Raw genomic sequence first — 142777 nt, 5'->3', positions numbered from 1 at the left:
CCATGGGGGAACACCTCCTTAACGGTGAATGGACCACTCCACCTTGACATGAGCTTTCCGGGAAACAGTTTCATCCTTGAATTGTAAAGCAACACCTTATCTCCGACATTGAAGGTCTTCTTTTCAATTTGCCGGTCATGCCACTCCTTTGACCGGGTTTTGTACAAGCTTGCACAATCATAAGCATCCATCCGTAGTTCCTCTAACTCATGCAAGTCTAGCCACCTTTGTTCACCCGCACTCGCCAAATCAAAGTTGATCTTTTTGATAGCCCATTGAGCACGGTGTTCAAGTTCAACTGGAAGGTGACAAGACTTACCATATACAAGCCGGTAGCGGGTAGTGCCGATGGGGGTTTTGAAAGAGGTTCTATAGGCCCAAAGGGCATCATCTAGCTTGTCCGACCAATCTTTCCTATTCCTAGCCACTGTTTTCTCAAGAATTACCTTGATTTGGCGATTGGAAACCTCCGCTTGCCCACTTGTTTGTGGGTGATAAGTCGTGCCAAAGCGTTGATGGACCCCATTCTTTCTCAACATCTTTTGAAACACATTATGAATAAAATGAGCACCATTATCGCTAACCACTGCTCTAGGGATCCCAAATCTTGGAAATATCACCTTTTTGAACATCTTCATCACTACCTTGTGGTCATTAGTTGGGGAGGCAATGGCTTCAACCCATTTAGAAACATAATCAACCGCCACAAGGATGTATTGATTTCCATTAGATGAGGGAAAAGGTCCCATGAAATCAATGCCCCACACATCAAACACCTCAAGTTCAAGAATCGGTTGTTGAGGCATTTCATTTCTCTTCGAAACATTACCGGTTCTTTGGCAAGAGTCACATGTTTTCACAAATCCCCATGAATCTTTGAAGATATGAGGCCACCATAACCCGCTTTGTAATACTTTGAAGGCTGTTTTGTTGGCACCCATGTGCCCTCCACAAGGATCAGAGTGGCACATCTTCAAAACGCTCTTCACTTCATCATTTGGCACACATCTACGGAGTAAACCATCTACTCCTCTTTTGAAAAGGATCGGATCATCCCATATGTAATGCCTTGCTTCCCTTTTCAACTTCTTCTTCTGGTTCCTTGAAGCATTTGGAGGAAACTCCCCACAAGCCAAATAGTTCACCAATCCGCAAACCAAGGAAGATCTTTCTCGGCCAACAAGTAAAGCACATCATCTTTTAACTCATCACAAATTGGGACCCCATCGTCATTATCTTGCACGTTCTCTAACCGGGATAGATGATCCGCAACCACATTTTCGGCCCCCTTTTTGTCCCGAATCTCTACATCGAATTGTTGAAGTGATAGCACCCAACGAAGAAGACGAGGCTTGGACTCTTTCTTTGCCACAAGGTACCTAATAGCCGCATGATCAGTGTAGACAATAGTTTTGGAACCAATGAGGTAGTTCCAAAACTTCTCAAAAGCATGAACCACGGCGAGAAATTCTTTCTCTGTTGTGGTGTAGTTCCGTTGAGCTTCATTCAAGGTCTTAGACATGTAGTAAATCACGTGAAGCCTCTTCTCTACCCTTTGCCCCAATACACCTCCAATCGCAACATCACTTGCATCGCACATAAGCTCAAATGGCAAATCCCATCTTGGCCCTTGCACAATTGGAGTTGAGATTAAAGCCTCCTTTAATTTGTTGAAAGCTTGGAGACACTCTTCATCAAAAATAAAGATGGCATCTTTTTGAAGAAGAGCATTTAGGGGTCTAGCAATTTGTGAGAAATCCTTGATGAATCTCCTATAGAACCCGGCATGCCCCAAAAATGACCTTACTCCTCTCACATTGATTGGTGGGGGAAGCTTTTCTATCACTTCAACTTTGGCCTTGTCAACCTCAATCCCTTTGTTTGAAATCTTGTGACCAAGGACAATTCCCTCTTCCACCATAAAGTGGCATTTCTCCCAATTCAAAACCAAATTGACCTTCTCACATCTTGTCAAGCACTTGCCCAAGTTGGACAAACAATCCTCGAACGAAAGGCCCCCTACAGAGAAATCATCCATGAAAACTTCCATTTCGGCTTCAAGCATGTTCCCAAAAATACTCATCATGCATCTTTGGAAGGTTGTCGGTGCGTTGCAAAGCCCGAAGGGCATCCTCCTGTATGCAAAAGTTCCATAGGGACAAGTAAAAGTTGTTTTCTCTTGGTCATCCGGGTTTATAGGGATTTGAAAGAAACCCGAATAACCATCAAGAAAGCAATAATACTTGTGCTTGGTTAGTATTTCAAGCATTTGGTCGATAAAAGGGAGAGGAAAATGATCCTTGTTGGTGGATGCATTTAGACGTCTATAGTCTATGCACATCCTCCAACCAGTCACCGTTCTAGTTGAAATGAGATTACCATTCTCATTTTCAACTACGGTCATTCCTCCCTTTTTAGGGACACATGAACGGGGGAAACCCATCTAGAACTCGAAATGGGGAAGATGATGCCGGCATCAAGGAGTTTTGTGATTTCCTTCTTCACCACCTCCCCCATTTGAGGATTGAGTTTCCTTTGCCTCTCAATGGAAGGCTTAGCACCCTCCTCAAGTGTTATGTGGTGCATACATAAAGCGGGGCTAATACCTTTGAGGTTATCTATGGTATAGCCTAAAGCACCTTGGTGATCTCTCAAAACACCACATAACATTTGAGTTTGGCACTCGTTCAAAGAAGAATTCACAATAACCGGAAAAGTTGAATTGGGGCCCAGAAACTCATACCTTAGGTGTGATGGTAGAGGTTTCAACTCTACCATTGGAACACCCTTACCTTCTGTTGAGGTAGCTACTTCTAATGCATCATGTGTTGTGATTCCCATGCACACTTGCTCATTGCTTGATTCCGTACTTCCTTCAAGCATCTCTTCATACAATGCCATCTCTTTGCTTTGGTCACCTATCTTTTCCTTGTTCAAAAGGACATTCTCAAGGGCATCGTTAGTAGTGAGCAAGTGATCATGCATAGAAGTTACAATAGAATCAATAGTATCAATCATCATGCAATTATCAAGACTAGAGCTTGGATATTTCATGCTCTCATTCAAATCAAATTCTATCACCTCATCTCCTACTTTTAGTGAAATTTTAGCACTTTGAACATCTATTAAAGCACCCGAAGTAGCAAGAAAAGGTCTTCCTAGAATTATTGGAATGTTAACATCTTCATCCATCTCTAACACAACAAAATCCACCGGGATTACAAACTTCCCCAGCCTTAGAGGAACATCCTCTACCTTACCCTTTGGGAATTTAATAGAGCGATCGGCCAATTGTAGGGTGATGTTGGTGGGTAGAAGTTCCCCTATCCCAAGTCTTTTGTATACCGAGTATGGCATTAGGCTAACACTAGCCCCTAGGTCACACAAAGCATTATCAATTTGCATCTTGTATATTGCACATGGGATAGAAAAGTTACCGGGATCTTTTAACTTTGGTGGCATCTTATTCATGATAATAGCACTACAATTCTCGGTGAGATTCACCGTTTCCACCACATCACACTTTCTCCTTCCACTCAAAATATCTTTTAAAAACCTAGCATAGTTAGGCATTTGCTTGATAGCATCGGTAAAAGGGATTGAAAGGTGAATTTGCTTCAGTGTTTCAAGGAATTTTCCGAATTGCACATCTAATTTGTGTCTCACAAATTTATGGGGATATGGAAGTCTTTGCAATTGTTTGGTTTCTTTTTCACTCTCTTTTTCTCTTCTCTCTTTCTCAAATTCTTTTTCTTTCTCACATTCTTTCTCCTTTTCATTCTCATGGTTTTGCCCTCTCTCTTGTTCAAAATCACTTTTAAAGGGAGGCTCACTCATGTTCACTTTCTCATTGTTTTCCTTAGGGACACTCTCTTCCAACACTTTCCCACTCCTAGTTGATATAGCATTCACCGGTTTCTTGGGGTCAAGTCCTTGGGGTGGAAGTTTAGAAGTGCTAGCTCCCTCTTTTAAAGCATTGGCCAATTGAGAAATTTGTGTTTCAAGCATTTTGTTATGTGTCATTACTTCACTAAATTTCTTTTCACTTGAGGCCATGAAAGAATTGAACATTTTAGTTTGATTTTCCATCATTTCCTCCAAGCTAGACCTACTATGTGGTGCTTGTGCATAGTGGTTGTCTTGGGAAGCCCTATTACCTCTAGCATTCGAATTGGACGTATTTTGATTAGAAGAAACTCTATTATTATTGTTGTTCCAATTGTTCCGATTATTAGAGTTTCCCCCTTGGTGAAATTGCCCTTGATTCCCATAGTTTCCTTGATTATTATGATTATGGTTACCATAACCACCTTGTTGGTTGTAGTTACCTTGGGGATTTTGGTCCCTTTGGTTCCTACTTCCCCATTGATTTTGATTATGGTAATCGTAATCATTTCCTCTTTGGTTATAGGAATTCCCCCCTTGTTCTCTTCTATTTGGTGGTAAGTATCTTTGATTTTCATTCCTATGTCTATTATCATAAGACAAGGCATTGACTTGTTCATTTTCATTTTCATTACCATCTTCGTATTGGGGTTGGGGTTGGAAATCATAATTACAAGAAGAGGTATCATGGTCATAAGACCCACAATTTTCACAAAACAAACATCCATGAGGCATGTTATTAGAAGTAGAGGGAGAAGAGTTAGAATTCATACCTCTCCCCTTAGATTGGGAGGGATGCTCTTGTGTTGAACTAGAGGTCTCTAGTTTTGCCTTAATGGACGTCATCTCCTTTCCAAGGTTGGCGATTTGGGAGGTCAAATTGTTGATGGCATTAAGGTGATCAACGGAGTAAACCGCATTTCCTCCCTTGTTTAGAGAATCTCTCTCTCCTTCTTGCCAATCCATGTGGTGCCTCACCACATCCTCAATTATCTCTATGACTTGCTCCTCCGTCTTGTTCATAATCGGGCCACCCGCTCCTGCATCCAAGCTAGTCTTTCCTTGTGGGCTCAAGCCCCCATAGAAAATTTGAAGCACTTGATATGACGGAATGCCATGATGAGGGCACTCCCTTTGATATTCCTTGTATCGTTCCCATGCTTCATAAATGGTTTCACTAGCTTTTTGACGGAAACCTTGGATCAAAGCTCTTGCCTCGGCCGTCTTCTTTTGGGAATAGAATCTTCCTAAGAAAGCCGTGGTGACCTCGTCCCAAGTTCTCAAGGAGTTAGGCCTCACCTCCTTCTCAAGCCATTCAAGAGCTCTTCCTATCAAAGAAAAAGGAAACAACTTTAGTCTCACAAACTCTTGAGTTACCCCATTTACCTTGATCGTGTTACAATATTTTTCGAACTCGTTCAAGTGTGCAAGAGGGCTCTCATGTTTTGCTCCACTATATTGCCTCCTTTCAATCAAATTAATCATTGCGGGCCGAATCTCGAAGTCATTGGCTTGAGTAACGGGTGGAGCAATGCCGCTTGAAGCTCTATAAGCTCCCGGAGTTCCCAACTCCTTTAAAGGTCTTTGAGGTGGTGGTTCCGCGTCACCCATTTGATCTCGATCCTCCTCGAAATTGGTCTCTCTAGCTGGGGGAGTAGTAAACGGCCTAGAACCGGCTCTTTTTCTCCTTCTATAAGTTTGCTCAATCTCGGGATCATAAGGTACCAAGATCCTGTTATGAGTTCTGCGCATACACTCTCAACAAACGCAATTAGTACCAAGGCTACAAGTGTAGCCAAAAAGAGACAATCTTTTTGAATTTTTTTTTTATGGTGAACTAGACTCAAGTAATCAATTAGCTATCAACAACACCGCTCCCCGGCAACGGCGCCATTTTGATGGGCATTAGAACGGTCGTACATTCCACACTCAATCAAACACAATTATTAACAAACACCTTACAAACCAAGCATAATGACAAGTAAGAGTTCGGTCCACAAGGAACAGGATATGATTGCCAAAGATCTTTACACTTAAGCTAACTCGAAGTCAATTGGTGAATTGGGGTTCGTCAAGAAGACAAACAAACTATGGTTCTAAATCAATGAATTAAAGATACTAGGGAATGAGATCCACTCAACCAAGGCAAATAGGCAAACGGGGAGTAAAATAGACAAGATATAGCAAGGACTATATGTAAAATCAACTTCATGCAATTAGAAAACAACTCACACTACTAAACTTAGATTCCTCATTAGTTTAGCAATAGATGATACATAATCAAATTACAATAAGTAATGACGTACTCAATTTACACTTCCATGTCAAATTAGGCATATCATACTATCAAGCTCCTTAGTCAAGGGTAGCTAAACCTATCATGAGGAACTAACAAGCAATCTCATATAATCAATTTAATTGCAATACAAACATCAATGCTTCTCCCACATTTGCATAGTTAACCCAAAAGGTCGAGCTTCACCCAACCCCTAGCAAGAAAACTACTCACAACTCATGTTTATCAACATGAAATCAAGAATTAGGGTTCTAAATACTTCAATAATTGGGGAAAAGTGGTTAACAATTGAAATAACTATCATCCAATAACAAATTACCAAGAACTAAGAAGATTTAAATAACATGCAAATACCAAATAAAATCTGAAATTAAAAGGAAGAAGGTTGGAGAAATTACTAATTGAAGCTTCAAATGTTGAATACAAATTGCCAAACTTTGAGAATAATTCTTGAATTTCACTAATACAATGATTTGATTTGATGAAAACTAAGCTAAATTAATCCTAAGGAATGTTTCAAACTAAGAGGTTTCTGAAAACTAGGCTATTGTCCTCCTTCTTCTTTTTTTAAACGATCTCAAAAGGACCTTAAATAGTCCGTACAAAATTGGCTGAGATCGGGAAAAGGTCCGACCGAACTCTGGGTAGGTTCGGTCGGACTCAGGGTAGGTTCGGTCGAACCCTGTGTAGGTTCGGTCGAACCTCCCTGATCCTTGTTTGGTCGAACTTTTGAGGTTCGACCTCTCCTGCAAAATTGCTGAAAACAGGTTTGACACTGCCTTCACTGCACCCTGGAGGTTCGGTCGAACTTTTGAAAAGTTTGACCACACCAAGGTTCGACCGGACCTTTCAGAGGTTCGGCCACACCTCCTCTAGCACTTCCTTTTCTTGCTTCCTCTCCTTCCCTTTTGCTCCTCTTGCCTTTGTCCATGGCTTCCATGCTTGGCCAAGGGGCCTCCCACCGTGCATAGGACCGTCACGGAACCTGCAGAAGATACCAAAGTTCACGAGAGCATGGGGATGATAAAATAATGCATAAAGATTATCAAAATAAGCATTACTTTTCATCAACACAAAAAGAAGCCATAAAAGGATAATGAGGTGGAAAAACCTAAGAAAAATAAGAGGAAAAAGACCTAAATACTACCCCTAAGAGTGACATAAATGTCACTCATCACATACACATAAGGTCAAAGTTTGGTCAAATCAGACAACCAGATCAAATCAGGTCAAATCAGTTCATAAAAAATAAGGTGAACTAAACAAGCCCTTAGGGGTGGGATTGTTGCTACTGCCATAGTTGATGATGATATGGCTGTCGTAGTGAAAGAAAGTAAGATTCAAAAGAGGGATGAATCTTAGATTTGGAATGCTCCTAACATATTTGTTGTAGGAAGAAGTGGTTTACTTATTACAAGCAAACAAACAAAGAGAGGGATTTGAGTGTTACCTAGCCTAATGGGGGTATGATTAAGGTTAAGATCGAGAAAAATGGTGATAGAGCTCAAAAATTACGAGAGGTAAGGTATATTTTGAGACTTGATCGCAATCTTATTTCTTTGGGGCGTTTGGATGGCTTGGGTTGTGTTATTCATATCAAAAAAGGTCATATGGAGGTCACTAAATATAGGAGTGTGATCTAATAGGGCGATGAAACAAACAAAACGAGGTAGCATGGGACAAATTATGACTCAAGCGGAGGCAAGCTCTGAAAGTTCTTCATCGGTACATGAGGATGGTAAGTTGAGTGTAAGGGAAGGTTTTTTAGGAAATAAACTAAACTTACCAAAACCAAGAATATAGATTCGTTTAAGGAAAAAATAAAATACATATTTTATCTATTTGTTTCTATCTTTTATGCTTTCCTATTTAGATGAGTTTTGTAAATAGGAAACTAGATGGAATTTAGGTATGTTATCAATCTAGGATTATTTAAGTTTGTGGAGCAAGTAAAATATCCTAATTGATGAGGGTTTTTAGGTTAGCCTATAAAAGAGAGTTTTGGCTTACCAAAAAAGTATGATGGATTGTTGAGGAGGAAAATCATCAAGAGGGTGAGTTCTATATTGTCCCTTAAACACTTGTCCCTTATATTATTTGAGGGGAAGAAATCAAATTTCCTCATAAACACTTGTCCCTTATATTATCGTATTTTGCTATTCGTTCTATATTGTGTTTGAAGGTGAGTTCCCAAATCATTTTGTGGCACGTATAACAGGATATTCCAACAAATAATATGGAAGTTAATCCTGGGACAAAGATAAAAGTATTAAATCCCCAACTGGCAACAGTTTGAAATCATTGAACTATGAAGTAATAACTATCATTAACAGGTAAGTAGTGCCCTAAATCAACTGCAACACAATCTTAATCAGTAACATTGAATGAGAAAAAAAAGAATTCAACAAGATGGAACAAGGATTGTTGATATCAGTTCACTGTCTGTTATTTCCATTGCATCTTACGGATACTAAATTGTTACTGCAAAACAACAGATGCATAAAACACTAAAGTAGTAAAAGATGTCTGCTAAGGACTTTTTTTTTTTTTTTTAATATAATGATGAGTAAAAGGTAAATAATAGTTAGGAATAATAAAACTTACTTTAACATAGTCTTCCAAGTATGTACTTCCTCTAATCATGAATCCCGCGCCACCTGGATTTGTCCAGCAATTTGTGTCATCATCATCTTTTCCTTGACGCAATGAACCACTAAACTTGCTTGAATCAATTGACACTGGGGGTATAGCTGAATCTAGTACTTTGCTTGCATCATTAGCTGCAGGATGAGAAAGCTAGTAATTTATTGATGGATTACACTGCATAATATGGAGTTACAAGAAACAGCACATCAACATAAAGCATATCAGTAGCAACTGAGCCACAAATGAAGTTGGAAAGGTTCGTCTTTCTGACAATTGGTCTTCTTAAATCCTCCCTCCCGCTTTATTGTTTCCGGTACAGCTCGGCACTAGGTGTATTTCCCCCTTTTTAAACAGCAAGATACTCAAGGAACAAACCAAATTCAACAGACATGCTACAGTAAAAACGAATATCACAGCCTTATCAGCAGAAGAGCAGAAAATATGAGATGATGCCACTGTCTTCTTCATTGCTAAAATACCAAAAATTGAAGGAAAAATAAAAAAGGCTGATCCCCAATTGTGCTAACAAAACCTCAAAACAGGGTGAGTGAGCAACTGAGCAAATATTTCTTTGTTAACAAGAACTCAAAAGGGAGTGATAGGAGTTTAATTTCTACAGAAGTACAGATTGAAGGAAAGCATAGTTTCTAACACAATTGATGTACCTTGTAAGAGAATCATAGATGATTGAATCTTATTGGTGAAAAATGACTAGTACTAGCAGCGTGATAACTGAATTGGAGGATATTCATGTTAAATCAACTAATAAATTCAAGTAGGTGGAACAACAGTCAAAAGTTACACAAAGATTTAAACAAACAGTTAAGGGAACCTGGAGACTTCTTCAAAGACAAGCTTGCTATGTCTGATGATACATTCTCCAGCGTCACAATGTCCTGACACAGCTTATTGATTTAATTTATAATAGAGGGATCTATTGTATTATCCAAACAAAAACAGAAGAGTTCACACCTTCTTGTCAACTTCAATATCATCATCACTATCTTCACCATCAGATGTTTCTGTAGCAATCGCATCATAAAACTCTTCTGCAGAGTCGTCACATTCACTGCTGGAAACACTATCACTGGAGGAATTTGAATACAAATCTGCGGTAACCGAATTTTTTTTAAGAATTGGATTTGCTCCAATATATTCCTTGAGACCTATACAATGAAAAACAAGAATTAAAAACAAGCCATGCACGCTCCCATGAAAAATGGAATGTAAGCACATTTTTTTCACAGAAAGGCACTGCATTAAAGATTGCATAATCAATGTCTTGCAACTCTTGCTATCATTATAAACACACAAGTTATTCTTTCCTATGAATTTGTTGCGATGATTATGCATATAATGATCCCAATATCAAATTTTAACAAAGCTATCCCGATTCTGATCAATTAGGCAACATGCTTTGAATAATACAATAATGGAACAGGCTATCATAGATAATAACTGCAGCATGAACAATAAGTAACCCGGATTTGCCACAAAATTAAGTCACCACTCTTTAAATAATTCTCCATAACAAGATTAACTGCTTTACAATGTTGCTACTCAAGCAAGACAATACTTGAAAATCCACAGGAAGCAACTTACCAGCAACTTGGCACAACAATGCATAAGGGATAGATTTCTCAAACTTTGAAGAGCGGCTTTTCTTCCAAGAACCCCAGCTATCAGATTGTATCTCCAACATGTGTGTCACAAGACATCTTGGAGATTCGGCTGTGGCATCAGATGTGTCCAAACTTTTTATCTCCCAAGTAGAAGCTACACAAAAAATTATAAATAAAAAAGCTATTCACAATATGGAAAGAGCAATAAAGTTACAGGAATCAATGCAGTAGCATCTCTTAAACCTGAGGGATGGATAGCACCTTAAGATAAAAAAAAATCTATAAGAATTTTGTATAGATAAAACACTTATGGATAGAATGCCATCCAGAACAATTTATAATGATGGAAGATAGGCATAACTTTGCTACTCTCTCTGACTCTCTTTCAATTATAATCCGTCCATTTCAAATAAGTTATTCTCTTTACTAATATATACATCAAAATAAATCAAATCGGATCTTGTTAAATTTGTTTCGATTTGTGATTTTTAAATTATCAACTTTTTATCACTTTTTTTTTAATTATTTATAAATTTCAAGGCTATATACATTAATGACCAAAGGTGTGCGTTGGACTCCATTAAAAAGGAAAGTTGAACAACTATATACATAAGGAGGAATGATTAATGTAAAGCACTAGCTAATCCCATCAACCTTTCCCCTTCCCAAGCAAGACTCTTGAGCAGGATTTTTTATGGACAGAAGCTGGCAGAAATTCTGTCACAGGTTCACACAAGAAGCTCTGGAACTCTGAACCATTAATTTTGTCAGTCCAATCACAGGTATCTGGCTTACAACACTGCAAACTTGCATCGTAGTGTAGTCAACCAAATTGATGACCCATGATGCACAAAAGGCTGGGAGGGGGAGAGAGGTGCAAAAAAGGCGCCTAAACTCTTTTACTTTTGGCATAATCCTGCAAATTAAAAAGATTTAAAAAAAAAATTGAAATAATAAAGGATTTTGTGGATAGGACTTGTAAAGCTATGGAGATCGGTGGACATACTGGACACCACAAATAAAATAATAAAGATTTTGTGGATAGGACTTGTAAAGTTATGGAGATTTGTAGACATACTGGACACCACAAGTCCACAACAAAATGGCTTCCGGAAATTCATCACCTCAAACAAAGTTTGGTGGAGTTCTACTGACTCATGTCACTTTATCTTTTGGTAATCACCTCTAGCATAGACTACGATGTCACCAAATCTGTCAAGTGTCATAAACTATATTGGAACATGAAGCCATGAGGGTACACCCTACTACTTTTTGTTTTATCTGCTGAAGCTAGGTGCATAATCTCTTTCTATATCCTTTTTGAACAAGCTGATACAGTCAATTCTAGGTTATCAGCTACAAAATAACTAGGGAGTAACTGCTTTTATCAACAAGGGTCAAATGGGAGCAATCTCTATTGCATGAATGCATGGATAAGGGTCATACGGCAACATCAACTCCTTTCCATATTCAGTATTGAAATCCTCTCAGGAGCGTAGATTTATGGTGAATTTTTGTCACATTTAAGTTTGATTTTTCATCTTCTGAATTTATATATGCACATGTGATCGAGCAGGCCAGAGCAATTGCTATAAATCCTTCTGTAACTGCTCATCACTAATGTCTATTGTTTTCTGTATGCTTTTGGAGACTAAGGGAAAATAAATCCTGTTTAGTGTTTGTATGAAAGAGAAATAGTAAAATTGCACTGCATGTATTAAAAAATTGAGTTGGAGAGGTCCAAACCATTAGAAAACTGAGCTCCTCCCAATAAACACTCAAAGACAACTAAGCCAAGCAAGTTTAAATTAGTAATGAATACTTCCTCTGTTTTTTTATACTTCCAACACACCTTGGCACGCTATTTGAGCAATTTTAAAATAGTAATGACATACTTCCTCAGTTCTCCTCAACTTCCAATGTGGGAGAGCCATAGGCACCTTATCTAGTGGGCTCAAGGTCTCACGTTCACCTGGGGTATTACACTATTCATATCGATGGTAAAATTATTTCAATTAATTTGTCTGTTTACCTAGTCCAATATCTTCCATCAAGTGCGTGCCAAAGTGGTATGTTGCAAGTTAATAAAACAAAGGAAGTATTTATATTCTAGTTGAATGGATCTTTACATGTGTACTCCGTCATTTTATTACTATACAGACAATCCAACTCTTACAGGATACAAATTTAAAACCCTATTGAGCCTGTATTATACGGAGTATTCATGTAATTAAACAACGAATTATATAATACTATCAGCACTCAAATCGTGAATCAATCCTGTGCATTAGGCAAGCCATAAGCTAAAGGGAGTCGCTATAATACCATCTGTTTATTTTTATTTTTTCCTTATTAATTTGGATAGTAATTACTACATCTAAATTTCATAAAAATGAAAAGATGAGGAAGAAAATATGTAGCACAGTAGAAAGGAGCCATAAAACTTGAGAACAAAATGGCTTACGATTGTTCGTTGATAGCCAGGTCTAGCAGGACACTTTTTATGTACTGCTGGAAATTGTAAAATTGCTGCATCCATAAATAAAATTAGTCAGTCAGGATTAATAAAAGAGATAAACTCAGAGAACAATAAATTTAGATATACTCCCCTATCTATTAAAGTTCTACAGCAAGGATATGTTTGGAATAAAATTCTAATATCTATGGTCAAAACACAAAAAAGTAATTTTAGAAGCTTCAAGAAAGATTTACGAACTATATGTTCCAATGTCCCTTCTGGAACTCCACCTACATGAGGAATAGCAAGCACACATATTATTCACACATTATCCATCAGGAATTTTGCTGATAAAGACTTCACAGGACAAATGAAAGTACTAACTTAAAGAAGAATGCAGAGCAATTAGCACCGTGTAAAATTCGATTATTTTAATTAGGTTGACATAGAGTATTCACAATTCACTGCACATATTGTATATACCCCATCAGGGGTACCAAATTCATAGCCTATTCTGCGTTAGGATTCTCATATTGATTTACAGTTCTAACCATCACAATATTCTCCAAACACACGTACCTAGACTGCAACTCACTACTTAGTTTTTCTGTAGAAAAATCTCAGTACATTGTTAGTTGAGTCATATTAACTATATTGGAGAAATTAAAAAGATTTATCAGCTTATTCTGCGTGCATCCATGTTGAAGCTACTCTTTAAAATGACCTTTTTTATATATTATAGTAAAGTTCCTTATACGTGTTAAGTAACCCTAACAAAAAGAGCAACTCAAAGCATCAAAACACTAAATCTAACAATAAAAAGGTAAATTCTGTAGAAGTGGGTCGGTTGCACAATAATTGTTTTCATGAAAGGTGGATATGAAATTTTGTGAACATTTATAGTATGTTCATCAGTACCTATGCCAACCAACATCCTTCTTCACCTAGAATGCAAATTTCTCAAGAAGGGTAGTAGCCACTAGTCCTTGGGATTCGAATTTCTCCGCAGAGTGTTTTAATTTGTAGTAAAAAAATATTAGTATTTACACTGAAATAACCTCATCAGATGGGTAGTATTTTTGAATTTTGAAAAAATGAAGTTGGTGTATCTGAAGCATGAGAAATTTCCCTCGGAGGTTTCCACAAAAAAATTCTTCTTTCTCCAAACATGAATATTCATACATAGAGCTATCCTTTCTCTCAGCACTAATTCCTTACCCTTCCATTTTCAAGGTTTGTGAAATTGACCAGCTAGAGTGTAGAATGTGCTTCCTCCTAAAACTTTCACCAAGGCCAATTTGAATTTATTTATTTTTTAAATCTTTTATTTTCCTGGAAGAAACCTATGTTCTGAGATGAGCTTCTTTCTCTTTTCATATTAAACCAACAAATAAAAATGGAGCGGGGGGTACAAAAAGAAAAGTAAATTGTTATGGTACTCCTTTCATAAATGGCTAACAGCGAAGATAAATGCAATGAGCCAAAGTTAATATTCCACATACCACTTGTGTAAAGAAACATTCTAGCTTTAATGTTCCAAAAGTTAAGAAAAATGCAGATTAGAAATTATTATGAAGAAAAATGTGAATGCAAGAAATTTGGCCATCGGAATGTAATTTCTAGCAGCAAAACACAAAGTGACAAAACAAGATGAGATAGGGTGAAGAGACAAATATATTACCAAGTGAAATATTTCGGATCATATGTGCCATATACAACATCATAATTCCCATCTATGCTTTCAACAAGCTCCAAGTCACTAGTCAACATATCCCACCTGTAATGATGCACAGATGCTACCCCATAATTAGTTTAAAGGTATAGCATACTCATAAATTCTCAAAATAAGATGATATGAGAAAACAAAATTTACATATCCCTCTATAAATTTTATTTAAAAAAATTAAAAAATAAATAAAAAAGACAAGGATGAACAGAGAAAAGAAGCTCACTCATATCTCCTAGAGGGATCAAGGCTCATAAGAACCTCAAAGACAGTATCCGATTTGGCATCAATTATTCCCACGGACTTCACAAGAATGCCTCTACCAGCCTAGTATTTTAACAAAAGAAAGCGTGAATGAAATTTTGGCAGAAAATAAACTGGAAGCATATTACAGCTCCTGATTCCAGAAGCTAAGAAAAGGGATTGAGCAGCAAATAGCCGAAATAGGAATAAAAAAATTTGCAATTAGATATCAGATTAAAAGTAACGAAAATCAAGAGAAATATTGATCCTCCACAAACATTAACAAGTAAAAAGGTCACAAATTTCTTGGCAAATGAACTCCCTCCATCGGAGTCCATTTTCAGATTATTGTCCTCTTATGCTTGAGCATGCATATTATTTATAGTAGAGTAATGCAAGATTTTTTGGTACATATAGTGGAAAAGTAAGAATAAGAAATTGATTGATGGGGGTACCACATCCATTAGATATAGAGAGACAGTGGTGGAACCCACATCACATGGGATGGATGAGATGAGCGGGGTGAATTATTTATTTTAAGTAACAGGATACTTATTTGGTGATAGAATTTAAGGACGGAAGGAGTAGTAAACAAAAAAACCTAAATAATACAATTGGGCCCTTAAATTGGTTTTTAATGCCCTAGAGACTCGGTTTTCTAAAAGAAGCAAAATTAATCAGGTAAATACATGAGCAAAGTACATGGAAATAACTACAAAAAAAGTAAATATGAGCTATCGCATCTGTCTTTTCTTCATGGCATGACCCCATTTCCAAATTCAGAAAGGGTACAGATGCATTCAGGGAGGATATGCGTTGGTATTGATTACCAAGAGCTTTCAGTATTCCACTATGACAGCAACTGGTTGATTGCTTCCCATACTACATCATTTTTTTTTCACATTAAGCATGCCCCCTGCTTCCTAGATTTTATTCAACACAGATTCTTCCTATGCAAGTTCAGCAGCATGGAAAAGCAAGATTGTTAAGAGTCAGGGTCATGAGAAAATATAACCACAAGATCTGGTAAAAACTATAAAGTGTAATAGAGAAAACAATATGACATTGTGGATACCTTGGACTCTACAACATCCTCAAAGATTCTAATTCCTGCAAATGAGAAAACAAAGTATAACCAACCAAAAGCAAAGAAAAATGAAAAGGCACCACAAGAATCAATAAAAGATATCATTGTAGATTTGTTGCCAAAGATTAGGCTTGTCCTTGAAAAATTGAAATATTATAGAACATATTCTGGTAAAATTCGTAAAAATGCAGAACAGCAAAGCTTGGAATGTATCTGCTACTGTAGCTGGAATTTACTAAACAAAAGTTCACCAATACCTTTTAGATAAACAAAACTTCATTATTAAGCTTCTCCCCAACAAATTCATAAAAGAAAGATGGAGAGGAGTAAAAAATAAATTAAAAAATAAAAAGGAAGCTATTTCAGTCAGATTTATTGTATGCATCTCTCCTTAATTTGATCGTCAATTTTATAGTGGTGTGTTCCTCATTTCTTTGGATTTTTTTTTTTTTTTTGAAATATGGGGTAAACTGACAAGAGGGGATAAGGCAGGAAACTGCTAGCTAGTGAGGCCCCAATTCTTAACTGGAGGGGACACCAAACAACAAGCCCTGAACTCATGGTCCTGGAGTTCAGAGGTGGAGAGCTAACCACTGCTTACCATCCTAATGCTTAGATGAATATTAATTCTTACAATTTCTTAGCTACACTGAATGTTTATTGAAAAAAGTCAAAATTAGAAAATTTATGGCTAACAATCTAAAGCCTGAAACAATCTTATATCAACCTATAGTAATTCTATGTTGAATTACAGATATTACAGTATATAGAAACTTTTCTATAACTGACTTGATATATGGACACACAAGGAAACTGGACAATGCAGTAAAGAAGCTAGGAAACTTAGAGCCAAATAATTTACAAGAACAACTTATCAATTAGAAGTCTACACCCTTAATAACAAATACTAACCATTCATGGTGCACATGCATTTCCATGTATGTGCTTCAATTGCATCAGCATCTCCATCAACTCCCATATAGCCATCTGTCTGGGCATTCTCAGCCAAGGATGATGATTGTCGCAAAAGTGGCTCTGGATTGATAATAGAGAAATGAATAATTATTTCTCATTAAAAGAGTTCAAGAGAAGTTCTTATATGTCCAAAAAGTGTTTAACATTATGGGATTAAGGCTTTGATTGATTGATTGATTAGAAGCAACATACTTCCACAACATAGGTATATCTGTAATATAAAGCCATACAGAATCTGAACGCATAGACACTTCACAGATTTACCTTATTAAAATTCTAGCGAATATAAGGCAAGACTTTACTACTTTCCTGACCAGCCATTCACATATTCCTACAACTCACCAAGTGGCAACCCTCTCTCTGTCCCTCTTCTTAAAAGGGAGAGCAATTCTTTTCCTATTTGGATTTGATAAATATGAGACTTAAAGTAATGAAGTACATCCAGTTTGTTTATTTAGAGCAAAACTAATATAAGCTATGACAATTTCACAAGGTAGTTCTGTTTATTGTCTAAGCTTTTCTCCTTTTTTTTTTTCCTTTCTATAAGTTCTAATCAGCCAAAAATAACTGCCCTAAGAGGTTTGAAAGGTCACGCTTGTTGTCATGAGGATTCAATAATTCTTTTGCTGAAATATAATTAAAATTAACATAGGAGAAGAAAGGTAGTGATTTCTACTGTCGTTGGTCACTTAGTGTGTAACAGGAAAAAGAGTAGTGTTGTTTAGACATTGGTCATGATGTTGGAGAGAACAGAGGCAGTGAAGATCTTTTACCAAAAAATTGGAAGTGATTAACTTTTCGTGTAAGAGTGTTCAAGTTACAACAACATAATAAAGAACTTCCAAAAAATAAGGAAAAAGAACATTGAAGTTGAATAGGGAGGTGATCTTGCTTTAAACTACAAGCGTTAATTAAACCCGTCAGCTCCACATTCACAAGTTTTTGTTGAGTCCAGGGCAAGGGATCAGCTCATTTTCCTGCAATTACATCCTACCAATGATGATGCCTAAACATTAGCACAGGGCACTGATCTTTAGCATCTTTTTTGTTTGTACAGCTTAATAATATAAGATTTAGTTAAATGAAAAATATTAGGCGCAAGAAGAGTATTTGCATATCCCAAACTATATGGAGCAGCTTGTCTAAGTTATATACATTACACTGGAGCAGGAATAACTTCTTTTGTTCTACCCAAAGATGGAATCTCATTTCAGAGAGTACTGCATTAGTTGTTTTAGAAGAGACCACTTTAGTAGCACAAATTGCCATCCTAGTGTCCCGCTCTATAACCACCGATATATTTTTCAATTTTTGCTATTAGAAGATGGAATCACCATTTACTGCTATACCAGTTAACAACAACTCACCTTGTCCGATTTTTATAAGTTTTATGAAGCCATGTGCATATTTCCTCACCCTGTGGCGATGTGCGTCAAGATCAATCCTTTCCACAGAAGAGAGAAGATCATAAGTTATTCAAAAGATTGACAACAAACCAAGAAAATGGAACCATCTAAGGCATGAGATACTGGGTCGATAAATAGGCATTGTAACTATAAGAAAGCATGAGAAAACTGCAGCTTATGGAGCACACTGCAATCAACGCCGTCTGCCAATCAGTAATATGTTCCAATTTTGACAAACTGTTGCAAGTATAAAGAGACTAACAGAATCTATCCCCTAAACAAAGAGAGGTTCAATGCCCTCAAACAAATAGAATCATCAAAAAAAGGCAGATTAGAGCCAGAAAATCTAATAGAGCTAGAGATCCTGCATGACTTTATACACTGGAATGAGAAAGGACAGATTACAGTCATCATGCAGAGTATAGCTCTCTGACTTTACACAAGCTAGGAAAAAAAAAAAAAAAAAAAAAGAAATTAATACCCAGATGGGGCAAAAAGAACTTTCAACCTTCTACTCTACCAGCACCAGTGACCTTAGGCATGACCCCAAACTAAAACACCTGCAGATGGCGATTGTCATGTTCACAAGCACCTAGCAGCAAGACAGAATCTTTTCTTTCAAGTACATCTTTAGTAGGACAATAGACAAGTATAATTGAAAAAAAGTAATCTAACGCTAAAAGTCACCAGAAACTTCAGATACGTCCAACTCAAATCAAATAGTAGGTTATAAACAAACAGTCAAGCAAAGAATAAGCAAACTGAAACAAGAAAAGAAAGGTCTGCACAAATTGTCAAAGGGTCAAAAAGTTGACTTTACTAACTAGTCTGCCACCACCTATCAAGCATCAGCAACAACTTAAAAATGTGCTTCTCACAGTTATCTTGGCATGGTTTGGATCAGGATATATATTTGAGATTCCAAGTGATATATTCATTATTTGACAGGCTCACTTTTTAACTACAAACTAACTGTAAGCTCATGAATATATCAACTACCTTCGATGCCTAAACTTTTGAACTTAATATTGATCATATGGGACAAGTAAATGAACAGTTGAACATACAATGATGATGTGACCTTTGGAGGGAGGGGGGGGGGGACAGGTGTGCCATCACAACTTATGAGCAAGAATGGTATTGAGGCATTGAGAAAGAGCACATAAAAAAAAATCCAATTTATTATACCAAGACAAGATATACCTAGGAGCAAAGACAAATGGAACCATCCAATGTGTTCAATCCATATATCAATTACCATTACAAGAAAGAGCACTCTAGCAGGTTGGTAGAAACAGGTATTCTTTGAGCCACAATAACCTAAGCTTTCTAGCTCAATAATCCTATACAAGAATCAACATTTACATGGATAGAAGACATACTCGGCTTCCAAATTCAGCTTGTCTCTGGCTCTTCCACCTCTTGAAAGCTCATATTCTGCCTGTGTCAACGAAGTAACCATTGTGATAACCAATAAATAAGTAAACATATGAGTGGTACATCCACCTTAGAGAGCATAGCATCATACTTTTCACCAAATCAGCTTTCACAGATGTTTTAAGAGGGGCATTGGAAAGGAGTTTCCATTCTTCAAAAATAATTAATAGATATTGGATGAGAAAGTAATAATTACAATAGAATCAGATTTAATCTCATCTAACAATGTGTATCACAACAATTAAGTAATAATCTTCACAGCATGAAACAACCTGCCAAAATCAACATCAAGTTTTAATTCAATACCTGTTGCTTTGCTTGCTCAAAAGCTTCCAACCATTTTTGAGCTTCTCCAGCTGTAGCACAAGCAATCTTCAGCAAAGAAAATAATCAAATTACTCAAAAAAATTCCAGCTCTACTACCACCCACCCAAAAAGAAAAGGCAACTCAGAATATACAAAAGCGATAAAGCAATCAATATGAATGCAACTACAGAGGCAATTCCATAATAAACAATACATTTCACAGTCAAATAATACATTGCTGTCAAATAAGGGAAAAAAAAATAACCCGAAGGACCAAAAATCAGAAATCCATCAATAAGGAACTCCAGGAGTGTGAGACCGAAGATAAGCTAAACATCATTGGCTTCCATAAAGTAATCAAAGAAGATTCCAAACTACAGAAAATCTTGTCATTCTTTTCCAGACAAATCACCCACTATATATTATATCCTTCCTGCTTATTGAACTTCATATAACAAATCTGCAGATGAGCTAAAAGAGAAGAAATAGCAATAAACCCGGACAATACCATATAACCTCTACCAAAGCAAAATCCTCTAGACATTAAAAAAAGAGTAATTTAATAAATTAAACATGCCAATTTTACAACTTTTTAAAGTTCTTCTAACTCCCTATATGACTATGCTTGCCACAAAACACACGATCAAGAATTCAAGATCCATTACTGTGAAAGTTCACATAATCAGGTTCCATTGAATTGTGCAAAGATATTATAAATTCACTTACTTCTCCCTTCTTTGATTCATCCAATCGATTGTAGAATCGAAGAACATGCAGATCCTATTAAAAAAATTTAAAAAAAAAAAAGAAAAAAAAGAAAAAGAAAAGTGAGTGCATATAATAATCCTCAGAAATTAATTCAGAAGTTGATAATGAACTAGAACTAGGAGAGAAAATATGGAAAACAGTATCATTGAATTCAAACCCAAGTGCCTTACACTACAATTAACCTTTCGGCATCCCAACTCTTCCACCATAAGAGTTTGTCCCACAACACCTCTCCGTATAAGTTTCTGCAACAAGAATACAATTAGTGCAAGTGATGCTTAAGGTATGTTAGTTATTAAGATAGAAAATTCATAGTCATCTTTACAAAAAAAAAAAAAAACGTTAGGAAAGCAAATTAACTATGAATAACTTGTTGAAGATTGAAAAAGATGCTAAATACAAGTACATCCTCCGTTCTAGAATACATGCAACAATTTGATTGACACACTTGCCAATGCACAAATTTGACAATAAAGATATGCAATTATGTATTAGTAAAAAAATGTAAAATGATATATTTGAAAAATATATATCTAGACAAATCCAACAACATTACAATAGCAATTGATTTTAATATATTAGTGAAAATGTGGTCAAAGTTAAAGTACAAATAGAGCAGAAGTCAAATTGTTGCAAGCATTTGAAAACCAAAAGAGTTATATTCACATGTACAAACACACAAGCGGGAAAAATAGAGACGTTTAAGATTAATTGAAAAGGAAAGGGTTTCATTGTGATACAATAATGATTAAGTATGATAAGGAGCTATGCTAAGAATATTATAATGAGAAACAAATAGAAACCAAATTTAGTAGGATAAGGTATAGCCTTCATTAAGGATCATGGCTCGTTATTTGTTAATGCATATAAATATAGCCATTAACCAAAACATTCTCAGTAAGAGAAGAGAAAATAGAACATGATTTTCAAAGGAATCAAAGAAAATGCTAATTTTTGTTTGAGAAGAAGACATAATAGAAAGAGAGAAAGGAAAACTTCCAACTACTTTCTAGTTTCAAGTTGAGAACGTCGTAATTTATAAATGGCTGGTGAAAGTAGCCACTGGTAAGCCCCTGAAATCCCGGGGAGAAAAATGAAACAAAATATCCCTTTCTTGAATTATATCACCCAAATTATATTACGAGAATTGGATTGTTTATATATTGTTTCCATTTAAGTTTAATTTCAATTTTTTTGGTGACTCCGACATACTAATTATGGTGCCCCCATGATCCACTATTTTTGGTGTTATCCACAATTAAACAAAAGAGTTTAGGCTCTCTATCAATGAGCTTTCCCAAGACCTGAATATCAGCCTAAAACCATTTCTAATTGTCCATTGTTAAACTCCTGTTATCCCCAGTTCTATGCTTTGGTTACATCCACATGTTCTTTTAATCTAAACAGCCTAGCAAACAGTAATTTCATCGTCATATTATCCCCACTCATGTACAAGTTCCAACTCATTTCAAGTTGAAGTTCCATAGCGGACACATCCTGTATCTACTCACAAATTCCATCCTCGTTGAAATAATACCAGAGAAGCCAGTAATTGAACAACATCACGGTCTTTGTCAAAGGTTTAAGCTCAATTCTTCAAGGTGAAGTGCATAGTAGGCAATTATGCATGTCCCAAATCATTTGCAAAAAATGAGCACTATCTAAATTAAAGTGATTACAAGCTGATGTTGCATACTATCAACATGATATCAAACAACTAAACCCAGAATTGAAAAGCATATAGCCACTCAAACATCCAGCAATAAAATCAAAATTAAAAAAAAAAAAAAAAGAAAACAAACAAACAAACAAAAACAAAAACAAAAAAAACAAAACAATGATGAGAAACAGACAAAATAAAAAGAGAGAAGGAAGAACTGACTGTGCCAGGATGATCATGGGGATCACGCTTATACATCTCGACATACTTGCCACGAATAAACAAGAAGCGAGGATGACAATATTCATGGCCAATCTTATTAGTACCAAGATGAAACACCCAACCAGAATACTGGAACTTGGGTCTCTTCTTCTTCAACTCTCCGCTCAAAAGCAGCGATGATCCATCCCCATCTGACAGGGATCTCAGCCTCATTGGCCGCGACATAATTGCCGATCTGGAGATTCAATTTTGGGAAACCCCACACATTCACTGCCTTAAGATGCCTTAATCACATTCGACACGTTGCTGGTTTCCGCTTAATTTGTGTGTTTCTTTGATGGAAGGAGTCTTTAAAGCTCAAACCTATGTTTTATTTATTGTTAACCTACCATTATTTTATTTTGGCAAATTATTAATGGTACATCCAAGGTTCGGGCCTTTCTCAATGGTACACCTACTCATTTATTCTTCATCAGTGGTACACCCAAGGTTTTACACAATTATCAGCGATACACCTACCGTACCCTTCCCATTTAAAAAACGTTAGTTTTGGCTTTTATCGATTTTTAAACTTAAAATTGACACGTGGTAGCCTGTGATTGGTTCAAAAAAATAAAAAATAAACCCCCCACCCAGAACCCAGCCACCCCTACCATTACCACCACCCCAAACCCCCATTCTAAACCCAGCTTCATCCCCACCATAACCACCACCCTAAACCCCCCACCTCGAACCCAGCCACCACAAACCCCTAGCCCCCTTCTCCTTCATTCTCTCTCTTCTTCTCTCTCTGCAAATTCCCAGAAATTCAATCCCCATTTTCGATCTCTTCTTCTTCTCTCCCCTCATTCCTCAATCCACCGCCATTTCCGATGAAACCATCAAGGATGAAGGTCGAAGGGGAAATCGAAGGTCAAAACCATTTTCGATCTCTTCTTCTCGAGGAGAGAGAAAGAGAAGGGGGTTGCCGGATTTTTTTCAAAGGTTTAGGGTTACGGTGGACGACGGCGGCAGAGAGGGGGTGGATTGCTCGGATTTCAGAGGGAAAAGGGGTGGGGTGGTCGGATTTCAGAGGGGAAGGGGGTGGGGTTGTCTAATTTGGGAGGGGAAGGAGGTGGTTGGTCGAATTTCAAAGGGGAAGAAGGTGGGGTGGTCGGATTTGAGAGGGAAAGGGGGTGGGGTGGTTGGATTTGGGAGAGGAAGGGGGTGGTGTGGTCGGTTTTGTTGGTGTGGGTCGCTGTTGATGGAGGGTTTAGTTGGTGTGGGTTGCGGTGGTGGAGGGTTCTTTAGGGGGGTGGGTTATTAGTCATGTTGGTGGTGTATTGAAGGGGGCGCCGCTGCTGGTGGGTTAAGGGGAGTTACTGGTGGTAGGTTGAGGGAGGGTGGTTGCTTGTGGTGGGTTGTGGTAGGTTAAGGAACGGTGGTTGCTTATGGTGGGTTGCAGGGGTCATGTTGGTGGTGGGGCTGGTTGTGGGGGTCATGTTGGTGGTGGTGGTTTCTGCTCTTGTGGTTATGGAGGGAAGAAGGGAAAGGGAAAGGGGAAAGGGAAATGAAAAAAAAAAGTTCAATTTTTTCATTTTAATTTCTTATTTATAAATCTAATTTTTTTTTAACCAATCACAGGCCGCCACGTGTCAGTTTTTAAGTTAAAAAAATCGAAAAAAAAACCAAAACTAACTTTTTTTTAACGGAAAGGGTATGATAGGTGTACCGCTGATAACAATGTGAAACCTTGGGTGTACCACTGATAAAGAATAAATGAGTAGGTTTACCATTGAGAAAGGCCTGAACCTTGGGTGTACCATTGATAAATACCCTTTTTTTTTTCTTTTTCTTAGACACAAAACTTTATTCTTCTTCTTTTGATGTTGATTTGTACATTACACATTCTTGATTCTTCATGCACTAACTATGAGGTTCAATTGTTGTGGTGGAAAATTTGGAATCCATGATTAACGGTGTAAATGAACCTAAACAAGTAGTGTATGAACCATATATAAATCAAACAAGTATATGTGTTTTCATGTTCAAACGAGTTAATATATATACTATTTACTTTTAAAATTTGATTAGGTTAGATTCGTTGTATTAAATAAGCCTACATATATGGCATTTTATGAAACTTGAGTAATTTTTGGATCTGAGCAATGCCTCACATATTGCTTAGATGTTATGATGAAATCCTTATTTATATCTTACCTTGCAAAAAATAATATGACTAACAACTTAGCGATTACATACTTTAGTACTCCGTATTTAAACTTGTGGGTGTGGGTTCATATATGAGGAAAGAAATAATACAATATTACTGAAATTATAACAAAAATATGTAGTATGTATATAAATCTAATTTGATAGTAAAATGCAATTTACAACTTTCCTCACCTAAATTGAAAAGATTTTTGAGATAAAGTAATTGAAATTGGTTCGAATGATATTATCTCAAAACTCGATAACTTCGTGGTACAATATAGATTATAAAGTATAAAACTTTATGAATAGTATGTGTGTTTTTAAGATGTTGTTGACATTTAATAGAGTATTTATTATGTTATACGCTACTATGATATGACACTTAATGAAAGCGTCGCTATGAGACTGGCGTATGCCCGATAAAAAACAGTACAACAGTTGAATACAAATATATTATTTTGTGTGTTACTGGGTTGGGGGCGGTGGTGGGATTGGTGGCTAGCAAGAAATGGAAGTGGCTGGTATAGTGTTGATGGTGGCAAAATGAAGTCAGGTGATGGGAAGGGGATAGAGTAAAAGGAATATATTGAGACTGCTAGGTTAATAATATTAATAAACCAATAAAGTTTATCACGGGTTAAAAAAAAAGTACTTTCATGTGCTTATTGAAGGATATATGTGTAATTGACGCTACATAGTAATACTAGCATTATCCTTACTTTTAGCGTCGTTATTTTACATCATCCCCTCAATGGGTCTTTACATGAATACACCTAACTACAACAACAATGGAGGAAGGATGAAATTCAACAACACAGTTTAACATTGGAGGATTCCGAACCTTAAGAAATCCTAAGAAAAATATAGGGAACGGTTAACCCCGACAAGGTAGAGTGTTTGTCGTGCACATAGGAGGAAGATAAAGCTTCTACAAATAGAGGAAGAGAATGTCAGCTTATTAATGAGACAATTTAAGGGGTACAATTCAATCAATGCTTGTTTTTATCTAAATTCTTGATTAATTTTCAAAAACGGTTTAAAATAATGACATAGTCTTAGTTTTCATGGAATTTTTGGTAATTAAGTTCGTCCCTTTGCTGAAAATTTCCGATAAACCTTCATCCTTTTTTTTTCTCCTCTATCTCTAATCTCTAAAAAAACGTCGTCAACTTGCTCCCTGTATGCAACTGTTCAGTGCACAAAGTGGTGGAATTAGTTTATTTAATATGGTAGTACGAATATCAAGACTCTTTATCTACTGAACTGCCATTAAATAAACTTTTCTTACTATACATTTATGATTTATCTAGGTGATAAACAAACAAGTGATCAAACAAGGTGATGTTGTGGAAGGGTAGGCATTTGTGGTGGTGGTGACAAGTGAGGACATTGAAAAGAGAAGAGTGGAAGGGCAAATAGGTCAATAGGTAAGATGGTAGTGATAAATTAGAGGCGATATTTAGCAATTCAGTTGAAAAATCTAGAACTGTTGGGTAATTCGATAACACGTGTAAGAGGACACGTCAGCCAACACAGACGTCGTAAACTCGGCCAATAATAGCGCGCGTGAGGAACAATTGTGAAGAAGGCGGTTCCTACTTCGCGTTATGGAAAATAAAATAATTTAAAAAAGGAAACCGAACTCGAAATAAAATCATAACATCTCCTATAAATAACCTAATCCTCCTTCAAAAATCAAATTAAAATTGAAAAAACCAAAAGACCTTGTCCTTCTTTGTTCTCTCTCATCTCTCCTTTAAAAATGGCAACAGCGGCGATTCTTCAACCTCAAAATTTCATTCAAGATCAATTCCCCCCTCGCCGGTTACGAAACACCAACCCTAACCCTAGAAACCACCACTCTTTTCGTTCTCGTCGTCGCAAAAGGAGTCCTTCCGACGGTAATCGCCGACCTAATCTTGATTCTTTCTCTTCATCGCCGCCATTAAAGACGCCTGTCATGGGCCAGGTCAAGATCCTCAAGAGAGGCGAAGAATTAAAGGCCAGATTGTTGTTCGGCGGAGAAAATCTTGATTTAGGGTTACAGATGTGCTCCACCAATCGATTAGGTCCAGATCCGGATGTTGTACAGAACCAAATTAGGGTTCCGGATCTTTACGCTGGCACAACTTCCATGGTTTCCTCGCCTCACCCTAGCGCGCTCCCGTTCCCGGTGACTTTGGTCCGGAGAAGCGTGGCGGAGAATAATTTCAGAAAGTTGCTCAAGATGTGATTTCATCGTCCAAGAATAACGAATTAGTTGCTGAGAATTTGATGCCGACAACATCAAAACAACGACTGATCAAATTCAGTTTCTGATCTGTCCGCAAGATGTAGGTGACCCGTCATCGGTGTTCTATGGTTTCCTTGATATTTTTTACTAGAAGGAAATCATAGCTTAGGTACCTTAATTTGTTTTCTTAGTAGCAGAATTATGGCAGTTTATTGTAATATACGAGTAATGTTCTATGGTGGAGGTAGGCTAATATTAGGATTCTTGGGCAGAAGTTATTGATTAGTTGTTATGGAGTAGGGTATGATGATCAATTGTTAACTACTTAGTAGTTTAGAAGAAATAACACTATCTTTTTATGTATTTCGTTCGCGTATTGGAATAAAAGTTGTGTGCTTCTTTCTAAAAGAAGGCTTCAATTCAACCTTTTACAATCTATTATGCTCTATATTGTTCGCGTAATCTAGTTTTGCATGTTGTCATTGATCATAATCATCTGCAAGTTTCAACTGCTTTTGTGGATCGACACATATGATGTTATAATCAGAGAGATGTGATTGAATGGTTCGATTATATATTGGTTTGAGAATTTGGTGCAGATGCTCATTATTTTGTTTATTATAGTGTGTTTGAGATTGGTGTGTTGGCCAAGCAGAGTATCATCATGTTGGATGAATCTTCTTTTTTCCAGCTTTTGAGTTGCATCTTCTCACTGAACATCTAAAGTCACCTAAATTGCTCAAGGGGTTATATTTGAATATGGTGAGAGTGCATATTGGTCTGTGGATTGTAGCAGATGTTCATGATTCATGTCAGTGCTATAGATTTATAGAGCATACCAATATAACATCTGCAATTACTCAAGATATTGTGTGATCTCTGATGGTTAGACTGTATAGTGGTAAAAGGATTTGGTGCTGATGCCCTTTTATTTCTTGCCGCATAACTGATTCTTGAAAGACCAGTTAAAGGAGTGGGTGTAGCAGAAGCATTACGCGCCTTTACCATCCTTGATCCTGTTTAGTGTTAATTATAATATACATGACTTGAGTAGCAGAGAGTTATTAGAAGCAACCATGTACTTTGATGAAGGTTTGTTTATTAGTTTATTGCATTTGATCTCTTCTGCTTGTCATTGTCCTTTTAGCTACCAATTCTTGAATTTTGTACATGCCATTCTCAAAGTACAACTGAGTTTCAAGGCCGCAAATTAAGGTCCCTTTCTATTCTCAATTTCTTTACCATTTGTAGTTATATATAATCTAGATTATGGATGAATGTGTATATATCCATAGTCATATCACCATCATCATTTATATCCACAACGAAATTTAAATTACAATACTATTTTAAGAGTACAATCCTATTGTTTTTGTAAGTAGTTTTGCCGTTTTATTTTCAATATTGGTAAATTCTTTACGGTAAAATACAAAGTACTTTATGAGATGGAAAATGACATTAATAAGGGAAGGAAATTAGAAAATCGTGTAAGGTTGTCCTGCCTTCGAACTTTAGTGATTAAAAGATGCAATACTCATTTTCTTTTACACTCTATAGATTTTAAATTAGGTAATACTAGTATCTGTTTTTATTATAAAAACAAGAGTTTCTGATGTCAAATTGCTAACAAAAACTATCATATTGGTTGTTAGAAGTCTTTGTTTCTACAACAAAAAAAAATAAAAAATAAAAAATAAAAAAATGATCTACCAATAATTGCTTAATCTATTAGACTGTATGCCTAGCCATATAGGGTATTGGATGCAATTATCTATAAACCTATACTAAAAGCAAATCTTGACATGACACATGTCATCTTGAGGTGAAATTTTTTTCCTCCAATTTGTTTTTTCTATTCTGATTTTTTATTTTTTTATTTTGTCTTACTATTTAAACAACCAACAAAATCTTATTGATAAGGAAACTTAATCTAATCTTACCATTAAACAATCACCAATATAATATGTGAGGTACAAAAATTATTATTGAATTAATATAATTTGTTATGAAAATTAGTATATATTGTGCGTGACACGGGACTTAAATTAATTTTTGACCTAAAATATAGAAAATTCATTAAAAAAAAAGTAGAAAAATGAATATCAACTGTAAAATCTTAACTTTGCCGACCTATTTGACGTGTTGATAGGGTTAGAAATTAGAATGATAAAGAAAAGTCAAAGAAAGAAAAATAAAGCACTGATTACAAAAACATGATGTAATGTAATGAATTATGAATTCATTAGCGGATTGAAGATCCCATGAAGAAAGAATTGAATTTTCAACAGTAAGTCCTAAGTCGAGCTGGGGGGCCCAACCATTTAACATAGTACTTCGTACTAGTGCAGCTCCATATAATTACTTAATTAGTCCCTCAACTAATCAAGTTTTTCTAATGTACGTGCGCAATATTTAGCCACGTTGTCAGACTAGAATTTGTTCATACATAGTTTTATAACATGCCAGAGTTTTTCTATTCTCTTACTAAAATCCTTAATTTTTAGGCCAAATTAGAAAATAACACCTGCTAAATACCCCGATTTTAATAATAACACCGGTTGAAAAAAAAGTTTTATTATAATACCTACAAAAATCCCAAAATTTTGGTTTCACCACCCACTAACGGACTTTTGGATGGAAACCGTTAGTGGGGCCCGCCATGTACACTTGTCAATAAGGTATTGGTTTAAAAAAAATAGATAAATAAAAACAAATAGTAAAATTAAAAAAAAAACCCTAAATCCTAACCCAGCCACCACCGGTGGCCGTCACTCCACCGCCGGAAACCCTTCCTTCACTGGCCATCACCCCCACTGACATTAGCCCCCCCGCAAATCCCCTTCCCCCTTCCCGCTCCCCGAAAAATCACCCCCACCCACGCGCGAAAACCACCTAGCCCCTTCGCCCCCTCGCCGAAAACCACCCCTGGTATCACCCCTCACCTTCAAACCGGCCGAAATCGACCTTAGAAGCCCTAGATCTGTTGATTTCGCGGTGGAGGCGAACGGAATTGGTTGTTTAGGGGAATGTCGGTGTTAGGGGAGGAGGTTTGGGGGTTGTCGGTGTTAGGGGAGGGGGTTTAGGGCGGTGCTGGTGTTAGGGGAGGGGATATCGGGCGGTGCCGGCGTTAGGGAAAGGTTTTTCGGTGTTAGGGGAGGAGGTTTCAGGGGCTGGCTGGGTGTTAAGAGGGTTCCGACGGCTGGCTTGGCTGGGGCAGGTGGTGCCGGTGGTGGGGCTGGCTGGGTTAGGGGGTTAGGTTTTTTTTTTTTTTTTTTTTTGAAATTTTCTTTTTTTTTTAAAACCAATACCTTATTGACACGTGTACATGGTGGGCCCCACTAACAGTTTCCATCCAAAAGTCCGTTAGTGGGTGGTGAAACCAAAGTTTTGGGATTTTTGTAGGTGTTATAATAAACCTTTTTTTTTCAATAGGTGTTATTATCAAAATCGGAGTCTTTAGCAAGTGTTATTTTCTAATTTGGCCTAATTTTTACTATTCCGTATATTTATTGTGTGATGGAAGTATGGAACTAGTCACTGGAGATAATAATATCATATTATTGGTGTACAATACGGAGTATATTATCTTAGTAGGACTATATGAGATGATTCTACTATTTTACCTACCATAACTTAAATGATTATTTAATCTTTCAACTTCTGTTTAATTTTACATTTTAATCCTTTAGAACTACACATTAAAGTAACCATGAAATTAAACTGGAGATCATCACCTCTAGATCTAAATGTAAAGGGGCCTAATTAACTTGATTACTAATCTATAAGCATATGCACAAGCTGGCACCTTTGCACCAACACTTTAAATTGGTCAACCAACAATGAAATTTAAATACAATTTGAAATAATATATTGGGAATTCATATGTCTTTCTTGGTAATTTCAAATACTTTAGTTCCTATTTGGATGAGAATTATTGAAATCTATATATATTATTAAAACTTAATGGGAAGACACAACCACTACTCCAATGGCACATCTCATGTACACAATGTTTTGTTTAAAATAATTAATCATATTCATAAACTTGAAGTCGAACGAAGCAAATTAATAATTTTAAACCAGATACTAGATATTGGATAATATATTCTGATGTTCAACAATGATTGGAAAAATATATTTAAATAGTACGAGTATTGAAGTAAATGTAACTAATTTAATCTATGTTTATATTTATAATATAATTTTTTAGGAAAAATTGCTTTTAATAATCCCACCTTTGATCAGTTCGCTGTCAATAATCCCACATTTTGATTATTATCTAATAATCCCACCTTTATAATGCATTCTCTTTTATTGGTCCCTTACCTGTTGGTAACCGATTTTAACAGGTTAAAGTGCTACGTGTCACTTTATAATTAGTTGATAGATTTATAAAATTAATAAATAAAAAAAAACCGAACTTTAGTTTAAAGAATAAATTATTTTTAACAAAAGTAACCTACCAGCGAACCCCAAACCCCCACACCACCCTAGCCCAAACCCTCCGTCATCCATCCCCTCCCCACGCCCTCCACCCTCCGAAAACCTCCCTCCCCACCTCCCACTACTGGAACCCCCTTCCCCACCCTCACCCAACGAAAACCGTCTGCTCTTGTTAATCACAGGGAGTATGGGCGAATTTGATGGTACGATGGTGGATCGAACATTGGGGTTGCGATGCTTTAATAATCACAATTTGCTGGGTGATTGAATTTGGGTTGGTATTGATATGCGTAAGAGTTGCATGGGTGGCGCGACGGTGGTTGCGATGTGTGATTGGGGTGGTTGGGTTACTGCTATACGCTCTGCGCTGTTGATGTTGAGGGAGTACGGGCTGTGAAGGGGAGAGTGGCAAACGGGGAGGTGAAGTTTTGCGGGTTGCTGCTCAAAAAGTGCGGTGGTTGCTGTGGTTGTGTGTGTTGTGCGTGAGGAGGGAGGTGGCGAACAAGGAGGTGAAGTGTTGTGGCCTTGATTATTTTTTAGTTTTTATATTTTTTTAATCCACTCGTGTAGTGATACATGTCATTTAGTAAATTTTATTTTAAAAAAACCCAACATACAAGTTACAGGTCACAAGGGACCAGTAGAAGAGAATGTCCTATAAAGGTGGGATTATTAGATAATAATCAAAAGATGGGATTATTAACAGCGAATCGGTCAAAGGTGGGATTATTAAAAGCAAATTTTTCAATTTTTTATTATAAAAGCTTATTTATAATATACATATAATGACTCGGGGCATTGCCCGAGCCAAAAACTAGTTAGTTTTCAAAAGTAAAATAGTTGATTAAACTTTTTAGGGTAATGTTATATGTAGCCCTTAGGGCTTCAAATAAGCATTAAATACTTTCTTAATTTGGTATTAATTTAGGAATGCATGACAAAATCACACGCAAATAAGTGTAATTAATGTTATATATTCATTTGTTTTTTTTTTTTTTTTTTTTTTTTTTTTTTTTTTTTTTTTTTCATTTTTAGCTTCTTATATGTAGCCCTTAGGGCTATGTATAGCATTTTCTAACTTTTTATCTTTCATTTTATTTTTGGTAGCATTTAATGCGTTTCTTGACCTTGAGGAATAAGTATTAGCGCATAGCACCTATGTGCTTAGAAAGTGTATAGGATGACACTGGTTTTTAAGTGGTACAATTCAAAGTACAAAACGTACGTACCACTTTGATTAAATGTATCAATGTGATTTCAGTGGTACATTTTCGGAGTATTAAATGTACCACTAGCACAATTAAGTGGAATACAAAGTTTTCTAATGCCCGGTAAGTTACACTTCTGTCCTCCTATACACTTCGTTTGTCAATAGGTGATTCGCTGATATGCACTCGACATTGAGCAATTGCTTTCCCTGAATAATGTCCCACTTGTTAAACAACTCAGATTCACAATTAGTTATTTTTGATGCATGTGCGCTCATGCAAACACTAGCATTATACTTGAGTAAAACTTTAATTATAATGAAGTGGGTATAATATATAGTGGAGTGAGAATAGAGTCAATAGATTCAAAGTCTCTAGACTTGTAGATCATTAGTCATCGGAAAAAAACCTTGTAGCTAGGTTATGGGTCATCCATCAACTACTCTCGTACTTCTATATCACCAAAATTTTCTAATTATTTGTGATTAACTCTCATAGTCGATGTTCAATCAGATTCAGACTATACTAGAACAAATCTTATAATACTCAAATCTAGCTAGAAAATGATCAATCATATAATAAATATTGAAAAAGAGAGTAGGAACATAAGGAGCATCTCATTCATTAATTGATTCAAAAAGAAAAGTCATGGTACAATTAGTGTGCCTGTTAATATATGCTATTCCACACAAATTAAACCAAAAACTTTAGCTTAGGAAGATTCACATTCACCTCATAGCAATGAAGCACTACAGGATCGGAGAATGGTTACATGATCCTAGGATGATCATCTAAGCCAGCACAGTTCGTTGGACAAAAGACACAGAATAGAATAGAGAAATCTATAACATATAATTTGCCACTATTCACTAAATTTGAATAAGAAATCTATATGTAATACGAGGCACAAGTCCCTGCATAAGATAACAAGTATATGTGACTGTAAAAAATGCCCTCAATTCTAGGTGATTTTGTGAAGAAATTAAGGGCGCATCATTTACATAATCATGCTACACTAAATCCTTCCTCTATAGACGAGTATTCTGCCAAACCAGAACACTGATATGGCAATGAAGTGGAGGAGGTAATTGGTCGCTATAAGACAGTGCAAGATGCTACAATATGTTTAATGTTTAACCCAGAATGGCACTCAAGAAACCCCTGTAATAAAATGCAACATAAAAAAGTAAGTATCAAGGGGCTTACAAAAATGAACTTCATGTTAAATATCAGGTTCTCCTCTGATCTTACCAAAAACCAGATGAATTCTTCAGTTCTCTGCGACACAACAATGAGAATGTAATCAGCCAATGTCACCGGGATTTTACAAAATATAATACGAATTATGTACAAAGTTAAATCATCAAATTTAAATGCCACTCTTCTTTTTCAGACAGATTCAGAGTTACCTTGGCTTCCCTAGGAATGCATTGTTAATGTCATCAGAAGTTGGCTTCTTCTCAAATGTGGACAGCATGACATACTTTTCTTTTCCAGGAGCTTCGTCTACCCTCTTGTATACTTCATATGGGAAGGGATACGCCATTCTGTTGAATTAACATGTTCATATGATTTTCTTGCTCCACATAATGCATAATTTTTTGGCAACATGAACTTAAATTTCTAAGTTCAAACTTCAAAATGACAAGTTCATGGCAAAAATACCTGAGAGCACCCATGATTGGGTACTGAGTTCCTGCATAGTAGAGAAGCCGAAAGGAGTAGCAATTCTCAAATGACTCGGCATACTCCAATCTCTTATCACGACCCATCGTCTTTGAAGAACAGAATAGTGAAAAGTTTAGATTTTGATTAAAAAAAAAAAAAAAAAAGCAAAAAGAAACAGATTAAAAGAGGTCTTTTTACCTGCATAATGCCACTTGAGCCAGGCAAGTCCTGCATCAGAAGGGGGGGATAATCAATGGTAATTACAACAAACTATTGAAAAGTTTCCTCTCAAGAACATGCAATATGGCGTTAGGAAATTAAACCTTGAGGCGAGGATTTATGAGAATAACTGGACGACTCCCTGCAGCATCAGTCATAGCTCTCAGATCCTGCAAAGGAATATCATCAGACAATTATAACAGATCATTTTAGGGACAGGATGATAACATGGGGCATTGAATGTATATTATAAATTTATGGAAAAAATGAAGGTCCTTACATCAATGATACAATTTCCAAAAGCATTCTGAGGAGCCACTAGAATAAACATGTCATCCTGTTCATCAACCTCATTGCCACCTACAAGATATCCATGTTATAAATCATTGAACTTACAAACATCATATAAGTGGGAGCAAGGAGGGTTAGTGAGAGGGTTTGGTGCAATCCAGATAACAGTGAATTATATGTTCATAAAAAACTATTTTTGATGTTGCTAATACCTATGGAACCTATGTTGATGAAAGTCCCTTTGGCCTCATAATCACCCCAGTCCATGAACTCTAAAATCTTTCGAGTGCCTGCCAACTGTAATGGCATTCCTGCCAATGCACCTTCACCCATTGATCCTTGGACACAAACCTAAGTATAGGGTAATGTTAGTTAGAAAAAGGATTAGAATGAGAGGTGATTATAACATGGGTGATTGAAAACAAACCAACCTTCACTCGTTTTCCATCATCAGCGAATGAAAGGGCTATGACTCGAACAAGCTCCATCAGAGTCCCAATTCTATAAACATCCTACTAAATCACATAAATATGATCAATTTCACAGCTTTTAAAAGACGTTTAGAAAAAAAAAAGTTGCTTACCGTAGATGGGTCCAGCTCTGGAATACTGATCTCCACCTGTCAGATTAAAGATAGGAATCAGGAAAAACCATAGTTTAGCAAGTGAACCATTATCATCAATTGAAGGACATGGGAGAAAAGAAAAGGTCGTTGGTCAGAGTTTCAATGTACTTTGGAAAGTGCACACATTGTTTTCTGGTTTTCTTAAAGTTGTGGAATGAAAGGGATTGGACAAAACAACTTTCCTTCAGTCTCCTTTTTCCATCTTTTACAGCTCTCAGTGTAGCTTGCAGCACATCTTCATAGAAATATTCTCTTATTTCTCTGGAATGTGGAATATTATTTAACCTTGTAGGGATTCCTCTCCACTTATCCTGTAAAAAGGCTAAACTGAGGGATCAAATGTAACAGATAAGTTCAAACATGGGGTGGATCTATTCCTTGTATTCTTATTACCTAAAAGAAGGGGAGAGATGATGAAGAATAAAACTTTAAGAGCTAAATACCTTGTTTGGAGTTGCAAGATTGAAATTGCTGCTCTTAGTTACTGCATTTCCTGCATGAAAATGCTCCATGAATGTTAGATAATTCTCCAACAGTTTTAGATGGAAACAAAAATCAGCTCACAAGACTGATATATGTCACGATGAAGTTGAATCATTAAGATAGCACTCATAATACATAAGGTTCACCCTTGAAACTGACAATAACAAGTGAGAAGCTTTTGCTGGGACATAGAAATCACTGCTGTGAAAAAGAGAATCAAGATTCTCACCTGTGGTGGAAGCCTTCAGTTTTTCATCCTTTACATTGCTCAATAAAGAATTAATTTCTCCATAAACTACTTCTTTTGGGCGATTTCCATCAATCTAAATTTCTCAAACATAACTTAGATAAACTTCAGTACAGAAAGCTCTAAGCTTTGAGCGAGCAGAATAGAAAATTACATGATATCAGTAATTGAGGTACCTTTTTCACTATATTCATATATGTTGTTAAGACTGCCTCCACATTTCTTTTATATATTTCCAGACGAGATATTACCTGGAAATGGAATTCATAAGTCTGTTGGGTATATTGAAGGGTGTAGACGTGTAGTAGATAATATTGGCTACAAAGACAGACTTTGGCACACTCTAGGTCCATTCCTAAGATTAAAATCAGTAGATATTCCTTCTCAATGTGCCGAACTAGCAATCAAATCAGTGTTAAATTCGTGCATACTTGTCAACGTTATTTTTATTATGGAGGTGTAGTAGTAGGCATTATGGACATTCACAATAAGCCAACTTCATTTAGGATCTCCAAATTTTGTTAAATATTACATGGTACCTAATTTCACCTCAAAGCACAATGCCAAGGGTACATACTCCAATATGGAATTGGACACTTTTATGCTGCAAACCTTGTGAGTGCTAGATTTTTTTTTTTTTTTGGACACAGTTTACTACAAAAATTTGAGTGATTGCCTTTATCATTCATATAATGAAAAAAAGGCAAGATTGACTATTATTTGTAAGCTCTCTACAAAATTTTATGTGATATCTTAAATATACCTGTGAGAGTTTCACTGAATGAATTAAGAGAGTGAAGATGATTCTAAGTTAGATTTCCCCCTGTGAATCAAATTAATTAGGTATAGTATAATCACAAACCTTGACTCCTTAAAACTTAACAACAATGTCGACTGAAACTAACAATGAATGTGCAATTTGAGAAATTTCATATTAAGGCATTAATAAGATATGCAATGGGTAAAGGTGCATACTTTTTCCTCAGTGTCATCAGGGCGAGTGACAAGTCTTTCTTTTATTTCCTCTGTTTCAGGAGGAAAATTGTTTATGTGATAAATCTTCCCTATCACAGGATCAAGCCGTCTACCAACACATCTGTTGATCAGAATTTCATCAGGAACCTGAGTATCATGAGCCGAATCTGTGTAAACTTTCTCTTCTAGGTTATGTGTTAACAATAATTTTTCATTAGTAATATGACTTACTAATTTGCATGAGACAGAATTTAATTTTTATTGATAAACGCCTATTAAGGGATCATTCTTATAAGACAATGATCGTGTTAGAATAGTATGGCGCAAAGCTATACCTCTAGCACAATATAAACATCTGGTCTGATTCCCAATTCTTCAAGACTCTGAGCCTGAGCTGAGGTCCGTGGATACCCGTCCAGAAGCCAACCTTTTTCCTTCGCATCTTGAAGGGAAAGTCGCGTTTTAACCATCTATCAACAAGTGTAATGATTTCTCTTCTCAAAATAACAAGTTATAACTCAGGTAAAAATCCATGACATAAAATTTGAAATAAAAACATATACAGCTGTGACAATTTCGTCAGGGACTAGGCGGCCTGTGTTCATGTACTCTTTTGCTTTGATCCCAATTTCAGTGGCAGCTGCCACTTCTGCCCTCAGGAGGTCTCCAGTGGAAATATGAACCAGTCCAAACTACAGGTGAAAGAACAAAAAAAAAAATGTATTCTGAAGTTAGGATCAAATACCATTAAAGAATTTATACTATATTAAAACAGCAAATTACCCCAATTCTAAATACTAGTAGTGTATTAACAATAATAATATATAAAATGAATAAAACATACCCGCAACCTATTAAAAAAGTCACTGAAATCGATTTAAATGTCCATCAAAATTGCGAATAATTTAATTCAGACAGACGATCTAGGAACGGAGGCAAGGATATGATTCACCTTTTGGACAATCAATTCGCATTGGGTTCCTTTACCAGAAGCTGGTGCTCCTGAAATCATAACCTTAAGAGGCTCATTGATGGCGCAATTCACCTGCAATTTCTGTAAGAGGCATACACAAAGAGTCAACATGATGAAAAAGCTACTCAAGTGTCAGTGAGCAACAAAAAAAGAAAGAAAAGCTGCGAATTCTGACCTTTTGGATGCATTTCTTAGGAAGAGGCTCATGTCGGAAACGAAGATTTCGAAGAGGAAGAGAGGTTGAAATAGAAGAAACAGAGAAGGAAAGAGAAAGGTGGGAAGGGGAGGAAGAAGTACAAGTATAGAAGAGGGAAGAAGAAGATGGAGTTTGACAAGTAGCAATTCTTGTGGCATCCAAGTGAGAAGCACAGGGTAATGATTTCAGCAACATAGCTAATCAATCACCAACTCACGGTACATTTGGCTATGGTGTTTTACTGAACAAAAAAAAGAGGGTGGGGACAGAAGAGGAGGATAGCTGTATAGGAGTGGCTAAAATTAATTGAAAACGACCACCAGATAATTTAAGTGCTTATACTTCGTTTCATCCTATCCATGATATTTTATTACTGTTATCAAGCCTTAATAACAGAAAATTAACCCGTAACCAAGAGGCTGTGTCTTGGCTATAATTACCTCTCACTCTCTCACTTAGAGGCCTTATCGCGAGAAAGTCCTTGCGCCCTGTCACCGCCCTAACCAGAGTGGAAGGTAAGATTATCACCGGCCAACTCCGCCACCACTTTCCATCTTGGATGATTAGAGGATCAAACCGTACCTCCCACATACTATTTTTGGTCCACATCATTATTGCCTCGTGAAAAGAACACATTGATCAATCCATATCATGACAATCATTCACCCCTGAGCATGATTAATTTAAATTCGTTGCAATAATATTTGCCTTCACTAGCTAAATAGCTAACAGCCAGATAAAATTATTTACACTCTCGTCTGCTCATGATATGATTCTAACGTCCCAATCACAGTTGAGTGTAATTAATCATTGCAGGTTGCAAGCTTGCAACTTGCAAGTCTAACTTACTTTTTCAGTAGGTAGAAAGTCCTAAAGCAAGTTTGGCTTGCAAGTTACTGCATATGATATTTTAGGAATTAGATACGTATCATTCTCTTTTTTTGTTGGACAAATTCTATCTGATTAATTTACAAGCTTTTGACCAGTAGTGTTGAATGGTTGAGGGGATAATGCTGATTTCACATTGCAGAATCGAAAACGTGAATTATACGTGCTCCACAACTTAATCTCATGCAGTAATTAGTAAATGCCAAACCTAATTTACTTTATATTCAGCAAACATCATTCAAATTCAATACCAGGAATTCAAGAGGATCTTCTCTACCATACTTGATCACAAGTTCCAGTGAGTATTAGATACAATTTGTTTTATTTTGAAGCAAATGATAGCTAGAATATTGCTAATTAGTGATGGATCCATTTATAGCTTAGCACAGCAATCCCGGAGGTTGGGCAAATCATTCGATTGTCCACGATAGTACAGCACAGCACATAATGCACATCCAAACATAATGCACGCTTGTGGAAGCACACAATAGCAGGAGTAGGGTAATGGAGACAACTAACACATTAATTGACATAGATTGTCCCCAACATGTGTATCAGCTATAGCTTCATACGTAGACCCAGCATATGAGACAGATAGCATCATACAATAGAATTTAAAAACAAAAACAACTCAACTTCCTCATTTCTATTAAATTTCAAGTTCAAATACACTGAAGCGTCCCATGTTATGCTAGACGAAGCAAAAAGACCCTAAATATGCAAGGAAACTATGTAAATTCATGCAGGTATCTCCATGTAATAAAACAAATCAAACTTAAGGTTATTATTACAAATCTTTCATCAAATTCCCTAAAAATTTAGTAAATCTGAAAAGGGTAATATGACTAGTATCTATTAAAGGAGCAGGTTGAACATCCATCTTTCACCAGGAAAGATACCCCTACAAAATCTGCAAGAAACCTTGAAATGGCATGACAAATTGCTTCAATCCAGCTTCACGGAGGAGAAAAGGTAGTGAACAAACCAGAATGAGGAGAGGAATCCAACAGTACCCGTGACTAACATGATGGCCAAAACCATGAAGAGCGAATATCCCAAGTAGAGAGTAGCAGACACAGGTCCACTCAAGCTCTTGAGGTCAAATATGAGGTAGTTGATGGAGTACAGGAAAATGTATATCGCCACTGAACCAGAGGCAAAGAAAGACTTCCACCACCATTTCCAGTCCTCAACACAGAGATGCATGTATGTTAGAACAAGTGAGACTTCAGCACACACAACGACAAGGAGGATCAGAACAATGAAGAGAAACCCAAAAACGTAGTAAACTCTGCCCATCCAAAGGCTAGACATGATGAAGAAAAGCTCAATGAAGAGGGTTCCAAACGGAAGGGTCCCAGCACCGAGGACTAACAACCATGAAGGGTATTTCTGAGGTGGAATTTCCCGGGGAATTTGATTAGTTCGCACAGGGTATTCAATGTGAGGGGCCTTTGCACCAAAGTAACCACCAATTAAGGTGAGAGGAACGGAGATGCAAAACCAGAGCAAGATAAGGATAACATAGAGAGAGAATGGGATTGCTCCTGTGCTATGACTTCCCCACAGCAAGAAATTCAAGAAGGTCAATATCAAAAAGGCAATGCCTGGGAAAAAGCAAGCAGCCTTCCAAGAGACAGAAACCCATCCTTTGTGATCCCCACAACCAATAGTCCTCCACAATCGAACAGCCACATACCCAGCAGCAATACCAAGAACCAAGTAGAAAAACACCATACCTGTGAGAAGAGTTCCCCTAGATGCAGGTGACATAAATCCTAGAGCAGCAAACATAATTGTCACAACACCCATCCCAAGAAGTTGAATACCATCACCAACCATAACACAGAGCAATGACGGATAGCTAGGAGCCCGGAAGACATCACCAACCACAAGTTTCCATCCCGACAATTCCTCATTCATCTGAGCTTGAGCCTCCTTATCTAATTCCTCATAACGAGTAAGATCTCGGCGAACAGTCCTCAAAAAGATCACAAGAACAATACCAGCAAGGAAAGTGATCACCATCAAGGAGTTGAGGATAGAAAACCAATGAACCTTGGAACCTTCCATCTTCAAGTAAGCATCCCATCTAGATGGCCACTTAATATCACTTTCCACAAATGAGACCTCATAAGTGAAAGCAATAGGTTGACTTTCCTTAATTGCCATTGACACGGTTGCAGGATCACAATTAATCTTCCCAGGGTACTTATCATACATCTTAGAATCCTTAATCGCATTCATGTCATGTTGAACACTGCAAGGCACAACCTCAAAACCAACAACCATGTAACCAGGCTCTCCAGATCCACCAACACCATTGCCTCCAGGGATCATCTCAGCAGCATCGCCCGTGCCCATCACACGAGCCACATTGGTTTCCTCATACTTACGAACAAGAACAGTAAGCTTCAAATGATTGAATACATAATAAGCATCTTGAACCTTAATCCCAACAGGATAACCTGTCCACCTCAACAAGAAATTATCTTTCTTGGTGTAGCGAATGGCGGGGAGATTATCAAGGATCAAGTTAACCTGATACATCTCATCAATCCTCTTCTTCAGGAGCTTAAACTCATCAGCAGAAAGAGGGCTAGTTTTACACATAAAGATCTCAGTCTCATTTGTGTACATCTTAAACCTATAAGGTGAGTTCTCAATCCTATCACCCATAAGAAGCTCACCAAGATTCTCAGCACTATCTTTAACACCCTCTTGGGGTTTACAAAAGGGTAAGCTGTAGTAACTAAACGGCATTTCAGTATCAATTGAGGTCAGAGAATTCACCTTCACTGAAAGTGTATCCCCAACTCCATACTTGTGAGGGTAACTACCAGGGAGATAAAACCCATTTCCAGATTCAAATATCAAGCAAATCACAACTACCAAGATCATTGATTTACCTAAAGACCCCATATTTCGTCGGATCTGGCAGACCCAGATCAGAAATTGGACTAATTAGCCAAAATTGATTGGGGTTTTCCTAATCAGTGAGATTATGGATTCGAGATCTAATGATGTAAACCCTAAATAACAAAATCCTAGGTCACGATCAGATCAATTAAGTCTAAGCAAGGAAAAGAAAGATATAAAGATTTGGAGAAGAAAGAAATGCAGGAGAAAATTACAGATCTAACTGACCTTTAGAGACTGAAATTTGACATGCACCGACGAGGGAATGGAGGAAGAAATGTTAGAGTAACATGCGAATTTTCTGAATACAATTCGCAGAGATGAGATGAGAGAGAGAGAGATAGCGAGAGAGAGTGAGTCGGGGCGCAGTTTATAACGTAGGTCTTTGCATCTTTGATCCACCGACGTGTTTCACATTCTAGGACTTCTTTTGATTAGCTACAATTACTTAAATATCCTCATTTTCTAGACTACTAATTGTAGATCCAAGGGCATCTTTGGGGTAAATCGATGGTTCATTCACCAATCTTCATTTCCTATTGCTTAATATGTTTGGACACGTTGAGATACAACCCCGTTTATAAATAATCATTTATTTTACTCCGATCTTTATCTTATTTTACGCTATGAGCTTGAGAATAGTTTTGAGAAAAAATGATACAATTTTTTGTCCACATTTCTTATTAAAACAAAATAAAAATACAACTATACAAATATAGAAGAGCTAATAGTTCATAGCTCATTTACTATTATTTTTTTTTTACAATTTGATGACATTTATAAAATGATAACCTTAAAATGATAGTCCACCTTTTATTATTGTGTTAAGAAAGTTGATAATCACCGTGTTTGAGTTGGGTCTTATGCATGGTTTAAATACATACTATGAAGTAAAAGTAATTAACACAATAGTAGATTGATTACAAATTTAAAGGGATTTTTAATTAGGTCAATTTTTATAATACATATTAGGGAGTACCTTCGAATGGGGGCTAATGCATGATTCATTGTAAACAAGGTTTAAGGGTATGTTTTGTTTACCTTATTTTCACTTATTTCAGGTCTAATAAATTCAATTAAGTTAAAATTTGTTCAGATAAGTTCAGTTCAGAAAAAATAAGTTCAGTTTAGGAAAAATAAGTTCTGATAAGGGTTATCCATGTTCAAATTACAACTAAAATAAGTTTTAATAAGTTCAGATAAGTTTAGTTAAGTTCAATTAAATTTGAAACTTCAAATAAGTGAAAATCAGGTGAATAGAACACACCCTTATAAGAAGTGATGATCCAAAATTATAAATAAAGTGAATTTTAGGAGACATTTCCAAGTTATTATATGATGCCAATACTCATACACTAGAAGAAAAAAAACATCGACCACTCTAAACTCTCTCTTTTATCAAACTCATTGTAAACCTTATTACAATTACTACTAAGTGTCAAAATAATGCACAATTAAAAAAAAAAAAAAAAAAGAAAAAAGATAATGCACAATTAAAAAAATCTTTGTAGTATTCACACTTATGTAACTCTGATCTATTCTTCAGCCATTTTCCGGTACGATATAGCCAATTAAGCCACTTGTACTAGTTGTATAGCTGTATAATTACAAGAACGAGTACCGTTATTTGGGATGTTTGCTTAATAATGTTACTATATTAAGTGCAGATCCAGACTTCACAAGTAATATTCCATAACTTTAGTCAACTACAAATGATAATAATGTATTATGTATTTATGTATATAATACATTGTTATACAAGAAAATAAAAGGCAATAATAATGTAGGCAGGTTGTTTAGTACAAGAAAATAAAAAAGGAAAAGCAAGTTCAGTGCATTATAATTAAGAAGGTAATGATGTGGACAAAGGGATTAATTAATAAAGTTGTTATGAATACACAAATTACTACCTTCATCCGTGATATATTACGAAATATATGCAATTTTTAGGTATTATTTATAAGATATAAAAAATTTAATTAAAAAACAAAAAATGACAGAGAATTTGATACTAAATATCAAAATATGGGTTGGAACTTGGAAGTAATAAAGTACCATCCGTGTGGGTGTGGCTCTAGTTTATACAGCTTCCAGGAATGAGATGCTTTGTATTCTATTCGTGCGCGACTATCGTGGGGACTCACTACTTCAATTTGACAATTACCTAATCACGTCACTACACAATTTTTTTTCTTTTTTTTTACAAAGAGGACATACAATGATAGAGTACAAATCTATTTGACAAAGAAGACAATTACCTAACCACGTCACTACTCATTTGAAACCACTATTTTTTTAGCCTCATCAAAGTCATTAGTATCGTCTCATTGTTATTTATTTGTTTATATCTAAATAAATATAATATAAAATTGTCTATGATTGTTAGGTATGTCATACTAGAAACAACTACGGGTAATTTTTTTAATATTTAACACTAAACAAAATTATACGGTAATTATAACATGAAAGTATACATATGAAATTATATGAATATAATATAGAGCACTGTTATTGTAAGGATTAAGCAAAGGAAACCAATTACTAAACTTTGAAAATCTCCTTAACTCAATAAGGGGTGCATATTAAACACGTAACAATTGTGTTATATTCCAATTTACATATAAAGAATACAATATTGATTTCTTGTTTCACCTTTACCATTTTAAAAATATTTGAAGCTACATTTCTATTTTGAAGTAAGTTTGTCAATGAGCTTGTTAAAAGCACAAAGTACATATCTTCATTTTAAAACTATCTATTTAAATAGTATATGTAATATAAAAAGTTATTACTCTTATCCTTAAATAAACTTTCATAAGATAAATTTCACTTGTGTATGACAAAATCGTTTATTAATTATTATTATTTACAAAACACGAATCAATAAATGATGAATGCATATATTCAACCAATTAAGAAATTATAACCAAACAAAGCCCGATGTAGCAGTTGTGGGATCGAATTCCACTAGAGGTACTTTGGAGTGGGATTTCCTTACCCCCAAAAGACCTCAAAGTGCTTTGTATTATTCTTGCCATACGATAAGCTAAATAGTCAAACTTCTCACCACAATTAGTCCCTAACACCCAAGAAAAGTTAAAAGGCAAATTAGAAGAACTCACACCTAGTAATGAATTGTAAGTTTTGAACTTTTTACACCCTTCATTCAATCAAGTGAAATGAGGGCACAATTGCGCAAAACCTTATCCCATAAAAAAAGAAAAATCTAAATAAAAATGTCTGAAATATTACTGTGTCTAAAGAAAAGCACAAAAAAGAAAAGAAGAAAAGAAAAAGGGATCCGGCTTGTTCCTAGATTGTGCTCAGCTCATTTCGTTGCAGCTTTGTCAAATACAAGTACATAATTTAGTTTAGTTTCTCTCTCCTAAAAATCAAAAAAATTCTCTCTCATCGAACAGAAAATGGGTTCAGGCAGCAGTCATCTGGGTTCTCCCCCGGCAGCTGCAACTGTTAGGCGCAGCAAAGTCAACCGTACCAAACAAAGGCTTGCTTCTCTCTTTTGCGGCGCTTCTTCTACTTCTCCTCAGGTTTTTTACTTTTACCCCCTTTTTGTTTGAGTTCCAATTGTTTTGTTTTTAAGTTTTAGCAAGATCGTTGCTTTTTTGCTCTATGTTGGTGGGTTTGATTATTTAGATTATTCCAAAGATTGTAACTTTATAGTTTCGGAATCGCTTAATTTGTAATCTTAATTTTTTATTTGATGGGATTTTATACCATTACCATCCATTTCTTGGAGTGCTTTGGGGGTCGAGAATTTTTTATGAGGTTCTCTTACAAATTTAAGCCGGTTTTATCATTTTGATTGGATGTTGAATTGGGTAATCCAGCATAAAAGTCATACTGGTAGGAAAGATTGGAAATTGATAGGAAGTTGTGATTAAAAGATGAGGATGATTGTGCTATTTCTAGCTTTATTAATACTTAGATAATATGTTTATAGCTCAAAATGGTGTATAGTGTAAATTATAATATTGTGACTATCTTTGGAAGATGTTGAATGTGTTCTTTATAGCATCTTGATTTATTTGGTCATTCTCTGATTTTTTTTCAAGTTTCCTTGAGCATTAACTGAGGTATTTGAAATTTCTCCCTAAAGGTCATGAAGCCTTTTTTGGGATAAATGTTTATCTGCTGCATGCCTTGAAGCTTATTTCTTTGAGTTCAGTTGTTTGGACTCCTTATTCTTTCACTGCTGTAGTGCTGGCCGATGCAGAGAAAAAGGTACGGCAATGTCCTGGCTTACTACATGACAACCGATTTTTATTTAGGAGTTTAGTTCTATCTTCTCCCAATTTTTTTCCTTGTGAGCTTTCTGGGGTGATGGTATTATTCTTAGTCATAGTTCCTTATGATCTTGGTTTTTTTGACATCTTTTTGCATATATTTCTTTTGATTTTATACTTAATGCTCTAGACTAAGATGTGTGTTATACATCACGGTGGAGATGATAACTCAACCTTTTTGCTGCATTGTTTAGTGGGAAGATTGTGCTGCCGGATCTGTACTAACTTCTAGGGATTACAGTCAACAGAAAGCTAACAAGTCCCCAATCCCAACAGATGATTCCATTCCAACTTCTAGTGCGGGAACCGGGTTTAGCAGCAATTCCAGTCCTAGATCTGGACTGGTAGCCTCATCAGAGAGCAGTACTCTAGGTATTGAGTGCACCTCGATTCATGATGATTCAAATGTAGAATCATCTAATAAACAGAAGTGCTTTTCAGAAGGTGATGAAGTTGTTCCTTGTGATGTAAATGCTGAAAGCAAATGTCATCAACAGCGATTGGTTGATTCTGTAAAGTCCTCTTCTGCAGGACACCTACAACACTTAAGTGTTAGTCCCAACAGGCATGCAACCAGTGAGATTGATGAATTTATCAACGATACACCTCAGACTAGTAATGAGGTCTTGTCTCCTAGTTTGCAGCACGTGGAGCTTGAACCGTCCACCATTTTTGAAGATGTTAGTGAGGTTATTGGAAGCCAAAGTACTGAATCTGGTCCATTTCCAGTTGTTTCTGACCCTGGCATAGCTTCTCATGCTCGTGGAGATGAAGTCATTCAAGAGTTAATACCCCCAGGATTAGAGCTTTTTGTGTCAGATAGGGCTGAAGTTCAACCAGAAGGAAATGTACTTCATGTTGATGTGGTGAGTATCTCCTCATCTAATCATTTGCCCAACATCAACAACGAAATAAGCACCCGCGAAGCAAGAAGAAACAGCAGGAGAATGTTTAGGGATGCCTTTACAAGTCGCAGTTCAAGAAGAAATCCTGATTTTCCAGCCATACTTTTCACAACCGAGGATTCTGATCTAGCAGGATCTCATCGCAGATGGCTTCTTGATATCGGTGATGACTTTTTTGATGATGGTGTTGGTGCTGAGCCTTGGCGCTTCGGCCGGAGAAGTCGCTTTACAAATGATCGTCGCCGGAACTCAAGATCTGAGGTGAGCATCTGTATCCCCTCTTGCTCATGAAAGACATTGCTTGTATTGGTTTTGCAACTTCTGAATTGTGCACAATGATATTTAACTATCAAACCTCCAAAAAAGGGAGATTTTTTGGGTTCACTACTTTATGTTTATTATGAAAGATATATGCTGTAAGGATATATTTACGCTATCATACCCCCCCCCCCACCCCGAATTATTATTTTTTGTTTTTTGTGTTCAGTACATGCTTAAGTGTGATTGGCATTCCCACTGTTAGTTATTTCAACAATTGTTTTCAACCTCCTAGCAGTTCTGGGACAGGTTGCGAGGTACTGCTACAGAGAGTAGTCATCGTACATTTTGTCCGCTTGATTTGCATTCTGATGGTTCATGCACGTGTGAGTTGGATGAAGAGGCTAATGCACTCTCAAGTATATCTAGAATTATCCTGCTTGCCGAGGCTTTATTTGAGGTATATTTGTTTATAATGTATTCTTTTTGTTGCTACTGAAGTATGTCTATATACTCCGTATTGGTTGACATTTCATGTTGTCAACATCTAAAACTGCTGATATTTTACTACTGTTTTACTCGTTGGGAGAGAACTTTTGTATCTTTGGTTAAGAGTATATCCTTACAGCAGATATCTTATATCTTCGTCTGTGAGATATTGAATAATATTGTTTTCTGCTTACATGATGATGCTGATATGGTCATTTACTTGTTTGAGCTGCCTTATGTTAAAATACGAAGTATGTTTTTCTGCAACAATTTTTGTGCTGTCCCATTGTTTTATCACTTTATGCTCTGTCTCATCATCATTTATTTGCTTGAGCTGCCTTTTGTTAAATTTTGTTCTGGACCAAACTGTCCCCCTGTTTTATCAGTTTATGCTCTGTGTCTCACACTCATTGTGTCGATACTAATGAATGTAATGCTACCTTGCATCTTTGTTTTACCTTTGATAGAGAAATCAGAAGTCTTTCTGTTGTAAGAGTTGAGCACTGTCTGTTAAAATCGATGCTTGACTAATTCATAGCTGATATATGATTTTTCATTGAGGTGGATATCTGATTTTGGCAGAGTAAAATGAGCTATGAAAGCAATTAGTTCGTGAACGTCATTGGAGATTTTTGACTTAACATGCTATTTATGAGAAAGACCTTTAAACCTATAGTTACCAGAAAATATATTGGAAAAGTTCTAAAAAGAGGCGTTATGATGATATTAGTTTAGCATACAGGTACCTTTATTTATTAAATAATTATATTTTGAGAGAATTAGTGATCGATTGAAATCTCGAAAAGCCTTGGGGCCTTATAAAAGAGAGTGGGTAGTTTTATACATATCAGAACTGGTAATATTGCATTAGTTTCTATTGCAGTATGAGCATTGCAAAATATCAAAGTATTCTAGTGTACACTTGCTGAACTTTTTCTTCACCTGTTTGAAATTGACTTTGTTCCCCTGCTTCTGTTCTGGTTCTTTACATGACTTTCATCAAATGATAGAGTGGTGGCAGGCTGTTGGAGCTGAACAAGTTGCAAATTTTCTGTTTGTTCTAATATAACTTATATGCTGCAGTGTGAATGTGTGAAGCTTTATATACTCTTTATGGCTGACAATCTGACATACATTTTATATAATTGTGTAAATTGCAAGGTTTTGGATGAAATTCACCGCCAGCCAGAGTCATTTTCCCTGTCTATGCTTTCAGTCCCTGCTCCTGAATCGGTTGTGGACTCACTTCCCATTAAAACGTATGAAAAACCTATTACAGCTGATCACGGAGATGATGTAGATCAGTAAGTTGCAGTTTCTTCATATATTTGTTTTAATCAGCTTCCTTGTTGTTTGATTAGAGAGGGATGATGAACGTTCTTTTTTTGAATTTTGATATGTTTAGGTGCTATATCTGTTTGGTGGAGTATGAGAAAGGTGATAAAATACGAGTTCTTCCCTGTCACCATGCGTATCACATGTCGTGTGTTGATAAATGGCTGAAAGAGATTCATGGGTATTTCCTTGCTTCCATATTTTCATAATGGCAGTTTCAACATACTGTATTCCTTGTCCATTTGACTTAATGTTTAACTTGCCCCATTGTAGGGTATGTCCACTCTGTCGTGGAGATGTTCGAGGAGGGGCCACAGAGGTCGCTGCATCCAGCTCGAATGAAGATCTCTCATAAATCCTTGTATAAAGAACTGCTTAATTACTTGAACCTATTATAGACAAAATCTTTCATACCAAATTTTGGTAATACCTTAATCAAATGTTAGTCTGACTATACCATCGACGAATTTATCAATCACATTTTCATGTAAATATAAGCAAATGTACACAATTTAATTTTCTGTTTTTATCAATAATGTTGGTTGTTTAAAAGTGAAGTCCATGTAAACAAATATCTTCCTTTGCAGTCATGTAATGAGTACATCTAAAGCCATAATGGTTCCGCTGTTTTATTTCACTTTCACCTTGATTCGTTATTGTATAATGTATATGTGCTTTCTTCTCTATTTTTGTTCATCATTTTGTGAGTTTTTTCCTGCAAATGCGAATTACAAGAAATACCAGATCCAACATAACTTTTAAGGGCAGCTTTTTTTTTTTTTAATTTTTTTTTATTAAAATGTATATAAATATAAATTAAAATTACAAATTCAGAAATCCTATAATTAGGGTTTTACCTAACTTATCCTCCTCAATTACAGAGATTAAATTGAGGCTAAAGATTTCCATAAAATAGTTGATATACATATTTTACTAATAGGATTAAAGAGTTATACAGATTAACCCTTCCACAAACATGGCCTTGCGTAGACCAAAAATCTTCTTGTTTTGTATTAGAAAATGGAGTTTGCTTTATGGTTTGCAGGAGAGACGCGATTAGGATGGCAATTTTCATCATCCTCGAAAGCTGTCCATCTCTTTGAGCTGGTGCACCTCCTCTCCCAGGTAGCATGACGCATATTTTCCATCTCCCCGACATGATCTTTGAATTCCTTCTTCACCACATCCAACACCACATCACCATATCGTTCACACCAGGACCTGCATTCACACACATGAGCATTATTGTTAAGATAGGATATAGTCATGCTAATGCATATGGAAGTATTTTTCTTAAGCCTTACTTGGGGAAGTACTGCTTAAGATCAGACTTGTCAACTGGCAGCTTTGTGGATATAACATCCATTTCATCATTCCTACAGCAATGAGTATGAGTAAAACAAATCCCAAGCAACAAGACAACAAATGAATGTACAATGAAGCCTATGTCGGAAACAACACATACGAAAAATGAAAGTTGGGATTTGTGCTAGACAGTTGAGTTTGAATTCGCAACAACTCCTTCCTTATGTTATCCCCTACAACCTGCAAGTTCATAGCATATCTAGTATGAAAATTGATTCACTTTTCAACTTTTATTGTAATCTTGTTATCTCTTAGTGTTACCTTATCAATGTAAAAACCAGATGAAGAACCATCAGAAAGAAGCTTTCTTTTGATTTGCTTAGTATCAGGACCTTCATTACGTGATCTCTCAGTCAGGGGCACAGGAGTTGTTTCATCTTCCACATTACTCCTCTTCCATCTTTTGAACCCATCAAATCCCCATTGCTTCTTCGTAAATTTCGAGTCTTTTTCCTCCGATTTATCTGCCTGGAACAGACTTCGGAATGCAGTCTTCTTCCCTTTTCCACTTCCATGACATTCCTCCTTGCCAAATTTATCAGAGTCTGATGCTGACATAAGAATAGACTTAGTTTCACTTTCAGTCTCATTGTGATTATTGATATTCCAAAATGGGTTTTCATCAATTGGCTCATTCTCTTTGTTAGATATGCTTGCAGTATCAACTGGTAATTGGTCAAATATGCTCTTCTGCGGTCTATTTTTACCCAGTTTCTGTAAAGACCCTAACCCGAAAACTGAGGCTGCATCTTTGATGTGTTTCACTGTTGATGACCCATGCTTAGATCTGTTTTTGGACCTAGAATTATCCTTGTTTATCAAACTCTGATCGTCTTTCAAATCGATGACCGACCACTCCTCTTCCTCCGGAGAATCTGTTTCTTTTCGTTCTCCGACAATCACGTCTCTAGCCTCGAGCTCGGCCCCTTGTACTGCTAATCTCTGAAGCAATGGCCTTTTTGATGCATGATACTCCTCTGCAGATATGCATTTTGCATACAGCAGCTCCTGTTTATTCAATTAACATTAATATGAAAGCAGCACACAATTCTAAATGCAATTTCAGATCTTGTGATAGGAAATGATTCCAACAAAATTCAATTTCTGAAACAATTCGGTTGAGACACATTATAGCAAAATTCAATAAAATCAAACAAATGAATAAGAAGAAACCTGGAGAAAGAGGAGCTTATCCCTCAAAATCTGGGGCTGTTCCTTGTCGGCTCCTTTGGAAGCAATGAGGGTATCAAGGAGATGAGTTCTGAAAGCGGAAACCTCGGTATCTGGTAAAAGGCCTTCTTTGTGAAGACCAATTAAATTGAGGATCTGATGGAATGAATTCTGCTGCCATTTAAGATTATCAGATTGTTGTTTGGATAGCTTCTGTTCAGCTGCTGTCAATCTTCGCTTGTTTAAAGAGAAAGGAAGGATTGATTTACAGATTGAAGTGATTGAATCCTGAAGAGATGAATAGTATGCAGGCGTATATGTATTAGTGTACCCCATTTTCAATTTCTTTTACAAGATCTATTCTTTAATTCTATTACAATTTCTGAGTGATAAAAGTTTGAGGAGAGATGTTATGAATGATTTTTGGTGAAGTTGTTTGTTACCATTTTGAATTTCAGTTTGGCAACTCAACTTAACGGCTATGTGAAAAATGGAAGTAGCCGTTGTGTGCAATGGTTCTCACATTGGCGGGACCCCATTTCCTTTAGAAGATAAAAGGGCTGGATTTTGGGCCCCAAATTGGGCTATTTTGCCTCAATATTGGTAGAAATGGGCCATCATTTTTCGTGATTTATACTTAGTACTTCATATTACGGTTATGGAGTAGGAAAGAAAGTTAGGCGAATTACATGTAAAATCATTTTCAATCATACAGCGATTGTTGCCCATTTGGGTAGCTTAGCTAAGCTTTATTAGTTTCTAATTATACAATGATTGTTTTGAGACTATAATTGAGATGAGATAAAATAATAAACCTTATATGGCCTAGCCTTATAGTTTTTACCTTAGCTTCATTTACATGTGAAGTGGAGAATGTAATACAAAATTAGAGGATTAACTGAATGATGATAGGGTAGATGCTCTAATCTTTATGTCAAAAATAAATTAAATCAAACCGATAGATGAAGCCTAATCCATGACAACCTAAAACAAAATTGCATAATCTCTAAATTTTGTTGCACAAAAATAAAAAAGGTCCTTAAGGAGTTTTTATGTTTTGGGAAAAATGTACATTAATATTTCAAAATTGCCCTTGACTATCAATCAATCATTATTACTACAAGTATATAAAATCAATAATTGTGAGCTATACCATCAGCTGGTGAGTTTTGTTTGTTCTTGCTTTCTAGACTGTGGTTGTGTCTTAATTAAGAATATCATTCTCATCCATCCTTTCCACTTTGTTGTCAAGCTAAGTGCCAAATGCCACTATGCCAGTGGGTATTCTTTTGCAATTACGTGACATGATTTATAGCAATGCAATCCATTATAAATAACATAATTTATCTTTGAATGTAGTACATTACTACCTACTTATTTTCTATCTTATACAATTTTGCTAATGCAAAATTTTGGCCATTATTAAAATTATCAACAAGTAAATTTGTAAAAGTATATACTGAAAGTTACAATCTATATTGGGACAATTAAAAAAAGATTCACATAAATATGTTTTTCATTAGATATAAAACACTAATATTGATTGGCAAAGTGAAGTATATAAATAGTATGATAAGGCTTAAAGTAAAATTTAATCAAAAGAACAAATTATTGATTATTCTAAAAAAAATCTTGAGTATTGCATTGATTGGGATTATTATGTTAAGGTCTTTGTTGGTATTATTATTATTGTTTTATGGAAGAAATAAAAGTTATTGGTGGAAATTTTGACAATGTGAATTCTTGTGAGAATTGTCGATTTGACTTAGTCGCTTCATATTCAATCATATAATTCGAATTTGTATGTTAAATAACAAATTGTAGGAAGATCTCGAATCTTCAATTGTATGTTTGTTCATATTAAATTGATTGTAGTTGAGAAAATAATGACAAGAAGTTTTACTTTGTTGCACAAAGTTTTAAGAGCTACGGTGTAGATAATTAATTGGAAATTTCTCAGTCATTGTTACGTAAATTAAATGAGCACTTAATAAGAAAGGATAAAAAAGAGAGAGGGTAGGTGAGAATAAAACACATGATATGGGTTGGCAACTGGCCTGGAAAACCTCGATCTTGCTTGTATTTACATTACATACTAGTTGGTAAATGGTAATAAGCAAGCCGATGAACATTGTAATGAATGATCTGACATAGAAAGAGTGAGAAAAATGAAGTTTAAAGGTGTTGGATACTGAACCTGCAACAGGGGTTTGAAGCCAAGGCATCAAACATTTTGAATGAAAACTATGATCGCATTCTAAATTCATTATGTCATCACCCTCTTTCATTTCATCCAAGCATACTGCACATTCTCCATTTTTATTTTTATCTTGTAATTCTAATTGGTCCCCTGATTTCCAGTTCCAACTAAGCTTTCCATTCTTCTTCTTCTTCTTCTTTCTTGTCACTTCATTTTCATTGTTCAGGAATCTTCCTATTCTGTTATTATTCCTGAAATTAGGAGGATTATCTATATTAACAAACAGTTTCAATGAATTAATAAAAGTAGATCGAGTGGAATAACCTGGTAGATTTGAGGGGTGTTGATCTGAGCTTGGCATCAAGTCTAACCTTGGCTTCTCTAGCCAAAGCTCCTAACTTTGCGTCGTCTTCATCATCATCAACATCTTCGTATGATGTCCTGCTTCTTGTCGTATGCCCCTGCACAGTACAGACACATCGATCTATTCCTTTAATTTGATCATTCGACCACATATACTTATTTCCTTTATATAAAAGAATACTACTTACCAAGAAAGTAGAGGCAGAGGTGGTAGAGGTATTTGTGGAGAATAGTGAGAAAGAAAGGCGTCTCGAGGAGGGAGATGAACAACTGCTATTATTAATGCTACTGCTTTGATGAACTCTCCTTCTTCTTGCTGCTTCTACTCCTGGTAGCATCCCTGCCATTTTTTTTTTTATTTTATTTCTAATTATTAATTCCACTCTCAAATAATAAACATAGATCGAGAAAGAGAGATTAAAAAATGACGAGACCAATACTTTGAATGGTTGGTCTGAATTATTGCTGAACGAAACACTTCTATATATTTCCTGAAGTGTCATAATAATTAAGGAAAGAGGAACGAAATTTTCAGGGAAACTTCATGGCTACTTCATTCATTATTAACCATACCATATCATATCATTGAAAATTGATTTGGTTCCTTTTTATTATTTGTGCGTTTCAAATTTTCTTACCGACTACTTACTTAAATACAATATGACTTTGACGGTTTGACCTGATTGTTGATCACTCACATTTTCATTCCAATTTCATGATTGTATAATATATGACCTAAATTCACTCATTTTTTACCACCACTCAGCTACTTCATTTTCACTGCTGCCCTTGCCTTGTTATCAATTGTCCCTCTCACTTGCATTGTCAAACTGTTTTTTCACCCCCCCCCCCCCCCCCTCCCATCTGCGCTGCTTCCAATATTTTTTAACTCCAAAGTCCAAAAAGGATTCATCCAAAAAATGAATCATGCACACACAAATGTTGTAATCTTTATTAAGATTATTAGGGTAGAGTGTGCTTTTCTCAACTTATTTTAACACATTCCATACAAAATATGTTCTAATAAGTTTAAGTAACATAAATCGGACAAAATAAGTTTTATTAAGCACATAATCACTTACAATTTCAAAAAAACATAAGCTCATAAGCTTAAATAAATCAATCCAATAAAGCACACCTTAATTAACTCCATTTAATTAACAACCTCCATTTTCAAATTAAAGCTACGATATTAGTTACAATTTGCTTACATACAAAAGAATTATAAGTAGGAGGGTATATTAGGAAAAATGAAAACAAAAAACATCATGTCAAGGTTCTTATCATGTTCATTTTTAAGATGAAAAGAAAGGAAAAGAAAAATAACACATCCTTTTGAGGCATGTGGATATTCTAATGTGGGAATATGACATGAACATGACAATACAATCTAATCAAATTTGTTTAATGGGTGCAAATCAACAACTTGTCATTCTCTTATTTTCATCAATCAGACGTATATCTTATCAGTCACATGAGGAAGAATATCACAATCTCACCTACTAAATAACTTACTAAAGAGAAAAGAGGTTCTAATCATTTGTTGTACAATCTATTTATATATACTTCATCTGTTTTTTAAGAATATACTATACATGTACTTCTAATTTCTACATTTACCATTTGATAATGCGCTATTTCATCTACTGATGTCTTTTATCATTAATAAGTAACAATATATTAAAATAAATAAAAAAACAAATTTTTTTTATCAAAGTAAAAAATAATACTGTAATTTGAGAGTATAAACTACAGAGTATATAGATAGAGTGATGATAGAAGTATTTCATCTTAGTCGTATAATATAAATAATTGATATGTTGTGCGACAGCGGAAGCAAAGATCGAAAAACAATAAAGAAACTTAATGCAAACAACAAGAACAACACACCAAGAATTAACGTGGTTCACTATCAATGTGATAGCTACGTCCACGGGCACCGAGATTAAAGATTTCACTATAAACTGCAAAGATTACAAAGATGAATCAATTTTTTCTCAAGAATAGCTCTCACTCTGTCTCTCTTAACCCTAGCACTAATATTAGGGAGTTTTTATATTAATCCCCAATTAAAAGATACTTGGGCAAAAAGATAATAAAAAAGATAACTCTAAAAAACCGCAAAAACACGTCTCCTTCGTATTCCTTCTCCGCCCGGTCAGACCGGGCAAGGCATGGTCGATCGGGTGCGAGAAGCAACATTCAATACGAGACACTTGCACTGCTTTCCTTTCACCGCCCGGTCTGACCGGGTAAGGCATGCCCGATCAGGCAGTGGAGGTTTGCGAGATTGCGAGATACTTTGCCACGCCTATCACCGCCCGGTCTGACCGGGCAAGGCATGCCCGATCGGGCAGTGAAATGCTGCACTAGTACGAGTTACCTAATCAACATGATATATATACTGAATAAAGTAATTTTTGATTAAAATGAATCCGAAAGGTGAGGGAATAACCAGCTTGTAGTCTGGCCTTTGAAGAAATAGAGAATTTGCCAGTTTTTGCATGTGAGTAGCATTATGGTTTGTTTCCCATGTGGAATCCTTATTTTGTTTGGTGCAATCGCATTATTGATTATTAATAAGATACTCCTAATAATAGTGTTTAATTTACAAGAAATTAATAAAAACTTTGTAATAAAAAATAATAAAGATGAGGCTGAGGGTAGGTGAGACATAAGATAGCTAAATCACAAAAATAATAAAAAAATGACATTGAAAAAGTGTATTTACATAAGCAATTATAATTTAATACTGTATGCTCTACTTGGTGAATGCTTGGAATCAAGTCTTTCCTTGGCTCTTCTCTAGCCAATGCTCCTAACTTCCATGTCTCAATATCTTGGTATGTCCTGCTCCTTAGCTTGTCTGTCCCTATGTACACCTATCCATCATCATTCCATTCAAAATAAATAACCGCTCAAATTACCACCCATTTCAAAATTCCAATGAAGCTTCCGACAGTGGGCCCCACTTTTTTTTTTTCCTTTTTTTTCTTTTATTCTCCCACTCTCTCACCCCGATTTTTTCACTCTCCATCTTCTTCCTGCCTTCCATTTCAAGCTCACTTCCAAATTCTTCCTCTTCTTCATCTACAATTCCCCATCGGCAACACCACCCACCAATTTCCTGGACAACCACCATAAGCAACGCGCCATCACCTTACACGCAGCGCCGCATCAAGCCATCACTGCAAGCCACTTGCAGGCTGCCAGACCTCCATATCGAACAGCTAAAACATCAATTCACACCCACAAATCAGCCCCAAAAATAAATTAAGAAGAAAGAATAAGGGTCAATTTAGGGTTCATGCTTCAATTGAATTGGGGGTTTCTTAAATTAGGGTTCCTATTTTAAGAAAACCCCCAATTCAATTGAATTGACAGGTGGTGGTGGGAGTTGGTGTGGTAAGTTCGCTGCGATGGTTGTGAACTTATGGTTGATTTGAATTAGCTAGTTGTTGACTATGGTTTGCTGCGATAGAGTTTGCGGCGGAGGTGGCTGACTATGGTGATGATGATGATGATTTTGTAGGTTGTTGTTGTTGTTGTTGTTTGTACTATTATTATTGTTGTTGTTTTGAGATAGTGACTGATCATCATCACCATTAACAACAACAGCAGCAACAACAACAACAAAACGAATAATCTGCAAACAACATTTACAGTTCACTCTCATTATTTTAAGGTTTTATAGCAATGATTCCGTACGAAAAGGGGGGGGGTGGGAAATTACAAATGGGTTCAAAATGGAACCATTAAATAAACAAAATTTTGCAATTTTGTGTGATTGTTTTGTAATATAAGTATGTAATTGATTTGAATTAGCTAGTTTGAAGCAGAAAATTGTTTGATTCAATGAAGAAGGCATGAAGAAGATGGAGAGTGAAAAAATCAGGGTGAGAGAGTGGGAAATCCAGAGAATAGAAGAAAAAAAAGGAAAAAAATAAAAAAAGTGGGGCCCACTGTCAGAAACTTCACCGGAATTTTGAAATGGGTGGTAATCTGAGCGGTTATTTAATTTAAGGGGTGGTAAAATAAAAATAAAAATTAAACGAGAGGTTATTTTTAAAACAGGTACATTTTTTGGTGGTAATAAACATACTTATATACTATAATAAAAGGTCAGATTGATATCCATGATATATTTATTGACTCTAAAAGCGTGATACTAAGCATACCAAGAAAGAGGCAAATGAATTATTGTTGGAGAAGACAGAGAAAGCAGAGCGTCTTCAGAGAAAAAAAAAAGAATTATTACCACCAGATGTAGTACGAAGCTAGGATTACTAATACTAGTATGATGAATTCTCCTCCTCCTTGCCACTACTCCCGGTTCCACTCCTGCCATTTTTACTTTATTTCCACTAAGGGGGTGTTTGGTATAATCGGAAAGGATTCAAATAAGTAGGGGAAAGGGTAATGATAAACGTTACCTATATTGTATGTTTGGTATCCTAGTGGAATGGAACAATTTGAGTAAATTGTGATTGAGTAAGGAAACACATTTTGTTTCCACTAGTTTGTCAAGGGTAACAAATTGGGGGATTTTGTTACCCTCCAGAAATAGTATTTGTTATTTTTAACCCATACCAAACAACTAGAAATGAAAACACTTAAGCGGTGTTTAGTATGGTTTTTTTATAGGGCTGGAAACGGAATCAGGTTACCGTTTTCGTTAGAACATGTTTGGTTAATGAGTTAAGTAACAAAAACCGTTTCTTTCCTCTAACCCATTCCCCCACTTTGTTTCCGGTGTAAAACTTGGGGAAACAAATCCCGTTTCTTTCCTCCAACCCAAAAAAACAACTCTGCCTCATCTCTCTCCTCTCATACGACAGATCTCCAAAAAAAATTTCCAACTTTGATCAATTGAAGCTACAGATTTTGCTCAAGTTGTTAAATTTTCCTATCTCAAATCTCCAAAAATCCACAATCTCAATCATCACAGGCTTGTTATCTTTCAATTTTTTGTTTAAGAACCCTAGATTTTGAGTTTATGTTGAATTTATATATTTTTTTGTTTGATTTATTGTATTTTGATTTTTCTACCTCGAAATATTGCTATTTTATTTGATTTTTCGATCTAATTTTTCTGTTTTATTTGAGTTTTATTTTTCTCAATTGAATTTCCTGGTTTTTGCTTCATAAAATTTTTGCTAATATGCTTGAATCTTGATGCTTCCAACGTTTATCCAATTTCCAGGTATTCTCTTTTAATAATGAACAAAATTCTGTTATTAGTCTTGTAACATTATAGTATATAGTTTAATGATATTGTTTTATATGATTATAACTGAAATGCAAATTGCTTACATTATACACTAATCTCTACATGTTTGATCTTTCCTTGATTTAGAAATTATTCTGGGTGCTCATAACGTGTTTGATAAAAAGCCTAGCTGAAATTAATCGTTTACGTTTCCTTAGTGATACCAAACAACTAGTAAGGGTAACACTAAATAATACCCTTTCCCTCCCTCCCTAATCTGTTTCCATTCCGTTACCTTTATTAATTTGATACCAAACACCCCCTTAATTGAATCCGTTAATTACATCTAAAATTACTATACTAAACGACCCCTAATAGTACAAAGAGAGACTACAGATAAAGAGAGAGTGTTGGTCTAATCAGATCAATATATACTTTGAAGTTTGAAAGGTGTATGTATGTAACGTAGTTTATGACTAAAAGAGATACATCCTATACTAAGGCTACCTAGGGCTACTCCATGGAAACTTTAGTTTAAGTGTGGTTGGTTGGTATTTTGGCCAAAAATAGCCAATTCGGCAAATTGGCCCCTAACTTCAGGAGAAGGGGTGCTCTCCTATCTTTAGATTAGGAAAGCGACACACGACCTGAAGTTGAGTCCAAGTCTAAACACGATATCCTATCCAACTTGATTATCTATCGACCCCAATACACCCGAAACCCGAATTGACCCAATCTGACCCAAAACCGAACCATAATGGACATGAAATTACCTGAACCGTACTCAACCCGATTTCCAGGTCTAGCCATACATGTCGTGTAACTTCATCAAGATATACAGTGGATGGTTGTGGATCAATGCCATTGATTAATGCACCAATCAAACATCTATACCACACTGATTGATTAACATCCTTGTACATCATCTTGGTAGCTTTAAAGTTTCAAGTGAAATGTTAATTTCAACTCATCTATCTAATGGTAATTGACGCAGTCGGAATTAATGGAGGAAAAGCAAGCACAATTCCTAATACAAACAAATAGATTTACAAGCGATAAATCAGTAAAACTCCGGAATCCATTAGAAAAGAGTAAAACTCCCTTAGGAATATTATTAAAAATGTCCAAACTAAAAATTAAAGGCGGCTAAAACGTTTAATTATCCTAAACGAATTCTGAAAATGTTTCGTTCCTAATACGAAAAATAAGCAAAAATTAAGATCCGAAAAATGTTTAAACGCTGTTTTCGGGCCTTAAACGAATTCGGATGACTTAAAAAGCATGTCGCACACAGTGCTGTGACTTGGACTCGTTGGCCTGTTTTCATTTCCGAAAATATATTTTATTTAGCAATCTTTCCACTAAAAACTGAAATCAAGCCTTCCGACGCAGAACTTCTTCGTCGAACCAAGCAACTAATCTCCCTACGTGAGTAATAATAATCAAGTGGGACTACTTCTTACTCATAATATTTTCAATATTACTGTTAAGGAACTAGTAGATTTTATCAATATTCAGTAATAGCAGAAGGATTTTTAGAAGAATTTCTGAATAATGGAGAAGAAGAAGAGGAAAAGAGAAGAGAGAGATAGAGAGAGAAGAGGAGAAAGAACGGATTTTTTTTTCATGCATCCACCTTGCTTACAGCCTATTAGTTTAAATACCAGCCAACATAAGATTACAACCACAAAATTAGGACAGCTAAGCTAGCTAATATTCCTTTAATAACAAACTTTTATTCTCTTAAAACCTCTTAAGGAAAAAGACAAAAACTCAAAACTGAATTATTCTAAAAGAAATTCCCTCCAAACTTCAAGGTGATTAATATTCATATTGCCCTGTAACATACCCTCCCCCTTTAAGAGGACTTGCCCTAAAGTCTGTGAAAAGAAATCAGGGAATTTAGCAGTGAACTCGTCTTGAAATACCCAGGATGCTTCATGGGCAGGTGTATGTTTCCAGTGCACCAACAATTGCTCTCTTTGGATTACTTTGTGAGAGATCATTCTCTTATCCAGAATGGCTGCAGCCAATAAGGCTGTGGTGGAGGTAGAAGTAGCCAGGTTTGGGAACACTGCTATAGTAGGCAAGTCACCCTTGAATGCTTTTAGCAGTGAGACATGAAATACAGGGTGGATCTTTGAATAAGAAGGGAGTTGAAGCTTATAAGCCACCTTGCCTATCTTGTCAATGATTCTGAAAGGTCCATAGTACCTGGTTGCCAGCTTGTTATTACTTTTGTGAAGAACAGATTGTTGCTTGTATGCTTGTAATTTAAGCCAAACCCAGTCACCAATTTCAAATGTTCTCTCTGACCTCCTTTTATCAGCTTGCATTTTCATCCTATTCTAAGCCTGCTGCAAATTGTACTTAAGGAGAGAAAGCATCTTCTCCATTGCTTGCATACTTCTATCCACTGTTTCATTAGAAGATTCACCAGGGAGATAGGGTAAGTGTAGTGGGGGAGGCTGACCATAGACCACTTCATATGGGGTCATGCCAGCTGCAGTGTGATGGTGTGTATTATACCACCATTCTGCCAGGGGAATAAATTTGCACCATTCTTTAGGATTGTCACTTATAACACACCTAAGATAGGTCTCAATACACTTATTGACTATTTCAGTTTGCCCATCAATCTCTGGATGATATGCAGATGATAGTAAGAAATGTGTGCCATGGAGAGAAAAAATTCTTTTCCAAAACTGGCCGAGGAAGATGGGATCTCTGTCACTGACAATTGTTTTTGGCCACCCATGGAGTTTGAAAACATGATCCAGGTAAATTTGAGCAACTTCTAAGGCAGTGAAGGGATGCCTGAGTGATAAGAAGTGGGCATATTTTCTCATCCTGTCCACAACCACTAGGATCACGTCTTTTCCCATGGATAATGGCAATCCAGATATGAATTCCATTGAGATGTCAGACCAAACTTGCTCAGGTATTGGCAGTGGCTGAAGTTTACCAGGCTTTGCCGCAGTGTCATACTTTGATGCTTGACAAATTCTGCAATTCCTCACATAGACTAACCTCCTTGACCATTCCCTTCCAATAAAAGAGACCCTGCAACCTTTTTAAAGTTTGGTCCTTTTCTGAGTGTCCCGCCTCTAAGGAATCATGTTGCCAATGGAAAATTTTTCTTTTTAGGTCAGTATCAGGCCCTATTACAATCCTCCCTTTTCGTCTGAGAAGACCTTCATGTAAGCTGAATCCTGAGTCACTATTACCTCCTTCAGTCAGAGAGTCAAGTATGGATTTTGTGTTATCACCAAGATGGTAACTGGCAGCAATTTTATCTTTAAGATCAGAGTCCACTATAGACGTAGCCAGGAGGAAAATCTGAGAACCAGGAAGTCTGGATAGAGCATCAGCAGCTGAGTTCTCCTTGCCTGCCTTATATTGTATTTCATAATCATAGCCCATCAATTTGGACAACCAAAATTGCTGAAAAGGGGTAGAGACCTTCTGCTGTAGCAGCCACTTTAAACTCTTTTAATCAGTTTTCACAATGAAGTGTGAACCCATGAGATACTGCTCCCACTTTTGAACTGCAAACACCATGGCCAACAATTCTTTCTCATAAACTGACAGTTGTTTCCACTTTGGGCCAAGTGTCTTATTGATAAATGCTAAAGGGTGGTTGTCTTGCATCAAAACTGCGCCAATACCCGATTTTGAGGCATCAGTTTCAATTACAAAAACTTTGTTGAAATCAGGTAAGGCAAGCACAAGGACACTGATTAAGGCAGTCTTTAATGCCTCAAATGCTAATTGAGCTTCATCAGACCAAGCAAATGATCCTTTCTTGAGAAAATTAGTTAATGGTTTACTTAGGCTTGCATATCCCTTAACAAACCTTCTATAATAACCTGCCAAGCTCAGAAAACTCCTTAGCTCTTTTACAGAAGAAGGTATAGGCCAAGAAGCTATGGCATGTATTTTACTGGGGTCGGTTTCCACCCCTCTGCCAGATATGAAATGCCCCAGGTATTCAACCCTATCAGTTGCAAAAAAGCATTTGCTCAACTTAGCATACAGAGAATGCTTCTTCATTATCTCAAAAACAGTTGCTAAATGAATCCAGTGATCAGTAAGGCTTTTGCTATAGATTAGTATATCATCAAAGAAGACAAGGACAAATTTCCTTAGGACGTGCCTGAATACCTCATTCATCCAACCCTGAAAAGAAGCAGGGGCATTAGTCAACCCAAAGGGCATAACCAAGAATTCATAGTGCCCTGAATGTGTTTTAAATGCAGCCTTAAAAACATCATTAGGATGAATCCTTAGTTGATGGTATCCAACTCTAAGGTCTAGCTTACTAAAAACCATGGACCCAGCTAATTCATCAATTAACTCTTCCAAAACTGGTATAGGGAATTTGTTTTTAATAGTCTTTTTATTTAATTCCCTATAATCGACACATAACCTCCATGTACCATCCTTTTTGCCAACCAACACAACAGGTGAAGCAAAAGGACTTGAACTGTTTTGAATCACTCCTCTCTCCAGCATCTCATGAATTAGCTGCTTTATAACATCTTTCTGCTTCAAAGGATACCTATAAGGCCTTATATTCACCGGTCTGCAATCAGGCTCTAAATGTATCATGTGATCAAAAGCCCCTCTGAGAGGAGGAAGTGTAGTTGCTTCCTCAAAAACACAAGCATATTTATCCTTTAACTGAGCCAGTGCCACTGGTTCTTCCTTTGAGGCTGGTAGCAGAACCAAACCAGGCTGGAATTCACTAGTCAGTTGGGAGACTTGAATTATACAGATTTGTGCAGCCCACTGTATCCATTTTACTGATGGATCACATACTTTCAATCTCTGAGTGGGAACTCCTTTTAACTCCACCCAATCTTTATTCACACAGAATTTCATAGTGAGGTGTTTAAAGTCCCAAAATATGGAGCCTAATGTACTGAGCCACTGAACACCTAATACCATATCACAGCTTTAGAGGAATAAGCAAGACATCAGCTATAAAGGTTTGCCCCCCTAGAGTCCAAGTAAACCCTTTGCACATAGATTCACAGACTAAATGATTTCCATCTGCCACAGTGATAGCCTGTCCTGAAATGACCTCTACTTTACATCCCAGTTGAGAAGCCAAGTGTACATCAAGAAAATTATGAGTGCTGCCTGAATCAATGAGAACTTGTAAGGTTCTTCCTGCAGCAGTAGCCCGTACCCTCATAGTACGAAAATTTTGGCTGCCAGATAGAGCACTTAGGGAAATAGGAGGATCAAAATCAGCCATGTTCTGAAGCTCATCTAAGGTTGTGGCTACTGTCTCTTGCCTTTCTACACATGGAATTTCCACAGTAAATAACTGTGGTTCCTTGAACTGACATTGATGGCCCTTAGTGAAAGGAGAATCACAGTAGTAGCATAGCCCTTTGGCTATTTTCTCTGCTCTGACGTTTTCCGGAATGTATTTAGGCTTTTGAAAGGGTTTAGTGTTTTGTTTGAATGGTAGTTTGGTAGGAGGTGATGGTAGAAGAGGTGGTTTTGGTGTGATTTGTTGGGGTGTGGACTGGTAGGGTATGAAGGTGTTGTGTTTAGGCTGATTGGCTGAATTTAGGTTGCATGATTCATTCTGTAGCCTAGCATATTCAATAGCCGAGGCAATGGTCTGGGGTTTAAAGGCCTTAACAAAGGGTCTAAGTGTGGGTTTAAGCCCTCCAATGAAGCTCTCAAGGAGATATCTATCAGGTAATAGGTATCCCACTTGAACCATAATGGATTTCAGGTTCTCAAACTCATCAATATATGCTTCAATGGTATCATTCTGTTGAAGTTTATTAAATTCCTCAACTACATTAATGCCCTTCTCATCTCTAAACCTGGCTGTCACGTCTATGACAAAGTCATGCCAATCAACATTAGTCCTAGTTTAAAGATAACTAGAGACCCAATTCTCAGCCTTATCAATCATAGATAAAGAGGCTAAGTCAACTTTCTGCTCATCAGGTATCTTGCATAGATTAAAATACTTGCTACATTTCTTAATCCAGAGTCTAGCATTGCTACCATCAAATTTTGGGAAGTCAAGTTTAGGATTATACCCAAGTTTTGGATGGCTGGGACGGTCATCATTCCTAGTGATCCTGGTTTCCTGCATGCTATCCCTTAGTTGCTGCATCATCCTCAATATCTCATCAAACTTCTGGGCAGATGCTGAGCTTTGATTTTCAAACCTCTGCTCCAGTGCCTCAAGCTGCGCTTCCATCTTGTTAACCCGATTGGTTACAGTATGTGCCAGACTGTTTTTACCAGAGTGTGGCAGGGATGGCACTGATACCAATGTTAAGGAACTAGCAGATTTTATCAATATTCAGTAATAGCAGAAGGATTTTTAGAAGAATTTCCGAATAATGGAGAAGAAGAAGAGGAAAAGAGAAGAGAGAGAAAGAGAGAGATAGAGAGAGAAGAGGAGGAAGAACGGATATCTTTTTCATGCATCCACCTTGCTTACAGCCTATTAGTTTAAATACCAGCTAATAGAAGATTACAACCACAAAATTAGGACAGCTAAGCTAGCTAATATTCCTTTAATAACAAACTTTTATTCTCTTAAAACCTCTTAAGGAAAAAGACAAAAACTCAAAACTGAATTATTCTAACAGAAATTCCCTCCAAACTTCAAGGTGATTAATATTCATATTGCCCTGTAACAATTACATTATTTTTATTGATCTTCAAACATTTATATTAAAAAAAAAAGAACAAAGGAAGATTATTATATATGCCATATGACATCTACAACAATTATCTAGAAAACAAGCACAATTTCCTTAATCATAATCACTTAATTTTAATTGGTGCATAATTGAGCACAATTTCAACTCGCTTAACGCTTAATGTGATCAGTGTCATTAACTTTATTCCCAATAGAAACAATGGAATCATGCAACATCATTTGTTGTCTTGAGACGTTGTAGTTCATCAATGACAGCGGTTAAATCATCATAAGAAGAACCACCTTGTTGAACAGCCTTCTTAGCAGCAATGCCAAACTCCTTAGCTCGCTTCCTCCTTTCCTGAGCCTCCTCATCATCACCCATCAACTCTCTCACTTCATTCTCTATCTTATCTCTCTTCACTAACTCGTCTGTTCCGTCAATCATGGAGCTCCACTTCATATTCCCAACCCCAACACCAATCTTTAATACGTCGATAAATAACTTTCGATGGTAGAACTGTTCAGCAGAGAGAGGCCAAGCCACCACAGGTAGCCCCGCCGTAAGGGACTCTACCGATGAGTTCCAGCCACAGTGAGTCATGAACCCACCAGTGGCAGGGTGCTCCAATATCTGTGGTTGGGGTGCCCATCCTTTTATTAGCATCCCAATGCTTTTCTCAGAAATCCTTTCCTCAAATCCCTCGGGTAACCATTTATCCGCTATCTCTTTCGACTCCCCCTCCGTCTTCCGGACCACCCAAATAAATGGTTGGCCTGAAGATTCAAGTCCCTCAGCAATCTCAAACAGTTGAGCTGAGCTAAACCTTGCTATGCTTCCAAAGCTTACATACACAACTTTTCCTTTTGGCATTTTATCCAGCCATTCCAAACAAGGGTGTTTGTTGTTGCTATTGTTATCCAAGCCGGAGTTGAGTTTTTTGAGAACAAGATCATGGTGTAGGAAAAGAGGGCCGATACACCAAGTACGACGTTCCAAGGTGGTCCGGAAATAATCTATGTAGTCTTTCTCCAACTCATAGAAGCTATCAACGATGACACCATAACAGTTGCGATCAGCTTCTTTAACTTTGTTGGAGAATGTGGTGTAGGGACTTGGAGTTTGGATCCATTGCGGAAGTTCGGAGCGGGTCATGTATATTGGATGTGGGAGTCCCGGTAATAGGAAGGGTTCATCGTCAGACTTGACATCCTCATAAGGAGTATACCTACACATTGTATATATATTAAATGCAATGTTAGACGAAAAATACTTGAGATATTTAAATGCAATTTTATAATTAATTCATTACTAGATGCTTACGTATAGGTAATAATGGGTCTGATATCAAATGTAACGAGTAAACTAACATATATATATATAGTATATTGTGAAAAAGACGATTCAATAATGAATAATGACTATGTTGTACATACCTATCAATGGCATCAACAACTGAGAGGGCAAAAGCAGCTCGAACATGGTAAATCAAACGTGGGATACCAAGGCTGGCGGCGAGATCAGTGGTCCAAAAACAGTGCATATCAGCGACGATACAGTCAGGCTTAGCAGCCCGAACCTTAGCTTCGATGGGAGCTTGAAGCATGAAAAAAGCTCGGAAGATTTTACCGGCAATTTCCAAGTTAGAAGAGGCACTGAAGTTCTCAACCCCCTCGGGCAAGCCGACTTCCTTGCTGGGGAAGTGAACATAATCGAGGTCAATGTGAAGGCCAAGTTTGTTGAGAGAATCGATGGAATCGCGAAAAGAGAGGGAGTTGTGATAGGTGGTAAGGAATGTAACGTGCACCCCGCGGGATGCAAACAACTTAGCAATTTGGAAGAGTGGTAAGTAGTGACTGGGTGTTAAGTACGGGATAAAATATGCTGTGAGACTGCTTTTTTTGCTTCCATTCTCTTCCATTTTATTTTTGTGTTATTTCAAATTTGAGTGTGAGTGGTTAATATATACATTTTGTGTAGCCAACAGGGTGCTCGTGGTCCTTGAGGAACTGATGAAATAATATCAAATGTCATTCAATTCTTCAGATGGAGTACTCCGCATTTATAATTCCTTGAATGATTTCGACAGTATTGATTCACCTCTACTATATACTGGACTATACTGTATGTAAATACTTACGGATGAGAGTACACCAAAAGAAATCCCTTTGGGTGTCACGAGACCCACGAGGCACTACGCACTAGTAGATTGCTGAGAATATATATTTTATTTATTTATTTATTTATTTATTTATTTATTTATTTATTTTTGACAAGAGCAAATAAAAACAAACAACATTACATTACTCTAAAGACATAAAACTAAACCGACATCGTCTCGCAATGTCGTTAACCCTCTGAACCTGCTCTCTCTGCCCTTTCAGAATGGTGCATCTTTGGAATAAAGCACCCACTTCCTTTAATCCCTTTAGAAACCAAGTGATCGAGACCTCCATGCCCTGATAATTCTGAAGGTTGTTCAACAGGGTTAATGAGTCAGTTAAAATAAGAATTCCGTTCCTACCTTTTGAGCGAGCCCATTTCATCGCTTCCAAGATAGCCCAAGCTTCACATTGTAATGCCGACGCTGCAACTCTGTATCGATCTTCCTCCCTCATCAGGCCCCCTTCCTAGATTATTACTCTTCACAGCCCATCCAATTCCTGCTCTTGTAGTCCGCTTATCCCAAGAGTCGTCTGCTTCTACAATAAAATCGTCGAACCCCGACTTCTCTTTTCCTAATTGGACATAGTTAAACCCCGGAGGGAGGATAGGTTCATCCCTGGTAGTAGGTTCTACCTCCCTTATCATGCTAGCGCGATGAGTGAAATGTTCATGGTCTTGAATCGCTTGGTTAATAAATTCCCTCACCAGTCCCACTTGAATCCCTAAAACATCTGGCGTTCCTAGCCTTCCACATGCCCCAAAGGGTCGCAATAAACCTCGCACATTGGGTTCCTTGCATACCATCCTCGCTATAAAAAAGCAGGATATAGTGTTGGATCCATTCTTTCAAAGACATAGACCCTGGAAAGTCAGGACAAACGTCTAAGGAGCCTGTCTCCCAGACTTCCTTTGCTTGAAAACAATATTTGAAAAGATGCTGGCTATTTTCCTCGTCCTCTCTATAGAGATCACACTCTGTTTCTACATGTATACCCCTGTTTGCCAAATTAGCCTTGACGGCAATGCCATCATGAAACAGCTTCCACAGAAACAACTTCCATTTTGGATGGATATCCATCCTCCATATTAACTTCACAAACTCCTGATCCCCAGCCAAGAGAGCAGTACTTTCACTACCCAGATTCTTGGAAAGATAGTAATATCCTGTTTTAACCGTGTACCTCCCCGATGGGTGGTGCTTCCAGTAAGGGAAATCATTCTCATTGGAGAGTGGGAGTTCCATTGCCAGGATTGCCTTTGCCCACTCCCAGTCGAAGCATTTCCTGACCATCCCTGCCTTCCAGGATTTTGTTTTCTTATCTATAAAATCGCTAACCTTCCACATTGAGGCGGCCCTCAGTATTTGACCTGACTTTACCAAAGGAGTCTCCCCTTTTACCCATGGCATGCCAATTGCTTTAATACTTTCCCCGTTTGCAACCTTCCACGCGAAACCCCCCTTAAAAGTTTGGGAGACTTTTTGAAGACTTGTTCTTCCCAGGGATGGAGTTCCTCTTCTGGTATAAGGTTTCGCCATACTGCAAATGCCACATGGTTGTAAGCCATTTTGGACTCTAGAGAGCAGCAGTTGTGGGTTGAGATGCATCCTTGTAGCCTGTTTGAAGAGAAGAGCATCGTTAAGACAAGAAGAGCCTCTAATCCCCAAGCCTCCCATACTTTTAGGCAGCTGGGTGACCCTCTTGTTAACCCAATGTAACCCTTTGTTCCCATTGCTGGACCACCAGAACCGAGAAATTAACGAATCAATCTTGTTTGCTATACTTTGAGGAAGTTTCAAGCACTTCATGACATGAGCCGTCATACTATTGAGTACTGTATTAATGAGGATAAGCTTTGCTGCCTGTGATATGTGCAGCTGGGCCCATGACGTGATTTTATCCGATACCTTGTCAACTAAGAATTGGAAGTTGCTGCTTTTCTTTCCCTGTATATCAATCGGAGCTCCAAGGTGTATCCCCATGTTTTCCGTTTCAGGCATAGAAAGGATCTGCTTCACTGTAAATTTCCTATCCTCCTCTACTCCTGGTGCAAACTTAATTGCAGATTTCTGAAGATTTAACTGTTGCCTCGAGGCATTGCTAAACCTGTGAAGGATGTCTGAAATGCACCTGCAGGACTCCTCATTTGCTTTAAAGAAAAGCATAGCGTCATCTGCAAAGAAAAGGTGGGAAATCGCCGGAGATCTCCTTGACACATTTAGACCTTTAAACTGATGAATATCTTCAGCCAGAGTCAACATCCTAGATAGTATATCCATACACATGATGAAAATATACGGGGAGAGAGGATCCCCCTGCCTCAAGCCACACTTTGGAGTGAAGTGCCCAGACACAAATCTGTTAATGACCGTTTTAAAACTCACTGTCGACACACACTGTGATATCATCCTAATCTAGTGAAGGGGAAAGCCATGATTGCTGAGAATCTGCCGTCCAAATTTAATGTTAATATGACTCATCAATTCACATTTAATTTCATTATTTTTGAGCTTTTGTTTAGTAATCCTTCCGTCCCTTATTTACATGTCTACTTTCCATTAATTAATATTAATAGGCTATTTAATTGAAAATAGGACTGTACACCAGGGTGCACCATGCACATGGTGCACCCGGAAGGCGGAAAGAACATATTGTTGTTTGATAAAGAACATATTTATATTTGACAAAGAACATACCTATATATGTTTGATAATATGTTCTTTTATGCTTATGTTATTTTATACAAAGAACATACCATAATATATATGTTGATTCAACATGTTTTTTGGGTTTCAATAATAAAAAGTATGTTATTTGAATATGGCTCGTATGTTCTTTGAATTTAGCTCATATGTTCTTTAAGGTGATGAGTGATGCACAAATTCTATTTTTTTTTTTTTTTTTATCATATATCATATTAATTTTATTTATTTATTATCGTATGTTCTTTGAATTTGATAAATGTGTTCTTTGGGTATGAATTATATGTTATTTACATTATAACTTATGTTCTTTTAACATATGTTATTTTTGAATTTTGAAATTTAATTTGAAAATGAAATCTTGAATTATTTTTAGTTGAAAATAATTTTAGAGAAAAAACTAAAATTATTATGGAAAATTGAATTTTTGGAGACAGAAAACTTTTTTGGGGGAAATGATATCTTTGGTAAAGATTTTTTTTTTGTTAATATGTAATTTTTCATGAAATTCTAATAAAGTTTTTATCAGGTTCTTTTTGTAATGTCTTTATTTTCTTTGGTAATGCATGTTCTTTGTTAAACACAAACATGTTTTTTTTCAAACACATGAATGTTCTTTTTCAAACATCTGAGCTTTTTTTGTTTAATCGGGTGCACAGATCATGCATTACTATTTAATTAATGAAAGCCTATTTCCTCAAAAAAAAAAAAAAAAAATTTAAAAGCCTATTAACCCAAAAAAAACCAAGAAAAAAAAAATGACTTGTCCACTTTTCTTAAACTATGTCTATAATTCATATTTTAATGTGCCAATTATTTTGAAACAAAGGAATTAGAGTAATAGAAAACTGAAAACATAATTTAGTGAGATCTTATTAGAATTTAGAAACATAATATCTCAATATGTGTTTGCAAATACTTCAAATAATTTTATTAATGTAAATTTAAATATACTTATGATTAAACTAGTGTAATACTGATCTTGAAAAAAAAGTCCGCAATGTGACTAATTTAAGAATGTTCTTTTGAAAATCCCGCCTCCAAATTACGTAAAGGCGCCACGTGGACTATGTGGCCATTTGGTGCACGAGGGCCATGACTATGTGGCTATGTGGTGCACGAGGGCCATTGGGCACTACCGCTCTACGTATTAGCAGGAGCAAGTTTCATGTGACAAACAAGAACCATTATATATATATATATATGTATATATAAAATAATACTGAATTTAAGTACAGAGTAAGTCCAAATATATGTGACAGAGTAACAGACTGGTTAGGTTTAATATAAAACTACTCGTAGTTTGAAAGTGGGGTTTTAGAGGGGTTTAGTCAAATTGAACTATAGAAAATTAAAGATGAGTTCAAGTTTACGGAAAGAAATGGGTTTTCTGGGTTTAATCATAGTGGGAGTATTTGTATTGATGCCCAAAAATTATGCAAAATCATCAGATACAAAAATAAAAGTTGAAAGCAAGGAGAAGTTGTTAAGATTCAACAAAAATGGAGAATTTAAAATACTACAAATCTCGGATATGCACTACGCTAATGGCAAGGACACTCCTTGTAGGGATGTCTTGCCATCTCAAATGGAAACTTGCTCTGATCTCAACACCACACATTATCTCCGCCGTTTCATCCACACTGAGAAGCCTGACCTTATTGTTTTCACTGGTATGTATATGTTCATGTAGAAATTCATCTAGTATGGAGTAAATTTAATTTTTTTATTGGGGGACTCAGAGATATTCATGGTTGTATAATAATAAGTTGAAAAGTGTGTGGTCATATATAATTGTAGCGATATGATGAATGACATATGCAGGTGACAACGTGCATTCAATGGAAGCATATAACTACAATAGATCGATGGATGAAGTATTTGCAGCAGCAATTGAGTCCAACATTCCATGGGCTGCTATCCTAGGAAACCACGATGTTAATGTATTGCAAACTGGAATTTCAAGACAAGCAGTGATGGAATACATAGCCGGAATGAAAAACACTCTATCCCTCCTCAATCCTTCCAATCTCCTACAAGGTGAGTCCATTTGGGGTTGGGGCAATTACAACTTGGAGGTCGCCGGTGTCCAAAACTCCCCTCTTCAAAACAAGTCTGTCCTTAATCTTTATCTCCTTGATACCGGTGATTACACCTACACCCTCGCTCCTACATTTTACATGGGCTATGAGTGGATCCATCCTTCTCAGCAATCTTGGTTCCTTCGCACCTCCAAACAACTTCAACATGCCTACACCAGCCCGCCTCAACCACAACAAGGACCCGCTCCAGGGTTGGTATTCTTCCACATTCCTATACCCGAATTCAACAACATCACGGAATCTGATATGGTGGGTGTAAAACAGGAGCATGTCATTTGCCCCGGTGTTAATTCAGGTTTCTTTGATACAATGCTTGCAGCTGGAGATATTAAGGCTGCATTTGTAGGACATGGTCATGTCAATGACTATTGTGGCAAGCTTTGTGACATACAACTTTGCTATGATGCCGGATTTGGGTACCATGGATATGGATTAGCTGGTTGGGCAAGAAGGGCAAGGGTGATCAATGTTAAGTTAGACAAAACTAAAGACGGTAATTGGGGTCCTGTTAAGTCCATCCTTACTTGGAAGCGACTTCATGATGATCGTCTCACTCTCATCGATCCTGAAGTTCTTTGGACCTCTACTGGTAATTACTTACCACTTTGTATGTATATATATGTTTGTAACAAATCTTCAATGGTATCTTACTTGAGGGCTTGCATTTTCTGGCATTTACTTAATGTTTTTTATTTTCTATATATGCAGGTGGAGATCGAACTCAATCCTTGTTCAAACCAATTATGAGCGAATAAACTTATTTGCTGATGTTGATGGAGATGGAGATGCAGATACAAACTAGATAGGAGTATTTAGAGATTAGTATTTATAGCTAGTTGTATGAATTAACCAAGAATAAAATTTGGCCTATGATTAGCTTGTATCAAAGATAAAAGGCCAACATCAAACCCATATTTGTCTTGTACTGTACTGTACTGTTTTACATTGCTGATTGATGTTTTATGTAATCTTAGACCAACGATATTGAGCCTCTGTTTGAAGTTTCTTAAGATTATGTGTACTTTGATCTTGGTCATGAGCCTAACCAGGGCATGGAATTGAAGTTTCTTATTAGAATATTCTGACCATGTATGAATATTGTTCATGTTTCTTAAAGTTTGTGACGGGGACTCCATTAACATCATGTACCTTTCTTTTTTTAAAAAAAAATCCCTTAAATTTGCCCCATTTTCTTGTTTATATGCTCTTAGAGTGTAGCCATTTATTATTGCCTTCTCATAGATTTATTATTGCCTTCTCATAGTTTATTAGAGTGTAGCCATTTATTATTGCTTTCTCATGGATTTATTATTGCCTTCTCATAGATTTATATGCTCTTAGAGTGTAGCCATTTATTATTGCCTTCTCATAGATTTAAATTTAGTTGTTTATATGCTCTTGTTTATATGCTCTTAGAGTGTAGCCATTTATTATATGCTCTTAGAGTGTAGCCATTTTCTTGTTTATATTCTCTTAGAGTGTAGTCATTAATTTTATTTAATCAGTCTCTCTTTTCCACTTTTCCATAATCAAACCTCATAGTTCTGCCCACTTATAACCTTGTACTTTTAATGGTTTCCCGGACATAGATTTTCTCATTCATATTCAATCTACCTCACCACTTTTAACTACCAAATTTTATAAACAAGTAGTTGGTAATAAATTTTGTTCAACTTCAAAAAATAGATTTTCACTCAGCTTTTAAATCTTCAAAATTTTACATATTAGCTGGGAGTAAAAATTAGGAAATTTTCACTTTTGCTACCACCAAAACACATGTGTTTCACTTTTGCTACCCCTTAAATTTTTATTTTTTTATTTTACTACCACCTAAAAGCACATTTGTTAAAATTTGCTACCAGTTAACGGATTCAGTTACTATTTCCGTTAGTGAGATCCAGCCACTCTCAATGTCACCTTGCGGCCACCCCTCCCTCCTCAGCCACCCTAACTGCCTCCCTGTCAACCACCCAAAGTAAAATAAAAAAAAATGTTGAAAAACCAGCTGCCTCTTCTTCCTCCCTGCCTTCTTCTTCTTCCTCCCTTTCCATTATTTTGGCTGCTCCCGTCAGCCACCCCTGCCCTGCCAGTGGCCGGCGCCCCAAGCTTTGGCCACCAGTCCACCACCCTGACAACCACTTTCCCCCTGAACTACATCTTGCCATCGCCACCTCCACCTCAGTCACGCCAGAAAAACCCTATAACCACCCCCAAAAACCCAACCTCATCCCCGAAAATTCTAAACCCTAACCCTTTCTCTTTCCTTCCTCACTCCTTCCTTTCTCTTTCCCTTCACTCTCCATTAATTCCGATCCCCTCCACCCTCTTTGCTGCTGCTGCTTTGCAAGCTAAATTCCAAGGTGGGTTTCGTAGTGTCTCGGGTTCCATGGTCCCTCCTTATTCTCTCTCGTTTAAGGCCAAAATCGGGTGTCCTCAATTTCTCTCTTCGTTTTCAATTTCCGGCCGCCGCCTACCCTCTCTGACACCGAATCTCAGCTCGCCCCCCTTTTTTGATTTCTAGGTTTCCGGTGTTTTAGGTTCTGGGTTAGGGGTGGCTGTTATGGGTGGGGGGTCGATTCAGGGTGGGGGAAGGGGAGGGGGGCCGATTCCGGTGGGGGGGTGGGGAGGGAGGGTTGTTTTCCGGTTTCGGGGTGGGGGTTGTGGCAGCGAGAAGGGGATAAGGGAGGGGGTGGGATGCGTAGGTGGAGGAAAGGGAGGTGGATTGGAGCCACCGGCGCCAGCAGGGGGAGGGTGGCTGACGAGAGCAGCCAAATAATGGAAAGGGAGGAAGAAGAAGAAGGCAGGGAGGAAGGGAGGAGGCAGTTGGTTTTATTTATTTATTTATTTATTTATTTATTTATTTTTTTGAATAAACTTAACGGAACTCTAACGATTTCTGTTAAGTGGTAGCAAATTTTAACAAAGGTGTTTTTGTGTGGTAGTAAAATAAAAAAATAAAAAAAATAAAAAAAAAATAAAGGGATAGCAAAAGTGAAACACATGTATTTTGGTGGTAGCAAAAGTAAAATTTTCTAAAAATTAATGGAAAAAAAGTTTAGCAAAAACACCTCAAAATTATACTCATAAAATAGTCGTCAGTGTAATTTTTTCCTATACAGAAAAGCAAACCCCTCCATATTTTGCCGCCAAGAGGCAAACCCCTCCATATTTTAACAATTTCTAACATCTTTTCTCTTCATGCATGCCCATCCTAAATGGTCAGTGGATGCCTGGATGACTTTACTTTTGATCTATACTCCCTAAATAACTGATAGAATTTAGATGCATGCGAAAGTTTAATGAATCCGAATGTTATATAAATTTTTTTTATGATTTCATAAATTTTATCATAAATTGTGCAACAATATTTTTGATGGAAACTTATGCCACACATACACAACTCGTATTTAATTTAAGAGAGCTCAGGTCTCTCACTACCTTGGTGAGTACTTCCCTCACCACATCAATGGGAGCACTTAGCTTAAAACATGATGATATCACATATTTATAGGTGTTACATAGCTTAATCTAGATTGTTCTACATTTTTCATACAACATGTGATAATACCTAATGCTAGATTATTCTAGAACTCTTTGAACTTTTTGTTGATATTATCTCACTAGATTTGTCTAGACTATTTCCTAGATTTACATTTGTTTTTATTTATTTCTTTAATTTTTTATGTTGAGACCATGCATGAGAGAGTAAGTGAGGATTTTTATTGTAAGAAAAGAGAGAAATATACAATATGCTGAAATTTTATCAAGAATAGCAGTACTACAATTATCTTAAAATAATTGAATAATTAAATAGGACAAATAATGCAATGAATTTCGAACGGAGGGAATACAAGCTAGTAAAATATAATACAAAAAATCTAACAACAATCAATATAATTGATGTGGAGTAACTTTTAAAAAAAGAAAATGAAGCAAACATTAAAAACGAATGGACTACATTCTTAAAATAAATTGGCTACAAATTAAAGCACAAAACCCACACAATTATTTGGGTACAATATGTAGATTATGTAAAGCCCCACCTTGTGCGGCGCATGAGGACCACGAGGCACAGGCACTGCTCGGTGTACACCGTAACAGATCGAGCAGTTAGATTATTAGTTATAAATAAAATATTATCATTGCTTGATTCAATACTTACTTGGCGGCAAATATAATGTATAGTTTACGCTTGGGTATTACAATATACAAACTACAATTAGTCTTTATTTAAGTGGGTTTAATACTAAAAAAAAAAAGAGAGCTTAAGAATACGGAAAGGAATGGGTTTTTTGGGTTTACTCACAGTGGGAGTTTTTGTATTGATGCTAAAAAATGCAAGCTCATTCAACACAAATATAAAAGTTGAAAACAAGGACAAGTTGTTAAGATTCAACAAAAATGGAGAATTCAAAATATTGCAAATCTCAGATATGCACTACGCTAATGGCAAGGACACTGCTTGTAGGAATGTCTTGCCATCTCAAATGGAAACTTGCTCTGATCTCAACACCACTCATTATCTCCGTCGTTTTATCCATGCTGAGAAGCCTGATCTGATTGTTTTCACTGGTATGTATGTATATATGCATTTTTTTAGTATATGGTTGCAGCTTGTAGTCCTCGTGTCCATACCGGTTACATGTCTAGGTGTTTATATCGGGTACATGTCTAAGTGTTTGACTCAAGTGTTAAGCATTAGATGGAAACCTGATCTAATCGTTTTCACTGGAATGTATGTATACTACTTTAGTCCCGTGCGTTGCACGGGTTAACACTACTAGAAATAGGTTGTTTTCCGACGGAATCTTTCTGACGGACCTAAATTCCGTCGGAAAATTCGATCTTTCCGACGGAATTAGGGTCTGTCAGAAAATTCCGTCAGAAAAGGTACGTTACGACGGAGAATCCCTCGAAATTCTTACGACGGAAATTAATTCCCTCGGAACTATAGGCTTCCGACGGAATATTCCGTCGGAAATTCTTATAGAAAGAAAAAACCAACCCTCAACTCTCTGATATTTTCTTTTTCTCTTTCTCCTCTCCTCTCCTCTTTCTCTCTCTTCTCCTTCTCTGACCTCCCTCCTTCTCTTAGATCTCCTTCTCCTTCCTTCGTTTCTCTCTCCTCCGCCCTCTCTTTCTCTCTCTTCTCCTTCTCTTTCCTCGATCTGTTCTCCTTCTCCATCGCCACTGCGCAACCAAGACCACGCACCACCGCCGCTGCGCAACCAACACACCATCACCGCCTTCTCAAGGTTTTTCAAAGAACAAAATAAGGTTTTTCATGTCAAATTCGACCATGAAAACCCTAGATCTAGAGTTTTTATGGTCGAATTTGACCTTTAAAACCCAAATTCAAGCCAATTTAGGGGTTTTGATGGAATTCAAGGTAAGTTGTCTATTCTCTTTCTCTTATTTTTTTCGGGTTTTGCTTGAAACATCAAAGAATTTCTGGGTTTTGTAACTTGAAATTATTTCGATTTTTTTTTCGTTTTATTCGTTTTGTGATGGAATTTCTGGGTTTTTTAACTTGAAATTACTTCGTTTTGTGATGAAATTTCTGGGTCGAATTTCTTCGTTTTTTTTTTGAAATTTTTTCGAATTACTTCGTTTTTTTTTTGGTGGTTTTTTTGATGTTTTTTTGGGTGGTTTCGGTGGTGGTTTGGGAGGGTGTGGAATGGCGAGGTGGGTGGTGGTGGTTTGTAGATCTGGCGAGGTGGGTGGTGGTTTGGGTGGTGGTATTCGGGTGGTTGGGAGGGGATACGGGTTAGGGTGGTGGATGGGTTTTTCGGTTGGACGTGGTGGTGGTGGGTGGTGTGGGAAAAGGGGTTGGACGTGGTGGTGGTGGGTGGTGTGGGAAAATGGGTTGGACGTAGTGGTGGTGGGTGGTGTGGGCTAGTGGCGGGGGTGGATCTGGGTGGGGTAAGGGATAGGGGTGGGGTTGTTTTTTTTTTTTTTTATTGAATTTTCGGAAATTTCTGTTGGAAATATCTCCAACTCCGACAAAAATTTTCGTCGGAAAATTACGAGAGAATTTCAATTAAAGTAAAAAAAAGCGCCGACAGAAATAAATCCGTCGAAAATTCCGTCGGAAAAGGTCGAATTTCCTACAAAGGGTTTTGCGACAGACGGATTCCGACGGAATTTCGTCGGAAGGCCATTTCCCGACAGAATTTCCGATGTTTCCAACGGATTTTTTTCCGTCGGAATTAAGCTGTTTTCTTGTAGTGTAAATAGCTATTATTTGTTTAAAATGGTTGTCAATATTTTTTATTAGAAAAAAGTGTAATCATAATCTCATTAATTAATTTTGAAAGAAGTATTGTTATTTTTTTTAGTCTTGAAACTTAGAAGGAAATATATAGATAACAAAAAAAAATTATGTCAAAAATAGTTTAGGCGGGAAAAATTTTCATTGAGAAGTTGGCATGTGTCCCTTAATGATGTCAGCATGTTTTGTTTTAGTATAATAGTTAATAGATATGCATTTTTTTAGTATATAGTTGCAGCTTGTAGTCCGTGTTATTTCGACTTGGGTGCTCGTGTTTTGGTATATGTCCAAGTGTTTATATTGGATACATGTCTAAGTGTTTGCCTCAAGTGTTAAGCGTTAGATGTTAAGATTTTCCAAATATGTACAAGCAGGGCCGGCCCTGAGGGTAGGCCTCGAGTGCGACCGCCTAGGGCCCACACCAGAAAGGGCCTAAAAAAAAATAAAAAAAATAATACATCAGTTTGCATAGTTGTAGAATTTAACTCCGTATGTTTTATTCGTTAAAAAAAACTACTTTTTGAAAAGATAATTACTGCATTTATATTTAGCAATTAACATTAAATTACTTAGCGGTCAATTAGGTGGAGATTACAATGCAATATAACCTCTTCACTTCTTCTTCTAATCTTCCGGTTTCTATAAGTATCTGCTCCAAAATATTAATCTTTCCAATTACACCGTTTCATATTTATTCAATTATTATGGAAACAGTTAAGATATTTAAATAATATTATGCAAAGTTATTATTGTGTATCGAGACTTACAATTTAAATAATATTCCCTCCATCCCCATTTGATTTTTTTTTATTTGTAATTTTGACACTATTTATAAGGTGAGAGAATGTTCTAAATTTCTCTTAATATTTTTTTTTGTTGAAAACATTTCTCTTAATATATAAGGCATAATATAGTCATGTTGAGTCTTATTGGATTCGTCTCAATGAATAGATTATTAATATTCAATTATTCTATTTTTCACTAATAAGCAACTGACGATATTTATAGTCAAAGTGTTGCATTGACAAACGTGCACAGTCCAACTAAGGAAATCAAATGAGGGCGGAGGGAGTATAAGTTATTTTCATTGTCTTTTATTTAAATCTATTGTGTAAAAAAAAAAACATTGTTTACGTAAGGGGCAGTTTTCTTATATTATGCCTAGGGTCCATAAATTTCCAGGAACGGGGCTGTGTACAAGTATATGTTAACTGGTGTGTAACTAATTATAGCGATCCAATGAATCAAATATGCAGGTGACAACGTCCATTCAGTAGAAGCGTATAACTATAATAGATCGATGGATGAAGCATTTGCAGCAGCAATTGAGTCGAACATCCCATGGGTTGCTGTACTAGGAAACCACGACGTAAATGCACTTGTAACTGGAATTCCAAGAAAAGCAGTCATGGAATACATAGCTGGATTAAAAAACACTTTATCCCTTCTCAACCCTTCCAATTTAGAACAAGATGAGTCGATTTGGGGATGGGGTAATTACAACTTGGAGGTGGCTGGTGTCGAAGATTCCCCTCTCCAAAACAAGTCTGTTCTTAACCTTTATCTACTTGATTCCGGTGAATACACCTATAGCCTCCCTCCCAATTTTTACATGGGCTATGAGTGGATCCATCCATCTCAGCAATCTTGGTTCCTTCGCACCTCCAAACAACTTCAACAAGCCTAAACGAGCCCACTCGAACCACAACAAGGACCAGCTCCAGGGTTGGTATTCTTCCACATACCTATACCTGAATTCAACAACATCACCGAGTCCAATATGGTGGGTGAAAAACAGGAGGATGTCTATTGCCCCGGTGTTAATTCGGGCTTCTATGATACAATGCTTGCAGCTGGGGATATTAAGGCTGCTTTTGTAGGACATGGTCATATCAACGACTATTGTGGTAAGCTTCGTGACATACAACTATGTTACGGAGCTGGATTCGGGTACCATGGATATGGCTTAGCTGGTTGGGCCAGAAGGGCAAGGGTGATCAATGTTAAGTTGGATAAAACCGAAGATCTTGGAAGCGACTTCATGATGATCGTCTCACTCTTATTGATCCTGAAGTCCTTTGGGCTTCTACTGGTAACTACTCACCAGCACTTTTTATATATAAGTTTGTAACAAATTTTTAATGGTGTCTCTTGTTAGCTTGTTTGTGCTGGCATTTACTGTTTGGCATTTTCTATGCAGGTGGAGATCAAGCTCAATCTTTGTTTAAATCGATTATGAGCGAATAAGCTTATTTGCTGATGCTGATGGAGCTATGATGCAGTCCAGCAAGCAGACACCAACTACTTGACTAGTAGCTCAGTATGAGCAAGAATAAAAATTTTACCTTAGCTTTGTACTCTTGTATTGATGATTAAGGACCTAAATTTGAGGTTCTCAATCATTAGATAATAATTATAATAACCCATAATTTGGTAATAGGAATTCTTAGGCCTACTGATAGAGTATAAAACATATTTCTATTAGCTTAATCTTTTGGTTGAGTTGGTCCTTTAACATGGTATCAAGAGTCAGCGTGACACAAAGGTCACGGGCTCTAATCACGGGCTCTCATGTGAAGGAGCGTGATAAAGACAAAACATATTCCTGCGCCTCAACCATCAGCTTAAGCTTTTGGTTGAGTTGGTCCTTTAACACCTACATCTCTACAAAACTATGAGATGTAACCCCGACTCTGCCCTTATTCTAAATGATGATATGAATTTCAAATTACTTTGTTGCGTACCATAATTGAAAGACTTCTGCCATAATTCTACAAGAATTACACTACTCCTGCCTGACTTCTGTCAAAATTCTACAGAAATTTACAATTGAAGTGATTAGGGCTGTGGGTTTTACGACAATGCAATTGAGCAAATATTTAATGTATAGGAGATCAAATCAAGTTGCTCTTGTTGGGCCGAACACACACCACATTAGTATGATATTGCGATGATATTGTCCCTTAGGCCCGCATGGATTTATTTTTGGGCACCTTCCCAAAAAGCCTCATTAGGGGTGTTAAAAAATATCCGATCCAATCATCATCGATGATTCGACCTGAAATTTTGGGTATCCAATCAATTTTAAGATTTCGGATATCCGAAAAATTTCGAGTTGCGGATTGAAATTTTTCCGAAAACCTGATTATTCATTCCGAAAATCCGGATATCTGAAAATTTCAGATCGGATCTGGATCGCAATTCTCTGAATTTCGGATATTCGAATTTCCGGATCGGATCCAATATCTGAAATTGAACAGTCCTACCTCATACGGTGTGTTTTCATTTATAAGGAAGTCTTCTATTTCTCATTCCCATGTGAGACTTAAATTGCCTACCCCAACAACTCAATCATACATTCTATTTATCTTTTGTTGGTTGATTTCAGTTGGATACACCATGTATCAACAATTTCATCAATACATTGAGATCGTCTTAGCATCCAAATCGAAATAACAATTGTCTTAGAACACATACAGAAGCTAGTATTTGTTTTTGAAATTTGATGCAATGGGTGATTAAAGAAAAAAATACATGGTTTCAAATGGGTTCGTAATTGGGTACAAAAAAAAGACATAATAAACCATTGTGCATTATTAAAATGTATCATACTTACAGTAGATCCATTGATGTAATGACAAAGTAGTTGTGCCTCGAACATCCCATCTACTTGAAAACCATCATCTCACTACATTATTGTCAACAGGAATTACCATAGATCCACTTCCATCTGCGTATTGTATTCATCATTCAATAAAATCAAATCATCTAAAAAAAACCACTCGCATTTTATGCATGACCTATAAATATATACTTTCTTATTTTTCTTAATCACTATAAAAGAAGGGGGAAAAAAATGTTTTTTGACTGGTTAAAAATCTTTACGTTGTACACTTGACATTTACAACGGTTGTATATAATACAAATAGCATTTTTGTTTTTCTACAAAGCAAGATTATAACAGTATAAAATATCAAGCAACGTTGCGCATAAATATCGGGTAACAATAACAAAATATCCACATACTATGGAAACCCTAGCTAAAAGTAGAGGATCAACACATTCACCGCTCCTCCTCTCATAACAAATTCATCAAATTATTGTATGAAATAAAATATATAAAAAGTACTTACTAAATTAGTATTTTTTTTTTTAACAAATTGTTTGGTTCTTAGAACAAGAACTTTCCGGGTGGTAGGCACCCTAAGCTCTATCGCTATCATTAGAAAAAGTCCAACAAACCTTTATAAACCAAGATAACCCAAACTTGTTGATTGTGATTGGGTTTTCCAAAATGAATGAGCGATTGGAGTGCTCTCCATCGCTTAAACACAAGCTTAAACACACATTATTATGTGGCTGTTTCAAGCATCATTCTGCCGACTACGACCACTTGCCTGATGACGCCTCCTCCGCCTTCCACCACCAACACAATAATCACCGCCTCACTCGAACCTCCTCTGCGGGTGGGGGTGAGGGTAGTGGCAGGATGAGATCATCAAGGTCTGAAGAGTTTTTGAATTTAAAACATAAATGTCGCAGTCTCATGATCAGGATGGGGACGAGCACCCCACGTGGTCAACATCATAGGAAATCTCAATCTACGGATTTTCGTTACGACCCTCTTAGCTATTCTCTCAACTTCGATGAGGATGATACTCTTGTTGATGATTATCCCTATCGAAACTTCTCTGCTAGGTTGCCGCCGTCGCTGCCTCCGGATCCTCCAACAAGGTCCATTTCTGATGGGGCGCTCGATATGGCCGCATCTTCCCATCAGGATGAAACATCTTCTACGTCTACGACCCTCAGCACTCTTCCACCGGCCAGGGTCATCACAGCGTACAGCTAAATTTTATTTATTTTATTTTTTTACAAGTTTTGGTTATATTGCAATATAAAGTTACGTTGTTGATCTATAGGATTAATTTGTTTTGGTTCTATAGGAAAAAGGAAATGATATACGTGTGTTGACTTTTTTTTTTTAATTACATCATTTACATGGGATTTTATTCAATATGCGTGGACAGAATTATGATTTAATAATGGGTTTTATCAATATATAGATGGTATGTCATCAATATGTTGTGAAAAAGGTATCGAGTTTTTTGTCCTTCAATTTAAATTAAAGTCTATATTCACTTTTTGGTATATGAAGATGTTGTTCAAAGAAACATATATATTCCTGAGGAAGCCAATAAGAAGCTTAGATTGATCTTATCTCGAAATAACTTCTTGCCCATGGAGAATCACCAAAGAACTACTCATGAAACTATGTTCAAGCTAGGGTACGGTGTCAATATTGTTTCTATCACCATTTGATAAAAGTTAAGGTATATTCTACCTCATTCATCTTCTTTTCTTGCATAAAAGACAATAATGATTGTGTAAACGATATATAATCTTGATCAAGCATATATTATTGATATCTCCCTCAAACTTTAACCTAGTAAGCTAGTTAATATATACATGTTGAATTTTACTTTTATGCTCCTCTATATTATATATTGTGAAATTTTTTTGATGTGGTCTGATACATCGTTTTTGGCCTTGTGGGTGAGAAAATACAATAAAAAAAGAATTGGAGTTGGGAGTTGAGTTATTAAACACTTGATCATTGCATGCATGTGCTCCATGTAACATAAGGGCCGGCTTTCATTCAATTCAGTTTAATTTCACGGTGCATATGAATGGATTTCCCACACACACATATATATGTACGTAGTACATTAAATTGTTTGGTTTAACTTAATCTTAACTTAATACTTTAGATAAAGTACTACGAAGTATATAAGAACAAACAAATAAGTTTTATTACTGTGAAAATTCCGTAACTCTGAACCCAAAAGATCCCAAGGCTTGGGGCATGCATTAATGGAACGATATCATGATTAATGAATAATGGTGTTCCAAATAAAAATTGGAGCTGAATTAAATAAGGTAATACCAAACTTACAGCCTTACACAACATAAAGATTAACGGAATAACGGTACCAAGAAGTGGGAAACCACTCACATGTCATCACATATTATTGATATCAACATGTCATTATTGTCAATCATTAATTCCATAATCCATGTTAAGGTTGACTAATTTTCCTAAAAAACAAAAAGGAAAGACATCGTTTGTGGTTGGATGGCTGGGCCTTCAATACAGATTGAAACATAAAGGGATTATTGAGTCCAGCCTTTATTCAAATGGGAAAAGAAACATATCCATAATATTAATTGGTCTACTTTTTGGGCTAACACAGTTGTACTGTACAAAATATGAATGCCAAGGGGGTTGGACTACTCAAGTACTGGGCCAAGATTTGTTTGTTTTCATGGATTTTTAGTAACCGGTTTCATCTCCTAGTTATGTTATAGAGTACACTAGGTGCATTGGTGTAAAACAGTTACTACCTCCCTTAATTATTATTGAATGTGCGAGTCAATAAGGTTCGATGAAATTGAATGTTTCAACTACTCCGTAGTCTATACTAACTTAGCTACACAATTTTGTTTATGTCTATTATTATACTTTGTATGTGGGTTGTTTAACAATTAGATAGATGTAGCAGCTTCCTATTTAGTAGATCGGCTAAGCCTCTTCGATGCACTCCATGACTCATTATAATAATTTAATTAAAAAAAAAACTGTCATTAAGATTTAAGATTTGGCATTATTAAATGCTTTGAAGGCTTGTAAGTATATATTTCTTGCCTTAGCAATCATATGAATCCCAAGATTCCAAACCTATCTAATTGCACTATGATCAAGACAGTTCTTATAATCTTATTCTACAAAATATACTCCATATTAAATTTGTCCAAATTTTATTTTTGAGTTGCTTAATAATCAAATTTCTGGATTCAACGAATGATAATGGAAAGTAATTGAATTACCACAAGCCAATGAAAAGTGATTTAGCTATATAAGTCGGCGGCCTACTATAGTATGGCCTGGAAAAGTATGCATGTTGTTATACTAATTAAGTAATCAGTGCAACGACTAACCTAATCTTGTTCCAACTAACAATTGAATATCGTGATCTTGAAGATAAAGTGCGCTGTTTGTTTCTTCATCATTTATATTCTCTCCTAATTTATCTCCCCCGTAATCAGTAATTAGTACGCGGTTTGCCTTTTAAGCATAGAATAATCATATTACTTTTATATCGTTTTGCTAAAGGAGTCAACATTGATCTGTTTACTAAGGGTTTGTTTGGCATTGTTGTGGTTTTCTATTTTTTGGTTTTTTATTTTCAAAATCATATGATATATGTCATATAATGAATAAAAATTAGTCAAACTTATTAAAATCCTGATAATTTAGAAAATTGACAACAAAAAAGTGGATGCACCTTTTTCTTGTTTCCTGTTTTCGGTTTTTGGTTTTAAAAAAAAAACAGAAAACTGAAAACAAAAACCAATGCCAAACAAGCCCTTAGATTTTGATATTATTTCCTAATTAAAGTAACACTAGTTCACTCAAGAGCAGCATGATCACCGACAATATCTTGCTGGTTTCAAATTTCAGTTCATAATTATTGGCATGTCATCGACTATATTTTAAGAATTTGTTGACAATAATGCTTATATCATCAATTTTCTAAGTTCCATAATCCACGGCATGGTGGTATATATTAAAGATCTTTTAAGATATGAGGTATTGACGTAAATTAAAACTAATTGGTTGTTGGTGCAATGGTGATTAGGGCCGCACTTGGTAGTGAGGACCGTATATTCGATCCCTACAATAACAATTGGAAGGGGATTGGAACCTAAACACCCAAACCTGAGCCTTAAATCCAAATTAGCCCAAAGGGTGAACTGGATAGAATCACTAAAAAAAAATTTGATGTAAATTAAAGGGCAGCTAAACTTCACAGATTAGATAAATTTTGTAGGTTCATTAAATTTTTAGCACCATCATTAAGAAAAGCTAAGTTAATCACGAAAGTACGAGACTCTGGCTAATAAACCATTGAACCAAGTGTATATAAGAATTGTATACTTATTATTAGAGTCATTACTAGATTATAATAAATACAAGCTTGACTAAACTTGTACGAGTTGGAGTATATAATACGTAATAATATTAAAGTTTAAAGTTTATTTAAGCAGACTAAAAACTTGCTATTACGTACCCAATGAAAGTTCAAAGTTTACTTGAGCATACTAACATTTTATTTTTCTTGAATCATGGATTAATAATGATAATGGTAGGGACTATATATACGTATTACGTACCAAAGTACCAAACACCTCATTGTTGTATCTTTTAGAATAAATAGTCATAGATTTAAGAAGCCTTGAGATTATGGGTACAAATTAAATGCATTAATTAAACACTTTCGAATTGGTCCTCTGAAGTGTTTGTCACACGTAAATTAAAGGTCCCTTTAATTATGTTCTTAAATTATAAGGTAAATATATACAGTACTTACTATTCTAAATTTGCAGCTTCAAGGAGGTCGAAGATATTTTTGGTTTTGTTTTTATTTGGTTTGGTGAAAAAAAACATGGTGTTGCTATCGATCAGTCACTATTATGAGCTTTCAGTTGGAAAGTTCAAAAAGAAACCTCACCATATTTATCCACACTTCTTAATTAATACATGTACGTACCCATATATGCATATTTATTATGCGTGTCAGCGTGTGGGTCATTTTTTTTTTTTTTTTTTTTTTTTGTCTACGAATTAGCTACGGTTTATTTTATTTTCCTCTTGGTGTGGCAAGAGTTTGTGCAATTATAATTGGGTAGTAAAAATTCAATTTCACGTCTTTTATATGAATTGATTATTTCAAATATTAACTAAGTAAATTGTTATTCCGCTATTAACTATAAGAACCAAGCTAAGGTGAGTCCAAGTGTATGGTCAATTGGTCATAACTCAATTATAGTAAAAAGGTATGCTAGATATGTTAAAATTGACTCGACCCAAGAAAATGAGCCTAACTTGAATTCTATATCGTAAACAGACACGATGACAAAGCTTTGGCCCACCGCGCCATATTAAATCAACTACTATTATTGTTTGGTAAGTAATTGTAGATTAAATTGGAGTAAGAGTTATAATGAATCAAAATAAAACATGCACAAAGTGAGGGGAAATAGAAACAATATTAAACTCATCAAATGATTTATTTTTTATTTACGATAAGAATTCAATTTAAATTGATGTAGGTTAAAAAATCTCTACCTTTTAAAGACATTTATTATTGAGAAAACATATATGTTGTAAATTTGTATAAATTAACTTGCAATGTATGCTTAATTAACCGTAAAAATCGTAACTGAATAGGGTTTATTTATGGCCCAGTAAGGTGTAAACATCACTACAAAAAAATGTCCATATAGAAACGGCTAGCGATGGAATTCAATCCGTTTCTAAATTAGAGACGGAATTAAAAAATCCGTCTCTAAAATAATTTAGAAACGGAATTAAAAAATCCGTTTCTAAATTAGAAACGGATTTTTTTCCGTTGCAAAATTAGAAACGGATTTTTTTCCGTTGCTAAATTTAGAGACGGATTTTTTTTTCCGTTGCTAAATTAGAGACGGATTTTTTTTTTCCGTTGCTAAATTAGAGACGGATTTTATTTTTCCGTTGCTGATATGAGCGACGGATTTTTAATTCCGTCTCTAAATTATTTTCAAAACGAATTATGTAAAATATTACTTTAGCGACGAATTATGTAAACTAAAATCCGTCTCTAAACTAGAGACGGATTTGAAAATCTGTTTCTAAACTAGAGACGGATTTTAAATTCCATCTCTAATTTTTCTTTCACTTATTATCAATTATGTGCATAGAAGTAAACAAATAATATTTGGTATAGTAGGTAAGAGTTTCACTATGTGACTATGAGGTCACGGGCTCGACTCCTACCTATTGTGATTCTTGAGATTGGGGATTTAAGGAGTCTTACATGCAAAGCCGATTCGGGTTGACTCGAGTGAGGTCGAAACGAATAACATCTACATATATACACAAAATAATATTTCCGTTGTTAAATTTAGAGACGGATTTTTTTCCCGTTGCTAAAACCAGCGACAGAAATAAAAATCCGTTGCTAAAACTAGCGACGGAAATAAAAATCTGTTGCTAAGTTCAGCAACGGAAAACAAATAAAACGTCGCTAGTCTCATTTAGCGACAACAGTTTTACCAACGGAGTAATTCCGTTTCAAAATCTGTCGCTACCTATATTTAGCGACAGAAAAGTACAATCTAGCAACGGATTTGACCTGTTGCTAAATGTCTATTTTTTTGTAGTGCATGACCAAAAAATTAAGTCTAATCTATTTTGGTGAAATAAATTCATATCAATATAGCACGCCTTTAATAGAAAATGAATCTAGTCGATATATTTAATATACAGTATTATAAGTCTGTAATTTACCTCTATTCCCATAAGGCTATAATTCAATCTTTGTGAAATTTCTATACGTAGTAAAAGACAAACATTATATGTACGAAATACTCCGTAATATTCATGGAATGAGTAATATATATACATAATAATATGTATAATATATGAAGTATACAACACATAATTATAATGATCATGGAGATAAAAAAGTAATGGTACATTGTTGAAGAGCATAAATGATGATGGGTGTTTTGACCATGAAAGCAATAGTAGATAATAAACATAGCAAACGAAATAAAATTAGAATTGACAAAAGTAGTAAAAGTCATAGGGTTCAATACTAAGAAAGTAGGGTCCGGAAAGAGAGTCCAAAAGAAGGAAAAGAGAGGATATAAAGAGTAATTAGACAAGTACATTAAGCCATCCATCCACGTGCCTTCATTTTCCAATACCACTCCTCATTCTTCTCACTATTTTTTCTGCCTACCTTAAAACCTAACTACCTTCGGCACCCTCCTCTGATACTCTACTTTCCTACAAATTCGAATACATTTTCTTTTTCCAATTTCTTTCCTCTTTCTCGACGTATTTTTAATTTTTAAATAAAGGGTATTTTTATTAATTAAGAATTAAGAATTACCAATAGAACTGAAATCTTGGAACCCAGAAAATAGAAGAGGAAGAGGAAGAAGAGCAGAACAACAAGAAGAGACAGAAAGGAGTGAAGAATCAAAGCGGTGCCGTTTGATGCTAATTTGATATCTCATCATTTGTCTCATCAAATTGGGTATTCTCTTAAGTCTCTCTTTATTATTTTCTGATTATCAATTTCTTTTTGGATTTTCTTGCTTACTATTATTAATATTAAATATACCCTTTTGGATTTTAGTTTTTGGTTCAATTCAGCTGGCAATTGTTGATTTACATACCCCTGAACTATTATTTCTACTCTTATTTGATAAAGTTCAAAATTTTAGCATTTAATTTAATTAATAAAAAGCGCCATAAATTTTCTCATGTAGGTTAATTTTGGGGAAAATTCCGGTGATTTGTGTAAATCTAGTGTAATAAAGATGGCATTTGATCAGAACTCGATGCCAGCAGATCTAAGACCCTTAAATGTAGTTCGTAGTGTTGCCGATGAAACCCGCATTTCCCCATCACCTGTCACCACCTCAGGTAGGCCCCCTGATGGATTTTATCCAAACATGACCCGAGTCGATGTCGCTAGTCCTCCTTCAATGCCGGTATTCTTCACTGATGGTTCTGGTGCTGGGATCCCGGGCATGGGGTTTGTAAATTCAGGTGGGCCGAATCTGGGCCCCGCTACCTGGTGGGCCCCGCGAATGCAGTCTCCCATGGGCCCACCTCCTCCTAGTAGTAGTGCTAGCATTAGCTCATCAGGGTATGCCTACAACCAAAATTTGGGGGCCCGAGTTGGTGGGGGTAGGAGTGGGAGTGGGAGTGGGAGTGGGAGTGGAAATGTAACACATAAGAGTCCTGATCAAGTGAATGTGGACGGAGTGGATGATTCTGTATCAGGGAAGAAAGTTAAATTCTTGTGTAGTTTTGGGGGGAAGATACTCCCTCGTCCGAGTGATGGAATGCTTAGATATGTTGGTGGCCAAACTCGAATTATTAGTGTTAGGAGGGATGTAACTTTTGGGGAGTTGGTTCAGAAGATGGCGGATACATATGAGCAACCAGTGGTGATCAAGTATCAGCTCCCTGATGAAGATCTTGATGCCTTAGTTTCTGTTTCTTGTTCTGATGATCTTGATAATATGATGGAGGAGTTTGAGAAGCTGCAAGAGAGGTCTCCTGACGGGTCTGCCAAGCTAAGGGTGTTTTTGTTCTCTGCTTCGGAGCTTGATCCTTCTGGTGTGGTGCACCTGCAGGGGTTGCAAGATGCTGGGCAGAGATATGTGGATGCTGTCAATGGGGTCGCAGAAGGTATTGTTGGTGGTATCACAAAGAAGGAAAGCATTGCAAGTGTAGCTTCAACTCAGAATTCTGATGTTAGTGTGTCAGAGGTCTTTGAGACAGCAATTGGTCACGATGTCAGTGGACCGCCATCTGCCAGCATGTTCTCTCCTCGAAGTGATTCTGCTGCCTCTTATGATAATACTCCTAGATTGGATGTTTCTGCCCCATCCTTGATAGTTCCTCACTCAGCAACTTCACAGCCAGATATTGAGGTAGAAAGAGTAGTTCCTGTTCCTGCACATGGGCAGCAACAGCCTCTGGGATATGATTTTCAGCAACCAGGCATGAATTTTCAACCTCACAATTCCCCCTATTTAGGTGGGTATATAGATCCTCGCCGAGATGCATTGAGCCGTGGTGCTTCACATGTGGTTTATGCAAACCCCCAGGTTATGGGTACTCCAAGACCCATACTCATTCATCCACAATATCGTGATTCCCCACATTTATTGAACCAACAGTTTGTACCTGGTGCAGTACAGATGACAATGGCTCCCACTAATTCCCATATGAGCATGAATCCCAATATTCTTCAGCCAATTGTACAGCCGTCACAGAGAGTTGTTGCTGATCCTAACTATAATAATGCATACCAAGCCCCGGTTGGTGGAGGTTACGGGTGGCCCCAAGTCCCTCCACAAGACCATGCAGCCTTATCAAAGGGATGGGTGACGCGTCAACAGGTAGTCCCTACAACAGCAGATTGCTATATGTGTCAAAAGGCACTGCCTCATGCACATTCCGATACTGTAGTACATGACCAGAAAAATAGTCATACAACCAATGTTTCTGATACAAACCCGATTTGTCAAAGCCTTCGTCTGGATGATCTTAATAGATTGCATGCAGCTGCACAGAATCAGGGATTGATGGGGTTAGTAAGTGATGCACAGACTCCTTTCAGTGCCCCCGTGTCGTGTCCTGAAGATGCTATCCAGCAGCATTTAGTAAGTCAACCTGTCAATGGTGACAATACTGCTCCCACTGGTGTTGCTTACCATGCTCCTGAACATTTTGTTCCCGAAACGACAGTAGACTATTCTGGAAAGGTTTCGAGCTTGGCTTTTAGGGATGATGCCATAAGGCCTGCTATCTCAAATGATCAAGTTAGACCAGTGGATCTCAGAAAGGAAAATCTCCAATTGAAACCTGCTGATGTTCTACCTAGTAATGAACAGGGTAAGTCCCATATTGATCAACTTCGGGAAGATGATTTTTCGGAGCAAGTGCCTTCTCACACATTGGGGAGAGAGCCATTGGCAAGTTCTGCCTTCATTAGACCTGCACTACTTCAGGAGACGAGCCAGATGAACCAAAGTGAATTTTTGCCATCTTCCGTTGCTGAAGTTCAATATCAGTGTAATGAAATATCACCCAGTAATGATCTGAGACCTGAAGCTACAAGATTTCCTGCTGAGACTATTGCTTTAAACAGTAATATGCAGTCTTCAACATCCCCCCATAATTGGGGTGCCGTTGGGAATGATTCAGCAAACTCATTGTTTAGTAACCAAGACCCTTGGAATATGCGGCATGAGACTCAGTTCCCCCCTCCTAAACCTAGTAAAAGTGCTACAAAAAGAGAGACATCTACTGCTGATAATTGTCAAAATGGAGAATTGAGCGCAGATGCAAATTTTGTTGATGTTCAACCGACAACTGAACAAGTTCAATCAGGCAAAGGTTAGATATTTAGCCTACTTATCTAGGCCAATTTTGTGTATATATTATCATTTGTTGACCCTTTAGTGTTTATTGAAGGCTCAGCTGAAGAGCGGATCAAGCAACAGCTGCAAGCAACAGCTGAAGGGGTTGCAGCTTCAGTTCTCCACTCATCTGTGCCATCAAATGTTGACTTTTCATCACAAGAAACAAGTTTTTCTGAAGTGAGCCATATGATTGAAGGTCAGACTAATAGTGATGCTGCTCTACAGACTAAGATGGAGGTGATTTATATGTAGAATTTTGTTACAGAAAGGATGAGGGTGCAAATATTATTACCTTTTCTTTCCTGTTAACGTTTGTCCCACGTGTATGTGTTCCTTCCTTTTACAACAGGCCATGAATATTAAATCTGATAAGGCTAACTTTGGGTTTCCACTCTCAGATGGCCTTGGTCGTTTACAGGTGAATCATTTGGTAGCATATCATTGTTTATGGTGTTAATATTTCACTGGAAAACTTATCTTGCTACTGATGTGCGCAGATTATTAAGAATGGCGATCTTGAAGAGTTGCGGGAACTTGGTTCTGGCACCTTTGGTACTGTTTATCACGGAAAATGGAGAGGAACTGATGTTGCTATTAAACGAATCAATGATAGGTGTTTTGCTGGAAAGCCTCCCGAGCAAGAACGCATGGTTAGTGGCTATTCATCACTCTTGTCATGTGTTACTATGTTCTTGTATTGTTCCATTTGCTTAGTTTAATACCTTTTTTCCCAGAGAGATGACTTTTGGAATGAAGCCATTAAACTAGCTGACTTGCACCATCCGAATGTGGTAGCTTTTTATGGTGTTGTGCTTAATGGTCCTGGTGAATCTGTGGCTACAGTTACTGAGTTCATGGTTAATGGTTCTCTTAGAACTGCTTTGCAGAAGAATGAAAAGTAAGTGTACTAACATTACTAATCTAAGCCTGTGTTTTTTTCTAATATTGTTGGGCATCTTGTGCTTCTTCCTCACACGCAATCCTCTGATCAAATTGACACTATATTTATTTCAGAAACCTTGACAAAAGAAAGCGGCATTTGATTGCCATGGACGTAGCATTTGGAATGGAATATCTACACTCAAAAAATATAGTGCACTTTGACCTTAAGAGTGACAACTTGCTTGTCAATCTTCGAGATCCACATCGACCCATATGCAAGGTCAGTTGCTTATCACAGAGTTCACAATGAGAAATTTGTTCTAGATTAACATATTCTTGTAGGTTTGAGAAATAATGATGTAGAGCATGAGCCCTATTATTCTAAGCTATCTACGACTGCATGCAGAGGTCACTTGTACCTAATGATTAAGGTTTTTGTATACAGTTGACTTTGGCCTGTGAGATTCTATATTTCAAGTCTGAACCTGACTTCTTGAAATAATCTGCAAGGTTACTCTTAGGTTTAAAATTGAGTTTATGTACAAGAGTTAGAAAGATTTTTGGATGCTGCTTCATATGTGTGATTTTATAGTCTTTTATCTCAGTACATTCCTTATAAGTGATGTGGTATTCATTTGCGTCCATAGACAATCTTCTATTATTCTAATGACATTGCAAGTCTGCAGCTCCTTGTAAAACTATTGGGAAAGAGCTAATCTTAATTAGTAGTATCACACACAAAAACTGTATCAACATTCTTGTTTCTATTTCTAGATTTGCTTAGCGGTGCCTTTGTGATCTGCCATAGCCTCACAGTTTCAGTGTACTATCCGTGGCTTGGAGTAGTGAAAGCTATACCCCTCAATCATGATCCCCCCCCCCCCCCAAGCTTCATAAGTTAAGGTCTAAATAACATTTTTTTTTGGTGTGTGGTTTACTATTGAAGCATCTTTTTCCAACAAATGAATGGTTTACTATACCAAATTTGTCATGCATGGTTCTCAGCAATAGCTGACTTGACATTGCACGTCAAATAGAAAAAAAAAAAAGAATATTCCAACTCATATGACTTTTTATTCAGTGTGTGTGTGTGTGTGTGTTTTTTTTGGAGGGGGAGAGGGGGGGAGGGGGAGAGTAGTCGGGATCTTTGACGTGGTGCAGGTGATTTTAATTTTTTTTGTGCTTGGGTTGGTGGTGCCACTGACTGCTCCATCATTGTCACTTACTCTGCTAACAATTTCTATAGGTAAAAAGTGAAGTTGCTGCAGGGAACAGTTTACTGTATAAACACTTGATCAGTCTCCCGGAGAAAAATTCTGAAAAACAATACATGACCTCTTGGGTTGTGTGTTCCTTTCTGTTATCTAAGTACTTAAGGGCTATAGCTGCACCATAACATTGCCTCATTGGCATGTCTTTTATTTTTTCCTACTGAAGGACGAAAGGTCTTACTGGACAGTATGGAAAATTTGATGTATCGAATGCTGTATGCTGAACTAGGATGAGATTATGATTTAGCACTATGAAGTAATATATGACTCCCTCTTTGATTGCAGGTCGGGGATTTAGGTCTATCCAAAGTGAAATGTCAAACGTTAATATCAGGGGGAGTGCGAGGTACCCTTCCTTGGATGGCACCTGAGCTTCTGAGTGGCAGCAGCAGCCTAGTCTCTGAGAAGGTTGTCATTTTTCTATAACCAAATGATTTTAATTAATTTCTGGCAGCAGTAGTATAGTGCTAATTTTTAAAATTTGTCATGTCTAGGTTGACGTGTTCTCTTTTGGTATTGTTTTGTGGGAGCTTCTTACTGGAGATGAGCCATATGCTGACCTGCACTATGGGGCTATTATTGGTAATTCTTAATAATTTTTCTCTGCTAGCTATGTTGCAGGGTTTTGTTGATTTTTTTTTTTTTTTTTTTTTTTTTTTTTTTTTTGTGGGGGTGGAGGTGGGGGGGGGGGTGCTCACTCTTTCTCTCAGGATGACAGTAACTTGCAGGAGAAACGTGACAAAAAATGATATTGAGTGACTGAATTACTTATTTGCTTATGGTAGATGACAGTAGAATTAATGAGGTCCAAGCCTTTTTTGTTGGGTTCCCGTATTGCAATTTTTTCTTGTGTGTTAATATTATAACTAAACTTTGTGACATCAAATTTAAGTTTGCTAGAGAAAAAATAAAATTCGGTAGGCCATAAACTCTTTTGCCTTGTGAAAATTTATATCTGGAAAGGGTTTAGGGTTTCATAATGTAGGTATTGCTGACGCCATTTTGTTTTGAACATGAAATTAGGAGGAATTGTGAGCAACACCTTGAGGCCATCAGTCCCAGTGAATTGTGATCCAGATTGGAGATCACTGATGGAGAGATGCTGGGCTGCGGACCCATCACAGAGGCCAAACTTCACTGAAATCGCCAATGAATTGCGCTGTATGGCTGCCAAGATTCCGGCAAAGGGGCAAACGTCAGTTACAACTACAAGAACAAACACCTAGTTGGCTATTATGTTTTTGGCTATCATTTAGCTGATGCATAGTTGGATTATGTATATTGGCCTCTGGAAATTTGGCATTATAGTGTCTTATGGATATGGTCCATATGGATAATCATCCCCTCCCCCCCAAAAGAAAAAAAAAAAAAAAAGAGAAAAGAGAAGAAAAAGAATTGTTGAATAGGCATTGATTTACTACATTTTCTTTATTTATTTATTTATTTATTTGCACTCTGCCCCTCCCGAATTTTCAAGGACTTTTTCGTGGATAGCGGAGTAGTGTACATAGCCTCATTTTTGCGGGGTTTGAAGGTGTTTCTAACTCCATTTTGTTTTGCAACATGAAAATAGGTAGACGATACAGAACATGTTTCAGTAATCTATGGGGAATTGTGATAAAATCATCTTTCCTAGGCTCATTATGCAAGAAAGAAAAAGACTGGATTCTGTACAATGCCAGGTTATGCGTAAAGAATTAAACCCGGTGATGAAATGCACATTGCCTCGTGTAAAGCCGTGAGGGTACAATAGCAGCCCTGAGGGAAAAATAAACTCCCAACAGCTCGTGCAAACTTAACACCGGGAATAGAAGCTTCTATTAAATTCCGATACATATCATTTTCCGAGAAATAATGTCCAAGTTTGATTTCATAATTACACACCAAGTTGAAGATTTAGAATTTAATGATAACACGTGACCCACACAAGTCAGCATCCCTTTGAAAAATGAAAACCCTCCCGCGTTCGCCATTTTAGACTTCAACTTGCCATTTTCTTTGATGCTTCCTCTCCCTTCTTTCTTTCCTTCTCTGCTTAATTATATAAAAACTTAACTTCTCCATTCATCCTACCTCATTATTCTCTCTTATTTTCTTGATGGCTACACCTCAAGAAAATGCTTTCTTGATGCAGGCTGGCGAGTTCGAGTCAGAGGAACAAGGATGTGGTTGCTTTCGAAGTTTCAGGGTGTTTACGAGCCAAAATCATGTAACAAACAGCGGTGATCGACTGCATCTTCTGCCCGAAAGGCGGGAAGAGAGAGAGTCATGGATGATGAGACAGGTAAAGAAGTTAAGAGAGGTGTCAGAGTTGGTTGCTGGACCCAAGTGGAAGAATTTCCTTAGGAAAATTGGTGGCTACTTTAATAATAAGAAGAGGAATGATTTTCAATACAATTCTTTTGATTATACTATTAATTTCGATGATGGCAATTACGACGATGATAAAGATGGCAACCTTGGTTTCTCATCTAGGTTTGCTCCCCCAGTTGTTCTTCATGACAAGCCTAGATCATCTACTTGATGTTTTTGTTGACTTCTGTGAATGATGTATATGCTTAAAATTAATTTGATTCGGGGATTCAGGAATTTGCCTCTATTATGTTGCTTGGAAGACATCCACTTCTATCAATGTTAGAATGTTATGCCTATTACATACGAAATCATTGTTGTTTTCTTTCAGCATACTTCTAATCCAATCGGTTTTGTACAAAAGCAATTATGATTATTCTCATGTGTATAGTCTAAGAAATGAATCAAATGATTGAAGGCGATGAGATAATACCAATAAGAATTGGTTCCCATAACTGCCCTTGCATTGTTGTTCCCCTCTCTGGTATTGATTAGGTTTAGTCAAATTTGCAAAATGTTGACTAGTACGTAATTAATCCAAAGCAATAGACAAATAAAATAAGCAAGAGTGGGTAGACTTTTAGCTTCTGTTCAACGACTTGGATTGGTAAGCAATAAGCAAAGATATCCAAAACTGTACATTAGATATTTGTATCGCGTTGACACCATCATCCTACAGTTTTACTACTAATTATTTAGGATAACTTGTCTACAGCTATGTAAACTCCATTTAGCTAATTATTCTCCAGTACTTCCACCAATACCGGCACCAATATTACCCCGATACCTTTAAACAAGGTCCTGCCCTGAACAGGAACAGGCTTAATTATTTAGATGTATGCAACCTCTCCTTATCGATTATATAGAGTATGCAACATAGTCTGATACTTGAGACTGATCACAGCATATAAGAATAAGACACACAACAGGTCAATAGTACTACAAAAGAGTGAATCTTTTAATTTAATCAAGAAGACAGGCAACATTTGATCTCTAATATTTTCATGACTGAAGTTTTAAATAGCACTTATTTATTTGAAAGTTCATTTACACTGTAATGAATGGCAAACAAACCATATACAGGTAGTTCAATGTATTCACATCTTTGTATAAACTATGCCTTCCTCTCACCAACACATTACAGTCCAATATAGTGAAAATTAATAGTATTGAAAAGTAAAGGGAAGTGAGATCATGGGAGGGAAGGAGTGAGTGAAGGTTTAGTAACTTTGAGTTCACCACAATCGCTGATATATATAGACTTAAGAGGACGATTCCAAAAAGTTCGAGCAATTTGGGCTCTTTCGTCTCCAAGAAATCCTGCCAAGTCATTCAATTGCCTTATCCTTTCAGCTGGTTTGTATGTTGGTGCAGATGATATTGCTCTCACTATATCCATCCCTGCTTCCAATTTTCACCATCAAACTACATCCAATGTTGTTTTTACTAGTACATACATTTTTTTTTTTTCAACAAGTTCATTTCTTGTAACACCATATATAATGTCCATCTAGGAGAGAAGGCTAAGGATGGGAAATGCCATGGGCGCTGCTGGGAAGATCGAGCACTCATGTTGAAAGGGGAGGTAAGAAGAGTATTTTTACGCTTATCTCCCGGTCATTATTTTTATTGATGCAAAATAAGTTCATCTCCTACTACTACTAGTCTACTACATACATAATTACATAGGCAATCATAAAAGTTGAAAGAAAATCATTGGGATACTCATTGACCTGTTTATAGGCCTTCTTAATGTTAGCTTTTGGCTACGTTTAAGCATATAATTAGCTGCTGTACTATAGTCCACCATTGTAATTTGTGTAGTAGTATATACTATTTAGCTTCCCAAACGTAATGAAAGGTCAGACATAATTCATTCCTAAACAAATTATGGAAGGGCAAGGTTTATACCTTCATAGAAACTAGATTTGATCCAAATTTGAACCGTACAATACTTCCCTTGTTCATTTAACTTTCCCAAACGCGTTATATAGCTGATAATGTATATGTTCGTCTATTTTAACTACTAATGTTGCGTAATAAGAATAAAAAGACTACATGTTAAGGTTTAACCTTCCTAGAAACTACTACCCGTAGTATGATACTTGTACATTCCACTAATAAGCTAACTTTAAGTAAGCTAAATAAAAAATGAATTAAAGTAAAACATACCTTCAAGGACACTCCCAAAGACGATGTTCCTACCATCAAGCTCCGGACATGGGCCAGGTCCAGTCGTAATCAAGAATTCCACATTGTGATAATTTGGGTCTAGTTTAATATCATCTTCATCATCATTCTCAGACAAGCACAAGGAAAGAACACCTGGCCTCGAATGCTCCAACATAAAAGCCCGAGAGTCCACTGTCTCCGTGTTCCGGACTAGACCAGAAGAAGGTGGCACCACCTCTCCTTTATCTTTCCTCCCTTGCCGGCCTGCCACTAAGAATTGGCCCGGGAGGATCTTATGAACCAATGTATTCTTGTACCCCATAGGCCCAATGCACATGGCCTTGAAATTGGAGACCGTGATGGGAACAATCTTCCCATAGAGGCCCAATACAACACGGCCCATGAGCTCAGAATCGGCGCATAGAGGTTCGTCTTGGGCCTGGCCTTGGGTTGGGGTTCGAAAGTAGTTTGGACAAACACTAAAGTCTAAGAAGACCCGGTCCGTGATGGTGGTGTCTAGTGGAGGAGCATTGGCAGCGGAGGAGGGTGGTGTAGGAAGAGAGATGGCGGTAGAGAGGAGGAGGATGGAGCGGCGAGTGGTTTGAGCATCGCGGTATGGGGTTGGGGTTGGGGTTGGACTTGGGCTAGTAGTGTTATGTTGGTGAGGAGATAACGAAGAAGAGGAAATGGTACTAGTAGTAGTAGTAAGATTCCTATGTTGAGGTTGGGGAGGCAATACATGAGGAAGAAACTTTGCAGAATAGAAACTGAACATTGTTGTATTAACTTTACATTTGTGTTTTGGAGTGGGGGAGAGAAAGGGAAAGATTGGTGATTGGAGCTCTAAGCTTCTGCTAGCCTTTCACTTAAGATAGGTAGGACCTCTTTCTATTTGGATTTTGGATCAAACTAGTGTACCAAAATGCCTCCCCCTTTTCTCCTATTTTTCTTTACTTTTTTTTCCTAAGGAGGCCCCCATTCCTCATAATGAGAAACAACTTATGTTTCTCAAGGGGGTATAACCGACATTGCACCTCATATAAGTCATTTGCTGGATGTGTGATGTGGCCTCATTATTCTGACGTGTTTTACTTGGTTTGCCAGTTGTATTACTTGTGGGTATCTCACCGTCGACGCCGTTAAACTTCAACGTTTATGGAGTTTTCATGAAAACTCGAAATTTGGGCGAAACTCAAGTCGAAGAAACCAAATTCGAAGAAAGCACGGATTCCGGGTTTTCAATTCGAATTCTTTGAATCTCAAGTTGAAGAGCTGGGCTCAACTCAACTCAAAGAGGTCCCAACTCGAACTCTTGGTTTTATCTAGGTTCTTTTTGATTCAAGTTCAATTCGAACTTGAGTTCTTGTTTTTTCTCAATTCGAACTGGCTTGTTGTTTTATCGAATGTTTTAGGGTTGAGGGTAGATGTTCAGTACGTCGATTGTTTCAATTGACAGAATTATTTCGGCGAGGATTGTTTAGGGTGTTGCAGCTCCAGTTCGGATTTTTTTTAGGGTTGCAGATGCAAAACCAAAGGTAAAAATGGTATTACTTCGACTTTAATTGTTTTAATTTATTATATTATCTTGAATTATAGAGTGGAATTGGTGCGATTATCTGCAACAATTAAACAATGGAATTATTGCGACCATGTTAAGGTAATATTAATTGGATGTAGATGCGTGCAATTATGCTGCTCTGAAATGTTCATTTGATGGAATTAGGTGAATTTTGCATTTGAAATGTTCATTGGATGGAATGAGGTGAATTTTGCATTTGAAATGTTCATTGGATGAAATGAGGTGAATTATTCATTCGAATTATTCATTCATTGGCGCTCATTATTCGTTCTATATATGTGATATCGTGTTATGGTGTGAAATCGTATCGAGTTTCGATTTGTTATAATTGATTGTGGGTAGATCAGATTAGATTGAGTATTGTGTGTAATGTAGTTAACACACCGTATTTGATGTATTCATTCTTGACAGGATTATGAAAATGTCAGCGGGGAATGGTAAGCGTAAACGTACAATGGTGAGGGTTTTTTTAGATGTATTCTTTAGGCTGGGGATGTGATTATGTTTTGAACTATGGTTTTATGTTTTGGTAATGAAGGTTGGGGCTGAAGATGAAGAGGGGTATGGGCTCAGTAAGAAGAGTAAGGTATGTGAGCAGAAGACCATGCACTTGTATCCAGAATTGTTTAAGGTACTACAATATGGAATTATGTGCGTGTGAAATTGGTGTTTTTGCGTGATTATGGTTTATGCATGAATTAAGTTACTAGTGTGCTCAGGATGACGGATTAAGTTACGGAGGGGCTGTCAAAGGTAGAGCGGAGGTGATGTGTAATACCCCTAATAATTCTATACTCCATCTACATATATTTCTAAAGAAAGTTTGGTTTAGTTTTACTTTCTCTCAAATACGAGTAAGTTTTTTTTTTTTTTTTTTTATTTTTTTTTTTATTTTTTTTTAAGTTTTAGGACGAAACTTGTTTTAAGCAGGGTAGATTGTAATACCCAAAATTTTTCTATTTTAAGTTTCGGGGACGAAACTTGTTTTAAGGAAGGTAGATTGTAATACCCGAATATTTTAAGATTTTATCAAATATATTTTATGGCTAAAATATGATATTTTAAATTATTTTATGCATTTTTATACTCTATTTTTGTTATCCTATAAAAATTATCTTAACCCCTAATATAGTTATCAATTGCTTTAAAAAAAAAATGCCGTATTATTTATGTTTGTGCGTGTATTTCATAATCCAACCCCAAATTTTGATTCTTCTTAAAAGTTTTTCGTTCCTTTTCCAATCTCCATGATAACTCTTGATCAAACCCATTATTATTACATTTTCCCAAACTTACAAGTTTTGTGCGTGAGTTTTAATCGTGATGATGGAGTATCTTGTGCGTGAATTGTTGTTAATCGTGAATCGGTGGAGTACCTTGCTCTTATATTTGCTTAATTGTTTACGAAAGGTAATCACACAATTTTAATTTTTGGAGTTGTTTGATTAAGATTGTTAGTATTATTGTATTTCGTATTATTGTGTGTAAAATTTTATAATTTGTTATTTATAGGATCGATTTATATATATGTCATTTGTGTGTTGTATTATATGATTTAATTGTTGTATTAATTGATTGTGTTATTATATCTAGGGTTTTTCATATTGTTGCTATAGGGAGTATTGTTATATTGAGGTTTTAGAGTTATTAATGCAGAGTATTATTTTTGGGTTGTGAGTTAATTATATTTGGGAGCTAGTATGTTTGCCCTGTAAGTGTTGAGATATTATATGAATCGAGTACGTCATGTTATATAATTTGGAAACCTGTGCCATTATTGAGATATTATTTACTAGCTTGTGAATGGTTATTTGATCAAAGTATGAGATCAAAAAGAATTATTCTTTTTTTCTTGGTTTGAGGCTCGATGTTAATTACCTTAGTCCTTGACATGTTGGTAAGATAGGCAGGACCTCTTTCTATTTGGATTTTGGATCTAACTAGTGTACCAAAATGCCTCCCCCTTTTCTCCTATTTTTCTTTACTTTTTTCCTCCTTTTCTTTGGCCCTTTATAAAATAAATCTAGAAATATGAAGAAGACAAAAAAGGGTGAAGGCATTTACAATGGCAAGATTTGGCCAGTCTCATTCAAAAAGACAAGCCAGAGTTATATATAGAATGAAAGTCTTTATTGCTAAAATTGACGGTATCAAGATTTTAGTTTAATGTAATAGGCTAATTGCACTACTACAAATATGGCCTAAAGTATCACTAATAAGAAACCCCTTTTAGTAAATAGGGGGTTTTTTAATAAAAGTAACGTATGATCTAAGAAAAGGGGTCTCTTTAAATGAGATATAAGAGACCCCTCGTTAAAAAATGAGGTTCCTTATTTAGTATTAAAATTTAACCAAACTTAAGGAACCTTTTATACTCAAAACCGGTTTCTTATGTTTTTTTAATTAAATTAAAAAAAATGAAAAAATAAAATTGGTAAGTGCAAAACTAGCTGCTGTATTTCATTCACCTATACATTAAAAATATTAAATTCACACTTTACCGTACCGCCACTACTACACTCAACCTTCCATCTTCCTCCATTACCTCCAATTACGATCAACCTCCAATCTTCCTCCATTCTTCCAATTTCGCATAAGCCCTTGCCCATCACAAAAGTGATTGCTCATTCTCTTATCAGCCTACTAAAGCCACCATCGCCAATTTTCTCAAGTTTTTGTGTCGTCTAAACTACCGCCGGCACCGCCACAGAAGCCACCGAAACCATCACCGCCACTGAAGCCACCGCTCATCATCTCTGCAGAATTTGCATGTTGTTTTATTCTTGGTAATTTTTAATTTCGATTTCGTATAATTGGTTTTTAATTTAATTAATTTGATGATAAAAATACCCTAATTTTGTTCTGTTGTTAATTTTTTTTTCGATTTCGTGTGATTGGTTTTATATTACATATGCACTTGCTTGGAAATCATACTTTTAGAGTAATATTCATAATCGAACCATTGAAATTAAGGGTTAAATTTTATGACTTCTTATAATGTTTGGCGATGAATTTAAGAGAAACAATTGTTGACAATTGGGTATGCATGTATGGCTAAATTAAAATTGAGATTAAGTTTGTCTCTTCTATGTATTTTGGTTTGGATATGTTTTATGGCTTTGGTTAAACGATGTTTTGGCTTGGTTGTTGGAATTGCTATGGAAGCATCTCTCAAACTCTTTGTGGTTTATTAAGTTTTAATATATTCCCTTTTCTTTTTTTTTTTTTTTAAAAAAAGACTTCAATCATATATCATTAATATATTGCATTTTGCACTAGTAGTACTTCAGTACAAAAATATCAAAGAGGCTGTCTCCTAGGACATATATCCTTTACTTATACTAAATTAATATTATTCACTTTTTAGCTTTTGTATTCATTTTTTTTTATGGTATATGCAACCCATTTTGTGTGGATTTGCATTGGACATATCAATTATTTCGACTTTTTTTTATTGAGGTGCTACATATTTTGATAAGGTAAGTAACATTTCTGTAAATCCTTTTGGCTATCTTTTGTTAATTTAATATGATAGTTATATTGCTAGTTATCTTTATTTTATATGCATGGAAGAAAAGAATAAATAACCACATTTTGTTGCTATAAATTATTACATGGGTCAGATTATATGACATGCCTTTTGATTTTATGCCAATTTGTTTATTTTGAGAAATTTATTATTGTTTACCCGATTCTCTTTTAAGTGGGGTCAATTTTGGTTTTGACCATCAAGTTTTGGGTATGAGTTTCTACCAAAGTTATAAAAAGGAAAGAATAAAAAAAAAAAAAAAATATATATGTTACTACTTCATTCCCATTTTTTTTTTGTTTATTAATCTTTTATTTTCTCACTCTTAACTGAACTGCTCATCTTTGTACACATCACTATAAAATGTTATTTAATTTGATCAACATTGTGTTAGTTAATTTAAATGTCATATTAAGTGTAGAAATGGACCGAAGTTGGATAACTACATCAAAGCCAGGTGACCCAAAATATGTTGATGGTGTAAAAGAATTTATTACTTTTGCGGTGAAAAATAGTAGAGGCAGAGACAAGTCACCATGTCCTTGTTTTATGTGCCACAATCTCTTGCACAAGAGAGTTGATGAAATACTTAATCATCTCAGTAAATGGGCCTTTGATAGAACATATACCCATTGGACTTTTCATGGAGAATCTAGGGAAAAAATTTCTAAGGCCACTTCTATGGATGGTGTAAGGGAGGGTCATGCTAATTATGAAGGTGATCGTTTAGAGGACATGATACATGTAGTTGAGGACACAATCATTGAGGATCCTGCTGCTCTCCATACCTTATTAAATGATTCTGAAATGTCGTTGTACCCTGGTTGCACCAAGTATACCATATTGTCTGGTTTACTTAAATTATACAATTTGAAGGCAGGTCATAGTTGGTCAGATATTGGTTTTAATGCGTTGCTTGAATTATTAAAAGACATGCTTCCAGAAAATAATGTTCTTCCAAAAGGCGGTTATGAAGCAAAAAAGTTATTGTGCACAATGAGCTTGCGTTATGAGAAAATTCATGCGTGCCCTAACGATTGCATATTATATCGTAATGAACGAGAATCATTAGAGAGTTGCCCTATGTGTAAAGCCTCAAGATATAAAAAAAAGAAGGTGTGCCGGCTAAGTTATTATGGTATTTTCCGATAATACCCAGGTTTAGACGCATGTATTCAAACCCGGGAGATGCTGAGAAGTTAACTTGGCATGAACATGGCCGTAAAAAGGATGAGTTTCTTAGGCACCCAGCCGACTCCCCTCAATGGTCATTCATTGATGCAATGTTCCCTGAGTTTGGTAAAGAAGAACGTAATTTGCGCCTTGCATTGTCCACCGATGGTATGAACCCTTTTAGCTCCCTTAGAAGCACCTGTAGTACTTGGCCTGTAATTCTAGTCACTTACAACTTATCCCCTTCTTTGTGCATGAAAAGAAAGTACATGATGCTAACATTGTTAATTTCTGGGCCAAAACAACCGGAAATGACATTGATGTGTATTTAGAACCACTCATTGATGATTTGATCATATTATGGGATAAAGGTGTAGAGGTGTATGATGCTCATCGCAAAGAAATGTTCAATTTGAAGGCAATGTTGTTTACCACCATCCAGGACTTTCCATTTTACGATAATCTGTCAGGGTACACAGTGAAAGGTGGGTCAGCTTGTCCAGTGTGTGAAGATGGTTTCAAGGGAGTTTGGTTATATGGATCTGGAAAAACAGCTTATGTAGATCATCGATGTTTTTTGCCTAGTGATCATAGTTAACGTAAGCAAAAGAAAGCCTTTAATGGGAAACAAATGTTTGATGATCGTCCAAAGGTCTTCGCTAGTGAGGAGGTGTTTCAGAAGGTAAAGGATATTCAGATTACCTTTGGGAAAAAAAATTAAAAAAAAAACTTCCCAAACAAGGTTATAAGAAGTGTTGTGGTTTTTGGCGTTTGACATACTGGAGATTCCTTTTTGTGAGACATTCTTTAGATGCAATGCATATAGAGAAAAATGTGTGTGATAGTCTTATTGGTACTTTGTTAAACATCTCTGGGAAAACGAAAGATGGCCCTAGAGCAAGAGCTGACTTAGAAATCATGGGGATTAGAGCTGAACTTCTTCCAGTTGAAAAGATAAAAGATGGCCCTAAATATTTGCCTCCTGCTGCTTTTACATTATCAAAGAAAGAAAAAGTTGAATTTTGTGAGAGTTTGGCTAGAGTGAAAGTTCCAGAGGGTTATTCTTCAAACATTCACAACCTTGTTTCCATGGAAAACTTGAAACTTGTGGGTCCTAAGTCCCATGATTGTCATGTCTTGATGCAACATTTGTTACTAGTGGCTATTCGTTCAATTTTACCTAAAAATGTCCGACATGCCATCATTAGATTGTGTTCTTTCTTTAATGCAATCTACAATAAAGTTATTAATCCTAAAGAACTAGATGACTTAGAGGAAGAGATTATCATTATTTTGTGCCAGTTAGACATGTATTTCCCTCCATCATTTTTTGATATAATGATTCATTTGACTCTACACCTGGTTAGAGAGGTAAGATATTGTGGGCCTGTGTATCTGAGAGCTCAGTGGGCTTTTGAAAGGCAAATGAAAACCTATAAGGGTTATGTGATGAATGCTTATTACCCTGAAGGTTGTATAGCTGAGCGAGTCCAGTACGAAATTGCTATTGCACTTTGTAGTGAATTTTTAGGAGATGGGAAAATGATTGGACTGCCTATATCTCGTCATGATGATAGGATAGATGGGAAGGGTATCATTGGTTATAAACAAGCTGACTTGTCTAGTGTCAAGTGGATTAAGGCCCATACATATGTTCTGCATAATGAGGATGAAGTAGCACCTTATGTTGAGCAACACAAAACTTTCTTGAAAAAAAGTATAATCGGAAGACAACTGAGAAGTTCATAGCAAATGAGCATAATCAGACATTTTTTACCTGGTTCAAGGAAAAAGTAATGAAAGAATTTCAATTGTCACCAGAATCTATTTCTGATCGTTTGAAGTGTTTAGCATATGGGCCTAACTTCAGTGCCTCTTTTTATTCTGGGTATATGATTAATGGTTGCACATTTTACACCAAGGATCAAGACGTAATTAGTACTATGCAAAATAGTGGAGTTACTTTAGAAGCTGAAGCCATGCATTTTTCTAGTGTCAAAGATAAGAAACCTGTATTGTAAAATGCGTTACTATGGTGTCATAGAAGAAATTTGTGAGTTGCATTACAATGGTTTCTTGATACCTTTATTTGGATGCAAATGGGTTGATAACTCTAGTGGCGTTTCCATTGACGACTTATTAGGATTCACCATGGTAAATCTTGACAAACAAGGGCATAAAGAAGATCCTTACATATTGGCTAATCAAGCTAAACAAGTATTTTATGTGACTGATCCAGCTGATAAGAGAAAGTCAATAGTTATTTCACCTTCGCCTCGATATGCAGTAGATGAGTATGAAAATTATAATCTGGAGGAAGGATCCACCTTTAAGACACTACTAGAAAACAGGCCATTTTCGACGGAAAAATTCCGTTGGAAACACCCTAAATTCCGTCGGAAAACACTGTTCCGATGGAAATTCTGTCGGAAATGGTTGTTGTAAAAATGTTTGTAGGAAAAACGGCCTTTTCCGTCGGAACAGTGTTTACCGACGGAATTCCGACAGAATTTTCTCATCGGAAGAGGTGTTCTGGAAAGTCCGTCAGAATTCAAATCCGCCGGAAACTTCCGACGGAATTTCCGTCGGAATCTGCTATAAAGATAAATAAAAAAAAAACGCCCTGCGACCTCCGGCAGGGCGTGTCACCACCTCGTAACATCAACCACCACCACCCTCACCCTAAACAACAAACCAGATCCCCCACCCTCCCAACCCAGACCACACCCCCACCACCCCAACCCAACCCAGACCAGACCCCCCACCACCCCAACCCAACCCAGACTAGACCCCCCACCACCCCAACCCAAACCAAACCCCCTTCACCACCCCAACCCAGACCAGACCCCCCCACCACCCCAACCCAACCCAGACTAGACCCCCCCACCACTTCAACCCAACCCAGACCAGACCCCCCCACCACCCTAACCCAGAACAAACCTACCCCACCCACTCTAACCATCCACCCACCCTAACGAAACCTACCCTACCCACCCTAACCAACGATCGAACCCACCCACCTAGAAACAACCAAATCGGAACCCACTACCAACCCACAAACCCACTACCAACGAAACCCCAACCCCAAAATAAAATCGAGACAAACCAAAAATCGAAACATCCAAAAATCGAAAAAAAATAAACAAAAACATTGAAATCAAACAAAATAAATAAATATACAATTATCTTACGAAATTAATAAAATAACATTACAATTATATCAAAAAAAAAATTATAATCAGAATTTGTTTTTTTTTAAAAAAAAAACTTAGATCTACAGTTGTGGTTGTTGTCGTTGCGGCTGCCTGCTGGTGTTGTTGTTGTCGTTGAGGTGGTTGTTGTTGTTGTCGCTGCGCGGTGGTGTGGTTGTTGTGTTGTTGTGTTGGCGTTGAGGTGGTCAGAAAAGGGGAAAGAAGAGGAGAGAAGGAGGAGATTGAAGAAGAGGCAAGAAGGAGGAGATTGAAGAAGATAGAACGAACGAAATGAGAAGGGAAAGAACGAGAGAAGAGAGAACTAGAACAGAGGAGAGAGAAAGAGAAGAAGAGAGGAGAGAGAACAAGGAGAGGCGGGGAGAGAGAAGATGAGAGGAAAGAGATTAAAATGGGTTGGGCCGTGTATTTAGGAGTTTAGGGGTTTTTTTTTATTATTATATAATTATATTCCGACGGAATATTCCGTCGGAAATGTAATGTTCCGACAGAATATTCCGTCGGAAATTAAATGTTCCGACGGAATATTCCGTAGGAAAATTCCTACGGATTTCTTTTTCTTAGGAAGTTTGATGTTCCGACGGAATTTTCCGTCGGAAATTTCCGACGGATTTTATTTCCGTTGGAAATTTAATGTTCCGACGGAATATTCCGTCAGAAAGCCTATATTTTCCTAAGGATTTATATTCCATCGGAAGTTTCCTACTAAATATAAAATCCGTCGGAATTTCCGACGGAAATACATGTCCGTCGGAATTCGACCTATTTCTAGTAGTGAGAAGGGGCCACTCGGGGATGATATTAATGGTGATTCTTCAATATATGTAAGACAAGACCATGATGAAGGTATGTGGGATGAAACAGATTCTAAAAAGGCAAAGTCCCGAAAACGTCGTCGTAAATCAAATTCTAGACAAAACTGAGGTGTGTGCTAAATATATATTTAGGATACTGATACGCATATGTCATTCATGGAACAACCTTTCTTTCTCTATTTTATTTTTATTATAGTTGAACTGTGGAAATGTATACACACACACACACACACACATATCTCTAAGTTTATACCCCCAATTTTTGTATTTGGATATGATAGCTTCTAATAAATGAAATTTGGCAGCTTAATGGCAAAAAAGAAAAAGCATGCAAGTCAGTCTACAAACAATGCAACTTCTGATGCAGAAAAATAATGCATCTGATACTGAAATAAATAATCGTGAGGAAGAGAGAGGCCGCACTGTACTTGCAATTGTGGGGAAAGCAATTCAAAGCGGTACCAAAATCCCTGTGGAATGGCATCCTACATATGGAGTTCCATGTGGTGATAAAAAAAACCGCACTACCTTTTCTTCTTATATTGGTGTAGTTGCTCGTGAACGTGTAAACATTAACTATAAAAACTGGGGTGATGTTCCAAAAGAAATAGTGGATGAAGTGTATGAAATCATTGCAGTAAGCATTTACCTTTGCAAATTCATCATGCTTTAATATAAATCAACATGCATGAGGTTGTTTATATGTATTACTAGTTTATTACTTTTTACAGATTTTATGTATTAATAAAAATAACATTTTTTTCAGAAAGGATTTGATGTACCAGAGAAGCGCAAAAAATATATCTTAGGGAGGGCTTCTATTCGATGGAGGGCCTTCAAAACAAGATTGAGAAAGTACTGGCTATACAAGGTATATGGAAATAAGAAAGTGGTAAGGAAAACATCGCCATGGAAATATCCAATGATACTGCAAACTGATTGGAACAAATTTATAAAGATTTATACCGAAGATGATGCATTTCAGGTATTCTTATACTATACAAGTATTTTTTAGATTGTGCTAGGAATGGAAATAAGCCTCCTATCATAGCTATATACGTGAGACGCAAGAAGGGAATTGTTTGATGCTTGAGTTGGTTATTGAGTTTGTTAAAAGCTTTCTGTTATTAGCATTTTGTTAATTGTAATAATGAGTCTGTTGGGGGGCTTAATAGTCTTTACTGTATAACAGAATATGATTCTGTTAAGGGGTTTGCTGAGGTGTCTAGAGTTTGTTATGCTAATAATACCACATAATGTATGAAAGTATGAGAATGGACAATATTAGCCAAATTTATAAAAAGTGTGGAATATTAGTAGCTAAGTAGGATTAATTCTAGAATTTATTACTCTAAAGATAAAGTCATTTACCTCATGAAAAAAGTTGTTGCAACAAATACACCCCCAGGTCTTAATATTTGACTTATTTCAGCAACCTAGATATTAGTTAACACCAAAAAAGTGATAATTTGATTGTAAGTTTAATGGACCACTCTCCTGGAGAAGAAAATGAAGGAAATAGATAGAAGAAATAGCTAAAATGACTTGATGCAATCTTCCCTTTATAACACTTGCTGAATATTAGCAGCGGTGTAAGATATTAAGCAACACGAGTCAAATTAAATGAGTTCAGATCCCTGTGTATAGCATGTTTCTCCAATAAGTATCCTAGCACCATAAAGGATAAACTAAGAAGATCTGTAATTGATTTACAGAGCTCAAAGGCCAAGTATATAATTATAAACAGTATATATAAAGAATATAGCCTTTAAAAAACTAAGCTACATTAAGAAATTCAAGCTATCTCAACATCAGAATAGAGTTTGAAGGTAACAATGATGTATTGCAGAGGATATCTGAACTGCTATCTCAACATCAGAATAGAGTCTGAAGGATTACAATGATGATATAACAGAGGATCTCTGATCATTTATTGGTCTACATTTGGCTAATATTGGTCCATTCTCGAATGAAAGCTAGCTTGTATTAGTGGTTACTCTGACCAGATTAATACAGCCCTGATTACAGCTCTAATTCTTCTTCTTCTTCTCTCTTATAATTCTGTTTTCCTACTTCCTTCTTCTTCTTTTTTTCTGTATTACTGTTCTGGTGTCTTGCAGATTGTTTGTATTTGATAATATTGTATACACTACTAGAAAACATCCGATTTACGACGAAAAAATTCCGTCGGTACACCTTGTAAATCCGTCGGAAATGACTATTTCCGGCGGAATTCCGTCGGAACACGTTGTCGGAGATCACTTAGTCGGAAAAACGGCCATTTTCGTCGAAATTCCGTCGGAAAACACTATTCCGACGAAATTTTTTCGTCAGAAGAGGTTTTTCCGGTACCGGAAAGTCCGTCGGAGATTTCCGACGGAATTTAAATCCGTTGGAAAATTCCGACGGAAATTCCGTCGGAAATTTTTAAAAGAAAAAAAAAACCCCACTCACCTCCCACCCCCACGCCCCACAACCCAGATCCCCACCCCCTGCACCCCCCACCTCCCCCACCACCAGCCCACCCCTTGCACCCACCCCCTGTACCAGCCCACCCCCACGCCCCACAACCCAGATCCCCACCACCAGCCTACCCCCACGCCCCACAACCCAGATCCCCACCCACCAGCCCACCCCCACCCCCACGCCCCACAACCCACCACCGAATACCCACACCAGCCCACCCACCTCAACCACATTCCAAAAAATAAACAAATTCAAAATTCAAAATCAAAATAAAAAAAAATCAAAAAATAGAAAATACAGAGAATAAAAACGAATTAAGCCGAAAAAAATTCAAGAAAACGAAAAATCAGAATAAAAAAACGAAAAATGGCGAAAAAAAACAAAAACACAAATATAAAGAAAAATCAAAACTAAAACACAAAAATATTAGAAAAAAAAAGGTAAAAATGCCGAAAAAAAAAAGAAAGAGAATAAGAGAACTTACCTTGAATTCCATCAAAACCCCTAATTTTGCTTGAATTTGGGTTTTAAAGGTCAAATTCGACCATGAAAAATCTAGATCTAGGGTTTTCATGGTCGAATTTGACATAAAACCGTATTTTGTTGGTTCGTGGTTCGTGGTTGCGTAGCGGCGGTGGTTCATGGTTACAAATGGCGGTGGTTCGTGGTTACAAATGGCGGTGGTTCGTGGAACAAGATGCGGTGGTTCGTGGCTTTGGAAAACGAAGGGGAAGGGGAAGGAGGAGGAGAAGGAGGAGAGAGAAAGAAGGGGAAGGAGAAGGAGGAAACGGGGACGCAGGAGAAGGAGGAAAGAGGAAAGAAAGGAGAAGGAGAAGGAGGAAAGGGGGACGCAGGAGAAGGAGGAAAGAAAGGAGAAGGAGAAGGAGGAAAAGCAGAGAAGGAGAAGGAGGAAAAGCAGAGAAGGAGAAGAGGGGAGGAGAAAGAGAAACAAAGAAGTCCGGGTTTTTTTTAATATATATATGGAAGTTCCGACAGATAAAAAATCCGTCGGAATATTTGGTTTTTCCGAGGGATTTTTCCGTAGGAAAATTCCGACGGATTTAAATTCCGTAGGTAAACCAACATTCCGACGGAATATTCCGTCGGAAGCCTTTTATTCCAAGGGAATTAATTTCCGTCGTAAAGAACCTTTTCCAACGGAAAGTTCCGACATACCTTAATTCCGTCGGAATTTAGGTCCGTCGGAACGATTCCCTCGGAAAACGGCCTATTTCTAGTAGTGATACTAACTAGGTATGGTATCTAATGCAAAGGAATTAAGCGAAAAGAATCGAGAAAGGTCATTGAAAAAGAATACAAACTACCGAGGAGGCAGACTAGGATACCTTTACTATGAAGAAGAGATCGTAAGTAGTTGGAAAATCAGTTTAATTAAGTATAAATCTGAATTTTGAGCTGAATGTTGGATTTGTTGCTGCCAAACATTAGGTAAAAGAACTTCAGAACAAAGGTATTCATGTCACACAAGTTCCTCGACATTTAGTTTGGCTCAAAGCCCATTCTAAAGAAAAAGATGGCCAAATGGTATTTGAGAATCGTGTTGATGATGTAATCGCACAAGCAATTGAAAGAATTAACTCTAATTTCAAGTCATTAAAATTGTTAGTTGCAAGTTTCTTGTTTTAAGTTCAAATTATGGGTCATGTTCTGCGTACAGGTCATAACTAATTTTATTAATTATTATTTGTTTACTTCTTTAATAATTTTTTTATCAGAGTACGTTGGATGCCCAAGCTCAAAGAGGAGAAATAACCGCCAAGGGTCGGGATGACGTATTAGCCAAAGCAATAAATAAGCCTGAGCATGGTGGTCGTGTAAGGGCTGTTGGATCGAGCGTTTCAAATAAGGCATATTTTGGGTACAACCGACCAACACCTCCAAATCGTATGCAGGCACAAGTCCAATTATCTGATGAAAGAGATGGTTACGTTGATGCCTTACATTATATCAAGCCCTGATTTCAACCTAGATCAATTTAGACAATTCATGACAAGTGGTGGTGCTTTAGGCGGCCAAGGGTCGGTGAGTACTCCATTTGGGAGTTATGTTGCCCTACTTGGTGGCCAAGGGTTGGATGCTTCCCAATTTGGTTTCCCTATGCAAGGGTTTGGTGGTCCTCAATTTAGTGCTCTTAATGGACAACTTAGTTGCTCAAGTGGCCAAGTAGGTGGATGTGATGTCAATAATGTTGGTTTTAACGGCCTTGGTGCTCATTTAAGTAAACATGTTGGCAGAGACAATGTAGACCTTGAAATAAATGGTACTTCGGAACCTAACCAGGAGGAGATTTTGCCTTACCATGTTCATTGGCCCAAGCAACACTTAATGCGAAGTGATCAACAAATAGAGCAAAATCGTGCTTCTTCTCCTCAAATAAGTCATGAGCTAATTGATGATGATCTGATTACTCATAATCAATTTAGAAGTGGTCTGACAAGGCATGATCCAGTGAGTGTTATTGAACATACTCTTCCCGAGGTACATTATTCTTTTTCAATTATTTAATACTCAACCGCATTCTTAGCCTTATTATAAGTATTTCTCATGGTATATTAATTCAAATTGTACATGATAAGGGTTGGAGTGATTGTTCTTTGGCAATTCAAAGTGAGAAGGAGCTACATATTGTTGCCAAGGGAAAGGTGGAAAAAAGAAAATCAGAACAAGTAATTACTGTTCATAATGTTAAGATTGTGACTGGTCTTCTACGAGTCTTGGTTGATCAAGTGGTGATGCTAGCAGCTCTTATGCCATGTCCAACCTCATAGTTCACGTACGTTTCTCAAGCTAAGGGTAGTTTTTCTCCCTGGCCAAGTCACTTGATTTTCCAATGATGAAGGTAAAATTTTATTCTTATAATATTACAAAATTATGTCCCAAAGTGGTTATTCAAGTCTCGGGTTTGTATGTTAGTTTAATCATTTTTCTTTTTGATTTGTGCTTTTACTTTAAAGGATGATGAACAAACAACAAAACTACTTGATCAACCCCTGACTACTCCATCCCCAGAAACACCATCATCACAAGCATCCACTACCCATAATTAAGTACGTCATCAGAGATGAGGATTGTGCTAAGTTAACTACCAGTTTGTTGCGAAAATTCAAAATTGAAGCTGGGAGAATGAAAGAAAATGATATTGCATATCAATAACAATCCCAACAAGTGTGTATGGACATGAGCAGAAACTTAAAATTGATTATGCATACATTTTTGACTGGTGCTTTCAAAGAGAGATTGGAGCTTCACATTTGTCTATCTTTATGAAGTAAATGCCTAGTGACTTACCTTTTTTTTCTATTGCTTTCTAACTATCAGTTTTATATTATTTGTAATAATATATTGCTTTCTAACTATCAGTTTTATATTATTTGTAATAATATGTTAATTGATGTGGAAGGTACTTGAGCGAAATGTGTAAACAAGATAGTGTTGCTGGAATGTATGGATTTTCCGATATTGGTTGTTTATCTCCACCAATGACTGAAAAAGGACGGTCAGACTATTTAGCAAGTGTGTTTGGTCAAAATGAAGGGAAGAATAGTAAGTGTGAATTATATATAAAACTATTTTTTGGGATGTTCAATGATAATAATGTCAATGTTACTTCTCTTACTAATGTTACATATAGTCGGCATTGGATGGTTGCGATCATTAAACCTTGGAATGCAGTGGTGTTTTGGCTAGATCCAGATGGAGCAGAAAATGAAATTAGTGAATTTGCTCAAAAGACCATCAATGAGTATGTAGTACATCACATATTCATTATATCTACATATAATGTGCTTAAAATCAGTTTACTTTCTTTGTGTTGTGATTGTTTAATTTATGAGGACTTATATTGCAATATCGATAATTACTAATCTAATTTTTTTATATTACATTTTTTTAGTGGGATAAAAAAGTTTAGCCAAAAACATCGAAAAGACATTATCAAGATAAAAAAGAATCTAGGAATTAGGTTTTAGTTAATTTATACAAAGCTTCTTAATAATTATAAAAAAGAATTATCATGTGACATAACTAATTGTTTACTTTTGCAAGTGTCCTCGTCAATCACTAAATTCCTGCGATAGTGGATACTATGTGTGCCGCTACATGCTTGAGACTATAGACAAAAGACGACAAGTGATTCCTCATCAGGTATTATTCATGCATGCATAATGTATATTTATTCTAAAGAAAAAAAAATTTGTTTTCATTTTTTTTAATTCTGTTTTCAATTTTTTATTCTGTTTTCATTTATATTACTTGTTTTTATCTATATTATTCTGTTTTTGTATTCTGTATTATGTTTCTGGGGGAAACATACTCCATGTTTCTGGGGCAAGTTTACAGATTCTGTAGCCAACTTTGAAGGCTACTTTAAGATTATCAGCCTGTTAGAAGTGCATTATTTATTTGCCCTGGAAATGGGCTGGAAGTTTGATTGAGTCTGAACCACTGCATTATATGGATGTGAGAATGATCATATCAATAATTTTGGTCAAACTATCTTCCGGAAGTTGTACACATAACTAACATCAGTTATCTTAAGGCCTTTATGATTGTTCATTAAGAAGCTGGTCATACATTCTATAATAGCAGTTAAGAACCCAGAAGCTTTTAATTGCTCAACTTTGTTTGTGTTGGCTATGTTCTAATTGTACTAAAATAGGTATCCGGCATATGACGGCATGAATAAGTAAAAGATGCAGGCACATAAATATTGTGGTTTTGAAAATTCAGTCATTACAACTTTAGTCACATGAACTAAACTGGTTCAGTTAAGGTCAATTTGTCGATCATGTATCAGCTAGGGTCAAGTAATGCTTTACTATGGTGTGTTTTCTTTGTGGTGGGCTTCAATGCTTTTTTACACTATAGAAATTTTTACATTCATATGAAATAATTCATGCTTGATTTTAAACAGAAATAAGGCATGTAAAGTTAGTTTACATTGTCTTTTTCATGTTCTTCATAGTGTACTTTAACTCGATGTATTTGTAGTTATTAACGCGTGTTGTTAATGCTTTATATGTAGTACTTTACTGGAGTATCTTCTTCTTATTCTCAAGCAAATATTGACGAGCTAAGAGACTTATGGGTTAATTATGTGAACGAGCATAAGCAAGTCGGTGAAGAATATGACGATGGTGTGGATTATGATGAGTAAATTTATATGCATCGCGCTACCATTACAATTTTAGTATTTTATATTGTCTTTTTTCCTTTGGTACCACGTACAACATAAACACTCTAAATTTGTACTCGTAGTAAAATATTTATTTTCGATGAAAGTATGCAATATTTTATCTTGTACAGTAGCTTATTTTCATATTTTTGTTTATATATATATATATATATATATATATATATATATATATATATATATATATATATATATATACAGGTTTGTCACCTGTTGGGTACTCGTTACATTATGTTACTTTAAAAAAAATCAAAAAAAGAATAAATAAATAAGAAACCGGTTGTCTAACAAATCTTGCCGTCAATTCATTCATATTATTATTATTATTATTATTATTATATTTTAAAATTTTGAGCCTAGATAAGAGACCCCTTTTCCAATTCAATCCCATTTGCATGTACCCGGTGTACAGTATTTTTACTGTACATCGGGTTTTCGCACGTGCTTTTTTTTTAAAAAAAGAAAATCGCAGAATTTCAAATACCTAAAAATAAAAAAAACGCAGAACAACAATGGAGGAGAGAGAAAGTGAGAAAACGCAGCTATCAATCATCCATTGAGGAGAGAGAAAGTGAGAAATCGCAAAAATTGCAGAAAACGATCATCAATTGAGGAGAAAAAAGGTTAGAAAACGCAAAAATTGCAGAAATCGATCATCAATCGAGGAGAAAAAAGGTGAGAAAATGCACAAATAGAAGAATTTGATCATCAATTAAGGACAAAGAAAGTGAGAAAACTTACAAATTGCAGAATTCGATCATCAATGGAGAATTCGACTTTCGATACAACAAATTGCAGCAATCTCATTCACGAATTGCTACAAAAACAGAGGCAAATTGAGACTGAATTTGAAATCAATTTAAATCGATCGATTATAGAAGAAGAAGAAACTAATTGTTTTGGAGATGAATTCGTACCAATATTCAACAATCCAGACAATGCAGATTAAGCAATCGATAATGCAGATGAAGCAATTGAGAATGCAGAAGACGCAATTCACAATGCACAAAATCAAGTGGTTCCTGATAAATCAATTGATTCAAATTCAGAACAAACAACCAAATCAGATGCAACTGAAGGTAATTTCTATGAATTTTTGAGATTGTATGCAAAAAGTAACCCTTTGAATACATAATTGTTACCCTTTTCATGCATAAACGTGACCATACTTATGCCTAAATGTTACCCTCAGATTGAATGCAGAACTTTTTAGATTGCATGCAAAAAGTAACCCTTTGAATGCCTAAATGTTACCCTTTTCATGCTTAAAAGTGACCCTATTTATGCTCAAATGTTACACTCAGATTGTATGCTGAAAATTCAGATTGTATGCAAAAAGTAACCCTTTGAATGCCTAAACGTTACCTTTTTCATGCATAAAAGTTACCCTATTTATGCTCAAATGTTACACTCAGATTGTATGCTGAAAATTCAGATTGTATGCAAAAAGTAACCCTTTCAATGCCTAAATGTTACCTTTTTCATGCATAAAAGTTACCCTATTTTCAAACGAATATTACCCTTTTTTTTATGCTGTCTGTGGTTATTATCTGATTTGTTTGTATTAAATAACATATACAAATCCAATTGATGTTTATGGTTTAGATCTTAGAGGATCATTTGTTGGTGTGGTAAGAGAAACTTTTGAAGAAATTTTGGAATTGTATGAAAAACATGCTGCTATACTGGGGTTTTCAATAAGAAAACATACAACTAGATTCAAACAACACACAAAAATAGTAACTGAGAAAAACTATGTGTGTTCTGCTGAGGGAAAGAGACATTCAGGTCAGAAGAAAACAAAGTTAGTTGAAATGGTTTATGAAGAGGATGTAAATGTAAAAACAAGAAAGCCAAGACAAGTATCCATTACAAGATCAAATTGCAAGGCATGCATAAGAGCAAAAGTGAATAAAGAAGGACAGTTTGAGGTGGTGGCTCATGTTATTCAGCATAACCACGAGCTACCAAAGCCACAGTGGCATTATTTGCATCGTTCTGAAAGAAAAATGACAGAGGAAATAGTTGTAACAATCAAAACAATGAAATCTTCAGGTCTAACTACAATGGACACTTACAATTACATGGCTACAAAGGCTGGAGGAGAACAGAATATAGGCCATAGTGTTGTAGATCACCTGAATTTCTGCTCAAGGTTAACAATGGAACAAATTGAGGCTGGAGATGCTCAAACTTTAGTGAACATTTTAAGTCAGGAACAATCAGAGGATCCAAACTTCTTTTTTAGAGTGAAGTTTGACAAAGAAGGAAGAATTTGCAATATCTTTTGGAGAGATTCAATGATGCTAGAAGACTATAGGATATATGGAGAAGTTCTTGTCTTTGATACAACATACATAACCAACAGATATAATCTTATATGTGCTCCATTTGTTGGCATAAATAACCACTGGCATAATTGTATGTTTTCTTGTGCTTTTATTGGGGATGAAACGACAGATTCATTTGTGTGGTTACTACAAACCTTCTTCAAAGCTATGGAGGATAGAAAACCAACTTCAATATTCACTGACCAGGACCAAGCAATGGCAAATGCTATACTGGAGGTAAAAGATTTATATTGACATCTTACAGATTTGAGCTATGACAATAAAGTTTTCCTTTTTCACATAAAGTTACCCTTTTAGCTGCATAAAGTTACCCTTTTTAGTGCATAAAGTAACCCTTTTAACAACATAAAGTGACCCATTTATTTTCAATGCAGGTGATTCCTAATACAAGACATAGACTTTGTATATGGCATTTGGAGCAAAATGCCATAACCAGATGTGGAGCTCTTAAAAAAGACAAAGAATTCAAATTTGCATTCAACCAGTGCTTAAAGATGTGTGTGACAGAACAAGAATTCGAAGCAAAGTGGCAAGCAATGTTGCAAAAATATGAGTTGACAGAACACTCTTGGTACAAAAGAGTGTATGAGTTAAAAGACAAATGGTGTCCTCCCCTTTGTAGAGATTTCTTTTCAGCAGGGATCTTATTGTCACAAAGGAGTGAAAGCACTAATCATGCCATAGGATTCAGAGCAAGTAAAGCAACTACTTTGACAGAATTTTATACCATATTTAAGAAGACAACTAATCGTTGGAGAAGCACAGAGAAATATGATGAGTTTACCTATAGCAAGTCAATAACATTCACTTCATTGCCTCTATCTGGAATGCTAAAGCATGCCGCACAGGTAAAAAGTTAACTGACAAGTACATAAATTACACCTAATATATGGCAATTTAAATGAAGCTACATGATTTTGATGTACAGGTTTTCACTTTATCACTCTTTAGAAATTTTGAAGAGGAGTTTGGATACTCTATGGCAACAACTGTTCAAATGTTAGGCAATAATGAAGAATGCCTACTTTATCAAGTAACACTAGAAGACAAGCCATGGTCTGCACATCAAGTAAACTATATACAAGAGAGCCAAACTGTATGGTGTACTTGCAAAAACTTTGAAGCATCTGGATGGTTATGTTATCATTGCATCAGAATTCTACATTTGCATTCAGTAACAAGAATACCAGACAAGTATGTTTCAAAAACATGGACTAAGTTTGCAAAAACAGAGGCATGGGATAGGTTGAAGAATCAGGATCCTAAATAGCAATATATTCATGGAGGCAAACAATGATGAGGAAATACTACAATCTAATCTTAAAAAGTCAAGAAAATGAAGAGACAAGAGCATTTATGGAAGAAAGCTTCAGAAACAGTCTTAAAATGGTGGAAGACTTACTTGCTAGTGCTGCTCAGAAAGAAAGTGCAGAAGCTGCTTCTAACATTCCTGATGTGGCAGACAACACTCAAAGCAATACTGACGCTTCTTCAGCATCGAGTACAAGCACATGTGTACCAATAATTCTTGATCCTAAAAGGGCTGTAACAAAAGGAAGAAGCAAGAGAGCAAAAGGAGGACTTGAAAAAAGCAAGAGAAAAAGAAAACCAGCACTACCACCTCCAAATTCAGAATTTGGATCAAAGACACCTAACTTACGACTCTTTTAAGATCTTTTTTAGAACATTTTTTTTTTCGAATTAATATACCTTGTATTGTTAAACTATTTTTCTTTTGTTTTTTTACTCTATGACTAGTTTAATGAAAATGTGATTGACACTTTTATTAGCACATGTTTAATTATTGGAACACATCAACTTATGTTACCCTTTTAACGTATAAAAGTGACCCTTTTCATGCATAAAAGTGACCCTTTTCATGCATAAAAGTTATCCTTTCTATCCACTAAATCAACCTTTTCTTTGGCAATAGTTACCCTTTCTATTAATAAAAGTTAACCCTTTTATCAATAAAAGTTACCCTTTTCATGCATAAAAGTTACACTATCTACCCACAAAAGTATACCTTATCATGTATAAACTTATTATTTCTACCCACAAAAGTAACCCTTTTTATGCTACAAAGTAAACCTTTTTATGCATGAAAGTGACCCTTTTCATGCATAAAAGTTATCCTTTCTATCCACTAAATCAACCTTTTCTTTTCTAATAGTTACCCTTTCTGTTAATAAAAGTTACCCTTTTTATCACTAAAAGTTATCCTTTTCATGCATAAAACCCCTGACCCTTTTATTTTACAGAAAAAAGTGTCCCTTTTCATGAATAGAAGTGACCCTTTTTCTACATAAAAGTGACCCTTTTCATTGCTAAAATTACCATTTCTAACAATAAAATCTACCTTTTTCTTGCTTAAAAGTTACCCTTTCTATAAATAAAAGTTACCCTTTCTATAAATAAAAGTTACCCTTTTCTGCATAAAAGTTACCCCATAAAAAACATAAAAATAAACCTTTTAATTACATTATGTATTCACATACATCAGTATTCCAAAAACAACTAAAGACTTTAAACTAAGTTTAATTACATCATTAAACTTAATGTATGCACATACATTAAGTTTTTTCATTGTTAAAAAAACCCCCTGAACTAATCAGCTAACAACTATCAATTATTTCACTATTTAGAAGGAGTAAACTTTTTTGCCTGCTTTTTTGCCCTTTTTCCTTTGTTCTTTTCCTCTTCTCCCTCTGCCTTTGCTTCTGCTTCTGCTGCCATTTTTCTTTCTTCTGTTTCTCTCTTCTTCTTTGCAGCAATTGCAGCCTTTAATCTTTCTTCAATTCCATTGACATAAGCAGGATCTTTCTTCTTCTCATTGAACTTCTGTAATTCTGACAACACATCGTTCCTAGATTCATTCAAATCACACAGTACCAGTGTGGTACAGATCTCTCCTCATAAAAATTTCCTTCCATTAATCTCAAAACAGCAAAAAAATAAAAATTATCAATATGTAATTAATAAAAGCATTAGAAAGGAAAAAACTACAGAAAGTATATAGATAATTACTGTTTTGAGATCATTGAATTTGAACGATTCACCAACAAAATGGAGCATGTGATACATGACAAAGACCCCACAGTCCAAATTCTCAACTTTTTCTTTTCTCCATTCCAACTCAACAACTTCAAAACCATAAGAAGGTAGCTGAGAACTCTTTGGATGATTTCTTTTGCCAAGAAAAGCACCCATTTGAACACACTGACATAAAATATAAAATTTTAGAATACATTAAAATAAAAAAAGTTAAAATGGAAACAATGAATCAACAGTAACATAACAAAAAAAACAAACATAAACATACCATCTTTGAACACAATTCTTTTGTATAAACAAGAGCAGAATCAGTCCAGATAATGTTGTCAAGATAATATACCAACTCTTTTGTATGATCAATAACATACAAAATGTAGTGATTCTCAATAAGAACAGGAAAATAGATCTGAAACAGCAAAATTAAAGAGATTTAAACAGAGCATATCATAAAGAGAACTCTTTTAAATTTATTACATTAAGTTTAGAATAAAAATACCAGATCAGCATCCATTATATTACATTCTGGATTCTCATAGCTAACCCAACCTTCCCATATGTCGTGCAAATCCTTAACAGCACTAGATATGTTACCTTTGCCAATATTGTCACAAACATGCAAGAATGAAAACTATTAAAGTATAAGATCTCAATAATATATATATAAAGTAAATGTGTTAAGATATAAAAAAAGGAATGAAATAACTTACACTCTGCCTAACACCGAAGAAGAATTTCCGAGGACCAGTAGCCTGAAAACATGCTTTCTCATTCAAATACAGACAGAAGCAATCAATAACGCACCATCGAATCCTGAGTGGAGCAACAAGGGACACCATGTCTTCTCTTGGAATTAAATAGTTCATTCCAAAAGTAACAAGGCTTTTACTGAAACAATAAAAAATAAGATCAACATTAAAAAAAAAAATATAAGAAAAAAAACAGATAAAAAAATAATTATAATAAAAAAGGACACTTAACTTCCTATCCATTGAAACATCCTTCAGCAAACAATAATCGAGAATTTCCAAATGTAACTGAGGCAAATTCTTGAAAATCCGAGCATTGCTCTTTACAAAAAGAGTTACAAAAGGCACCTGCACACCTACATGTCCACAGTCCAGAGAACATAGAGATTTATTTGCTCTAAGTCGAGGAGGTTCATTTTGATCAATATGCCCGACAAGAATATTTTGAGTAGGACCAGGAATGATAGCAGAAGGTCCAGAACCATTAAGGCCTTCATTAACTATTTTTCCATGACCATTGTCATTATCCTTAGGAATATTTTCATTGAAACCTTGTGCAGGTTCTTTTTCAAGAACAAAATCTTTGTTACCTTCTGTAGGTTCATAAAAACTGCGAAACATATCATGTACAGACTTCATTTTATTACACTCATCAATTAAACCATCTAAAATCTTCGAATAATGAGGATCAGAGAGTAGCAGTTCAGTTTGAGAAACTGAAACAAAATCATCAGAAGATAATGAAACACTTCTGCGAGAAGTAATCAGATCATTCAAGGTTTGAAAACCAGTTGACTGAACAAATAATAAAACATCCATATTTCTTTTAAACAAAAGAAACGTTTCATGAACAACCTACAAACATATGAACAATGAAAAAAAATGTTACAAATAAAAATAATAAAATAAGTAGGAAATCTAAATATATGCTAAAAGTGACCCTTTTAAATGCATAAACTGACCCTTTTAAATGAAAAAAAGTTACCCTTTTTTATGAATAAAGTAACCCTTTTAACTTAATATTGAAGATAACTTTAATGAAACTAAAGGGTAACTTCGGTGCAAATAAAGGGTAACTTTGGTACACAAAAAGGGTAACTTTTGTACACAAAAGGGTAACTATTGTACACAAAATGGTAACTTTTGTACACAAAAAAGGGTAACTTTTGTACACAAAAAGCAATAATAACTAAACATATAAGAAAACAGAACACTTACATCAGTTGAATTTTTTTTAATTTCTTCATCGGTCATAATACCTTCTGGAAGCTCAAATGCAACAATGCGACCAGTGGTACCACTTGTAGAAGGACCCTTATCATAACCCAAAATAGGAGCTGGCTTAAAAACAGTTCCCCTAAAATTAAGCTGTGACACAGGATATGTAATAGTATCCAATGGTCCCTGCCCATAACCACCATCTTTGATCTCTAACTTAATTCGCTTCTTAATCTTTACATCCGTCCAATGTTGAATTAAAGGAAGAGTACTACTTTCCTTTTCACCTTGAAAATTTAGACGATGAAAATACATAATTTGCAAAACCAGCAAACAACCACTAACATTTTGAGCATTTTCATCATCCTTATACTTCTGAACAGCCTTCTTTAACTTTTTTAAAACATATGAACACCAATCAAAAGTTTTAATTTCATCAACTTTTTCAACATCTTTCAGCAACTTCAATGAAACAGTCCCATTAGTAGTAGGAGCTAAAAAGCTAGACATAGCTTGAAGAACAAAACACCTCTTAAATTCTTCCCCTCCATCAACCAAATCAACCATCCTAGACTCCAATTTTGACAAATGAAGAGGTTGCTTACCAGAAAGACCATAATCAGATCTCCATGCCTGAATGATACGTTTATCTACACTTTCATCTTCAGAATATTTATTAAGTTCAGGAACACAAATATCAGTCAAAGGCAAGCAAAACACATCGCATATATCATTTCTAGTAACAACAAATTCTTTACCAGTAGCGATGGTAAACATGCAGCTACCAGCATTGAAGTTTTCAACAAGCCAAGGTAGCATTTGACGATTAAGAGTTTTCAATTTAAGATGTAATAAACCTCCAAAACCAATTTCTTCAACAACCTGTTTTTGCTCAGGACTAAAGTTCTGCAGCAATATTTCCAATGAATAGGGTTCACATCTTGCAATGATTCTTCTTTGCTCCCTAAATAGAAAAAAAAAATGTAACTAAAACAATATAAAATAAAAACAAAATATAATTAAAAATGTAATAAAAAAATATGTATACTTACATAAAAGATTCAGAATCAGATTCAGAAAGCATTTCATAATCAGAATCTTCCACTGTATTAGCTTTCTTAGGTACAATTTTGGCCTTCTTAGGAACTATTTTGGCCTTCTCAGACTCTGGTTTGTCACTCTCAGGAATTTTCCCAGCCTTTTTAGATACTGCTTTGCTCTTCTCAGGAGCTATCTGGGTCTTTTTTGGTACTGGTTTAGGCTTAGCAGGCTCTTTAGGCTTTCCTTTTCCTTTTGTAGGCTTTTTATAACGATAACCACCTATTGAACCACCTGTATTTAATTATTAAAGTAATATAAATACAAATTCAGAAATTACTCATGGAAAAATATAGAATAATGTGCACAAATGACATTTTTAAATGCATAAAGTGACCCTTTTAACAGCACAAAGTAACCCTTTTAACAGCACAAAGTGACCCTTTCAACATCACAAAGTGACCCTTTTAACAGTATAAAGTGACCCTTTTAACAGCATAAAGTGACCCTTTTAACAGCATAAAGTGACCCTTTTATATGCAAAAAGTGACTCTTTTAACTGAAAAAGTTATTCATTTAACAACATTCACTGACTCTTTTCACAGCATAAAGTGACCCTTTTAACATCACAAAGTGACCCTTTTAACATCACAAAGTGACCCTTTTAACAGCATAAAGTGACCTTTTTAACAGCATAAAGTGACCCTTTTGTCTGCAAAAAGTGACCCTTTTATATGCAAAAAGTGACCCTTTTAACTGAAAAAGTTAATCATTTAACAACATATAGTGACTCTTTTAACAGCATAAAGTTACCCTTTTAACATCATAAAGTGAACATTGTCAAAACATATAAATGACACACATGTCTATTACTCAAACACAATGAGCAATGCATATATGCATGTTAATCAAACACAGATGCACAAACACAATGCGAATATGCCTATTATACACATAATCTAACTAAAACATTGTCAAAACATATAAATGACACATATATCTATTACTCACACACAATGCACAATGCACATATTAGTGTTACTCAAACACATATACACAAACACAATGCAGATATGCATACTATTCTCATAATCTAACTAAAACCTAAACAAATAATCAGTTTAATTAGCATTCTCTGACTAAAACCTAACATACAAAATTTGAAGAATAATAAGCAATGAATAAAACTTCTGAAAACAAACATGCAAAATTTGTTTAACATATAACAACACCACAACACATGTATAACAAATTTTGAACCAATTATACACAATGAACAATAAAATAAAGCAAAATTAAACATAATAACTTCAAAATTAAAATTCAATTATCATAATATGCATAAAAAATCAACAGAAAACTATAAAAAATAACATGCACTACTAATTCGACATATATAAGCGAAAATTCAATTGAAAATTTGAAAAAATGATGAAAAATTTAAATATACACACCTTCTTCAGCATCTACAACCTTCTTTGTAATCTTCTTCTTCACCATTTCAGAATCAAACACTACGAAAATCGAAAACAAAATCAAAAAACCTAAAAATCGAAGAACCAAAACAATTTAAACTAACAAAAATCTAAAAAAAAAATAAGTAACCGAACCTGAATTTAGCAAATAACAACTTCACAAGTGAAAGAGAAGAGAGAAAAAGCTCAAAAATCAACAATGGAGGAGATAGAACACGCTCGAAATTGCCAGTTAATTGCTTTTTAGAGAGAGAAAAACGAGGAGAGAGAAAGCTAGTGGTGAATGAATGAAGAGAGAAAATCGAGGAGAGAGAAAGTTCTATTTGTTCTTTATTTTGGCAATCATTATGACGCACGTGCCACCCTACTTAATTGGCAGTTGTTGGTTGTCCAAAATTTCCGCCATTCACTAATTTAATGAACACCGGCTTTTTTTAAAAATTTGTGTTTCCAATTAGGGGGTTTTTTAAAATGTGATATAAGAGACCCCTTCTTGCTCTTATGTGGTTCCATGTACAGTTTTCATGTATAATTTAAAGGGTTGGATAAATAACCACCTAAGAAAGAAAAGGGGTTTCTTATTGTCTTTAAGAAACCACCTCCAAAAAGGGGTTTCTTTACCTAAGAGGTCGCTGACCTTAAGACCCCCTCTCATGTGGTCTCAAAGGGAGGTTTTAGGGGGTTTCTTATGGGTTTTTTGTAGTAGTGTTGATTGTACACCCAAGAAGCAAGAATAGGATGCAGATGAATGATTTTGCTGGTCACATATTCTTGTAATCAAAATTTATACCTTAGTTATAGCTAAGATCTAAGTGCATAGTTTAGCAGTTGAACAATCTATTCTATAGAGAAGTGGTTAATTAATGTTATTGTAGCACATGTATCATCATATAATGAAGGAACAGTAAAAAGTAAAGTAAACACAGAAATTTGTATAGATAGATGTATTAGAAGCATTTCAAAGTTTGTGTGAGATGAGTAGCAATTAACATGTTTTGATTAAGTTAATTAAAGTCAAAAGAAATGAAGTACTTGGAATGCGATTATAAGAAAATCATACAATCTCCGAGTGATCAGCCCCCGTGCCGCACATGGACAAGATGAAATAGTAGTAAGTGGGAGCTAGAGCTACTAATCATATATTAAAATATTTTAATATAACTACTACCAATTCATTTAAATGTACCATTATATAACACTGGTACCTACTTGTATGTTCCGCAACTGAAAAACAACTGAAGTAGTATTAACTTATAGAGTCATGGCAAACTGGAATTTGTTGTTACTCGTCATCATTTCTATACTTGTAGTAAAACCATCATCATCAACCAATAATATTGTTGTTGGTGATGATACAACCATCGATGCCTTTATCCAATGCCTAGGGAAACAATCCCATCCTTCAAATTACCCTATCTCCGATGTTATATACACCCCAACTAACTCCTCCTTTCAGGAACTCCTCGACAACCGTATTCACAATCTTCGATATCAACAATCCACCACTCGCAAGCCGTTGCTCATTCTAGCTCCTAAGAGCGAGCTCAATGTGCCTGCTGTCATCACTTGCGCTAGAGCCAATGGTCTTAAGATCAAGATTAGGAGCGGGGGCCATGACTTCGAGGGGATCTCTTACACGGCCCCCTTTCCTTTCATCTTACTCGATTTGTTCAACCTCAACAGTGTTGAGATTGACATCAATGTTGAGACGGCATGGGTTCAATCGGGGGCCACTTTAGGCCAGATTTACTATAGGATTGCGGAGAAGAGCCCTGTCCATGCCTTCCCTGCAGGAGTGTGCCCCACCGTCGGTGCAGGGGGACACGTTAGTGGGGGAGGATATGGGGCCTTGATGAGAAAGTATGGCTTGTCTGTCGACAACATTGTCGATGCTCGTGTTGTCGATGCCAATGGGAAGATTCTGGATAGGGATGCAATGGGCGAGGACTTCTTCTGGGCCATTCGCGGTGGTGGAGGCTCTAGTTTCGGGGTCATCTTGGCTTGGAAGCTTCGTCTTGTTCGTGTGCCTCCTACCGTCACTGTCTTCAATGTCGAAAAAGATGTCGATTCTCCAGGTACATACGTGCTATAATATAATTATATAGGGAACAATTCGTACATATTTGATACTACCAAGGTTGTTAGGATCGGGATCCTACCTTGGATCGATGAGGGGGGATGGGATCGATAGAATCGGATCGTAGAATCGTACAAATATACTGTACATTTATTTAACAAATTTGTAATCCCAACAGGAGTAAATCACATCTTATACAAATGGCAAAACATAGCTCACAAGCTCCCCGAGGATCTTCTAGTAAGGGTAGAATCAAGCCCCGATCCAACAACATCGGGTAACTTTTCAATAAAAGCGTCCTTCATCTCAATGTTTCTTGGGGATAGGGAGAGCCTCCTTCAGATCATGGACAAAAGCTTCCCTGAGCTAGGAATAACCCGACAAGATTGTAAGGAGATGTCATGGATTGATTCCGCAATGTTTTGGCATCGCATTCCTCAAGGCACCCCACGCGAAATCTTACTCAACTACGACATAAAACATCCAGCATATCGTAAGATCAAGGGGGACTTCATCAAGAAGCCAATCCCTGAAGCAGCGCTACCCAAAGTGTGGGAAAAGATTAGGCAAACGGGCTTCTTGTATATGGAGTGGACTCCTTTTGGAGGAAGGATGGATGAGATCGACGAATCTGCAGTCCCTTTTGCTCATCGAAAGGGCAACTCGTTCATGATCTTCTATGACTTGTTATGGGTTGAGGATGGCATGAATGAGTTTTACTTGAACAAGGCTAAGGAGTTGTACGACTTTATGGGACAGTTTGCGTCTGATTCTCCAAGAGAAGCTGTCCTAAATTATGTGGATTTGGATATTGGATCTTCTTGGGAGAAATACTTCAAAGGTAATTTTCCCAAGTTGGTCATGGTAAAAACTAGGGTTGATCCTACTAATTTTTTCTCCCATGAGCAAAGTATCCCAACACTCTATATGTTGTTGGATAATAGGGACTTTAAAAGAGGTTACAATGGACTTTTACGTTTGCCTATGTAATAATTATTTTGCTCTACCTTATAAATTTACTATTCAAAGTCAAAATCTTAATTTAATAAGAAAAATGATTCAATCATTTGGTACTATATTACTTATATATGTATGTAATATGGCACTTGGTATGAGCTTCAGATTAACTAATACTCGTATGAAACTATGTCATACGTTTAGCCATAATATGTTTTAATTAATAGAATAGTATATTCAAAGATCTAAAAAAAATAGTATAGTATTCACCCTGATTCTATAATGGCTTGATTTCATTCATAGTATCAATGGACAATATTAGGACATGAATAATACCAAGTGTCATATACGTATGTAATATGGCACTTGGTATTAGCTTCGTATATATTAGTTTATACTCGTATGAATTGAAACTATGCTATATATTAACCATATATAATATAATAATATATTCAAAAATAATTATTATATCATTCACACTGATTCTATAATGGCTTGAATTCATTCATAGTATCATTGATTCATTGGGCAATATTAGCACATGAATAGTTAATTTTATATTCCAACATCACTAAAAACAAAATGGGGGGTTGCACATGATAGATCACGAGGCACTAAACATGAGTTGATGAGCATGTCTTGCGGAGATCTAACGTAAGTGCGGCCCATGTTCGACTAACTTAGGAGAATAATCTCGAGAAAAGTTTATACTTTTCAGTTTTCAATGCATGTCTATAGATACGACATGTATATATTTTTTTGTTGATTGATTACTCTTATTTTTGGATCCTAAGTCCATACTCTATAGTCTATGGCCTCTATTTTTATACAAGCATTAAGTTCATTTTAGAGTGTATAATTAGGTTAAATTGTTGGAAATATAAAATATCAAGAGTGGGATATTGAGCTTGTCACTCTTATAGAGAGAGTAATAAAACATCGGACTAACTAGCAAGTAAGGAAATAGCCCAATCAATCAAAGAAGAGCTTGTTCAAATCCCACCTTTGGAATTAGGCTGAATCCTTTTGTCAAGACATCATAGGAATGACAATAATGCCACAAATCTATTTAGTATTCATATGTTTATTTATTATTATTTTTTTTATTTTTTTTAGTTTTTTTTTTTTTCATTGAGGTTACGCCTTCCCGAGCGTCCAAAGAAATATTAAAACGCAATCTTTTATTATTTACTATTTAGTCTTTACATACTTATCTCAATTGAAATGAAAGTTTATATATTAGGGGGTATTTGTTGCGAGTATCATTTTTTGTTTAGGGTTGTTAGTTTTTAAAACCAACATGATTATTGTGCGAGTATTGGGACGAATACGACTCACCTTGATTAGGAAGTTTTGACGCTTATATATATAATAAATAATGCATGACTTAGATAATGAAATGACGTATCCATCCTTATACTTATACCTCAATAATTATTATGTGTATAACTAATTTTTAGTTTATGATTCTACGATTTTTTGACCATATACCCCTCACTTTTTTGTTTATTCACCATATACCCTTGAACTTTTTTAAATTCATCATATATCCCCGAGTTTTCACAAAAATACACCATACACCCCTCACTTTTTTGTTTATTCACCATATACCCTTGAACTTTTTTAAATTCATCATATATCCCCGAGTTTTCACAAAAATACACCATATACCCTTGATGACTTATGATTGCTAACTTCGTCAGTCATTAGGGTTAATTATGACCCAAAACTACCCTAAATACATTCTCTACCCCCGAAACCACCCACATTCCTTTATCCCACCCCCCAAAATACCCCAAATTTCCTTTTCTCATCCTCAAAATCAATCATACGGATATGATTATGGAGATTTGGAGTGGTTTCGGTGGTTGGAGAAAGGAGAGGAGTGGTTTCGGAGATGGGGGGAGAGATCTAAGGTGGTTTCGATGCATTTTAACCAAATTCCACTCATCTTGTTGTCATTAGGGTTAAATGATGAATTTTTGTAACAACTCAGGGGTATATGATAAATTTGAAAAATTTCAGGGGTATATGGTGAATAAACAAAAAACTTAGGGGTATATGGTGAAAAACCGATAATTCTATTACTTATGACTTTCAAAATCATATATGTAACCCAAAAAAACTGAAAGTAGTTGAGAGTGATATTAATTAAACAAGCCTTTAACAAGATACTTTCATTTTAACATCACTATATATTTTGTAAATGGACTAAATGTGAATGCATACATTTAAGTTAAATTAGAATTTTCATTATCTAAGCAAATTACTCTTATATTGAATTGCACTATTGAAACTAATTAAAGTTGCAGGAACTTCATTTCCAAGCTAGCAAATTACGAAGTATATGATTGATTATCATATACTACTTCGTACGTATTTATTTTTCTTTTCACACTAATAAATCACTCTAAAAAAAGCCCTTAAAAACAAATACAGTGCATACAGAGTGAAATGGAGTTGTACTATTCAAAATAATTGACATAATCATGCATACCACAATTCCACAAAACAGCAATTTCATGCTATAATTAAGGCAAAAGCATGGGGTCCCATTGCAATAATTTGCCCCGTTAACTAACGCTGTCACTGTATTACAGATCTCATCCGATTTTACACCTCATAATTCAAAATAAACCCCCAAAATTTATAATATAATCTCATTAATCAGATTATATTTTTAAATCGATCATAGCACAACAAACATACAATTATGTAATTAATCATAGGATCAAATGGCCAATAATTAAAAAAAAAAAAAGTCAAAACTCAAAAGTTGTTAGGATTAGTAGAGAAGAATGTTGATGATGAACGAGTACGTGGAAGAGGAGGAGGGATACCCTTATCAACGGCAGGAGAGGATGAAGGGGGAGGATTTGCTGAAGCGGATGCAGAGTACAAAGCCAACGACCCTTCACTCCATGAGCGTTTGATTGGGTAGGAGACTTTAGGTGGCTTTTGATGGTGACACTTGGCACCTCCTCCTGATAAACCATGAAGAGCGCAGGTACAGTTCTTATGGTAAGGTCGTCGATCGATCTCTAAATGGGAACCGCTTATGGATCCTTCAAATACTCCGCGGAATAGTAGCCCTCCGTCGCTGCCTACTCCGCTTCCCGCCATCGATTTGATATGATCTGAATCTGACCTGACCTGACGTTGAACAAACAAATTAAAGGTTGTTTTTGGATGTACGAGTATTTTTGGTTGAGGTGGTTGGGAAGGAAACAAATAAGGTTTCTTTCCCTCTCCGGGAAAGTTGGGAAACTTGCGGGATCATACTAATCTTTATAGAAAGGTGTTGCTATAACAAAACATACTCTAAGCACATGAACAGGGTAAATGACCACATTACCCACAATCTAAGGCGGAATTAATTTACGAGCCTTTGACTACAATATTAATTGAGTCATTTTTAGTCTGGTTGAGCTAATCTTGAGGAAAATTATTATCGTAACTCGAGCTCAAAGGAGTTTTTTAAAATTCTTGTACGAGTATAACTCGTTATAAATTTAATTGGCTTGTTTCAGTTTGTTCAAAAAAATGTCATTTGCTTTTGAAAACTGAGCTGGAGCTTCAACAAGACAAAATAAAGCTGGATTAAATACTAAAACATTAATAAACTTGATGACATTAAGTTTGTTTTAAAAATTATATTTCTTGTTAAAGTTATACTGAGATATTTTTAAGTTTGAACTATTTCAAAACAAGTTATAAATGGAACAATGACAAACTTATAATTGAACTTAAGAGAAAAATTGTTCACGAATATATTAACAAGGCAAACAATAAATTGTTCGAACTTGCTTGAGTCATTTACTTAATGAGATTTAGATTTTTGTTCAAACTTGTTCGTGTGAATTCTATATAATAAGAAGGTGAAATTGCAATATAAAGTTTATTGTTGGTCATGACTTTAGTAGTGCTAAAGTGATTAAAAAAAGGATGTGCACAATATCTTCTTTATCCTTCTTCCTTGCAATTTCTCTAATGCTCTAGGAGATATTAACTTTGGATTGCTTTTTTAATTTATGAGTTTATTTAATAGTACCTTCATTAACTATAAATAGACAAAGTTGGCTTCTTTAATTTCAAGTGCTAATCGACTAATCGTCTTGAATAGTAAAAAGATAGAGAATCAATATTCCATCTTCATAAATTTATTTAATGTCACATCAAAAATGTGATTAATTACATTAATTAGAAACATTTTGGAGAATTGCTTTTACCTCGCGTGAAAGGAAGCTTCTTATGATATTCTTTTAGTGGAAATAATTGATTAAAGTCTTATAGAAGAATCATGAATTGGGATTTTGTTGAAACAAAAAAAATAAAACTTTTCTAGAAAGATGTGGACTACTAATCTCTTACATAGTTAAAGATTAGAATTTTGTGTTAGTGAAGCTTTTTCCAATTGAAGTAACCAAATTGTTAACGTTAGTAAAGAAAATGTTAAGAAATAATATATTAAAGTAAATTTTAAAGGAGCTACATTTGCTTATAGAATCAGATTTGTGCTTGTTTAATTCTATGCATACTCTAATTGCATTTTTCTTGTGCCTTCTATTTCGTAACCACTGCAGCACCCATAGCGTGCAATTGGGGAAAATGAATACTAATATCGAGATGCAAAAAAGATACAAGTATATGGGAAAAATTAATTAAGAAGAGCTAAGCTGCTTTAGTGCTTTGTAATCAACTAATCATGGTATGGTTAAAGCTACGTAGATTTCGCTGATGTACTTGTATTGTTCTTTTCTATACTTGTTGGCATGTTGCCTTGTTGGGGCAATACCAATAGGGTGAGGTTGAAAACCCGATTGATTTTTAGTGCCAAATTAAAGTCGAGTTAGGTCGGGTTACTTTGATTAGCTATACGAAAAGGGAAAAAAAAAAATACATTATAAGACCATATCAATGACCCTATAATATTTTTTTTATTTTTACAAAATTGAACTAATCAATTAATTTTCATGGGTCAAAGCTTTAATTTTTTGATTTGTTGTATTTTTAATTACTTTCTTCTTTTTTGAGATGCATCATTTGCAAAAACACAAACTTCTAAATAATTTTTGTAGATGAAATTGATAGATAGAAAGGAAAAAAAAAAAAGACCCATGCATATAATATGAGAGAGATAAAAATAATAATAATAATAATAATAATAATAATAATAATATATCTAATTTGATACACTCATTTTTAGAAAGTTATGCATCTTTAAAAAAAATTGAAGGAAATATTTTTGAAACTTATTTTATTATGTCATAGTAAAATTAAAGTGATTCGTTTGGAGTAAAAATGTGTAACATTATCAGTCTTGATCATTTTAAGTTTAGCACTGTTTATATAAGATTATCATTTTCACAAAACTTTACCATCAAAATATAATTAAGAGACAACCTTTTCTAGAAATGTCTCGAACTCTCAACTACCTAGCTCCATACAACTTGAGTATATATAATTATTAGCTTAATTAATGTTGATATTTTGGTGCCGGGTTTTTATATTGTATTATATTACTTTTTCGTTTTTTTGGTTGCAACGTCGTGCATAAAACGTTAGGAAAGATCACGCAGAAATACATGAAAATAAAATGAAATTATTGCTAAAGATGGTACATCATTCATTGATACAAGTATTAGTTCATGTATAAAGGAAGTAAAATTAGAAAATGCTTTAGCAGTGAAAAGAATGACTAATGTAACAATTCAATAAAATAAAAAAACAAAAATCATCAACATATATTTTTTATAATTTACATTTAACAACTACAAAGAATGAATGAGATGAAAGAGAAAGGAGATTACAACGGTATTCCAGGCAGAAGTAGTAGGTACATACATAAGATATAGGACCTCCTCTAAAAGAAAAACCGAAGACAACCAAACTCGGCTAACTAATTAATTTAAATTTGCTACTGATCAAAGATCTGAGAGGAGGAAGAAGAAGATGAGAGAGAAAGATTGGCGAGATTATTGTAAGAAGAAGAATTAGGCAAAGAAGAAGAAGACAAGGCCAAGCTTCCTTCGCTCCAGGTTCGTCGAATAGGGTAAGTAACATTCGGGAGTGAAGAGTGAGAACAAGCACCTCGAGAACGATGCAGAGCGCAGCTGCAGTTTCGGTGATAAGGCCGGCGTTGGATCTCAGTGTTGCCGGAGATACTGCCGTCGAATACACAGTACTGCAGGAACATCCCTTGATCTGAGGCTGCCATTTTGATTTCCTTGTTCTTTTGGGGAAGAGAATATATAAGGGTTTTATAGAGAAAGAGAAAGGGAGTTGGAGGTTGCGAGAAATTATAGCTGTCGTACTACCGGAACACGCCTTTTTCTTTTTCTTTCTTTCTTTTTTTAGTCTGCTTTTTTCTTTTCTTTCTTTAGATTTTTTGGGTTCGCTCGGTTTAAACACGGAGTATATTACTCCATGTCTCTATTTGTATTTGTTTAACATCTGTTCATTTCTAAATCACTGAAATTAAGGTTATTCCCTTTACTTTAAAATAATATTACCTCTATTTTATATTATTTACAACGATATAAAGTGTGAGTAAACTAATCGTTACAAATTATATGAAACAGAGATAATTATAGTTTAGTAAATTTACAAAAATCAGTAACTATAAAGAAGAAAATATAATAAAATATTGGTAAAATAATTTCATTTCAACAAAAAATAAAGTAAAGATAACAGGGCCTTAAGTTTTAAATATCTTTATACAGAGTACTAATGCTCTTTTTGTTTCTTCAAATTATTAAGCACATTAGTTTTTAAAGCATTTTAAATATAACTTTTCTTTAACTCTGCCTATAGAGTTTTGATGTAAATTTTAGTGTATCTAGATGGAATACAAGATACATACGGAGTAGAATTTTACTTAATGGTAATAAGCCAATGATTATGGCATTCAAATTCAATCTGTTGTACCAAATAAAGTTTGGCCTATTGGTAATGATTGAGCCTTTCAAATCTTAAGGTTATGAGTTCAATCCTCTCTAGAAGCACTTTAAACGTAGAATTTTCTTTACCCTTCCCCTACTCTTAAATACAAATTCAATCTGTGTACTAAACAAATTGGCCTATTGGTAAGCACTGAGCCTTCCAAACCTTAAGGTTACGAATTTAATCGTCACTAGAGGTTCTTTGAGGGTCGTAGAATTTCCTTTACCCTTCTCCTATTCTTAAGTTAACTTGTGTGAAGTTTCGGTCCAATAGGGCAATTCATCTTACCTACCTCAATATTGTCATATGACTTACTTCACAAAACATTAGCTCTACAAAAGGAGTCATTAACACTACTAATTTCAGGTAATAATTGACAAAGCGGTGAAAATTAACATCCATGAAATTTATGTTGTTTTTTTACGAATATATTATCTATATCAACCAAATAAACACCTAATTTTTGTATTCCGTATGGTATAAAATGCCACTTTAAATTGAAGTACTACTTAGGTAGTTGATCCATAAAGAACTCAACCGATGTCGACATTGTATACGGAAGTGACGGAACACTCGTCAAAGATCGAACACTTGATACAAAACACACTTCAGATTAGTTTTGAAGCGTAAAGTAAAGAGAGAGGTTTGAGTTTTTGGGAGAAAAAGTTAAGTGAAGTCGCCCAACGGTCCCCTCACCCCAAAAGGAAAGAAGAAGTCCAAATTTGAGAGCTGGAAAGGCGGGCCTCCAACGGGTCCGGGCCGGCCATACATCTGTCACATGCACCATATTATATTGTTGGCAGTTGGCTTTGTCCTTCATTTCCACCGTCTTAAACTCTTCATTCAAACCTAGACTTTAAATATCTCTACTAGACTAGTCCACTCACTCTGCTTGTTAGTTGTTACAGGAATTTTTTTTTTTCTTTTTTATTTTAAGAATTGAGTCAAACGGTTTTTTTTAAATGTTCCACTTTAACTGGTATATTTGTCAATAAGAAATTATAATTGATGATATCTTTAATTATCAATAATTTATAAAAAGTTGATGTTAAAAAACTATAATTTGAGACAATGCTTTTAACAATTGACAAGAATGACAACATGACTGTGTTTACTCTTATGGAAGATAAACACACATGACACATTGGTCAAAATAATATAGAAGAATAGTGCAAAAGTCAAAATAAGACCTTTACAAAAACTCGGAAGGAGTCAAAAGGAGTAATGAAAATTTATAGCTAGGTTGGATGAGAAGTGGAGAACTAATTCACTGATGAGCTATTAAAGGGAAATTCCATTTATTGAACCCACTTTGTGTCCTTCCTAGACTTAATTATTCGACGGTCCAATGAGGGTTGGCAACTTTGGTGTGAGTAAGAGTCATAAACATGTTGGAGGCTATGTGCTAATTAAAATAAGGAAAATGTTATCATAGCCCTTAGATCGAGCTACATATAAGATATTAAAAATAAAAAAAATCAAGTAAAAATATAACATTAATTACGCTAATTTATGCGTAATTTTGTCATGCATTCTAAAATTAATATTGTAACAAATTAGAAAAGATATCAAATACTTATTTTTAGCCCTAAAGACTACATATAACATTACCCTTAAAATAAAATTAGTCCAAAAGGTAAAAAAATTATGCATGATTTCAACATATAAATATATATACAAAGTATTCATTAATCATCAATTCATCATTATGAGTTCTTAAAGCATACATCAGGAAAGTTTAACTAAAATGCACAATAATATTAAATTTTGAAGCCCTCTTAGATTAAAGGATCCCTACACTGTTGGTAATTAGCTTAGTAACTAGTCAAACCGTTAACAAATCGAAAGTGGGTGGATGAATAAAAGACCAGAGTAAAGAAATACGAAGAAGTATGAGAAAGGAGAGTGATGGAAGTGACCACATGTAAGTAATAACTACGTACTTGTAATAAATTATATAACTAACTATATACTCCCTCCATCCCATAATACATAAGACGTTGGACTTTTTTTTACTATTCATACATTAGGTTTGATCATAATTTTTTACTAACATAATAAAAATATATTTTATCATAAAATATGTTGTTAGATAGGTTTTAATATAAAGTTTTATAATATAATTTTTAAAATAATTTTCATTAATATTGAATTATTGAATTATTTATTTTACAAAACTATTAGGCTATCATTTTGACCTTATATATATTATCCTTGTTCAATAAAATCTCTTTAACTTATTAACCCAAAGCCTATACTCTTTGGTTACCATAATTTATTGGAGAGCAAATTTTCCGAACTTTTTCAAATTGATATACTCATACATGGATAACAAAACAAACCATATTGATCTTGAAAAGAAAATTTATCTATTTACTCCTCCAATCAATCAAAAGCGTGAAAATGAGTTCATAAATTTAATTGATATTGGTCTACTAGTATGAGTTCCAATGATCATAAGTCACCATGCGAGACAGTTCTATTCATTATCGTGGGTACTTTGTGGCGTGAAATTCCTTAACCTTCACTTTTATGGCTGGGGTATGTATGATTATTTAGAATCTCTATTGTTGTTTTCTCATGAAGCATATCACGGTATCTATGAAAGAATCTGTGGCTTGTGTTAAACTCCTTTGTTGTTCATATATGCAAGTTATTCTAATTTGAGCACTTACTCCTCGTATATTAAATAAGAGGAAATTTTGACTTTTACCACCTTCAAATAACCACTTAATTGAATTTACCACCTCCAAAAAAAAAGATTTACTTTACCACCACCAAAATTTCCAAAAATTCGATTTTACCACCAACTAACGGATTCCGTCCATGAATCCGTTAGTAGGGCCCACCTTTTTGACGGTTCTTCTTCATCTTCCCCGATTTCCATATCAACCCAGCCGACAACGAAATTAACACACCATGGTTGGTCGGAATTTCGTGTGGGGGCAAGGGAGGGGTCGGAATTTAGTGTAACCTAGGGAGGTGATCGGAATTAGGTGGTGGTTAGGGTTTTAGGAGTGCGGAATTTGGTGGTGGCTAGGGTTTTAAGAGTTGTCGGAATTAGGGGGGCTATATGGTTGGTCGGAATTTGGTGGCTAGGGTTTTGAGGTCGGAAGTTGGTGAAAAGGGGGTCGAAATCCGGTGTGGGGGCTGTGGCTGTGCGGTGCGATGCGGTGGTTGTGGATTAGTGGGGTCGTTGGTCGGAATTTCATGTGGTCGGAATTTCGTGTGGGGGCAAGGGAGGGGTCGGAAGTTGGTGGTGGGGTCATTGGTCGTAGTGATTAGGTGGCGACTAGGGTTTTGAGGTCGGAAATTGGTGGAAAGGGGGTCGAAATCGGTGTGGTGGTTGTGCGGTGCGGTGCGGTGGTTGTGGCTGTGCGGTGCGGTGGTAGTTATTAGGTGGTGGGGTCGTTGGTCGTAACGGTTAGGTGGTGGGGGCTGGTAGCGGTTAGGTGGGGGGGCTGGTCGTAGCGGTCAGGTGGTGGGGCTGGTCGTAGTCGGTCCGGTGGTGGGGTCTCGACGGTGGCAGCAGCCACCAATTGATGGATGAGGTTTTTTAATTTTTTTTTTTGTTTTTTTAATTTTTTTTCTAAAGCTTACCCAATAATATGGCGACACGTGTGCAAGGTAGGCCCCACTAACGGATTTATGGACGGAATTCATTAGTTGGAGGTGATTGGTGGTAAAACTGATGTTTAATTTTTTATGAGGTGGTAAAGTAAATCTTTTTTTTTTGGAGGTGGTAAATTCAATTAAGTGGTTATTTGAAGGTGGTAAAAGTCAAAATTCCCTAAATAAAAATTGGTATTGGGATTGAATCTCCTCTAAAAATCTATTAGTGGATCAATTTGTACACCTTCCTATTTGATTTCCATGTCCATTTCAATATCTCTTGAATTTTAACATGGCTTGTTACCCAAATAGTAGAAGTCTATATCTAAGAGAAATTATAACCCCTTAATGCGCAAATATTAAGGTGCACCACGGCTATACTTTAATACATTTAGTAAAAAAAATTTGAACAATTGCAGTTTTGAACATTTAGTAAAAAAAATCTGAACAATTGCAATGCACCACGCCTATACTTTTGAACATTTAGTAAAAAAATCTAAACAATCGTAAATTTTGAACATTTAGTAAAATTTTTTGAACAATCGCAAATTTGAACATGTAGTATATTAAATACAACACTATATAATAAACATAAATTTTTTGAAAGAAGTTTGTCCGACTCGTAATATTTCAATAGTTTTGTAATATAAACTGAATATTTACTGTATATAAAATGAACATTTCTTTATAAAATATGAGCATATAAAATTGGATGTTTATGTTCATATTTTGTGATGTGTTCCTATTTTTTTTTTTACTAAATGTTC

At 35.9% G+C, this 142777-nt stretch overlaps 15 protein-coding genes, 1 long non-coding RNA gene and 1 pseudogene across 21 annotated transcripts; 9 read left to right on the top strand and 8 right to left on the bottom strand.

The window, feature by feature from the left end:
* Positions 1-8450: 8450 nt before the first annotated feature.
* LOC110708085 (protein ENHANCED DISEASE RESISTANCE 2-like) lies at positions 8451-23438 on the bottom strand. Its single transcript, XM_021886193.1, has 16 exons — positions 22738-23438; positions 21026-21100; positions 20814-20867; positions 20088-20153; positions 19727-19785; positions 18306-18382; positions 16876-16998; positions 15952-15986; positions 14860-14960; positions 14589-14684; positions 13166-13197; positions 12907-12978; positions 10430-10603; positions 9800-9993; positions 9660-9723; positions 8451-8961 (listed from the first exon to the last, which is right to left on the bottom strand). The coding sequence occupies exons 1-16, from the start codon at positions 22960-22962 to the stop codon at positions 8711-8713; spliced, it is 1698 nt and encodes a 565-aa protein (XP_021741885.1). The 5' UTR covers positions 22963-23438; the 3' UTR covers positions 8451-8710.
* Positions 23439-33412: 9974 nt separating this feature from the next.
* Positions 33413-39174, bottom strand: LOC110708084 (adenylate kinase 5, chloroplastic-like). Its single transcript, XM_021886192.1, has 19 exons — positions 38471-39174; positions 38275-38376; positions 37886-38014; positions 37658-37792; positions 37323-37469; positions 36524-36598; positions 36330-36423; positions 36061-36110; positions 35800-35928; positions 35576-35611; positions 35424-35504; positions 35205-35343; positions 34982-35061; positions 34806-34871; positions 34681-34710; positions 34480-34589; positions 34224-34361; positions 34066-34092; positions 33413-33975 (listed from the first exon to the last, which is right to left on the bottom strand). The coding sequence occupies exons 1-19, from the start codon at positions 38684-38686 to the stop codon at positions 33948-33950; spliced, it is 1812 nt and encodes a 603-aa protein (XP_021741884.1). The 5' UTR covers positions 38687-39174; the 3' UTR covers positions 33413-33947.
* Positions 39175-39992: 818 nt separating this feature from the next.
* LOC110708083 (transmembrane 9 superfamily member 11-like) lies at positions 39993-42701 on the bottom strand. The gene has a single exon (XM_021886191.1). The coding sequence runs from the start codon at positions 42299-42301 to the stop codon at positions 40325-40327; it is 1977 nt and encodes a 658-aa protein (XP_021741883.1). The 5' UTR covers positions 42302-42701; the 3' UTR covers positions 39993-40324.
* Positions 42702-45384: 2683 nt separating this feature from the next.
* On the top strand, positions 45385-50226 carry LOC110708080 (uncharacterized RING finger protein P4H10.07-like). Of its 2 annotated transcripts, none has more exons than XM_021886185.1 (6): positions 45385-45846; positions 46797-47768; positions 48061-48225; positions 49416-49558; positions 49660-49770; positions 49863-50226. In XM_021886185.1, the coding sequence occupies exons 1-6, from the start codon at positions 45721-45723 to the stop codon at positions 49942-49944; spliced, it is 1599 nt and encodes a 532-aa protein (XP_021741877.1). In that variant the 5' UTR covers positions 45385-45720; the 3' UTR covers positions 49945-50226. The 2 variants fall into 2 exon arrangements, with proteins under 2 accessions (XP_021741877.1, XP_021741878.1); XM_021886186.1 differs by having other exon boundaries at positions 45401-45846; positions 48064-48225.
* On the bottom strand, positions 50189-54428 carry LOC110708081. Its single transcript, XM_021886187.1, has 6 exons — positions 54322-54428; positions 52128-52356; positions 51216-51962; positions 51055-51134; positions 50894-50965; positions 50189-50810 (listed from the first exon to the last, which is right to left on the bottom strand). Exons 1-6 carry the CDS (start codon positions 54354-54356, stop codon positions 50603-50605), a joined length of 1371 nt encoding a protein of 456 aa, XP_021741879.1. The 5' UTR covers positions 54357-54428; the 3' UTR covers positions 50189-50602.
* On the bottom strand, positions 53764-55376 carry LOC110708082. Of its 2 annotated transcripts, XM_021886190.1 has the most exons (4): positions 55128-55376; positions 54876-55027; positions 54649-54785; positions 53764-54575 (listed from the first exon to the last, which is right to left on the bottom strand). In XM_021886190.1, the coding sequence occupies exons 2-4, from the start codon at positions 55023-55025 to the stop codon at positions 54044-54046; spliced, it is 819 nt and encodes a 272-aa protein (XP_021741882.1). In that variant the 5' UTR covers positions 55026-55027; positions 55128-55376; the 3' UTR covers positions 53764-54043. The 2 variants fall into 2 exon arrangements, with proteins under 2 accessions (XP_021741882.1, XP_021741881.1); XM_021886189.1 differs by having other exon boundaries at positions 53765-54575; positions 54876-55375.
* Positions 55377-66519: 11143 nt separating this feature from the next.
* LOC110708079 (anthocyanin 3'-O-beta-glucosyltransferase-like) lies at positions 66520-68622 on the bottom strand. Its single transcript, XM_021886184.1, has 2 exons — positions 68019-68622; positions 66520-67810 (listed from the first exon to the last, which is right to left on the bottom strand). Exons 1-2 carry the CDS (start codon positions 68501-68503, stop codon positions 66808-66810), a joined length of 1488 nt encoding a protein of 495 aa, XP_021741876.1. The 5' UTR covers positions 68504-68622; the 3' UTR covers positions 66520-66807.
* A 4054-nt stretch (positions 68623-72676) lies between these two features.
* LOC110708077 (probable inactive purple acid phosphatase 29) lies at positions 72677-74696 on the top strand. The gene is made up of 3 exons (XM_021886183.1): positions 72677-73122; positions 73274-74140; positions 74260-74696. The coding sequence occupies exons 1-3, from the start codon at positions 72807-72809 to the stop codon at positions 74304-74306; spliced, it is 1230 nt and encodes a 409-aa protein (XP_021741875.1). The 5' UTR covers positions 72677-72806; the 3' UTR covers positions 74307-74696.
* A 3027-nt stretch (positions 74697-77723) lies between these two features.
* On the top strand, positions 77724-82568 carry LOC110708078 (annotated as a pseudogene).
* A 1229-nt stretch (positions 82569-83797) lies between these two features.
* Positions 83798-84903, top strand: LOC110707659. Its single transcript, XM_021885680.1, has one exon. The coding sequence runs from the start codon at positions 84117-84119 to the stop codon at positions 84672-84674; it is 558 nt and encodes a 185-aa protein (XP_021741372.1). The 5' UTR covers positions 83798-84116; the 3' UTR covers positions 84675-84903.
* A 5715-nt stretch (positions 84904-90618) lies between these two features.
* LOC110708075 lies at positions 90619-98821 on the top strand. Of its 2 annotated transcripts, none has more exons than XM_021886180.1 (10): positions 90619-90972; positions 91208-93854; positions 93939-94117; positions 94230-94298; positions 94378-94530; positions 94615-94778; positions 94895-95042; positions 96319-96441; positions 96528-96615; positions 97057-98821. In XM_021886180.1, exons 2-10 carry the CDS (start codon positions 91259-91261, stop codon positions 97257-97259), a joined length of 3723 nt encoding a protein of 1240 aa, XP_021741872.1. In that variant the 5' UTR covers positions 90619-90972; positions 91208-91258; the 3' UTR covers positions 97260-98821. The 2 variants fall into 2 exon arrangements, with proteins under 2 accessions (XP_021741872.1, XP_021741871.1); XM_021886179.1 differs by having other exon boundaries at positions 93933-94117.
* LOC110707665 lies at positions 98132-98557 on the top strand. The gene has a single exon (XM_021885686.1). The coding sequence runs from the start codon at positions 98132-98134 to the stop codon at positions 98555-98557; it is 426 nt and encodes a 141-aa protein (XP_021741378.1).
* A 574-nt stretch (positions 98822-99395) lies between the features above and the next one.
* LOC110708076 (peptidyl-prolyl cis-trans isomerase CYP28, chloroplastic-like) lies at positions 99396-101542 on the bottom strand. Its single transcript, XM_021886182.1, has 2 exons — positions 100558-101542; positions 99396-99786 (listed from the first exon to the last, which is right to left on the bottom strand). Exons 1-2 carry the CDS (start codon positions 101330-101332, stop codon positions 99578-99580), a joined length of 984 nt encoding a protein of 327 aa, XP_021741874.1. The 5' UTR covers positions 101333-101542; the 3' UTR covers positions 99396-99577.
* Positions 101543-104359: 2817 nt separating this feature from the next.
* LOC110708074 lies at positions 104360-118645 on the top strand. Of its 3 annotated transcripts, none has more exons than XR_002508635.1 (8): positions 104361-104922; positions 111629-111847; positions 115065-115827; positions 115926-116188; positions 116304-116892; positions 116981-117091; positions 117394-117492; positions 118373-118645. It is a non-coding gene; the product is annotated as an uncharacterized LOC110708074 (long non-coding RNA). The 3 variants fall into 3 exon arrangements; XR_002508636.1 differs by having other exon boundaries at positions 104363-104922; positions 116304-116617; positions 116750-117091; XR_002508634.1 differs by having other exon boundaries at positions 104360-104922; positions 116304-117091.
* A 1709-nt stretch (positions 118646-120354) lies between these two features.
* LOC110707664 (protein FAR1-RELATED SEQUENCE 5-like) lies at positions 120355-122161 on the top strand. Its single transcript, XM_021885685.1, has 3 exons — positions 120355-121107; positions 121266-121739; positions 121820-122161. The coding sequence occupies exons 1-3, from the start codon at positions 120355-120357 to the stop codon at positions 122159-122161; spliced, it is 1569 nt and encodes a 522-aa protein (XP_021741377.1).
* A 3649-nt stretch (positions 122162-125810) lies between these two features.
* On the bottom strand, positions 125811-127345 carry LOC110707663. Its single transcript, XM_021885684.1, has 2 exons — positions 126962-127345; positions 125811-126873 (listed from the first exon to the last, which is right to left on the bottom strand). Exons 1-2 carry the CDS (start codon positions 126991-126993, stop codon positions 125811-125813), a joined length of 1095 nt encoding a protein of 364 aa, XP_021741376.1. The 5' UTR covers positions 126994-127345.
* Positions 127346-129587: 2242 nt separating this feature from the next.
* LOC110708073 (berberine bridge enzyme-like 14) lies at positions 129588-131575 on the top strand. Its single transcript, XM_021886178.1, has 2 exons — positions 129588-130497; positions 130678-131575. Exons 1-2 carry the CDS (start codon positions 129684-129686, stop codon positions 131487-131489), a joined length of 1626 nt encoding a protein of 541 aa, XP_021741870.1. The 5' UTR covers positions 129588-129683; the 3' UTR covers positions 131490-131575.
* Positions 131576-142777: the final 11202 nt, after the last annotated feature.

Source organism: Chenopodium quinoa, unplaced genomic scaffold, assembly GCF_001683475.1.
Source record: "Chenopodium quinoa cultivar QQ74 unplaced genomic scaffold, ASM168347v1, whole genome shotgun sequence".
NCBI lineage: Eukaryota > Viridiplantae > Streptophyta > Magnoliopsida > Caryophyllales > Amaranthaceae > Chenopodium > Chenopodium quinoa.
The sequence above is the reverse complement of the archived record's forward strand: the minus strand, read 5'-3'. Positions and strand labels throughout refer to the sequence as shown.

Bases quoted from the DNA above. Each gene is read 5' to 3' on its own strand.
- LOC110708085 (XM_021886193.1), bottom strand. From the start codon at position 22,962: ATGTCGCGGCCAATGAGGCTGAGATCCCTGTCAGATGGGGATGGATCA. The intron at 21,101-22,737 runs GTCAGTTCTTCC...TTCTTGTTGCAG, and splicing joins CCCATGATCATCCTGGCACA to AAACTTATACGGAGAGGTGT. The intron at 20,868-21,025 runs GTAAGGCACTTG...TTTTTTTAATAG, and splicing joins GCCGAAAGGTTAATTGTAGT to GATCTGCATGTTCTTCGATT.
- LOC110708084 (XM_021886192.1), bottom strand. From the start codon at position 38,686: ATGTTGCTGAAATCATTACCCTGTGCTTCTCACTTGGATGCCACAAGA. The intron at 35,612-35,799 runs GAAAGTTGTTTT...TTAATCTGACAG, and splicing joins ATGGAAAAAGGAGACTGAAG to GTGGAGATCAGTATTCCAGA. The intron at 34,590-34,680 runs GTAAAAAGACCT...TGTTCTTCAAAG, and splicing joins GCTCAAGTGGCATTATGCAG to ACGATGGGTCGTGATAAGAG.
- LOC110707659 (XM_021885680.1), top strand. From the start codon at position 84,117: ATGAATGAGCGATTGGAGTGCTCTCCATCGCTTAAACACAAGCTTAAA.
- LOC110708077 (XM_021886183.1), top strand. From the start codon at position 72,807: ATGAGTTCAAGTTTACGGAAAGAAATGGGTTTTCTGGGTTTAATCATA. The intron at 73,123-73,273 runs GTATGTATATGT...TGACATATGCAG, and splicing joins TGACCTTATTGTTTTCACTG to GTGACAACGTGCATTCAATG. The intron at 74,141-74,259 runs GTAATTACTTAC...CTATATATGCAG, and splicing joins AGTTCTTTGGACCTCTACTG to GTGGAGATCGAACTCAATCC.
- LOC110708081 (XM_021886187.1), bottom strand. From the start codon at position 54,356: ATGTTTGATGCCTTGGCTTCAAACCCCTGTTGCAG. The intron at 52,357-54,321 runs GTTCAGTATCCA...AAACAAGCGAAG, and splicing joins GCTTCAAACCCCTGTTGCAG to ATTGACAGCAGCTGAACAGA. The intron at 50,811-50,893 runs GTAAGGCTTAAG...GTGTGAATGCAG, and splicing joins CTTAAGCAGTACTTCCCCAA to GTCCTGGTGTGAACGATATG.
- LOC110707663 (XM_021885684.1), bottom strand. From the start codon at position 126,993: ATGCTTTCTGAATCTGATTCTGAATCTTTTAT. The intron at 126,874-126,961 runs GTAAGTATACAT...TTTTCTATTTAG, and splicing joins TCTGATTCTGAATCTTTTAT to GGAGCAAAGAAGAATCATTG.
- LOC110707664 (XM_021885685.1), top strand. From the start codon at position 120,355: ATGGTTTATGAAGAGGATGTAAATGTAAAAACAAGAAAGCCAAGACAA. The intron at 121,108-121,265 runs GTAAAAGATTTA...TTTTCAATGCAG, and splicing joins TGGCAAATGCTATACTGGAG to GTGATTCCTAATACAAGACA. The intron at 121,740-121,819 runs GTAAAAAGTTAA...TTTGATGTACAG, and splicing joins TGCTAAAGCATGCCGCACAG to GTTTTCACTTTATCACTCTT.
- LOC110708079 (XM_021886184.1), bottom strand. From the start codon at position 68,503: ATGGAAGAGAATGGAAGCAAAAAAAGCAGTCTCACAGCATATTTTATC. The intron at 67,811-68,018 runs GTATGTACAACA...TACAATGTGTAG, and splicing joins GTTGTTGATGCCATTGATAG to GTATACTCCTTATGAGGATG.
- LOC110708080 (XM_021886185.1), top strand. From the start codon at position 45,721: ATGGGTTCAGGCAGCAGTCATCTGGGTTCTCCCCCGGCAGCTGCAACT. The intron at 45,847-46,796 runs GTTTTTTACTTT...TGCATTGTTTAG, and splicing joins CTTCTTCTACTTCTCCTCAG to TGGGAAGATTGTGCTGCCGG. The intron at 47,769-48,060 runs GTGAGCATCTGT...TCAACCTCCTAG, and splicing joins GCCGGAACTCAAGATCTGAG to CAGTTCTGGGACAGGTTGCG.
- LOC110708083 (XM_021886191.1), bottom strand. From the start codon at position 42,301: ATGGGGTCTTTAGGTAAATCAATGATCTTGGTAGTTGTGATTTGCTTG.
- LOC110707665 (XM_021885686.1), top strand. From the start codon at position 98,132: ATGGCTACACCTCAAGAAAATGCTTTCTTGATGCAGGCTGGCGAGTTC.
- LOC110708076 (XM_021886182.1), bottom strand. From the start codon at position 101,332: ATGTTCAGTTTCTATTCTGCAAAGTTTCTTCCTCATGTATTGCCTCCC. The intron at 99,787-100,557 runs GTATGTTTTACT...AATTGGAAGCAG, and splicing joins CTTTGGGAGTGTCCTTGAAG to GGATGGATATAGTGAGAGCA.
- LOC110708073 (XM_021886178.1), top strand. From the start codon at position 129,684: ATGGCAAACTGGAATTTGTTGTTACTCGTCATCATTTCTATACTTGTA. The intron at 130,498-130,677 runs GTACATACGTGC...TAATCCCAACAG, and splicing joins AAAAGATGTCGATTCTCCAG to GAGTAAATCACATCTTATAC.
- LOC110708075 (XM_021886179.1), top strand. From the start codon at position 91,259: ATGGCATTTGATCAGAACTCGATGCCAGCAGATCTAAGACCCTTAAAT. The intron at 94,531-94,614 runs GTTAGTGGCTAT...CTTTTTTCCCAG, and splicing joins CTCCCGAGCAAGAACGCATG to AGAGATGACTTTTGGAATGA. The intron at 96,616-97,056 runs GTAATTCTTAAT...ACATGAAATTAG, and splicing joins GCACTATGGGGCTATTATTG to GAGGAATTGTGAGCAACACC.
- LOC110708082 (XM_021886189.1), bottom strand. From the start codon at position 55,190: ATGACACTTCAGGAAATATATAGAAGTGTTTCGTTCAGCAATAATTCA. The intron at 54,786-54,875 runs GTAAGTAGTATT...TGTACTGTGCAG, and splicing joins CCTCTGCCTCTACTTTCTTG to GGGCATACGACAAGAAGCAG. The intron at 54,576-54,648 runs GTTATTCCACTC...TCCTAATTTCAG, and splicing joins ACACCCCTCAAATCTACCAG to GAATAATAACAGAATAGGAA.